Source organism: Calonectris borealis, chromosome 4 (assembly GCF_964195595.1).
Source record: "Calonectris borealis chromosome 4, bCalBor7.hap1.2, whole genome shotgun sequence".
In the NCBI taxonomy this organism is placed as follows: Eukaryota; Metazoa; Chordata; class Aves; order Procellariiformes; family Procellariidae; genus Calonectris; species Calonectris borealis.
Window position 1 is genome coordinate 50,656,732 of NC_134315.1, and position 140,571 is coordinate 50,797,302.

At 49.2% G+C, this 140,571-nt stretch overlaps 7 protein-coding genes and 1 non-coding gene across 10 annotated transcripts; 4 read left to right on the plus strand and 4 right to left on the minus strand.

Moving 5' to 3' along the window:
* The first annotated feature begins 4,449 nt into the window (after positions 1 to 4,449).
* SH3D19 (SH3 domain containing 19) lies at positions 4,450 to 39,818 on the plus strand. The gene is given in 19 exon segments (XM_075149522.1): positions 4,450 to 4,465; positions 5,378 to 5,420; positions 6,660 to 6,813; positions 7,047 to 7,197; positions 7,848 to 8,837; positions 20,053 to 20,166; positions 23,550 to 23,662; positions 25,873 to 25,931; positions 28,285 to 28,549; positions 29,883 to 29,951; positions 30,137 to 30,287; positions 31,186 to 31,236; positions 31,547 to 31,677; positions 34,050 to 34,108; positions 35,833 to 36,020; positions 36,282 to 36,334; positions 36,827 to 37,013; positions 37,925 to 38,022; positions 39,404 to 39,818. Coding segments are annotated over 19 exon segments (3,009 nt in total). The 3' UTR covers positions 39,521 to 39,818.
* RPS3A (ribosomal protein S3A) lies at positions 37,861 to 49,652 on the minus strand. Of its 3 annotated transcripts, none has more exons than XR_012673550.1 (7): positions 49,497 to 49,652; positions 48,580 to 48,683; positions 47,208 to 47,395; positions 46,825 to 47,033; positions 46,136 to 46,245; positions 38,220 to 38,384; positions 37,861 to 37,947 (listed from the first exon to the last, which is right to left on the minus strand). XR_012673550.1 is itself a non-coding variant. In XM_075149521.1 (6 exons), exons 1-6 carry the CDS (start codon positions 49,556 to 49,558, stop codon positions 45,464 to 45,466), a joined length of 795 nt encoding a protein of 264 aa, XP_075005622.1. In that variant the 5' UTR covers positions 49,559 to 49,652; the 3' UTR covers positions 45,423 to 45,463. The 3 variants fall into 3 exon arrangements, 1 of the variants encoding a protein (XP_075005622.1); XR_012673549.1 differs by having other exon boundaries at positions 37,861 to 38,079; XM_075149521.1 differs by lacking the exons at positions 37,861 to 37,947; positions 38,220 to 38,384 and adding an exon at positions 45,423 to 45,585.
* On the minus strand, positions 45,833 to 45,902 carry LOC142082551 (small nucleolar RNA SNORD73). The gene has a single exon (XR_012673736.1). It is a non-coding gene; the product is annotated as a small nucleolar RNA SNORD73 (small nucleolar RNA).
* Positions 49,653 to 54,181: 4,529 nt separating the features above from the next.
* LOC142082470 (ribonuclease CL2-like) lies at positions 54,182 to 55,155 on the plus strand. Its single transcript, XM_075150587.1, has 2 exons — positions 54,182 to 54,220; positions 54,627 to 55,155. The coding sequence occupies exon 2, from the start codon at positions 54,633 to 54,635 to the stop codon at positions 55,062 to 55,064; it is 432 nt and encodes a 143-aa protein (XP_075006688.1). The 5' UTR covers positions 54,182 to 54,220; positions 54,627 to 54,632; the 3' UTR covers positions 55,065 to 55,155.
* A 5,483-nt stretch (positions 55,156 to 60,638) lies between these two features.
* On the plus strand, positions 60,639 to 62,704 carry MBOAT4 (membrane bound ghrelin O-acyltransferase MBOAT4). Its single transcript, XM_075150588.1, has 3 exons — positions 60,639 to 60,757; positions 61,297 to 61,512; positions 61,798 to 62,704. The coding sequence occupies exons 1-3, from the start codon at positions 60,639 to 60,641 to the stop codon at positions 62,702 to 62,704; spliced, it is 1,242 nt and encodes a 413-aa protein (XP_075006689.1).
* Positions 62,705 to 65,575: 2,871 nt separating this feature from the next.
* On the minus strand, positions 65,576 to 87,520 carry PRAG1 (PEAK1 related, kinase-activating pseudokinase 1). The gene is made up of 5 exons (XM_075149511.1): positions 87,164 to 87,520; positions 83,943 to 85,783; positions 74,547 to 74,704; positions 70,417 to 71,156; positions 65,576 to 66,962 (listed from the first exon to the last, which is right to left on the minus strand). The coding sequence occupies exons 1-5, from the start codon at positions 87,518 to 87,520 to the stop codon at positions 65,925 to 65,927; spliced, it is 4,134 nt and encodes a 1,377-aa protein (XP_075005612.1). The 3' UTR covers positions 65,576 to 65,924.
* A 26,930-nt stretch (positions 87,521 to 114,450) lies between these two features.
* Positions 114,451 to 115,152, plus strand: CLDN23 (claudin 23). The gene has a single exon (XM_075150589.1). It carries the CDS (start codon positions 114,451 to 114,453, stop codon positions 115,150 to 115,152), a length of 702 nt encoding a protein of 233 aa, XP_075006690.1.
* Positions 115,153 to 116,275: 1,123 nt separating this feature from the next.
* LOC142082473 (low-density lipoprotein receptor-related protein 6-like) lies at positions 116,276 to 119,808 on the minus strand. The gene is made up of 9 exons (XM_075150590.1): positions 119,596 to 119,808; positions 119,097 to 119,297; positions 118,461 to 119,004; positions 118,186 to 118,314; positions 117,880 to 117,987; positions 117,556 to 117,792; positions 117,002 to 117,425; positions 116,646 to 116,781; positions 116,276 to 116,349 (listed from the first exon to the last, which is right to left on the minus strand). The coding sequence occupies exons 2-9, from the start codon at positions 119,292 to 119,294 to the stop codon at positions 116,293 to 116,295; spliced, it is 1,833 nt and encodes a 610-aa protein (XP_075006691.1). The 5' UTR covers positions 119,295 to 119,297; positions 119,596 to 119,808; the 3' UTR covers positions 116,276 to 116,292.
* Between the last annotated feature and the right edge of the window lie 20,763 nt (positions 119,809 to 140,571).

The following is a 140,571-nucleotide window of genomic DNA, read 5'->3' on the forward strand; positions in this document are numbered from 1 at the left end:
GCTGCAGTAGTGAGACAAAGGGGAACAATGTTTTCACTCGCTTCTCCACTTTTTTAGAATAGGGTGGTCTTAAGGAGCAGGGCTACAGAAACAAGTCTGCTGCCCTAAAATGTTGGAAGAACCTGCAAGCTTGTTCCATTCTCATTCTGTCCTAAGCAAATATGTGGCTGAATGAAGGATGTGTAACAGCTTGTATATACTCTGAGGCTGTGGCTTCCCATTTGGCAGTTTTGCAGCCATTTTTGGCTGTGGGTTTTGTTTGTTTTTCTTTTTTTTTTTTTTTTTGTTTTGCTTGGGGCTTCCTAAGTTCTTTTGGCTCCCACTTTTTCCCAACCAGATCAATTCTGTGACCTCATTCTCTCCCCATCTGCACAAACATTTGGGCTGGCATAATGCAGGGAATGGTGCAGAGGCAGGAACATACAGCCCAAGGAATGGTTTAGGAAGGAGTGAAGTGCTTTCATAAATCATTATTGTCAAATTTGAGTGAAACTACAGGCTTGCTCTAAGGGTGTAGTTATGTAGATTTTATTCAGCAGTAATGCCAGCCTCTATGGTGCCCAGCAGTTTGGTCAGCTGTGAAAAGGGTATTTGACCTCACTGGGGGTGGGAAGAGGAATCCCCGTCATCCCCCTAGGTTATTTTTCATCAGTTCCCTCACTAAAGTTGCACAAAGAAGAACTGGAGCCGGGAAGCAGAGGCAGGAAACAGAGACTGCTGTTGGGGGTGACATGTTCCTTACCCTGTGCTGCTGGTGGTCTGAGCCGAAGGTGAGCAGGTTCAGGGAGATAAAATGGACAAAAGCTGTACAAAAAGTGCTTATTTTTTTATTTAACACTTTGAACTCACTTTCTGTGGAGTCATATGAGTGCTAATGTTCATTCAAGAGGGGACAAAAGTGCATGTTGGGAAGGGGAATTGGGCATCACCATCTATTTTAGCTACATTCAAGCATTAAATCAGCCCAGCTCTAATGTCAGACATTTCCCTGAGGTGCCTGGAAACAGAAACTGGAAGAAAAGGAGCAAGACCTCCCCCTTGTGCCAAGAAATAGTTCAGGATAAAAGCTTCAACTCTCTTACTTCAGAAATGTATGAAAATTTCCAATTAGTTTGAACCTCCACTTGTACAGAAATAGTCTAATCAGTGAAATCAGACTTTTTTTTCTAGTTTTGGCTTGAGGATTATCTGATCCTTTTAGTTTTCCCTGAAGAAGGACCTCCGCAGCCATGTAATACCTTTGGTATTGCAAAGACCACAAGCGTGGCCTCTTGCATGGGACCATTCTGTCAGCTCTTCTGGTGTATTACTTTGTAAGTAAGGGAGGGAGTGTTTGCCCACTCTTGAGGCTCTCCTTGAGATACTATAATGAATAACCTTTATTCCTAGGCAGCAATATAGTGAGAAGAATAACTTCTCAGTCTAATAGTCTACATATTTCATAGGATTGATGGTAGAAATGTCTAGCCCGGTGTTAGAAAACCATTGAAAGAAGCTGTGTTTTTAAATATTAGCACACGTCCTTGTTGTAGAAAGTAATATTATTACTTTAAAACCTATTAATAATAGTTAATATGAATTAACTGAAATAGTTAATCGGCAGGATTGTGTTTACTCACAGCTGCTGGAAGAGACAATAGACAAAAATAATCAGAAAAATTTGGAGCTTGATTTCCCACAAAGCTTGGGCTATTTGAGGCTATGGTTCCAAGCTTTAATGCAAAATGAAACGTGCTTTTAAAACACTCTGCAATGACAAAACTGTTCAGTATTTCATACAGATTTGCTAATGGAGACATACGAATATTATTATGCAATGTCTATATTGTGGAAGTGCTCAGTGTTCCCAGCAGGATGGTATCTCTGAGCAATCCCTGAGTGAACTTCATAGTTGCCTCTATATTGCCTTAAAAGATTGCCTGAAAGACTGTAAATTCTAGCCCAGCTCTCTTCCAGAGACTCAAAAGTGCATGTCAGACTTTTGTTGCCACCAGCTTGTCTATAGCATCGCAATTTATGCATTTGTGGTATAATGGCGGTGGTACTTATACAGGCATCTTGATCTTATCGCTTAAAATGCCCCCTGTGCCATAATCTGTATGTGTTTCAAATACAAATGGCATATCAAATGCACTTGAAAAGTAGGACCCAGAGAAGAAACAGGGGAGGAAAAACATTTGAAACATAAGTATACAGCACAAACTCAGTACCATTTACCACTGCACATTCAAAAATAATTGGATAAAGCCCACTAAGTAGTGCTTGTAAGAAATATGTACAAAAAATGAGTCACTGATCTGTCCTCTGTTTACAGTATTACTGTTAATCTTTTACTTGCTTAAATTCTACTATACTAGGTTAAACACATTTAGATGCCTCATTGACACGAACGGAAATAAATAGTGGCAATGTTATGAGTTGATTTGACATTTTTTTCTTTCCCCTGAGACCAGTAAAGTTATAAGATGAAAAAGTGTGGATTTTATGCACTGAGTTTTTCTGTCCCACCTCATCTTTAACTGCTTTGCTTACCTTTTACTTAAATATCACTAAGCATATGCTTCTGGAAATGTCAACAATTCTCACCCTGAACACTTCTTAGTGGGGAAGTTGAGGAGCCAACTGTCTTCAGTTGTCAGTATGTAAACCAGCACTGAAATATATTTCCATTGACTCCCCTGATGGAAGAAAGGTTTTTTAAATCTTAAAGCTGTAATAATTTGAAATCTGGCATAAAAATTATTGACATGCTTTTTCAAGGCAATCCACAAAGGGAATGAAGAATAGATTTACAGGATCAAAAGACCACAAGGCCAGAAAAATGGCTGCAGGTTTTTTTCTTTTGTTTTTAAATCAGGTGTGTGCTATATTTTAAAAATTCATGTCTTCTCTCATACACTTTTTAATTTAAATTCATTTCTTTGAAATGGTAAAGGAATAAAAGCTGTGCAAGTTGGGGGCAAGGATTATTTAGAAAGTTTTATATTTTCTTTTCCCTAGCATTTGTGGAACTCCAAGGAATATGTGAGAGCAGAAGATGCAGTAGCTTTCACCTCTGTCCTTACTGTGGATTTAAGAGCTTCCAAAACAAAAGATGTTCTAAAAGTGTGGTTGTAACAAAAATGTCACAGCAAAAAGAGGGGAGCGGTTGATGGAAGGAGGGAAGAACTCTGTCAAGGTCCTTAAAAAATAAATATTTATATTAAATGTTTACGTACATGGAAGTAGCTTGATTCCATAAATGCCTGGGTGATTTTTTTTTTCCAAAGAGAATCACAGAATGAGTACATTCTGAAAACATATATGATGGTTTGGATATTAGCCCTTTTGAAGAGACATATTTATATCTACTAGTAAAGCTATTTTTATACAAATATTTAAAGTATGTTGTTTTCAAGTGCGTTTACTTGAAATTTGGAGTTTGATGGATTACATAGATGCATCACTGGAGGTTTTTTGCCTATGTTAAGAAAGGAAAAGGTCTTTCAGACTTTTTTAGGTTTTTCTTATTTGCTTTAATAACTTTAATAAATAGAAGTACATTTAGAGTCTCACAGGAAAGAACAGCATGTAGAATTTATCTAGAAATGATGAAAGAATGAAAGAATTTGACAAGTTTATCAATTAAGTTTTACATCCATCATTAATTAGCTTTTATTTCTAATGCCCTTATCATTGTAATTTGGGTATATATATCCCAAGCAGTTTTATTGAATACATTTACTCTCTTCCATCCTCTTTGCAAAAGTAATCTTGGAATTGGTTGGATCAATGCTGTGTTAAGATCTCTGAAGAAGAAAGTGAAGGTGAGGTGTAGGGGATTTTTATTTACTTATGTTAGCCAAACAATTTTTACAGAACTGATTTAGGAGATGTGCAGTCATGCCCGAAGCTTTGAGGTGTGCCTCTTATTGGGATCAACCTGCCTGCCCATACGTCTTTGGTAGGTGGGAGTATAAATTATGGGATCCCAGCTTCTTTGCATCTGTATCAACTCCTCAGTGTAACCATTATTTTTGGAAAGGAAAAAGCACAGACCCAAATAAACCGTGATTTTAAACTAAATAAAGCATTCAAAGAGATTTGGCTTCCCTCTCCTCATTCCTTGGTGGCTCTCTGTTGAGCCATACAGTGGACATTTCCATATTCAGTTATATTTTTCATGGTTAATTTATTGCAAAGGAAACTTCTAAACAGCCATTGTTAAAATCAGCATGAGACTAGAAATAAAATCTGCTTTTATTTTAGTTTTTTAAGACACTATATTGTGAATAGACATTACAGTTGTCCTCTTGCAACACTGGCACGTGCGCTGTCCTTGCGTGACTAACCCATTTGATCATGGTTTCTGGCACTCTGAAGCCTTGGTTTGTTCTCCTTCACCTCCTCTTCCTCTTCTGTAACCCCTTCTTTTTTTCCTCTAGCACTCATGAATAGTGCACATCAAAAATGCCCTGTGGAAGAGGTATGTCTGACACGTCACTATGCGACTCTTGAATCAAGTATGCTTTGCTGATTTCAGCTAATGATTCTGTGATGGCACAGGAACAGCATAATTGTCAGCTTTTGCACAATAAGACTCTACCACTTCCTAAATTGCACTTGCTATTCAAAAATCTGTTCCTCAGATAATTTCCTTTTCTCTCTAAAGAAATCAAAATGAAAATATAACGTGGCCATTGAAAAAATTATTTGAATATAAATATAGCAAAAATAGAAAAATGAAGAGGTCAGGATTCACTTATGCAACTTAAAACACGTGGTTTGAAAAAAAAAAAAAGAAATGTTGCTGACTTTTAATCCACAAGTGATTAAACTTCAGGAAATTTCTAGCTGGGAACATTTAATTTTTCTTTTTACATAAAGGAGGGTGAAATAGCTTCTTAGATTTTGTGCCTTAGTACATTTCCCTTCTCTAAAACAAACAAAAAGAGACATTAAAAAAAGATTAAAGAACACATCTCAGAAATGAGCCATCAAAAGCAAACCCAGACGTGTTTTATTCATGGATTGTTATAACTAAAGAAAAAGAAGTTTCAACTCTAGGGTCACCACAATGCAGAATGCAGGAACGTGTGGCGAGGAAGAAGAAAGGGGACAGGACCATCTCTCTTGGTGGTAACTTGGATATACAGTGTCTTAAACTGATTATGAAACTGTACCCTAAACCTTTTTAAAATGTCTCTTCATATTTAATACAAATAATTTTTTTTTTTTAAACTTGGCCACCCTTTAAATCTGGAATTCATGATCAGATGCTGTATGTTCTCCATTTCATTGATAGTGGATTGGTAAGGGCTATGCTATTATCCTCATCTTATTGCTGTGACAGTATATTTTAACCTCTTCAAAACTTTTGTTTCTTTTCTTTAAATAGCTTCTCGGACCTCTAGCCATAACGAACAGCAGAGGGATAGAAGGTATGGTGCTGTTATTTGTATTGCAATTAGATGTTACTGTAAAACTTGTTAGATTGTGTCACAGTATTACTTTTTATGGCTTTCTCTAGTTTTTTTTTTTTTCCTTCTCTCTATCCTTAGTGTGTTTAAAAATAAATTAGACTTGGAATAAAATAAAAATACTGTGATTCTTAAGCACAGGGTAGGTTAAGAGTTTGAGGAGTTTTTTCATCAACTTTTGTATGTGTCCTCAAAAAAAGAATGCAACCAACCATCAAATTTCTGCAGAACTGTGTTACTTTCCTGACATCTATTTACAGGATCACTTCACAATGAAAATAAGCACACTGTCAGGCCTCCTTCCAGTTTCTCAGAGGGTATTGAGAAAGGAGGTCACCAACCTGGATAGCTGGTGAACTGAGGCTGCCATTATTTCAGGTGTGAAGGAACTGTAGCCCTCCTTTTAAATTCTTTTTATAATAGTTTTAGAAGTTACGCTTCTGCAGGTTTTTTCTGTCAGCAGACAGAGGCTTCTGTAGCAGATGCTTCACCTACTCACAAAATTCACTCCTGAAAGTGTATTTTGTGCGAGACTCTAGATTGATCAGTGGTACTCTGGGGGGCCGTGGTCTGGGAACGTGGGCCATCACGTGGGCCATGCAGCTCATGCTCTAAACCCGTTGTTACAGTGATAAAACAGGGGTAGTACCTATGGGTCCTTAACTGTCACAGAAGTCCCTATTGTACTAGATGCTGTAAGCAAATAGGCCCTGTCCCAAAGGCCTCGTGCGGCTTGCTCTGCCCCACTTTAGCACAGTGGGAGGTTTCCCTAGAGGTCTGAGGATAGACAAGCTTTCAGGTAGCCAGCCAGAAGCAGTTTTAACTATCCTATTGTTTTCACATTGTAGCAGGCTAAGGGCAAACACACGATTAGTTCTCATTATCCATGAAGACGAAGACTTCTTCCATCTAATTGAGTTACACTTGTGTTTAAGTACTTTAAGCATGTAAACTATTTCACTGAAGCCAATAAACTACTTTTTGGCTTAGGCATTTAATTAGGTACTTTGAACGGAAGCCTAAGTGCTTGTTAGAAAGGTCAGGTAAGTTATTTTGAAATCATGGAAAAACATCTTTGGTTAAATCAAAAAGACCTGAGCTATTTTGATTTCCCATGCCGAGAAAACCTTGGTCTTTTAAGTATAAAAGAATTATTTTTAAATGTTGTAGGTAATTATTGCCCTTTGCCTTCCTTTCCAGGCGTCCTGAAATTACAATAGTTGCTGCTGAACCCCTCCGGCCATCCTCCTGGTTTCCAGGTGCAAGCCCTGTCACTCCTCAGGGATTAGGATTAGGATTCCCTTCTGCTTCATCTCATGCTCAGTGGAGGAGAAATGAGCATATTCCAGCTGAGGTGAGCGTGAATTTACATGAGGTATGTTTGATTTACAAAGGTAAAAAGCACGTTAAGTTAGAGAGGAACAGAGTTTTTGCTTGCTTAGACTTCCATCACGTTGAATAAAAGACTATGACGGTGTTCTTTTCCTCTGCATATGTTAATTTAGTATTTTTAAACTTACATGCTTCTTGGTTTTTTTGAAGGATCACATCTGGACGTACATTAATATTTATCGCTCTGTTTTGTAGCTTCCACCATCATATGAGCAGGTGATAAAAGAAATCAATCAAGTGCAAGTCAATACAACAAATAACAATAATGCTGCTGCTCCTAGACATACCACTACTTCTGCAACACAAACTGACTTTCCGGAGGAACTAATCAGCCATTTGCCAGGAAGTAATGTAAAAACTAGTTTGCCTACACACTGGGAATCTGCAGGCTATCCAGGTGAGGCTGTTTGGGATTTCTTATTGATGAAAACCTTACTCTGTCTCCTGAAGATGTTCTTTATTATTGGTCTGTGCAGCATTTAATATGCATAATAGTTAAATTTCTGTGAATGACTATTGCTGTAAATTTCTGTAAAAATCCTCTCTTCTGAAGAACTACCATTGCATTCACGGTCAGGCTATAATTAAATCTTGAAAGTTTTGCTCAATTCAGCCACAATGGCAGTTGCTTTGGGGCCAGAGGAACTCAGATGTCCAGTCAGAATAGCAGCAGTGTTACACGTTCAGCCTGAAAAGTGTGCAAACCAAGCTGTATTATTCTTTGGTGTAGATGTTGCTTGCATGCCCCTCATGCTGCAAGCTAAAAAGTAGTTTTGATCTCGCAATGTGTAGATACCATGCGTTTCAGCAATCTTCAGCTTCTTCCTACAGTTCATATATTTTTTAATCGATCTTTTTAGAAAGAGAACTGCAGTTTCACAAGCAGCAGTAAGTTCTGAATGAAAACCATGATGTTTACCATCCTGATGGCTGACAAAAAATAACATAAATAAAGTGTTCTGGAATAGATAACTGAAACCTTTTCTTTTCTGTTAGCAGGGCAGAGTCCTCTTAAACCTCCTAGGCCTTCTGCTTCTCTCCTGAATAGGTCTCCTTCAGAAAATGAGAATCCCTTAATAGCCTTTGAAATTTCTGAAGGTCAGAGGTGCCAAGAAAATCCCAATGCTGTGACATGTCCTGTGCCAAAGCCAAGATCAAGAAGCAATCTCAGACCTGTAGTCAAAAATACTGAAAGTAAAATAGACAACGGAGAAGTAGTGAACCCGTGTACCGCAAAAAGGCAGCAACCTCCAATTCAGCAGTCACCTCTCTTAGATGATAGCTTACTAGACAGTCACTTGGCAATGGACAGCATGAGTACAGAAAAGAGCCAAAATAGTATTGTTTCAAGGATCAAAGTCTTTGAATCCCAAGGAACCAATGATACCTCAGGATTATCAAAAAAGCCAGAAATTGCCCCTCGTTCATTCACCCCAAGACCTGTTACTGCAAAGAAACCAGTAGTTGCTCCAAAGCCAGGGGTAAGCAGAATTTCAGGAGACTGGGATGCATGGACAGAAAACAAATCAACGCCTTCCAAGGAATTGCAGCCTCAACCTGAAGTAGTTGGGAGCAGTGTTGTAACCAAACCTGAACTGCCAAAGAAGCCAAAACCTGGCCTTGTTAAAAGTAGTAGTAGTGATTTTCTTGATGCAAGGAGTGGATCAGTTGCAGAAAACAGCGATGGACAGAAGAAATTTCCTGTTCCTGCTCCAAGGCCTCTCGTTCCTAAAAAGTCACATTACGTAGAAAATCCTGCCCTTTCTTTGGCCTCACTAAAACCGATTGCTGCTCCCCCACGGGCTTCCGTATCCGCCCAAGAAAAAGTTCTCAAGTCTCTGGGGGAATTGTCACCTGCAGCCAACTCTTCAGCACCTGCTTTGCAAAATAAACTAGATGTGGAAGGAGATCTGATCAGTTTTGATGATGACATTTTGCCCCTAAGTCCAACTTGTGTAGCTAAAGATAGCATCAGTTCTGAAGCAGCAGGTAAGAAGAAATTTTTTTAAACTGTCACTGGTTACCCTTTGCAGGTGTATGATCCTGTGTGAGTTATGTCTACCTGTCTTGTCTGGGTTTATGTGTGTATATGAAATTCTTGGGTTTCTATTATGTCAAGATCACTATGAAATTACTTGGATTTTGAGACTGGGGAGGTTTCAAGGCTATATAAATCTCAGAACTTGCCTGCTGGATTTATTACGTGATTACTAAAATAATGATAAAAGACTTGATATTATATGCTAGATGTCACCTCCAGAATGTATCACAATTCTTTCTGGGGAACTTGGGACATCTTATCTCTTGCCATCTAATCTGACTAATTTATTTGAGTGCCTGAAGTTCTGTAGTGGAAACCTAGCCATCTAGAGAAGCAGCAATGTTTGTTGCATTTAGGGAAACTTGTGATCAAACATACTGGGATACTCCCTCCATCTCACCAGTGCCTACTTATTTTCTCTTTCCTATCTTTGTGTCTTGTCTTGTCATGCGACTATACGCTTGTTACACAACTTCAATTTTTTCTAATAAGTGAAAATAATTATTTCATATGGACAGATTAATTACTACAACTACATCCCTTTCATAAACCTTGTTTGATTCCATTAAGCACTTGGGGTTGATTTTTTTTTAATGCTGTTTTAGGTAGTTTAAGACACAGGTGGGTATTGGGCTGTCATTAAACTTTATAGCAATAGTTTTTTCCCTCTTAATATTCAAGTATGTCCTGATTTAGCTTAACAGCCCCATTGCAATCCAGGGAAAGTTCTGCTTTAAAATAGATGGTGTATCATACAAAATGCTTGTTTAAGGGACTAACTATGTTTTTTAATCTTTTTTTTTTTTTTAACCTCATTTATCATTAAATATCTCGGCTTTCTGAAAAGAGAAGCATAGATACTGTGTAGTTGTCACAGTAAATCAATATTAACGATTGTTAACAAATGCTATTTCTTCACAGTTTGTGGATTATATCGTTAGATGAAGTTCCGATTTGTTACTGTTTCTTCTCTGTATTGGCATAAAAACCCCAAGGCAGATGTAGAAAGTCCTTTAAAGCCCTAAACTGTTAAGATCAGTATGTACAGACATACAGATCTCAGGGGAGCTTAATGAAAGCAGTGAAATAAGGCAACAGAAGATCCTGCAGGAGAGGTGATTAGCTCAACATGGATACAAGTCCATTTTTTCTTGGACTGACAGATTCCAGGAACACTGCAGAAGCTGTACCAAGCCTGGAAGGAGGTAGGAGTACAGGGTGACTGGAGAGGCGTTTCGTACCTAAGTCAAGGAAGTGTATGACTGACAGTGTCTAGCTGGGAACAGAGTCATGATCATCATGTCTGGAGGCTGGAGTTGTGGAACCACCACTGTGCATGTGATGGTTTTAGAAGAAAGTTAGAAGCACGAGGGATGACTCTTGTTTTCTGTGCATTTAGGGTAAAACTTGTAGTTTCAGTCATTTTATTTTGATTAATAGATGCAACAAACAGAGGGAAAATGTAACTGTTCTGAGCAGTAGGCAAGAAAAGAGAATACTTATATTTTGAAAGTGCATAAAAAGGAAAATGATGTTTTGGCTCTGTACACTAAAACACTGCCTTTCCCCCAACCTGGAAAAATTAAACAACATTAATTCTTCTGTTAAATCAGAGGTTGAGTGATCCCAAGTGAAAATCACCTGAAAAAAACAGCTTTCATGATGAAGTGGTAAGAATGTCAGTCTTCATCTTTCTGGTTGATGTCCTAGGTGTTATTCTTGATTTAATTAAGAAGAAAATACTTTCCATTCTCATGGTTAACATAAGAATTATTCAGATAATAGTTTCCTGACTTCTTGAGTCACCTGTTCATGATTTTATTCATTCAATAAAATGGCATCTTTGCTGCAACCCCTTCTTACCTACTAAAGAGAAAAAGGTCTGTCAGCATTATTGCTTTATTACACTGTAAAATTAGGATTCATTCCAGATTTTTGCAGGCATTTGTGAGCTCAAGATCATATCCTATACTCTTGATTGCTAATGCCGTGCTATGTCTTGACAAAGCATCCACAAGAACAACACTGGCTTTCTGAAAAATGAGGCAATGCGGAGCACTAACACTAGCTATTTCTCATGTTCCCATAGGAACAGCTTAAGATTTGCAAGATGAATCCACAGTAAAATGTTTTGTAAAGGTGGGAAGAGAAGCGCTAATCTTGCTCCCAGTTCCCCAGACCTTTGCATTTCTTACATATTTGTCATTGTCATTACTTAGCAAAATGACAGCCCTCTGCTTGTTGTTATGGCAACCCTACGAAAGGAAGAAGGCTTTTATGCAGTGGTGTTTGAAACTAAGCACCAACAGCTTGTTTGTCAAAGAGCAGTGTTATATCACAGATTACAGCGTTCACAAAACTTAATTTTTTTCTGATAAGCACAAACGCGTCTGGTACTTAGACTAATGTAAATAGAACTGGACAGATCGATCACTGCTGCTACTAACGCCTGATGCAAAAGTAAGAAGGTGAAGTGTTCAGTTGATGATGGGGAGGGCGCAGAAGTTGAAGTGAGCATATGAATGAGAAGGTGAAACAGGCAAAACAAATTCAGAGTCTCTACAGCAATTTAATTGACTGACATAAGACGTCAGCTTCCTCTAACAGAAGGCTACCATCTCCACAGCAGTGAAAGATATTTGAATATTATTTATGTGCTAAGATCAATAGTGTTGGCAACAAACCAGTTTATAGTTTCACCAGTTTAACTGTCAGTTTTAACTGGTAGTTTAACTACCAAAGCTAGCTGGATGATTTTCTTTCAAGTTTACCTCAGGCAACCCCATGGGTTTCATCAGCGTTTGACAGCATCTCCAACAGCACAGCTGTTTGTAGAGTGAACTTGCCCTTATCCAAACATTAATGATTTTATCTTTTATCTCCGTGTTTATATATGGAGAGGGAGAACCGTTCTGTTGCAAATAAAGACTCTGGGTACTGAGATCCCTTTCAAAGCTTTCAGCATCTGCTCTGCCAGTTGAAGTCTGTGGGAGCTTTGGGAGCTCAACAGCTCTGAGATTCGGAGGTGAACTGTGGCAGAACCTTGCATCCAACTCATGTCTCTGATGCTGGCTCAAGGGAAGTGCCAGGAAGGAGAATTCAGGAATGACAAATCTGTAGAACTGCTCCTTTCATCAGCAGCCAAAATTGATGCCAGTTTTAAGTGCCATAATTCTGGACTCAAAGGCTAGAGATAATGTTCAAAGCCATTTGCATCCTAATGAAATTACTCCTGTTCAAGTCAGTCATTTAGAATGTGAAGGCAACTGTTTGGGACTCTAAATCTTGTGGTGCTAATGCTTTGATGACAGTTGTGAAATTTTGGATCATCTGGAGTATTTTTACATTTCTCTTGTAGCTGATAACAGGGATTTGTGCAGTTCCTGAAGGTTAAAAGTTTCAGTAATCTGTCAGGTGGGCTCTCTTCTCACTAATCAGTTTTTACAAAGGCTTGGAAATGAAATCCTAGTGCAAGCTGAACTGAGTGTAAATTCCGTGGCTTCAGAAGATCCATTATTTTACCCATAAGTTGTATTAGTTGCTATATTAAAGCATGTAGTGTGCCTACTTGCTAAATGTTCTGAGAATGTATGTTTTGGACAAAGAAAATAAGGTAACAGTGCATTTAAAGCACACATTTAAATTAAAACCTGGAGGTAATCTAGCTAGAATATTTTCATTCCTTTTTGCATGTGGAGAGTTATTCTTCTCTCTCGTCTTTTCTCTCTCTAAAACAGCATAAATTGTTTTATCTATCTATCTACCTACCTACCTACCTACCTACTTCATCGCAGTATAAAAGTTCATTTCCGCCTGTATGGCGAAAAAAACCCCAACCAAACCAGTGCTGCTATCCATTTATATGTATTGTTCCTTTTTGTGGCATGAATGGTGGAAATTGTGTGACATTGTAGTCAATTCAGAAAAACTGCTGCTTGAGTAACTCCAAATTTGTCTGCTGTGGGGATGTTGCCCAGCTGCTTGTTTTTAATTGCTTCTTCAGGAAGGAAAAGAAAAAAAGAACTGAAATATTTCTAACTGGTGGATTAGTCCAGACATATCTTCAAAATAGTGCAGCTTTTCTTAGGGTTCTGCTGTGCTACTTACGATGATTCTTGTTGTGGTTGTTTTAAAGTTATCTGTTTCCTTTTTCACTTACGGACAAAGTATCATCCCCAGAAAAGAGTGAGCTGTCTCATTCATTTTAATCTGCTATTTGGCTTAAACCCCTGACAAAAACAGATTTACCTGAAGACGTGCTACTGTGGGGTGGAGTAGTAGAGATATGGGTCTTTGCAGTGTCCTGTTGGTTTTGCTCTAAGGTTGGCAATCTCCAGCAGAAGTGGTAACAAGCATCTATTAAGTCCTCAGATACTACAGATGTTTGCATAGTAAACATAAATTGGAGCCCTCAGGGAGCTTGGAAGTGACTTCACTGTTACCACAGGAGAAGGCCTTACATCCAGTTTCAGGAAACAAATAAGGTTTTTAAATCATAGCTACATAATAGGTGAGGAGCCCTTTAGGTTGTCAAATGCAAATGAATTTGCTTTTGAGTTCCATGTCTATAGATGCTGTTAAGTGGTAACACACAAATAATAATGTTCTTAATAATAACTGATGATTAAATCTGTTTATTTTACAATAGCACTTAAAAGGCAGATATCCTTTGATCACAAAGATTGTCAAAGAACAACAAAATGCTTATTTAAAAGAAGTGTTTATAAGTAAAACTGGTTTTTTCCTTTGCTGAAAGCATGTGAGATTCTTGCAAGAGGGTAGATAGGTATTTTAAACAACATTATAAATTCCCTTGTCCTTCACATTTTCATTAAAAAGATTTTGTATGCCCTGCTGCGTTCCATCATCAATCCTCTGCTTTGGAGATTTCCAGCTTGCCTGTTTTGGGGCACTGAAATCTCTTGCTAATGAACAAGCATTCATTCACCTGGCAAGAATGGACAAGGCTGTGTTTCTTAATCTCCAGGGTAATTTGGGGGTTTGCTTTTTTGTCACCCACTGTATGTCCCTCCGGCATCCGATTTTTGAAGTTAGACCAGGTTATGCAACCAATTTCTAGCAACATGACCTCATGGCTGACCTGTTCTGGGCAGGAGGTTGGATTAGAGACCTCCTAAAGGCTCTTGCAATCTGAACTATCCTAGTCTTACTTCAACTAGCAAAATAGTTTAATGGTGTAGGAATAGCCTCCAAACTCTCACATAATAGCTCGTGCTAGTATAAGCAGTCCTTTTGTGCCAAAGGCGGTGTAATTACTATCACCTTTACTCCTATGGACAAGCTAGCAATGAACCAAGTGGTTGTGCTTTTAGATACACACAGATACTAAGCATGGGCATTCCCGCAGTTTGAGAGAGAAGTGCTGAAAGCTCGGAAAAGGTCCATTTGTATCTGTCTCTGTGTACGATGTAGCACTGTAGTTTTCCACCCCATAAATGCTTGTATTGCCATTAAGTGTTACAATAGCCCAACAAATTTTGCTATTCTAGTAGTAGATTTTATTTTATCTGTTCTCCAACTTTCTAACACTGTGGATGAGATATTTCATTGCTCAGTTAAGGACATCTTGCATTTTCAAAAAGTACATTTAGGTTGGATCTTCTGTTGCATTTCTCGGCAATTTTTTTTCCTATACTTTCCAGAGAATATCAAACTCTACATAATTTTTTGACTTTGTGCACTTTGGTGGTACTGATGGCTAGGCTCCTTCTGCAAACTCCACATATATCCTGTAAACATCATTCATTCTTTGGAGTGGACTCATTCCTCAAAAATAGCAGTCACTGGCCTTGAGTTGCCTTGCTTTTTGTGGTGATCCATCAGATGTCAGCAGTGAACAGGGAGCAATGCCTAAAACCTATGCAAGTAGTTCACTACATTTTCTCTGCTCTGAGTAGCAATAAATGTTGCTGGATAAATTCTTCCTGTCCTGAAGTCTTTGCACAACTCTTTTGAAAAAATCTTGTTAATGCGTGAGAAGTTTGAAATTTCTGTTTTGGCATTTGGAGATAATGTTTCTGGGAGGAAAGATATTCCTCAAGATAAAACTTTCTGAAATTACTGTGTGGTTGCTCCAATATTGTGTCCTTTTGATAAAACAGCATAAGCAGGTGCAGAAATAAAACTAATGCTTTGGCAACCACATTGGAAAAGCTACTTATATGTAAAGGTTGTTACATATAAAAGATTTTTACCAGCCCGCTCAAGTACTTGTTTGACTAAATGTGCCATATCAGGCAAAGCAAATCTCCTTGGCCTGATGAACTACAAATCTTCGAATGAAGCGGGACCACACAGTCCGTTCATAGCCTCTACCAAAATAACTGGGCTAGTCATGAAAAACCTCTGTGTGGACTGGGGAGAAAGAACTCCTAGAACGTTATGACAGCAGATTTTCTTGTCTCTGCTCCAATTTTAAGTCTGAAGCCATACTAAGTCTACTGAATACTGTATTCCTTTTATTTGAGTGACCTGGTCTACTCTCCTAGTATTAGGAGAATGCTGAGAAGCCCGAGTTTCACCTGAGCTTACTTTCAGGTTATGCACAGATTACATCCTGAAAGAGCCTGCATCCCATTCCCTCTCTCTTTTTTTTTTCCTTTTTGTTTTTTAATTTCCCAGTCTGTTAAAAGATATGGTCATGGCAATTTTCCATGCAGAGGGAGCTGCAAATTGCATATTTTGAGAAAGGTGGTTTCTCAAAAGGCCAAAAAATGGCCTTGAGAAAGGCCATATTATTCTCTCTGGGTCAGAAATACCATTTCTAAGAACAGTGAACTGTTAATTTCGGTGATGAAAAATACTGGGGAAAACTGAGATTGGGAAAATCACTGATGCTGGAATTTAGGTAGGATACCTGTCTAATATGTCTATTTATAGCTGTAAATAGGTTGAGATTTAGAACGTCTGAGTGAACATCAGACTTTTGGTTGTAGCATTTCACAGTGTTTCTTGAGCATGGGCCCCATTCCTCTTTGGGATGTTATCTGTCAGGTTTCCATTGAATCTCCAGCTATATTACTAGTAGGGGCCTGTTGTTGAAAATCTTCCCCCAGGTATGGGTTAAGTATGCTTCCACAAACACCAGAGTGGTTTCATGGGGCTAGGTTTTTAACAAAACGATTCGTTGATGAGGTTTGGCTCTATTCTCTGTTATCCTGGATAACAATGCTGTTCTGTGTGAAGAGAATGTGTGAGCCTTGCCTTTAACAGCTGATTTAATTTTTTTAATTAAACATTGAACGTAGACACAGTTGCACACTTCTGTAGTGGCAAGTGTTGTAATGTCAGCATCAACACCTTTCGTACTACGTTGTTCTCACGTGTACTGAGAGTATTTCTTGCAGGACTGAGCATCTTCACAGCAGGTAGTACTATTCTGTGCTTTTAGCTTTCCACATCTGGTTTGTTTGGAGATTCCTCTTGTTGCTGCTGAGGTATCTGTTACCCTCTTAACTACCACTTACTTAAAGACTGCCAATAAATATTTCAGAAAGATATCCATCTGTCCTGCTCACATGGGCAAAACCTAGTGTTTGTTCTGTAACCTCCTACTTTTTTATTTTAAACAAGGATGGTAAATGAGATTGGGGGGGAAAAGCTGTCTCTCCCAAACTGGTGAAAAAAAGAGGTGATATACGGTATATTTGAATACACAGCTTTCATTTGTCTTTCCTGCGAACAAGCACAGTAATATATGTTATCACGTAAACCTTTGAAACAGAAGCTGTAGAAAAGTGAGACTAAGGAAGATGCAGGCTTTAAGCATCATTGTAAAAGTTTAATTAAAAAAAAATCAATAGAATCTGTTGATATGTGTTATGAAAAATGCCTCGCAGATTAATTTTCTTGAGCTGAGAAGCTTTAAATGAGTATATTAACAATTCTGTTTTCACACCTCCGTGAATTATGCTCAAATGATGCCCAATTGTTGTTAAACAACATAAAAATTTGATATGTTGTCAGTCCCATTGCACAAAGCAGCACAGTCGTTTACTCAGCCAATTTCTGCTGCAAACCCAACACTGGGGAATGGAATAACACAAACAAGGTAATGAGTTTTAAACTAATTATGAGGTGACAACAGTATAATTGAACATAAGATAATGAGTGGAAAACTAAGGTTCATCGAATGGTTTTCTCAGCCTTAGAAATGACTTTTCTCAGACTTAAAAACTACTTCTCAGATTTACTGATTTAGAGACCTCTGCCAACTGTTGAATGGTTGAGAAAGCCATTTCTACGCATAGCAATGATTAACAGCTGACAAACAGTAATTTTGTACAATTTTAAATCTCCCATAAATTTACAAGAATTCAGATCGGTGATTATTTTGGGTGTTTACAGCATTTCCACTTGTTCTCTCGATTTCTATAGTTTTATAAGATGGAGGCTTTGGAAAATGGTTTCCTCATTGTTCATGCAGAACTTCCTTAACCTCTGCAGAACCTTACCTGGAGAGGTGCTCCGTGTGCCAGTGTGTTCCCTATGGTCCTGCTGTGTCATGGAGACCGTGACTTAGCCCTGCTCACCGCTCCTCTGCTCGCCCTGTGTCTCCAGCTTCCCAAAGGGCTGGTGCAGCTTTGAGGCCCCGCTGCCCTGCTGCCTCACCAGGGTCACTCCTCAAATCTGTCGTAGAGTTGCCAGATAGCTGAAAGAGAGAAGAAAGCCCGCTTTCAGTTTTCTTTTTTCAGCTGCACTAAACTCTGAACACCAGCAGAAGAGTTAAGATTAGACAAATCATCTTTCTTTAATGCAATTCAAATGTTAGCAGTATAGTTAGCAGACATAAGTATAAAGGAATAAAAGAAAATTATAACTGCAGGCTTGCTCCAAGAGTGGGATTTTTGTGTCTTGTAATGACTGTACTGCCAGGATGCTTGCACCCCTCTTGTGGTCTATGTTTTCCAGTCCTCTAGAAAAATCCTTGCTCTGATGCAGCTTTCACTGAAAAGACCTAAACTGACTAGTGCTAACACGTAACTTAAACAAGATGTTAGTTTTACCCTTACCTTCTAAAACATTGTGGGTTGCCTGTGCCTAGTTTCTGGATGCGCCAGTGCCTTTGGGCACAACGTGATGGAGCCATCTTCTGTCTAGATGGTAACAGAGCTTATTTTTAACTATAGCCTGTATACCTTAAGCTGTAGACAAATCGTTGACCTGTCATGATCCTTTCTACCTGAAGCGTACGCTCAAAGCTGTTATACAAGCAGCCTGACAGAAGGAATTGATGTGCTTTGATTCATGATTAAAATGTGACATGAAGGTAGCCAGGCAGATTTCTGGAGAGCCTGTAGGCAGGTAGATGTCTTGTCTTTGAGAGAGACCGTGGCACAAACCCCCGTGGCACACCTCTATGTGACCGATACGCCTACGAAGAGAGCCTTAAACAAGGAGCTAGTGGGAGGTGGACACACGAGCAGGGGTGAGCATGCCCGGGCCCTGCGGCATGTTGTCCCTGCTGTTGCTACAGCTGCGCGCTGGCCGCGGGAGCTGGGGAGAGCTGGGGGCACGGGCGGAGGGGCTGCCGGCTGCAGGCAGAAGCGCCCGGCATGGAGGAGCGGCAGCAGAGGCTGGGGTAGCTGTGACCGCCAAGTCGTGTGCATGCAGGAGGGCAGTCCGTTACCCTGTAGTTCAGCAGCGCAATATTACACGGTGTTTTCTCTCTCTGAAATTACTTTGGGCCTATTTTTGGTTTAAAAAAAAAAAACAACCCACGGAGCTTGATGTACTTGGTCATCTTCCCCTCTCTCTAAAAATGCCAAGGCTTTTTAAATTAAAATGCTAAAAGCTTTTTAATGAGGTTGTTCATAAATAAATACCGTATTTCTGGATTTTCTTAAATCTTACGTATATTCCTAGACACAGATTTCTAGCATCTCGATAAACTGCATTATGTTATACTATCCAAAATTATGTGTAAGAAATCATTACTTCATATTACATAATTTTTTAAATTGTTTTTTATAAGTGTTGAAGGTAAAATTTTATCAAATACAGGGCTTCCAACTTTGTCAGAAAGTGTGGCAGTAGTTTTGAGAAAGGGTATGTTTTTATAAAAAGTTCTGAAGAATTTAAAGAGATGCCCAGCATACTTCCTCTCTGAGGCTCTGACACTCCATAAATAACATCTCATTGAGCTACACATCTAAAAAGGCCACCAGAGGAGATCAAACTCGGTTGTTGGGGCTATGAATATGTGTCATGGAGAATTTATTGTCCGGAGTGCTTCTCCAGTTTCTACTTTACATATTTACGATACCGTTAAGCGTTGCCATTTTACTGCACTTTTTGGTAATGTCAGAGAAAAAGGTAGCAGTTGTTAACAACAGAGAAGACGTATAAATGAAGTATTGCTCTTTGACATGAAGGTGTACTTGAGAAAGAACCCATTGATTTGGATTTTATTTATGTACTAGTATTTTTACAGCTGCCTTCTACATGTGCATATGTTCCTATGCCTATTAATAAGAGACCAGTGCTTAAGTTTATGAAGCATAGAAAACATTGCTCCTGTCTTACCGATGAGTGATACAGGCAGGGGCAGAGCTCAGGCACCACTCCCAGTCCTTGGTCTGAACCAGTCTCCCCCATGACACCAGGTTTATAATCAACAAAATGATGCAGAATCTTCCAGGAAATTAGTTGTTCTACAGCAAAGACATTTTGTAATCAGCAATATTGAAATGATTTGTTTTGTTTTGTTTCTGTAGGCTTTTTATCTGCTGCAGTGCTGACTGTTTAGCTTTGGCAAGATTTTATTGATTAAAACTTTTTAGCGAATGTGTTCACAGCTATGTCTGCATATTAGAGCAACTGCTTTGAAAACATTTCCCTAAAGCCATCCTGATTTCAGGTCCCTATTACCAAGCAATGCAGTTCCTCTTGTTCAGTGGCTTATATAATCCCAGAAGGCATCGGGAGCATGTTCATGTTAAGTCAACTATGAATGCAGATGTACAGAAAAGACACATTATTTACAAAGAGCTGAGTACGCTATTTGCATCAGCCTGATTTATATATTTTTTTAATGACTTCCTTGGGTGTAAAATATAAATGTCCTTAATAATGAAAGCAATACCCAGTGAGATTTGTATTCAACAAATAAATACTAAATATGTTGGGTTTTTTTTTTCCTTTTAGATCCATTTCAGTTGCTTGCCAAAAGTGAACCTGCAAAGGAACAGACAGCTCAACCAGCTTTAGCCCGGAAACCCACTGTGATCCGAATCCCAGCTAAACCCGGGAAACGTAAGTTCTTCTCCCAAATTGAGAAATCTCTGTCAGAAAATCATTTTAACTGGGACTTACTATTTACTAATTGAGTTGCTGTTTACTAGCTATATTAGGTGCCAAAGGAATCCTGTGGTACAGTTTGCTAAGACAGAGGAGCCAACCTAAGGGCTGTGGTGGGAGGGAGAAATACCTGTGAGTCATGTTCCCCTCTCCCTGCCTCCCAGCTACCTTGTCTGGCTCCCTCCCTTGCGCTACGTTTGATGTCCCTCAAACCTTATGGTGCTAATGCATATCAGAGGTGACACGGGGGGGGGGGTGGATCGAAAGGCTGTCAGGGAAGAGTTGGAGGAGACCCTTTCAGCAGAAGTAAGCTTGTTTTGTCAGCTAAACCTTATCACTGAGCTGTACGTTTAGTCAAATTGACTTCTGTTCTGACATCAGCTGAGGCTATTTTAATGCTGATCCTGAGCTTCCTGGGAGTAGGGCCCCCACTTGTCAAAGGAACAACATTAGTGTATTAAACTTTGCTTCAAACACAGTTCAGCTGGGATGTAAGCATAGTTTTCACAGTTTACATCAAAAAGTTCCCTTGACCCCTGTTAGATTTGAAATCTTTGGCCATTTAAGCAAAAGTATTTTGGTAACAGTTGAGGGAATAAAAAAGGCATATGAGAACTTGGATGCAAAAACCTGATGTATTCAATTTTGTGTCAAGGTCTTGACTATAGTTTTCTGACAGTTACCGTACCCCTAATGCCTTCCACCTCTAATCCTTTACAGCTTTACAAATGACACTGACAGTATCTCAGCGTGGAAATTTATCAGAGAGCCACAAGGTCTTTGTGTTGATCTTTGTATGCTAGAGTACATACTTGCTTCTGTTTAGCCTTACGTTTTATCCTCAAAGCTTAGGGAGAAAAGTCACAAGATAGCTCTTAAAACTCATATATCAAAATCACGTTTTACTACACTGAGTAGGTGTGGAGCCAACTTGTAGCAATTAGATGTCCAGGTGGCTTTTCTCTTAAGACTTTCTCTCATCATTTCCCGAGTTCCCTGCTCCCCCCCCCCCCACCCCAGTGCTAAAATACTAGGTTTTCTTTTCCTCTGCATATGCGAGAAATACAGTGGAAATGATTAAAAATGCAGAGAAGACTGAGGATAAAGCTATGAGGAAAAGTCTTTTTGTTAATACCTGATCATAAACAAAAGGTTTTTTCAGTTGGATGAATAAGTTTACAAGCTACTGTAAAGAATCCAAGACATAATTCTTCTTTACAAAGGAAATTGTAATTTCCATTAAAAAAAAAAAAATCACAAAAAAACCTGACCATTTTTTCTCTTTTTCTTTTTTTTTGCCTGAGCTGGATTCTCTTTCGAACTTTTAGATAACTGGTCCCTTGCTGCTCTCTAGTGGTAATTGAACTTTCCACAGGAGACTGTCGGTCATACTCTACTTAGCTACAATTGGGGGGGGGGATGTGTGTGAAGGACTGCTTTATGGGAGGCTGTGGCTGGAAGATTAATGGGATGTGGAGGAACAGAAGCAGGTTCCAAGAAAGCAGAGTAGCCTTTTGTCAGATAGGAGCTGCTGCAGAAATGTAAGCTGTTAAAAGTTAAAAAATGAGAAAAGTACAACTGGGCCAAGGTATAACATGGATATAGTAGGATTTACCTTGTAAGAGGGCCAGGTAATCTCAGTACAAGGGGTCTTTCACCATTGTGGGTATGGAGGGAGATTAATTCTGTCAGGAACCAGCACAAACCAAAAAGAAAAACCCCAGTAAAGCAAAAAAAACCCCACCCAGCACTACCAGCACAGAGCTGGATGCTTAAGAATTTGAACTCCAGTAAAGCACTTATTTAACATTAGCATTTTTGTCGAGATGTGATTAGAAAGGAAGCATTAAACTTCCACTTCAGTTAGAAATCACTGAAAATAACACCTGCTTTCTAGTTCTTGGGGTTTTTTTTTTCCTTCCTTTATTTCCTTTAATTTTTGTCTTATAAAGAGTAAAGGCGAGGAAATTAGGCCATCTGTATATATATCAAGTTTTGAAGTGGTGTAAATAAATAAATTTCTCGTGCTTTTTATGTCTCAATAAGGTATGATAAGAGAAGATTTCGCTTGCAAATACTGTCAGGTATTGTTTTTACTTTTCATCCATCATACTAGCTTAGAAGAGTGATGAACTTCACTAACTTTTTTTCCCTGTGCTTGGTCACTGCCAACACGGTAACTGTGACCTGTCCTAGAGATTTATCCTTGAACTGATCCATTTTTAAACATCACACCAGTGTTCTAGGTCATAGTAATGCAACGGAGTTGTTAAAAACAAAGAACACTTCTCCTTCCTATGTGTTGTTTCTTTGTTGAGAGTACTTTTCATGAAATGAGCAACGGAAAGTTTTCATTTGGATAGAACGTCTCCTCTTTTTCGTCATCAGCCTATAAATGTCCAGGCTGTCTACGCATATTTTTACATAACTCCAAGACTGTCTGGAATTCAGAAGAGCTTAAGTGTCTGAAGTTCTTTGTATTAAATGAATTTTCTTCGTGTACAAATACATTGTAAAATAGGTTCCGATATATAAAAACAAAATGATTCATAAATATGCTGCCAAAACCTGTCCAAGTGCTTCCCAGGTTTCAATGGCAGAGATGTTGAAAGCAAATATAATGTAATTAGCAGGTTTTTGTGTTCTTTCTTGAGACTGAGGACATCATCATTCTTCCCTAGTAAGAGCTGTACTGTTTCCTCTTCCATGTCCTAAATTTGCTTAGCTCCTTAAAGACTACCAGGGAGCTTCTATCTCTGTTTTCTTTCTGTCACCCTGAATTTTGTAGCTGGCAATGGTTTCTTTTCTTGCCTTTACCTTTCTGGAGATTCTTCCATCCAAGTCTCCTGATCTTTCAGGGTTACTTGAAATAACCCTCAGCTGTTTTCCAGCCTGAAGGATATTCCAGGAGCTGACAGCTGAAAAAAGTGAGCCAGTTTAGAAATGTGGCTGAGAGATGGTGATGGTGTTTCAGGGTATCCAGTCTGACATTCCCAGGGGTAGAAACTCTTCTACTCGTCTAATATTGTATCAACAAGCATTGCAGCTGAAACCCTGAAACCTTAGAATAACTTGCTGCTGTCCTGAGTAAAGTGAAGATCCGTTAGGCAGAATGAGAAGTACTCCTGAAGTCAACCTCAGAATTGCAACGTTCCCTTCATGTCCCTTTTCTCTTCACTTTAAGTGGTCCTCCCCATTGGCTGCTCTGGCTTTGAGGAAGGAAGTTGTGTTCACAAAAAAAAATGCCCCAAACCAAGGTGGATTCCCTTACCTATCGTTGATCCATGTAAAGAAGCTATTAATTAGACTTACATTCAGGAACTTTTGGTTTTTTACAGCTTTAAATGAAATCCTGCATAGCCCTCCACCACTTCCTGCTGAAAAGCCTATTGGGAACACCTCCGATGTCACAGTGGGAAAACCCAACAGTGGTGACCTAGTAAAAAAAGTGGTAAGTTAGAACTGTTTTCCTGTATTACAACTTTGTCTGCTTTGGTTAACAGATCTCTTGTGACTCTCAAGCATTTGTAAAGTAAGTTATTTGAAGGACCAAAGGATGAAAAGGACTACTCAAAAATATAAGGCTTTTTTCTTTTAATTGCGTTCTCTAATTTAATTAGGTAATTTAGACTGCTGTCTGTTCTGAAAAGCACTTTGTTGATTTTACTAAACTTTGATCACATCTATCTTCAATTTTCTGTATTTAGCAGCTGGAATCAGGATATCCTACAATTTAGTTTCAAAAGCACTGCAAAGCGGTTCAAAGTCCAATGAGATTTACATAGTGAAATATTGTCAAAGTTCTTTAGAAATGTATTTTTTTACCTTCATACACACAGTACCTCTCAGTGGCTGTGCTAATTTCCAGGCAGAGGAAACTTTTCTGTAGATGAATGAAGCTTCCTTTTTTCAGCTCTTTCCTTCTAGTTGTTTTCTACTGGTCCTGTCAGAGCCTGAGAACCATCTCTTTTGGAAAGTAAGGCTCTGCTCCTCACTCCTGAGCACATAATAACGGTAGACATTGTAGCTGTGTATTCTATATGCCCTTTGATACAGATTTACAAAAGGGAATTAAAATAAACTAGAAAACGATAGTAGAATTTCCAAATATTGAGTGCTTGATGGCAAGAATGGCAGAGAATCTTGTGGAAACCACAGGCAGTAAAAAGATCAAATCAAACAAAATCAAAAGCCCTCACTAGATGGACAGCTACCAACAAATGTCTTTGTGGCTACCTTTGCTAATAGGATAAAGGGGTTTTTAAATGTCATGATTGAAGAGGCTATTCATAGAGGTCCCATCTTTTCTGGATAATGCTGAAAAAATAATTTCCAATACAAGACGTTAAATAACATTTTATGCAATGCAACCCCAAAACTTTTACAATGTCATCCAGGTTATTGTGACAGGCATGTCACAGCTTCCGAGGATTTTTTTTTTTTAAGAAAAAGACTGCATCAAATCCACTGAAACATTTAAATCTTATCTTTGGAAAGATAAGAACTTCTGTGCTTCTAAAACTAGTATTGTTTGTCAGTGTTAGTGATTAACCAGCAACGGTAAAGTTGTTGACCATAAGCAGCAGTTGGCACAGATTTCTTCCTTTCCACACAAAAGAGGAAAATTTTTGGTATGAGGATAACATCCCCATCTGAAAGTGGCAGGTTGTTTTCTTTCTAATCAGGATCATTTAATCAGGAACATTGATTTGGGGACTTAATCAAGGGTCAAAATTTTGTCACAAAATAAATCTAGGTACTTTCTAGGTGGGAAAAATCACACAAATTGTTTACCAGTTTCAAGCACATATATCCCTAATTAAGTAAACAAGACTGTTCAGACCTATTTAAAATTACTGGTTCAAAAAGGATACTTTTGAACCCAGATTCAGCACTCTGATTTACTACACTGTTCCACAAGCAGCTGCGCTTGTTCAGTGGAGCTGGCAGTACTTTCTGGCACTGGGATGAAAATGAACAGCAGGACGCAGAAAGGATGGAAGCTCGTTAATCCATTGCAGTGGTCCAAGCCCTTCTGATATGGCACATGTTCCCCTCTGCCAACTCTGGCAGGGTCAGGATGGGCAGCTGGGAGGAGGGACGCCTTAATCTGCCAAAGCAAGATTCACCAGGGTTTATCTGTTAGATCTCTAGGAAACATACTTAGATGCCTTCTTTAATGAGAGCTAATGTTATTTGCAAGAGACGCTGTCTTGTGCGAGTTGCATCAATATCATGTTTTCTGCTTTAAGCCTGTTCAAATTGTTTCATCTGTCAAAGTTAAATCAAAACTGATAATGTAACTGCAGCAATTGGAATCCTACGGGCAGTGAAATTGTACATTTGTATGAGTCTCCTGAATTTGGCTCTTAAGCCCTGACTCCCATGTAGTAGGAAAAGAGGGCTGGGTCATACCTAACGCACAATTTAAGCTGTGATTCAGGTAGTCAGCCAGGTTATTTACGTTTCCCTCTGTGTCCAACAAGACTTTAAAATGCTAGAACACACCATAATACTTATTACTTTATTCCCAGACCTCCAGAAACTCTTGTTTTTCCTGTCTGTAGGATATAATTTAATATAAGAAATGCGTCATTTAAACAAGAACATTTTTGTTTCTTAGGCTTAAAGAGATGGCTTTTTTCTTTTGAATCTTTGTAGGAGTTGGATCATTCAGAAAAGGGTGGAGCGCCTCAGCTAGAACCTGTACTACCCCCAAGGTAAGTGCAATTATTCAGTGACTCACTTAAAAGAGGTGTTTCTGAGTTAGTTTGCCTAGTTAGTCTCAATGTAGACACTACCAACTCTAGTTCTAACTCAATAGGCTTGAATAGGTAGTATGCTCACTAATAAATAGGCAAGACTAAGTTGCTAGCTGATTAATACTTGTTTGTACATTATCGGTATGAGCAGGGAGATTATAGGAGGACAGCTGTTTGGCTCTTCAGCTAATGTACGGTGGCTGCTGACAGTCATTCCTTTCTGCATCTTTAACCTTTTCACCACAGCTGAACGTAGAACATCCCCTCCTGCATGTTGCTGACCTTTTGATCAACAGCACTTGCACTTGCCACTGGGTTTGAGTGGTGAAGGAATGGAGGTGGCAGATGCTGCCACCCTGAAAAGGGCAGATGCTAGGCCAGCACCTTCCCAGAAGCAGTCTAGTTTATACAGTTCACTTCAGACTTAAAACACCTGTAAAGGTGCAGAATCAATTATAACCTTGGGTTTTTTATTCTTTTGAACCAACAAGAAAGAAGGTCTGCAGAGGCAAAAGTACCTGGACCAGCCTTAAATTCAGGTCCACTAAATGCCATAGACAAACTGGAGGGAGATAAGGCATTGGCTAGCTAGCCCACTGCAGCTATCTCAGCATCTGCACTCGAAATCTCTGGGTTTAAACATAAGAGTTTGCTCTGTTGTGTCAGGACAAGAGAATCTTTCAGTTATTATTGGTAGACTAAGTTTAATAATAAGTACTCATTAACAGGAAAGAATGCGGTTGTCCCCACAAGGAAACTCCTCATTATTGCCCCTTATAGGCTTGTTACTTTCCCCCTTTCTGTTTAGCATAACAGCATTCCTGATTCTCCCAAGGGTCTCTGGAACTGCAGTAAATGTTTTGTCCTTTCACTCTTCTGCTCAAACGGATTTTTAAATTTTTTTTTAAAGTAAGCAGTAATAATTATCTGAATTGCTTGTTAGGGTTTTCTTGTTTAGTTGAGTTGCCTTACAAACGTATGGGTTGGTTTGTTTCCAGGTTTAATGCAGTCTAACTTGGAATTTCCCCTTTTGTCAATATTAAAAATGCTTAGTTTAGGATGAGGCCAAGAAAGGGGAGAGGTGGAAGTTGAACAGAAGTGGGAAATTTTTTTGAAATTTAAAAAATAATCCATACTCAAATAGTAATAGAGAACTCTTATCAGGAACATTAGTAGAGCACTAATATCTTCTCAAGTGGTGGATGACACCAACAAAATATGTCAGAAGGATACTCCAAAGATGAACTAATGCACATTTGTTGTGGTTGATAACTTTTACAGACCCTTGAGGAATTCATGCAAGCAAATAATTATGCTGAATTACACTATATGAAAAAAAGAGAGACAATTGTAGCAGAAACTCACAGTAACTGGCCAAAGATTTCCCAATAACAATCAAACAATATTGTTTTTTTGGAATAGTGGTAGTGTCAGGGTTCTTAATAACAGGAAACCAAATTTTTATCTACATAATGCTTGTTTATAACAGAGGTGATTTTTAATTAGCAAATTATTGATTTGGCCACATTCTTTGATTCTAAAAATCATGGCTCATGAGTACTGTATAGGCAGCTTTTTTTTAATCAAAGCTTAGTAAAGGGTATTTTTTAGATTCTTAAATTTTTTTTTTTAAATTACCACCATCACTTACTAATCTCTGATTTTGGTTTCTACGCTACTGGTACACTAATGAGAGTGTGGTACCTCCAGCATTGCCAGAAAACTCGAGTATTTTCACCGGTGTCTTCTTTTTGCAGTAGACATCTGTTGCATAAAAATGGTAAATTCTGCTATTTGATGCCATTGTGCAAAGTGGTGTCATATGTCATGAGTTTCAGCAGAGGACCAAAAGTCACTTCAGGCAAGTGACATCCCAGGGAATGAGCAAGGCTGATTCCTGAAGACCAGCTAGATCAGCAGAGCTGCTTAGGGCTTTCGCTAAAGCTCTCCACTAGAAGAACTCCATCCTGAGGCAGCTTCAGACAAAGCTCTTTCTAAAGGTGGATTGTTGAAAGAAATCCTGCTTATGTAGTGGGCTCCTGAGAAAGCTGGCAGGCTGTTGATAAGTGAAAGTGGTGAGCAGACTTGGAAATATGTAGTCCAAGGATCTGTCTAAGGACTTGATCACCCAGTTCCAGTATCTGAAGAGTTCATGTATTCCCAGAGAGCTTCAGATACAACACACTCTACAGCCCAGGTCATCATGAGTCACGTTTCCTTATTGCATACTCTATAGCTAGGGCTGTGGTGGAGGATGAGGTGGCAGACTTATTAATATGCATATTTCTCTGATGGTTTGCCCAATTTTTAGGCCTGTGGATGGAAAAATTATACCTGCTCGACCTCCCCCACCTAAAGGTGTTCCTGGAAGGCCACCTCCACCAAAACTCTCTGCAGCCAAGACCTCCTCCCAGAAGGATGCTCTTACGCGATCTACTTCTGACATAGCTCCTGATAAAAAACCCGGCAAGTTCAAATTGGGACCCAAGAGAGCAAAAAGTCAAGTCTTTAAAAATTCAGATCCAACATTACCTCCTAGACCTAAACCAGGTCATCCTCTCTACAATAAGTACATGGTGAGAGTTGAGATATTCTATCCGAGACTGTTGTTTATAAAATAGTGCTGGTTAAAATAGTAGTGAAAAAGGTAGTAAGGTAGGTTACTATGATGTGGCTTTCAAAGTGCATCCATCAGTATAATCTTCCTTAGAAAATACTAACAGATAAATAGTACTAAGTACTATAAGGTAATACTGGAGAAAGCAATATATACATGCAAAGTATAGATATATGTGTGTGTATTTTTGTGTATATATGTAATTTATGTATATATATCTTTAACACATAGCTTTTGGTTTTTGGGGGTTCCTTTTACAGTCACCAGTTCTGAATTCTATTACAGCACGTAAAATGATGCTAAATAATTGTGTTTGTATATTGTTTTTCCCTGTATATGTCAAAATGCTTAAGAAAATTGGGGGAGCATAAGAACTTTAAAAGTAGTTTACCTTGCTTAGTCAAGCCTGCAAAGAGTGAGGAATGTAACATCACTTATCTTACATTTGCATCCTATGGATGCCATCCCTTTTCATTATAAAAATATTTCTTTTTGGTAATGCATGTGTTGTTTATCCATTTATGTTTAATATTCCCTACCATTACAGTTAAAAGGAGAGAGTCTTTCCCCAGATACTTGAAACTGGTCAGTGATCAGAGCTGGTGACTGCTTGAACCAGTGCTGTTGTCAAAAAAAGCACCCACACAACCGGAGCATGAACAACATCAACATTCAGCATGGAATGGAAGCTTTCTGTTGCCTTCCTTTTGATCTTCACTCCTGTGAAGATTTAGACTGTTGGTGGAGCAAAGGAGCAAGAAAGAGAGAGAAAATTTTATCTAAGTTGAGAGTAGGAACAGCTTTGAGATAAGGGAAGCATGTTGCTTCCTTTCTGGTGTAGCCACATCTATTTATATAAGAAATGTGTTTTTGTAGATGAGATTTTTTTTCAGTAGCAGATCACTAGTAATTCCCTGCCCTCAAGTGTTACTGTCAATGACATTTTCTTCTCAGGTTGTTTTTCCAGTGCCCTCCATGACAAATGAATACATTTCTGTGTCAGCGTGTGGCTGAACATCATGCACCATATGGTATGATGCCAGTTAAGTGGCTAAGACACTTTTAAAGCGGATGACAACACCTGGGTTTCTTGAAGTGGGAGTTCATATCACCAGCAGTCTGATGTGAATGCCTTCCAAAGCAGCTTGTCCTCTTCCACTGGACTCCTAAATTAGTTACCTGTAGTAGATGGTTTGAACAGTTCCATCATCTGACCGTTTTCACTTGCAGTGGGAATTTCAGGGGCTTAGAAGTGAAACAAACTTTTCCATTTGCCTCTCTTTCTATTCAAGCTACCTGTGCCTCATGGAGTTGCCAAGGAAGATTGTCTTCCCAGGAACACTGGAGAACTGTCCTGTAAGGTAAAGCATTTTTTTCTGCTGATAAATACTTAATGCGCAAGATTCGTGTTGCGTTAAAGTATCAAGTGCTTTAGGCTTTAAAGGTTACACTGAGAAATGTGATAGTCGTTTATTAAATCCTTGTGTTTCTTCAATAAAAATAAAACAACCACCAAAACAAAACCCAATGGTGATTTGCCTTACAGCACAGGGACATTCTGCTTATGGAGCAGAGCAACAGTAATTACTTGGAGTGCCAGAAGGGAGAGGAAACTGGTCAAGTTCCTCTGTCTCATAGGAAGATAATCACTGAGTATCTGAAAAGTGGGCAAAAGATAAGTAGTTTTATGAAGTGAGGTACATGATATATCAGTGAATTGGCTTTGACATATGGACTTCAAAGTATTTTTCTCTCTCTGCTTCTACAGAACCTAACCTGTTTTTAGGGCATGACTTTATTAATATTAAATAGCTAGTATAAATTATAGCTATGAGCAGCCTTTTTGATTATTATCAGAAACCTACATGGCTGAAATAGATTTCTTTGCAATCTGTTGTTATCTGTGGTAATTCATATTATTCTGGCCTTATCTTTGTCTATGTTGGGTATTTTCTTCGGGTTTTTTTGTACACAGTGAATTCTTTTGAATGTAATTCACACACAGGGATTGTCATCAGTACAGTCTAAAAATTCCTAGTGGGTGGGATAGAGAAGAAGACTCAGCATTTTGAATATAATTTCCCTGGCTTCCTCACCCCTCTAAAATGTTTGGCAGTCGGCAGATGTGATGCCCCTGCTGAGTGTGCCGGGGAGAGTTGGGCTGCGGTGTTCTCTCTGAGCAAGGAAGAGTGACTGGTGGCATGCACTACCACGCAGCAGTGCAAAATTTGGCCACAACCCTTGCAATGAGAGTTGTTATCAATGCTCCAGATTTCTGACCCACAGAGATAGCTGAGGCTTTGTCTATACTGGGAAAAGTTACATGCCTTCCCTTCCTTTTACTGGCTCAAAAGATTTTGGTGAAATGCGTTCTGGTTTACACTGACGAAAGGCATACAGAATTCAGACCCGTAGCTGTGTGACCAATACAAACTGTTGCCTCCAAAGGTGGTTCTCTGATACCAGAACATTGTGTCCAAAGTCAGAAAATTACTTTCGGAGTACGTAACAGAAAATCTCTGTTAGTATCTTCTATGATTTAAAAACTACTTGGATTTATTTGTTGTTGTCAGGATTCAAATCGCCCTCCAAAAGTTTCTGACACAAGTGCACCTCATGCTGTAGTCCTGCACGATTTTCCTGCAGGTAAGTAAATGTGAATATTCTGGAAGCTTGTTTTACTCCAAGACTTTCAAATGGGAATTTTGGGAGGAATTAGAGCTTAAAAATGATGAGGAAGCTCAGCCTCGAAGGTCTGCATGTAGAGATTCAAAACTATGGGTTTAGCTATAGTTGGGCCAGTCTTTTAGTTAAAGCTAACTGGTTTATCAAGTATAATTAAGACTTTTTGAAAACATTCTGGTTTTGTCTGCGGTATTTATATTAAGAAGGTTTTACTTAGAGAAAATCAGTGGGTGTGACAACTACCATTAACTGAAATGATGCTGTCTTACAGAGCATGCTGATGACTTGGACCTTCATTCTGGAGACACCGTTTGTCTTTTGGAGAAAATCGATACCGAGTGGTACAGAGGAAAATGTGGGAATCGCACAGGGATATTTCCTGCCAGCTTTGTTAAAGTAGTTGTATGTAGGCTTTGTATACATTGCTAAATAAGATCATATTGCATTTCTTTTCTGGTTCTATTTTACTATAGCTCCTGTGTGTTTAACTCCATTCTGTATTTAGATAATCTCTTTTTCCTCTGGCAGCAGAGAAGACATATCAGCTTGTAAGTATGGTATGAGAAAGATGCTTGATTTGGCACGACCAACATGTATTATGGGAATTATTTTGCTGTTAATTTGAAGCCAAGTGAGAAAATCATGGCCCTTAGCAGATTCTGTTTGTTAACCTGGGTAGTTTCTCAGGGTCTACAGAGCAGATTATTTTTCACAGCTGCATGTAAGAATCAACACTCAGTAAGATGGTTGCTTTCTGTGCCTTCCCCCAATCCGCCAGCTTCTCTCATTTTCTTGTCCCTTGAACTGTGCTGGAATCACCACTTTTATAGCCATGTAGTGAACTAGGTCAGGGCAGCAGTTGGGCCCAACGAAACATGTTTTTTTTCTTTCTAGAATTTTTTTTTCCAGCTGGATCAATTTGCCTAAGTGGCTTACTAAATGGCTGCACAAATGGTTGTGCTGGCACAGTGCAAGGAGATGATGTTGTTGCAAATGAGCAGCTTAAAGCAATCCTGTTACTGAATGTGACACTTGACAGTAAATGGCAGGCAAGAGACAGGTGCTGTTTTGGAGCCCAATAGCAATTAACTGAGTGCCTCATCTTTAAAAGAGATACAGTATGGTTCACTGCGTCAAAAGCTGGGTCAAATCTATTGCAAGCCTGAGTCTGAGATTGAAGTCAATTTTGTGACAGTAGAAAGGGCCATTGGGCTACCCACACCAGCCTTATGGACATGGAGGAACGCTAAACTGACACCAGGATGCAGTGAAGGTGTATGGCTGGGCATTAAAGACAGTAAGTGTCTCTGCTGGGACAGCTGGCAGAGATGAGCACTGCTGCTACATGGACAATACCAAGTATTTGGTAATCATCAGAGAGTGTAGGGTGTCTGTTTAGTTTGTAATGGTGTTATTGGGGAAAATTTTAAGATTTGAGAAGTGCTGAAGAATAAAATCTAAACTCGGGGTTAGTAATAATGGAACCATGCTCGATTCGCTTTCATGAGAAAGATTTGTGAGCTAAATTGACTAGCTGCTTCTACACAGACCAACAATTTAATTTAAAAGCTCTTGTTACTACTGATGGCTAATAGAGAAAAGATTTTATGTTAAAGCAGTGGAATGAGTCTTTGGGATCAAATTCAGCATTGATGCAGACAGGTACAACTTCATAAAAGCTAGGGAAGATGTGTTTCAAATTTCTATTTTAGTTGTAAAAGGTGGTTACCCTTTGAGTGCAAAAATCTTTTGTTTCAGCAAAATTTAAAAAAAAAAAAAAAAGAAAAAGAATGCAGTACATGAGGCTAATTTACTGAGTGAATTCTCCTATTCATTCGTGTCAGATTTGATCTTTATACAAGATCTCTACACAATACGCTATAGCGTGTTTTACAATATTGAGCTGGGTAGTAGCTTAGGTCTGGACACCTAACAATAACAGGTGGTTATCACTTCCCATAGAACCTTCAGAGCACCACAGATACCAGCTCCTCTAGCAAGAGCACTGCAAAGATTATTTGTCCTAAAAGGCAGCACGATTTCCTCCAGTCCTTCACATAGGCTAATGAAACATTCTTGTTGATTTTTATGGGAACTGGCTCATGCGATAGTGAGCTGTAACCCAAAGCTCCTCGCCAGAGTCTCTAGGCTTGTTGTCTTATACATCTCACAGATCATCCTTCGTGTCACACCAAAAATACAACTGAAGTCCTCTTCTTATAAAGGACTTGAATGCTGTCTGTTTGATATATCTGTGTATTGGTGTTCTAAATTATATTTCTCCAATTCAAGTGAGATTTGTGAGATGTGTTTTTGTTTGGAGGACAGCTGGCTACCAAAGCCCAGAAAGGATAAGTGTAAACAATGATTTTGTCTATTGTGATATATTGTGCTAGTAAATAATAGAGAGCAATTACCAATTGAAAGTTGGGAGCTAAATGCAACAACATGTAGTAGCATCCAGTCCCATATTCTATCAGTCAATCATGCCACAAGTAGAAACAATAAACCTGCTTTGTAACAGAAAACATTAAATAGTGCTCCTTGTTTGCATGAGATTGAAAAATGAGAAATCAGGCATACAAAACTGAAATCTACATTAGTAATGGTCATATATCATAGCATGCCAGCGACTATAGAGCATCCCATGGAGGTCCTAACTGGAGCTGATGCTTAGCTGAAAAACAGATTATTTTAACCAGTTCCAAGTTTATTGTAGTTATCTTGCCATGAGCTTGACATGGAAGATTTTACTTATTTTGTTGTCTTAATAGATTGATGTTCCAGAAGAAGGCAACAGGAAAAAAATACCCTGTTCTTCACGATGTATTAAGTGAGTCAGCTACATCTTTTTTTCTTTCTCATGTTGATTTACTAGGAAGTAAAAAGAAAGAAAGATAACTTTGAAACAGGTGTTATCTGTGCTGAACTGAATATGGTTAACAGTTTCTTCACCAAAATATATTTTAAAAATTAAGCTCTCAAAGCTGAAAGTTTATGATGTTTTAATAAGAGTCATATTCAGGTAAAAAAAGCCTAAAAACTCACTTCATGGCTTCAAAAAATTGGTAGATCACTTTATAATAAATGTTTCTATAGATATAGTCCCCTTCACTCGCTTTCCTTCCTCTTACGAGCTGTATGAGAAGAGCATTTCCCATAATTTTTCATGAAAATCGGTTACAGAAACTGTGAACCAATCTGATTAACTTTAGCAGCATTGCACTTTCCTCTCTTTGCTCCTGGCCTTGTTACTTTCTTCCAGTATCCTCATAAGATGTAACATGGTAGGGCTCCTACTCATTTGAAAGAACAAGATAAAATGGGACAGAATATAGCTGTACTTTAAGTATTAGAGAAATTTATCTAACCTTAAAGCGTATAACTATAGAGGTGAATCTAAAGTTCCCCAGATCAAATTATCAAATGTACTTCAAGCACTTCCTTTTCTGTTTTGCAAACAACTTGTACTAAGATTTGTGGGCAAGTAACAACTTTTCCTGCTGTTTTTACTCAATGATGATTTATTGGATTTCATAATCATTCGTTGCAGCAATTAAAGCAAATTCAGGCAGAGGCAGGAACTAGTATTAATAAGATTGTTCAGTTTGTTCTTCAAGGTCTTTATCTCCAAGATAAAGCTTGGCTTGTCTTAACCGAAACTTTATTTTTAAAAGCTGCTTCTGCAACTAAGAGACAGAAAGTGCTAGCTCTGTCCTGAAGCTTTTGCAAAGATATGAGTTGGGGGACAGGGGTGGGAATCAAACTTCTTACATTAGTTGTATGCTATGATGCTGCAGAAAGAATTAAAGCCTATTATGACTTTTATCCAGCATCGTATTTTTGACAAATCAAAAATCTTCTTAGAGTAATTTCTTAAATTTATTTTAATAGTTTATTAAATTACTAAATCTATTTAAGTGAGGAAAAAAATTAATTTGTTTTTTTTCAGTATTATACCAAATTATGTAAAATTTATCAGATGCATTGATGTTTTTTCTTCCATAGATAATTTATTTCCTCATGCCTGGGATAGATTTTACAAAATAAAGTTTGTCGAAGTAGATAAAAACTAGCTTCCCCCTATGAAACTTCCATGTATTTGGGATTTGGGACAAATACACAACACCCACTCCCCACCCATGTTTGCATCTAAATTGGATGCCAGCTCAAAAAAACATCAAACTCTTAACAAAAGCGTATCAGGACACTTGCTTCCATATGGGCAAAAATATAAAATAAGACAGCCCAGAAACAAAGTGATATTTTTGCTGCTGTTGTTTGGAAGAGAAATAGGGTCTTATGCAAAATCCTGTAACAGCCAGGAATTGGGATGCAGAAGTTGCGTCCAGCTCCTCCAGACTCCATACTCATCCTCCTCAGAAAGCAGAAATGAGAACCAGGGCTAGACCCCAATTTTCCACCTGTTCTATCTTCAGTGCATTCTTTCATCATTTTAATTAAAGATATCAATTCATATTTTGCACAATGCTGCCTTATTATTAAGTGTACAATAATAATAAATAAGCAAATTAAGTTTCTCTTGTGTTTGTGCAGAGGCCCAAGATGTGTAGCACGATTTGAATATATTGGAGATCAGAAAGATGAGCTCAGTTTTTCAGAAGGTGAAACTATTATCCTCAAAGAATATGTAAATGAAGAGTGGGCCAAAGGAGAGCTCAGAGGCACATCTGGAATTTTCCCCTTGAACTTTGTGGAAGTAATTGAAGATCTGCCTGGAACAGGTATGAATATGTTTGCAAAAATCTTCAAAAACATGGTTTTGTACTGCATGCATATAGGTAGCATATAGGTGAAAAGTCCAAAAGGACAATGAATGTGGGAAGGAGGTAGAATGGGAGAAAAGACAGATTAAAAAAAAATCAAAAGGAATAGTGGGACTTCTTAGGAAGTTATTCTTAATAATCACTTTGAATATCTAAAATCTCTTAGAAACGTTTTGAATAGTCATTGCTGCTATTCTAAGTTGTCCTTTACTTATGTAGGTACAGGAGCAGCACTGAAGAACAAGGTGGACGCTTCTTCTTCCTTTCCTCAGGTAATAAAATTTTATAGGTGAGGGACAGAATTTACATAGACTTTCTATTATAACATCAGATTAGCTCCACAACTTTAAACCTGAATGTAACACAACAGCACACAATGCTGCATGGTCACATCTTGAATTCTGACAGTTGGCCTAAGCTGATTGAATTCATAGCTTCTGGCAAATTAACATAAGTATATTTTTATCCTTTGTGCTTAAGCAAATTCTTGTTAGCTCTATTTAAGTATTGCTGCAGTGGTCTAATTTTGAATTTATTAATCCTGTCCCCTGCCACCAATGATAAAAAGGAATGCGTTTGAGCCTAGATGAAATTTTGTGGTAATTGCTGAAATGCCATTCTAGTCTACATCTGCAGTGACACTATTGTATGAGAGAAAGTCACGACACCCGTGTTCCGTACAGCTGCTTTCACCAGTATCCATCAGCTTATGGGCTCCATTAATGCTGCTAAAATTAATGCATTTCTTCTGTTCACTTGAATAGAACAACAGACAATCTGTAGAGTGGTGTGAAGCACTTCATGATTTTACAGCAGAAACCAAAGATGATTTGTCCTTCAAAAAGGGAGACTACATCCAAATACTGGAGCAAGTAGATCCAGAGTGGTATAGAGGAAGACTGAATGAAAAGGAAGGGATTTTCCCAGCAGTTTTTGTTCAGACCTGCTCAGGTACCGTGCTCCTACTAGATGGCAATTCATTATTCCTTGGGTTGTGACAGTCATGACAGAGTTCTGGGAGAACCCAACTATTCCATTGCATTAATAAGCCACACACCACCACAGTCCTTAATATCCTAAAGCTAAACTAAGCATTGCACCACCCTCTGTAATAATGGCAATATAATGCTCCAGTCAGTAAGTAATCTGGGAGGTGATACAGATTCTGGGTCAGTTTAAAGTGTGGTTTGGGTACAGCCAAAACAGGACCATTGAGCTGCCTTTAGTAGGAATTCAGGGGTACAAAAGATGGGGGGGAGCCAGGTTTTCCCTCAGCTAAAGAGGGAACACTGCAGCACAGCCAAAGAGCTGGTAGAGCTGTAAATAACTACAACTGCTGCGTCTTGGCACAGAACTATTGTAATGCCCTTGGTGAAGCAAGAATAAACGCTGCTTGCTCTCTTCAAACTTCTGTTTGGTCCCCAAATGAATGCAGTCAAAACCTTCACAGAGGACACAGAAAATCACTTTTTTTCCCCATAGCCATGAGTGAAAGTTGACACTTTTTTGAAATAAATTCCACCTAACTGGCAAATAGCACATATCGAGTGCCACTTCATCTCCAAGTACAAAGAGGAAAAGACAGCTTTTATTAGATACTGCCATTGGAAAGTTCAAGTAAGTGAACTTTAAATTTAGTCTTAAAAGCAGAACCACGAGAATGTGTTAGTACTGTAAAATGAACTGGTGTCAGTAGCGATTTTTATTCCATTAGGACAGGGAATTTGCTAAGTAGCAGTAGCGTTGCTGGACACCTGTAGCACACTAATAGGGAGAAAACACGAGAATGACAGGAAACTTCTCCAGAAACAGAGATTTATTTTGCTCCAATCCAAATAACTTCTCTTGTCCACATTCTGCAGCCAGGGTAGAGCTGTCACAGTCTCTAGGAGGGAAGAAAGGAAAAGCCAAAGCTCTTTATGATTTTCATGGAGAAAATGAAGATGAGCTTTCCTTCAAAGTAAGTACCTCTCTTCTTAGCCCAATTTTCCAAAAGGTCTTATGCTCCTAAAGAATGCTAAAAAAAAAAATAGGATTTATCCACAGTGAAAATAGGCTTTGAACAGGAAAGAACAAAGCACATACAACCTATTGTTGTATATATAGATACTAACACAATTGATAAATGGCCTCTCTCAAAAAAATTTTTGCCCTTACCACTTCTGTTTCACATTGGCAAAATCTTCACTGAAGACATTGAAAAGAGGTCAGGAATTGCAGAATTCCTCTGGCTTCTCTGATGACAAGACAACATGACAAGACAAACAAACCTCATTTTGCAGTACATTCAGTTCTTGATGGTCAAGTGAGCCTCTTTTTTAACTAGAAAGACAGCAACGAGAAGGAGGATAATAGTAAGAGTGCCAGTGCTACAGCAATGATGCCTCTAAGGGACATCTAGTACAGCAAAATCTAAAAGTTTGGCAGCACAGTACACAGTTGCTATGGGAGCAAGGGGAGAAATGAAATACTTGCTGGATGCCCGGATAATATTAAGAAGCATGAACAAGAAACAGCATGCCCTTGTAGATTCAAAGTCATGATTTAGGCTAACTGTATCCTCAAAAGCAAGTTTCTGAGAAACAGCAGACTTTCACAGCAGGCCCCAAATTGTGTCTATCAGCTGGAACACACTATTTTCTCCTTCTAAAGCTAGCAAAATAATTAGTTTCAGCATTAGCAGCTTTTAATGCGGAAAGGATAGATAATTCTTTAAAGCAGAAAAGAAGAACAGAGGTACTGGAAGAAAGGCCAGGGCCATGCCAGTACTTAGATGAAGTGTGTGGCATGAAAACAGGAACAAGGATCAAATACAGGAGCTGCAGTTTATTTTAAACAGCTGCACTAAGCTACTTAGATGATTGCTTTCCTTTTTGGGAAAGGGAAGTTTCTAAAGGGAAGAGGAAAGTGTTGGGACTAAATTCTAAAAGAAAAAAAAAAGCCAAAAAAAAAGCATGCAGGCTTTGAAGCATTTTAAGAAAAGAAACCATCATAAAAGAGCAGGGAAACGCACACAAATAACAGGTAAGGCAGGGGCCTGTGAGCCAGCTCTCCAATGTACCTACTGACCTAGAGAGCTTAAGCAACGCAAGAAATTATCCAGCAGTGCTATTTTTTCCTTCCAAAAGGTGGTGGTTTTTCAGCATAGACAAGTATTTACCCTAAGAGAAGCTTCAGCTGGTTTTGGCAAACAATCTTGAAGAGCTGTAACCACCAGAAGAGACTGGCCGCATCCCACTCCTCTTCTATTTGATTGATATTAATTGCTTCTGAATAACATCAGCTATGCGTGCATTAACATTGCATGGTAAGCTGTACTCATGTTACTCCTTCTCTTACAGGCAGGTGATACAATAACAGAGCTGGAATCTGTAGACGAGGACTGGATGAGTGGAGAGATACAAGGAAAGTCTGGGATATTTCCCAAGAACTTTGTTCAGGTTTTAAAAACACCATGAAGTGTTCCCTCTCTTTGTACTCCCTGCATGTGGGAGAGAATGTTTTCTATCCTTAAGGCACAGCAAAGACATCAACGTGTTTTGACTATCAATGTTTTGCACTACTTTTTCTAGACAGTCATACTAGTGTCTTGAAGTCAAATAAGAAAATTTTAGTCTTTTGTGACAGTGTAGGTAGTTATGCTTCATGAATGCTCTGAGAGCAAATACAAGCAGGCAGGATTTTTAGCTGTTTCCAACTAGGGAAATACTGTGGTGCAACACCATTTTAACTTAAATAGCATTCTAGTATGTTTACTATCTGGTATTACATTTATCATGCACAGAGTCTGCATAAAGTAAGCTTCTTTGGGCTTCTTCAAAAACTTTTTAAAATCCAATTTTAAAAATTGTTTTTAAGATATAATTACAGCACTCAGTATGTAGATCAAGTTTGATATTCAGGTTTCATTACTGCTTGACTTCCACATTAGTAGTAGAATCCACTTGTTTTATGACTTAGAGGATAAGGAAGATAACAGATATTTCATAGTGGAAAAGTATCAAATCTAATACTGGTAAGAGGGAAAACTCAGAAGCAAATCCTTTTGTAGTATTCTTCTATTTTTAGCCCAAGCTGCTCATACAGGAAGATCGTAAAAGTAAAACTTAAGTATTTTGCCTCTTAACAAATGATGTTCAAATTGGTATGAATCATCTTAGACCTTCCTCCCTTCCCCCAAAATCCTTTCCAGATACAGGTTTAGATTTTTCTACTGTTCTTTGGGCACCGTCACACTCCTCTTTCCCAGCTAAAGTTAGTTGTTTTAGATAGCGTTTACTGAGCTTTCTCAGATCCCCTCCGTGCAGTAGCTGCACTATTCCAACTATTTGCCCCTCCACCCCCTTCATGTAAGTGGAAAGCCAGTCCTCACTCAGTCTCTATTTCATTTCTCACTCAAGCACTGGAACATACTTCAGTAACACTATTCCCATCCTTAACATGAAGGGTATTATACAGTCTTGGTTTTAGCTTTCAGCAGACATGGGATTAGTTTTCAGTTTGTTACCACATACCAACTATACTGAGCATCATTATAAATGGTCGGTCGAGGCCTTAAGGAAAACACGCCTGGCAAGAGGTTACTTCAAGAAGCTCTAACAAAATCATTTAGTAAAAAGCAGCTGTGTGACCTGAACAACAACCTAAGACAGACATGATTGAGGTAGCTTCACATTATAGGAACTTCTGGTAGTAAATTCCTTTTTGCAAGACTTGGCTTCTCATAAAATAGTTAAATGCATCTCGATTAACTGCTAATTTCATCAGACTGGAATAGAAAAACTTACGCTGCACTTGGCTCTTTCATTGCTGACAGTATTCCATCATTTTTGTACTATCTAGCAAAAAGGAACCAGTAAGCTGTTAGCATGAGTCATTACTTCAGAGAGATGCAGGTCAGTAGGTATCAAAATATCCTTACAAGATTTTTCTTTGTGGATCTGGAAGTTCAGGTTGCAAAAGGGCCAACAGTGGAATGGCAGATGGAGACTGGAAACTAGAATCATGATTGACCTTGAGATAGTTTTGACTCAGTCATGTGTCTACTTATAACTTTATCGATACGAGCTCCAAGTATTATGGAACAAATATCTGCTGCTAGAAGAGATCGGGGTGCATCTAAATTGGTGTCTAAGCAAGCTGGTGAGGGTAGCCCTCCCCTCCCCGTGCCCTGCACTTGGGTTACCATCACAGCAGGCAGAAGCAAGCTTACAGCCAAAACTGAGCTGAAGGACTCCCCTGCAGCAGGGAACGGGCATCCAGTCTCGGTAGCAGACGGTAGCTGAAGTGAGCCCAAGAAACATGAAGCACAGACATGTCCTCGACACCATTTTGCTCTGCAGAGTCACTGTTATGCCACAGTACTTGACAGACACAGGCGTTAGCCCTCCATTTTTTTTTTTACTAGAAGCTTCATGAACATGAAGTGGTGTATATTTAAACTGCACCAATACCATTCACACAGCTGGGGGATGAAGACCACACACAGTTTTAATGAGCCAAGAACTGGGTTTCTACTTTCGTTAAGGGGATTAACATTAACAATTATAAATCATGCGCTATTCTAGAGAGGTGGAAACATGACAATTTATACGGCTATTATTCAGTTTTACCATCCCCAACAAGCCTATCTGGAACTCCTGTGGAATCAAACTTTAACGTAAGTCCACCTCCGAAGACAACCCTTCCCACTCTCCAAGCTCTGCTGCCAGGAGAGGCCAAGGGTTTTTGTTGTTTATTCCAATAAAACAGACATCTCCTTCTAAAACAATCCAAGGAAACAAATATAGAGATAGGTAAGATTTCTTGACTCCTGCAAGGCTACTCAGACTTTTCAACCATAAACGTTCAGTGGATCACCCTACTGAAACAGGCTTCTTCCACCATGACCTGTGCCAACACAATTCCTGAACCTCCGGTGCGCACAGCAGGGGCAGAACAGCGGAACCAAGCAAAGCCCACACCAACAAACAGAATACCCAGGTCCTCCAAAGACATATCGCGTCATTGTGGTGGTGGATGAGGCTTAAGTGTGTGATGTTTACTTACTGTTTGTCTGGCAGTTTTCTAAGATTTTGATACAAGTCTCAAAAGTAGAACTGATTTTTTAATATTTTTTTCAATTTCCTCTTCCCCATTTTTATAACTGTGTATTGACCAGTTGCTCTTGTAACTTCCACCGAATGTTTAAAGTCAGTGCCTGTCAGTAGATAAGACCACTCTGCTTTATTTTAAGCATCTCCTCCCTATTACGCAGGGCAGGAAGAGCAGCAAAGCCTTATATTCAGAGCAAGGAGTGCCATCTAAAGGCTGCTTGCATTACTGCAGGCAGCTAAAACCAAGTCTATTTATTAAAACTGAAACAAGTTAGATGCTTGGCTTTTACAGGAAGGGATTTTCTTGACTTGATGCCTAGTATCACCATGAAACTGCATACCGATCATAACATAAAATTCCTAGGGTCTACAGTACGTAATCTGGAAAAAACCTGAGAATGAGGTGGAGCACAAATCCTAACGGCAATATAGTTGCGAATTTCAGCTGTAACCTTGAAATTCAGCTAGATCCCCATACATTAGTGTAATAATAAAAGCCTCATTTATCAAAACATTTTCTGTTTGACCCACCCTCTGGAAATGTCTTCAGGAAAACGTCTTTGTTCTGTGTACAATTAACAGTGTCCTAAATAAATCTTTGTTAAGTCCAGTAACATTGTTATGGTACCTCTGTAAATTAAGAATGTATTTAACCAATAAAATTTTTTATAATTAAGTCATGGCATTTTTATTGTCTTATGCTGTGGAGGGCTGAGCTCTCCACTTGACATGACAGTTTTATGGATCTCATTCTGCTTACATATCTAACCAAACAGCAAAAAAAAAAAAAGCTACCCCCAAACAAATAATACAACATCGCATCCCTTTAGTAGTCCAAACCCCTCAGAGAATCCTGATGGCTTTACCAGCGTTTATTCAAGCCTTCGGACTTGGGTATGTTTCACGCTTCCCACCTGCAGAATCTATGACACTTGCTACCTGCAGCAACTGGCCGTCGTCCCAGGGTGTCGCACAAGATGGTGACGCTCTGCTCTTGCTGTAACGAAGACATGGGCTGAGCCTGAGCTGAAGAGCAATTCCACGTGTACTTTAAGTGTGCTCTGCTGATTGCTGATATTCATACACCACGATTTTTCAGCTGATTTTTTGTACAGAGAATACAGAGGATGCACAAAATTTTCCTTCCTGCTTACTTTTCTCCATCTGAAGTAATTTTATAAAGCGTACATTTACCCAGAGCCCCTATGTGGTAATGCCAGCAGTCTACTGTTCCGAAAAAAATAAAAAAAAACCCCAAACCAGAACAGCATGAAACAGCACAACAATTTTTGAAAAACCGAAAAAAGCAAGTCCTTGTTCTTTCCCAAAATGCTCTTGCACTAGCCTTTTTGCACCATATGCTCCTCAGGCGTACAGCTGAAGGAAAAAGTAACAGGATAAAAGACACGCAAGTTTTCAGAAATGACACCTTAGGGTTTCTAACTCTCCTACTCTACAGAGTACAGGCCAGTTGCAGTCCCTTAGGATTTGTTTGATGGAACTATTGCTAAGCAGAGAAAATACAGCCAACACACGTCCATTGCTAGAAAGCTCTGACAGATCTTACTGTAATGCAGGGCTTGAATACATACATATACAGATGTACACACCTGCATTAGAACTTACTGTAGTAGATTCAAGGATTTTCAACCTCACTACGCTTACCCTAAATCATGGTTTGTTTTTCCAACGCCAGTGAAAAGTTCTTATTTTTATTAGAAAAGCGAAAGGGAATTTGTTGCAATTTATGGCTTCAAAAACATGACTGTCTGGGACTGCTGGGGGAGAATGACACCTGCCTCAACAGTACAGATGAAAAGCAGCAAAGCTGAAGACCAGAAGCAGCACTATTCCTTTCTCCTGTTTCAGCATCATGAGCGCTCACTACCCTTCCACTACACAAACTGGAAAAAGCAGAACATATGTTTACAATCCAACAAAGATGGTTACCTGAATATTAAGTCATGCGCTGTTCTCATTATCATCCCCCGTATTAAAATAGTAACTTGGAATCCCAACATGAAATCACATTAGCTGCAGTCTTCTAAATAATTTGGAAAACATCCTTTCCATTTGGCGTATTATTTGCTCCAAACCAGAATTACCAGCTAGGAAAAGGTGAAAATCCCTGACGTTGAAGAGTACAGCCCCCATGGGTAGCGTCCCTCTACTCTTCCCCTACTATCTCAGTTGCAACAGCAACCTTTCATTGCTTTCCTCCATTTCTTCTCCCAAGCTATTTCACAGCTGACTGCAAGAGCCACCACCGCTGCCTCGGTGACCTCCCCGAACAGGTCAGTACCGTTTTGTTCTCAGGTTCTGAATCACAAACTTACCAGCAACTTAATAGCACAAAGTTTAGGTTTGTTGCCCAATTCTAAAGAAAACATGCTGATAGTGCAAAATACTCCTTGTTTTAGCCAGAAAAACACACTCTTCCTTTTTTAAGCCAGCATAAGCTGAACGACGAGCAAAAATATATCAGATAATAGAAAAAGCACTCTTAAGTGATTTGCTGAGTAATTTTAAGTGCTTTATTTTCAGAACATAGGGCATTGCCCTTCTACAGTAGAATTTTTTCCCCTGAAGTTCCACAGGTTTTTCCAACTGTGATTACAGTTACCCCTCAGTTCTGAGAGAGGTTAAAAAACTACATACGACCTATTCTTGAGCGTATTCTGCATTTCTACACTGCTCAAAACTAACACTGCTTCCATAATAAAAATTACAAGTTAAAGATCTTTTAATACCTTTTGAGTATCAGAGACCAAATCTATCCCACGAGAGGCCATACCACATAAATTGTCACCAAGAAGCTTAAACATACATATATGAATTTCTCAAGTAAGTAGTCTGATAAATCCCTAAAGCTTCCTTATGATAAAAAATCCTGAAACAGGAAGTTTCCCTCTGTGGCACCCTATTTGCACTGTACAACGCTCCTCTTTGAAGCATCTTTCACCAACATAAGAAGCTACAACCTCTGCACACGTTCCATGAGATTTCTTTTGTGAGGACCAAAATTACTGGGAAAAACCAACATACAGAATCCTTGGTATTGTACTTTCCAATAGCACCTTTCAAAAAGGTGCTTCTACCACCTTCTTCCACCCATCTTGCAACACCAATCATGAAAAACAGATCTCCAAAACAAGTATTTTTTTCCTTTTTTTTTAAACAAAGGCAATAGGTTTACTTATTAAAAACCCATTCACATATCCAGTACCAATACTGTCCAGTAGCAACACAGGCAACCAAACATTAGTTCTGTATATTAAAACTTTTATTTTCCACCAATTTTGAGTTTCAGACAGACTCTTGCACAGGTGGCTCATATCCATCAGCTCGCTCTACTTTGGTGCCTGCCTCATCCCCAGAAGGTTTTCCAGCACCACCACCTTCACCATGCAGTTCCATCAGCTTGCCCACTAAAAAGAAGTAGTAGTATAAATAGTGAGAGAGACACCTATTTAAAACAGTTTTAAATTACTGAATTGCTCATCACATACAAATTAAACCACCAGAACATTTAATGTAGGTATGATCAAGTCCGTTCCAGAAAGCTCATGCAAGGAGATGCTGCTGCAATAACTGACAGAGTCACTTAAATGAAATTGCAAATTAAACTTTTCTTAAAAAGAGGTAAGTCAAGAACCTACTACTGCATTACACGGGAATGTCAGAAAATGGGAAAATAGAATCATTCCATGTCATCTGGGACCGAAACATTTTGTCATCATTCATTCCCAAGCCAAAGCCTTTAAACATTCGGCAGCAGTTTCAGGCAAGAATTCAAAAAAGCTCCAGACTGAATGATCACTGCTGTGTCAGACTAGAAGGACAAGCCTTTTAACTACTACAGCTACTTAAGCTTATGATGCTGCTTTAACATCTTTATCCAAAAGCAGACACATTTTAAAGTAATGGCTTCCCACATCATCCTCTAAGAACACTAAATGTTTGCAGTAATCGACTCACGTTCAAACTTGGGCTTCTTCAGCATCTTAACCTTGCGGACATAGACATCGTGAAGAGGGTAAATGGACTGACACGCCTTCTCTATGTCTTTGCCAATGCTGTCTGGGATCCTGAGAAATCAGAGAGCACATCGGTACCAGAATGTTAAAAATTATGCCTGCTTCTTCAGCAGCAACACAGGCTTAAAATAATTCTTAGGAACACACAATATTCTATGGCAGTTTGCATCATCAATACTACCTTCACACTCTGACAATTTTCTTCAAGTATGTTTAGATTCCCTGCAATATTAGAAGGGATATAGTGTAAGTGTGCTCATTTTGAGAGCAAATCTGCAATCAAACACCACACTTTGGAAAACTTCCTTCTGTAAGAAGAACCCAGAACATTCACAGCCCCAACTGATCAGAATTACAATTTTAGTCTGTAGAAACATGAATCAAAAATCCCTGGTGAGCCTGATTTTACATTTATGCAAACATGATGGTTGATGGAAGTCAAACACGATGCAGAGACTAAGCGTATTCGAAGAAAACGGCACATTAGCTTTTCAACACGAGAGGCACCTTGCCTGGTCTCCGCCAAACAGTACATGAAGCACCAGCATTCCCTAAGTACTCAGTAACAACTGACCAACAAACAACTATTTAAACTGTAGGGAAGGAAAAAAAAACACAGCCAAAGCTTACAGCTTATTGACAACTTCTTTCAGGTCATTGGTTTGAACCTCTCGGGTCATGATTTCCATCATCTTCTTGCGAATCTGTCGAACCTGCTGATGCTGGGCATACGAGGTCTTGCGGATTTGGTTACTACGCTTCTTTGTAAAACCCACGCAGAAGAGGCGCAGTAGGTAACCATCAGTGGTTTTGACATCTACATGGGCTTCGATCATTGTCTAAAAAAGAAACGGTCATTTATCATCAACATGACAGACAGGTTTCTCAAAACCATACACCTGACATTCGTTAGTATCTGCTGATGCCACTTCAAACATAGCTTTGCAATGCATCAGTGGTTAACTCCTTTCCTAAAGGCACTAGCCACAACGCAGACCTTGTTCTTTACACACCTGCCATTTTTTGACCATGGAGCACATTTTATCCCGGGTGAGGTCCATTCCATGGAAGTTGGTCAGACAATTTTTGCCCTGAACATCCTCAGTTATCAATTTAAATTTACGGAAGGCAACCTCATCATTCTGCAGATCAGCCAGACTCACTTCAAATACACGACCCTTCAGTCCATCAGAGGCAATTTCTGCATTATGAAACAAAATAAAACACCTTTTGTTAACATCAGAAAAATATTATTCAAATCACAGACTGAACTTCCATCTGATGTTTTCTAATAGTAGGTGATGCCACTAGCTTCACAGCTCTGAAGTTTATATGTATCTTGAACAAGATCAAATCAACTCATAGGACCAAATACTGTATTTTGTTAACTTTGTGTGGAATCTTTTTTAAGAGAATTATATCAGATGCTGAACACAAATACCAGTATACTGCAGATTCCAGCACATGTAATAGTTTTTTTTTAAAGTGGAAGGGGTTACAAAGTATTTGGAAATTATAAACAATAATGAAAAGATAAACATAAAAAGCCACATGTGCTCAGCTGAGATAAAGCAGTAACAAACACCTAAGCACAGTCATTTCACAGCTCTGCCTCTAACAACTAACCATTTTAACACTGGCTAACTCATACTTGGTTTACAGTGACCCTTATTTTACTGGTTTCACATGTATACAGTTCAAAATAATGATCATCTTCATAAGTGCAACCAGAATAGTATAATGCAACTATTTAGCCGTTCTACACAGCTAACCTTCTAAAAATAGTTACCTCTATCCAGATCACCCTGCATTCCTAACAGAAGCTTCTTTTACCTATATATATATTTACCTATATATATATCACATTCAGTGATACATCTACATATGCTCCCATTAAGTTAGCAATTCTAGCTCGCGGAGATCTCTCTTTACCTGAAAGTTTCAAATTTCAGTCCCTCCTAAGGCGATGGTCTTTATGATCCTAATATGACCACAGTCCCCTCATCTTCCTCTCTGATAATCAGAATGACTCCTTAACTCTTACCTTTCCTCAAATTCATGAGGTTACCACAACAGCAGTTCATTAGAAACTTCAGGCATGTCCCTCCGCATCACACCCATGGTTTGGTGCTCTTGTACAAACAAGGACCACACCGCATTAACGTCCCTGCAACTAAGCTCATGGATTTAAACAACTCTGTCAATTTAAGAAAACTCACTCAAATCAAGTAATTAAGTTAGAGGCGCCTTTTTTTTTCCTGATGTCCAGGTTCATAATATCATGAGCAAAAACTATTTGTCAGCAGTTCTTTAACTGAGAATCAATTGGAGCTAGCACATGGAACAAATACATCTCCCTCTAGTGCATAAAACCCCACTACTCACTAGTTCCTTGAGTCCTGGTGACAAGCGTCTTTCCGATGTTTCGGATATTAAACATGGCTGGTGCTTTGACATCATACCAGTCCTTTTTGGAAAAAGGATCAACCCTTAATTTAAAAAAAGCAGAAAAAATTTTTTACTAGTTTTCTCAGATTCAACCAGGCTGAAATATGAGCTTCCTCGCCATATGTTTTGTGAAATGGAAATGCAAACATTAAAATTTTCTTATCAAGCTTAACGTGGACAGGTTGGTAAGTATGTGAATGCAGACAGTTAATATAACCCGTTACAGCGAGGCAGGCATTCATTTCAATTTACTTCAGAAAGATGGAAACCAACTGCAGAAACCTCACACCGCTAAGATGACAAAAAACTATTCAGCGCTACAGTTCCGGCTATGGCTCTGGAGCGACACAAGCAGTGCGCTTTAGCTAACTTTTCCATGAAGACCCCATTTCATTTCTTAACTTCTGTGGCTCAAACGCACCAGCCACAATAAAGCTTGCACCAACACCACCCGAGGACCCCCGCCTCCACGCCAGGCCCACCAGGATGACTAGATGACAGCCAGTGCCGGAGCCGGGCGCGGGGCGCAGGCCTGGCCCTGCCCTCCCACACGCCGCACGGCCGCGGAGCGCTCCCCACACCGAGGCCTTTCCCGGCGCCGGGCGCAGCGGGGCTGCAGGAAGCCCCGCTCGGCCGGGACCCGCGCTCTCACGGCGGCAGGGGCCACCGCCGCCTCCCCCCGCCCCGGGCTCTCCCCGCGGCCCGCCCCGCCCGCCGCCACGCAGCCCGGCCCGCGTCCAGGCGAGGCCCGCGCCCGGCCGCCCCCATCCGCCCCGCATCCACGGCATCCTGCCGCCGCGGCGCCCCGCCCGGCGCCCCGGGGGCCCGTCTCCCCCTCTCCCGGCCGCCCTTACACTTTCTTCTTGGCGCCTTTCTTGCCGCCCTTGGTGAGGCGCTTGTTCTTGCCCACCGCCATGGTCCCGCCCTCCCGACGAAAAGGCCGGAACCGGCCCCTCGCGCGAGATTATACGAGAGTGGGGCTCGCGCGAGAACTGCGGGCGGTGGCAGCGCTCTCGCGAGAAAGGGGCCGCATCTCGCCGGGAGGGGGCGGGCGGCCCCTGGCACGTACCACAGCGGGACGGAACCAACTGCGCCGGGGGAAGGGGGGGGCCGCTCCCGCTCTCGCTGTGCGCCGCCGAGAGGGCTCGGCGCGAGCGTTGCGTCCTAGCGGGCACCGGCAGCGGCAAGGGCGGGATTTAAGGGGGGAGGAAAGAAATGAGAAGACCTCCTAAAAAACTAAAGCGCAGAAAATGAGGGCCTCGTGTTTCCAGTGGGCAGCCCACCCACGACACCAGCCAGCCTGGGCAAGCCGGCCCCCCGCTCCTTGGAAGGGCGGGAAAGCCAGCGAGAGCAGGGTCCGGGGAGCGAGCTTTGTGTGTGGGGAGCGCGATAGCAATGGCAGCGCTTGCCTCGGGGGCCGCCGGGACGGGGCCTGCTCTGACCGGGAGGGTGCCGGGCAGCGGCCACTGCCGGGCCCTTGTTGAGAGAACGAAACCGGGCAGCGGGCAGGTGCTGCCTGCCTGCCGCTCTCCAGGCCGGCACATGACGCAGGGCGCAGCGCCGCGCAGCCCGGCTGGGGCGAGGGTCCGCCACCTCTCTCCGGTGGCCCAGGCGGGACGGCTGGAAAGGCCGAGGCTGCCGGGGAAGAGAGAGGCCAGGCAGAGAGGGAGGGCCAGGGAGAGCCGCGGGCTGAGCATCGCGCTGCTCCCCGCTGAGCTGCAGTCTCTGCACAGACATCTCTTGCCGTCACCCCGAGCCGAGCTCGGCCACCCACAGTCACCCACAGCACCGGCATCTGCACAATGAGAGGGTGGTGGCGTCAGCTGTCACCCACCGTGCTGTCACCAAATGCCCTGTGATGTTACAAGGCCTTTGCCTGGCACCAAGCAGGCAGGGAAGGTCGAGGCGGGAAGGGAGGGTCTGGGCATCTGGCTTTCTAAGCCTGCTGCTCCCACACCTGCCTCCTGCGCTGGGGGTCTGGGCTGCTTCCAGGGGCTGTGCTCCCCAGTGCTCAGCAAGGAGGAGCTGTGTCAGCGCAGGGGCATTGCCTGGGCGCCCGCCCAACCCACGCTCACCCTCAGTGCTGTGTCCAGGGGCAGTGCGGCGGCCGTGGCATTGCCAGCAGCACCGTGGGGCACTCAGGCTTTGCAGGCATAGGTGGGAGCAGAGTTCCGGCCCAGCTGGGGTCTCACAAGCATCCCAGGGTGGTCCTTGCACCTTTCTGGGCACCACAGCGGCCTTCTGGTGCACCCCAGCCACCTCCCTGTGCCTTTCCGTGCTCCCATGTTGGCCCTTCTGTACCTTTCATGGCCCCACAGAGCCCTCCTGTGCCTTTCAGTCCCATCCCTTCCCCAAGGACTTTCTGGTTTTGGACTTCTGGGATCTTTTGGTACACCCTGAGGCCTCTGTGCTCAGGCAGCCTTGGCATGCTTTCCAGCACATCACTTTTGGCCTTTCTGTGCCTTTCGTGGCATCCCAGGCTCCTCCTTGTGTCTTTTGGTGTGACCTCTCGGGGCTTCCCAGTGGCCTCTGTGTGCCTCTCGGTGCACCCGGTGTATTGGGAGCCTTGCGGAAGACACTGTATTTGAGGAGTTAGTGATCTTGAACAGGCCATGCCAGCTTTACTGGGCTCAATCCTTCCGGCTGGAGAAGCCCCTCTGTTCTTAAGGTCATCTGTAACATACAGTGTCTTTGGGAAAGGTAAGCTGCATGTGGATCAAGGGGTGAAACCTGTTGATCCTGACCGTTGAGACTGCTGCACTTTCAGCAAGTAGTGAGCCGCATCACAGTCAACCTAGGTAGGCGCAGGCCTGTGACGTAAGGTTTACTTGCTATCTATGATTTACTGGAGACGTTAAGGTTTACTCGCTATCGCTATTCCTCTTCTTCTTATACCTTATTAAAGCTTTTCTCTTCTTAAGCCATTTGTTGTCAGGCCTTTCTTGCTGAGATCCAGAAAGAGCCCTGCACTGCCTCTCTCTCTCAGCCTCACCCCATCGGCCCACCGCACAACCCTCCGTGGCCCTCAGAGCTCCTTTCTGGGGCACCCCAACCTCTTCCATGTGCCTTACAGTGCACCCCTGGATCCCCAGGGAGCCAGCAAGGGGTGCTGCAGGGTGCTACTCTGCGGCCCCTTGGTTGAACATATAGGTACTCCGTGACAGCACAGCACTGGGGGTGGGAGATGCCAGAGCAGGGCAGCTGTCCTGCAGGCAGCCAGGGATGACATTGGCTATCAAGCTTGTGCAGATGTGGGGCCCCAGCGGGCAGAGCACCCTGGGATGGGGTTTGCTGCTCTGGCTCTGCACAAACAGAAGCAACAGCCCAAAAGGCAGGTCCCACCTCCTGCAGGTTCTGTGCAGCCAGCAGCCCATGGCTCACAGGTTAAATCTGGACAGGGGCTGTTCCTCTGGAGGCCTCAGGTTGAGGATGGTCTGCGTTGCCAGGGCAGAGACCAAGGGATGGTGGTTATTCTCCAAGGGCTGAAGGGCTGAAGTAGAAAGAAGGAGTGTGGAGATCAAACGCCTGGGTCTGCAGAGGCCCAGGCATCCTCTCCAGACAGCGCCAGCCCACCCAGCCCTTCCCACGCTATGAGGAAGCTGGGGCACCAAGGGGTCAAATAGAAGTTGCTGGTCTGGGCTGCCCCAAGTGCCTCGACTGATTCCTCCTCTCCCCTCTGCGCAGGGGTGCAGAGCCCGCCTTGCCTGGGGCAGGGCACGGTGCCCTCACTGGCCCACGCAGACAGTCTGCAGCTTCTCGCTCTGATGCCTCGTGTGCTGCACAGTAAGCCCTAGGCACACGCAGCCCGTCGCCCCTGCAGTCCCCAGCAGCACAGCCCCGCCAGGCCCTGACGGCCTGACCATCCGCCTGCCTCCCTGTGGGCAGGGCCGACCCGGGGCGGCACAGCACAGCAGCCGAGGGGAGTGCATAGGGCAGGAGGAGGCTCCCGTCGGCCCACCTGTGTGGGCAGGGACGGGAGAGGGAGATGTGGTGCCCAGGGCAGCACCGGGCATTCGGGACCCCCCTAGGACAAGAGGGGACTGCAGGTTGTGGTTCACCAATGAACCTCACAGCAACCTGTGAGTGTCCCCCAGGCAGGGTAGGCTCTAGCACAGGTACCTGTACCGTGCCAGCAGAGACAGCACTGGGACGCAGGGCTGATGCAGATCCCTGCCAGGCATCCAGGCTTGTTCCTCCTCCTGGGGACACCATCCCCTTCCCACCCACACCAGGACAGTGGAAGGCAGAGTGTGTCCAGGGGGTGGTGATGAAAGCCCCCATCCTGCTTCCATGCCTGGCAGGAGCAGGGTCTTGTCAGCCTCAGAGAGTCAGCAAGGGGGCTGTGCTGATCTTCCATGTCTGCAAGGTTTTGGCCATGTGCCTGAGCTGAGGTTCCCACTGCAGGGGCTGTGTGACTTTGAGGAGGATTTCTTGAGAGGCCCACAGGCCTCTCCACCTTATTGTGGCCAGTCTTAGACCTTTTCCAGCTCTTTTGGGGAAGGTGGTACCCAGGACCGAGCCTACCCCAGGCTGAAGGACATGGTGGGCAGCTCTGTGCTGTCCTTGGGGACAAGTAGGTCAGCTCTGACGGTGACACACACTCAAAGGGTGCATCTCTCAGCAGCCCATGGCCCTAGTGCTGAAGCCCACTTGTGGAGTGTCAGCATCTGGTGTCGTTGTCCTCCTTGAATCACTGATGGGGTCAAACTTGGTTCCTCATGTGGAAGAACGGCAGCTGAGGGCTTGGGTCCACTTTCTTCCTCATCCTCCGTTTGCCACTTCCCATCACAGTCTCTATCATGTCTTTGATAGAGGATGGAGACGACTTGCACTCGGCGATGACAGCCTCTCCTGGGCACTGCATGCCTCTCCCTCTGGAAGAGACATCATTTTCTTGGGGTTCCATCAGATTCTCCCTGATGGTCGAGGGAAAGGGGTGGGTTTTTGATGGGCTCAGGCTGGCTCCTGGCTCTTTGCATGTCTCTGTCTCAGTGGAGCAGCTGGGAGCATGTGAGGTAACAGCGGGGCAAAGTGCAACCTGGCACTTCCCAGGGGTACAAACTTACCTGCAAGGGGGTACAGGGGGAAGGGACACATAGCTCCTGAAGCAATGCGGGGAAGCCGTGGATGGACCACATCGTCCAAGAGGGGCAGGAGCCTCTGTCAGCTGCCCCAGAGGTGATGCTGACATCCTGCCCCCCCACCAGGGAACTAGGTATCTTGCCCTGCCACCCAAGGGAACCCAGGTGTCCTGACCACCATGGGACATGTGGCCGAGGCCAGAATGCATGGTCCAAGGCAACATGGGCACAGGGCACCCGAGGGTTTGTGCGCAGCCAGTCACGTGGTTTGTTAATGACTACCTAATGACCTTGGGGGGGCCGCGAGGGGGAGTGGGGCCTCCTGGATGCCTGGCTCCTCACACACATCGGCTGGATGGACCTTGCTCTTTGCCCTGCCCCTCCTCCTGGATCCTTGCCCATTGGGCCCAGCTGGGGCCAGTATAAAAGAGGCGCGGAGGAGTGGGAGGGATCCCGGAGACCCCGAGGCCATAAGGGAAACTGAGGCACACACACAGGTGCGGGTGAGGGATGCGTAGGGGACCAGAGTGTCTGCGGGAGGGGACTGTGAGGAACCCAAGCATCCAGTGGGGGAGGGAGGATATGTAGGGGATCCAGGTGTTGGGCCAGGGGGTGGATCTGCAGGGGTCGGGGGGGGTGTTCCATAGGGGACCCAGGTTTCTGGGGAGTGCAGAACTGTAGGGGACCCAGATGTCCATCGGGTGTTCTGTATGGGACTCAGGCATCCAGGCGGGATCCACAGATGGCCCAAGTGTCTGGGGGGGGTGTCCCATGCATTTAGAGGGGGTTTGTAAGGGACCCAGGTGTCTGGGAGGGGGAATTTGTAGAGGAATCGAGCGTCCAGGGTGAGGTTTCCAATCGGGGGCCCAGAAGTCCAGATGGCCCTGACCCCACTTTCCACAGGTGCCCATGGCGGGCTGGGCCCTATGCATGGCCTTGGTGCTGGCAGCACTGGCAGGGGCGGTGGGCGAGAGCCGCTATGAGAAGTTCCTGCGGCAGCATGTGGACCACCCCCGGACATCTGCGCTCGCGGCACACCGTTACTGCGAGACCATGCTGGCGCGCCGGCGGGTGACGGCCCCGGGGCGCCCCTGCAAGCCCTCCAACACCTTTGTGCACGCACCGGCCGAGCAGCTGGTGGCTGCCTGCACCCAGATGCCTGACGCAGCGGGGTTCCACAGCACCCCAACGCCCCTGGGCCTCACAGCCTGCCGAGTGCGGGGGGGGGACACCCGGCCCCCTTGCGCCTATCGGGCCCGGCAGCTCCAGCACCATGTGCGTGTCACCTGCCTTGATGGGCTGCCCGTGCACCTCGCTGGCACCCACGCACCCCCCCAGTGAGGCTTCACATGGGGGGGCTGTAGGTGGGGACATGGATTCTCCCTCACACTGGGGGTTCCATTAGGGCCTGCAATAAAGGAGATGCCACAGGCCTGGGCTCCGGCATCAGCTTCTGGGGGGACCCTGCGATCCTACCCCTCTCTGGGTGCCCCTGAGTCTCCAAGTGACCTGGCCCTCCAAGTGCCTTATAAACCCCTGGGGTTTCCCAACCTCCTAGGGTCCCATAGCCCCCTAGGGTGCCTCTGACCTCTCCTGCGCTCCATAGACTCCCCTTTCCTGGGTGCTCCACAACTCCCCTGGGTGCCCCATAACCCCACCAGGGTCCCCTTGATCTCCTGGATGTGCACCCAACTCTCTCCCCCGGTATCCTGACCCTTTGGGTGTCACATTGCTTTCCTGGATGCCCCATAGCTCCCACAGGGTCTCCCAACCTCCCAGGTGCCTCATAAACCCCTGGGTACCCCCAACTTCCCCCATGCCTGCCCATAAACCCCCATGTGCCCTGCAGTCCCCTCGCCCACATGCCTCTGACCCCATCTGGGGCCTCTCTGGAGCTGAGGCTGCTCTTGGGCCCCCTTGGCACCCCCCCCAGCCCTGAACCACCACCCCACGCACACTGAACACACACGAAACCGCAACACACACACGCACGCAAACACAATACACACAAAATGTGCACTGTGCACACAACCACACACCACACTTGCAACACAAAACATACACACAACACACACCCCCCCGCTCCTACACGAAACACGCATACACAGCACAAACACACTCATACAACACATATACAATACACAAGCACATACACACAACACACACACGCTACACGCACACGCATACACAAATATTTTCTTGGGTTTGGATGGGATTCCAGGTGTCTCAGCTTGTGTTCATCACCTCTTGTCCTGTCACTGGGCACCACTAAGAAGCACGTGGCTCCCTTGTCTTCATTCCTCCCCGGCAGTACTTATCAGTATGCTGATAAGCTCCCCCTGCCTGAGCCTTCTCTTCTCCAGGCTGAACAGTCCCTGCTCTCTCAGCCTTTCCTCTTTTCAGAGGTGCTCCAGTCCCTTCATCATCATCAGCCCTTTGCTGGACTTCCTCCAGTATGTTCATGTCTCTCTTGTACTGGGGAGTCCATCACTAGGTCCAGCATTCCAGGTGTGTCTCAGTAGTGCTGAGCAGAGGAGCAGGATCACCTCCCTCCTCTGGCTGGCAACGCTCTGCCTAATGCAGCCCAGCAGGCTGGGGATCCTCTTTGCTCCAGTCCTATTGCTGAGGGAGCCCTGAAGACTCCAATGGAAGTGCTGACATCCAGGTGCTGTGCTGCTGCAAAAAGGCAGCCCAAATGCACTCAGAAATTGTAGCTGAGGAGGAAAAGAAGCACAGCAAATGGTGTTCCTGATCCTTTTCAATTGCTCCCTGTCCAAGATGTCTCTTCCACATGTGCCTTGAGTAACTCGGGTGCTCCTTTTCTGGAATTCAGCAGAAAGGCACTTGGAGGGCCTTCCATGGACTGGTGAGCTCCAACTCTCAGCCCTGCCCCAGTGAGGAGAGCTCTACTCCCTGTACATTGGAGAGGAATTGGGTTATTTCAAGGGCATTTGGGGCATTCCTGGCCTGGCAACTTCCAGCAGATTCACCTCTCCACCCTGCTCCCTCCGGGCTGTGGGAGGAGCTGGGTGGGCTGACCTTCTCGGGAGGGAATGCCTGGGTTCTCTGCAAGTACAAGGATTTGATCTCTGCTCTGTTTCTTTCTACCTTGGTTCTTCAAGGCTTGGAGGAGGACTCCAGTCTCCCCATCTGTTCTCTGGCAGCTCACATCATCCTGACACTGAGAGGGAAAAATATCACCACTGTGATTTACCCTACGAGCCTCGCACTACAGGCTCTGAAGAGCATGGGAGAGGTGGCACCCATCTTGGGGAGACAGCTCTGAGCAGCAGTCCCAGAGCAGCAATGCCAGTTCTGGGATGCCCTGCATGCTGGGGCTACCTGAGTGTGCTGGAAAGTCTGGGTTGTTCCTTCTATCTCCCCTTTGCCTGTGGGGCAGCTCCGCCCCTCCGGCACACCCCATCCCATTGTGGCACTGTTGGTTCACCCCTCTGCTGTGTTTTCCCCTAAGAAGCAACTCTGCTTCTTCAACATATGTTAGTGTCTGTTCTTTGTGAAGGCTAAAGGGAAAAAAACGCAGCCATGAAGGAATCAGGATCATCCTGAGGGTGTTAGGACATCCACTCTTTCCGGCAGCCAGTGGCAATGCGGATCATACCCAGGTACTTTATCTCTGAGACAAAGCACCAGTTGATCTGCTGGCTTCATAACAAGGATCAGAAAAGCTGTAGCTGCTCCTGCCATCTCCAAAAGGAGATGCCAGGACAAGAACTGGCTCTCTGCAGGGCTTGCATATCATGTGAAAGGGGATGGAAGGGGAACAGCATGCAGCCCTAGACCTTTTTTCCCCATCACTGGCTGCTGTGTGTGGTCCTTGGAGCTGCATACCTCTTGTCTCAGGAGCTCTGTGGTGACGTTGAGGGGAACCAGCACAGGGGATGGTCTCCAGTGTTGTCAGTCCCTGTTCCTAAATGTGCCAAAACCTTAGGAGGTGCAAGAGGGTCTGTCTCCTTCTGGCCTTGGTCTCAACACTGAAAGAGAGAAAGGAGTTCCTAATAGGATTCCGCCTTGAAAATAAATCACCTCTTTTGCCACTGCTGGCACAGGGAAGGGCACAGGGCTGGCCCCTCCCTCGCACTAAGCTCAGCCGATGTGGCTGGGCTCAAGAGTTGCAAGGCCGTATTGCAGGCAAAAAAGTGACTTGCAGAAATTTCACTTAATTTAATTTAATGCCAATTAACATACACTTTTAATGACTAATTTGGGTATTGAGAAGCACAGAAGATATACAAAAAATTACACGAGAACTTACAGAAATGCCTTTCCTCCCCCTTTCCCAGGCATGACTTCAGCCCTGCATGAGTGGGCTGCGGTAAGTGACTTCCGCACTATCCTTAAACTACTGGGACGTGGCCCTTTATCCAGGAAGACAAAAAGGCCTTTGCCACAAGCAGCAGTGGGGCCTTTACAGGCAGCGGTCAGCAAATCTGTAATGGCAACAAGTAGCAAAAAGCCAGCGCGGGACTGGTGCCTGAAAATAAAGGAAGGATTTTTGCATTTTTGTGTTTTAATAAACTGTTGCATTTATTTCTTAATTCCTTTCTCATTTAGGTACTTTCATATCCTGCCTATCACAGCCAAACATCAAGTCCCAAGGTTTGTGGTTGATTCTGCCTTATAACACCGCAGGGAGACAGAAACTATCAATCATCTCTGTTTTGTGGATGGAAGTTAAGCGGCTTTCCTAAGGTCACAGAGAAAGTCTGAGACAGGAGCTCAGTCCAGGCCTCCTGAACGCTGTTTGATGGCCTCCCTTCCCATTTTAGAGAAAAGACAAACTGTGTCAGTCTGACTTTTTCTTTAAAATAACTTTTGTTTTGCTTTCACAGTATGTCTTTCACGGTATGTCTTTCATTTTGCAGTGTGTCCTGCAGCACATCAGTATAGGCTGCATTACAATAGGCAACCAAATCTGTTCCCAAAACAGCACTATATTCCATCAAGAAAGCAACTGTAAACTTTCTGGATACTAGCCCAAAGCTAGTATCTGAGTCATATCTGCTTGAATTTCATGCCCAGAGTTTGCTCTGACAGTGGTCAGCCTGCTCTTCTCACCTGCTGTAGTACCAAACAATTAATTCCTTAGCCAGGAACTGGGCTGTTGCTTGTTTAGTACATGGAAGTGAAGCAAATAAAGCGCTCTCACGCTTCAGGATGGCTTGCATGCTCGCTCTAAGATCACGCTTCCACCGCCCAGCATCTGATAGTGTAAAATGAGAGGCATGAGCAGTGTGTTAACATTTCCAGTGCTACTGTGGAAATTCATTCCATTGCTTCTTGAAAAGCAATGGCATTTTTGCAGAACCATAGCAGGGAATTGCTTTAATAGGCACTGCAAAGGCCTCCAAAAATATTTACTCAGCAAAGTCAATACTGGGCTCCATGGATGTGGCAGAATGAGTCCTGTGAAACCAGGCTGTTGCTGCATGCCATGCCATAATTGACATGGAAACAGCTTCTCTCCAGTGCTATCGCTTGCTCTTAAAATATACCCTGCACAAATACAGCAAAATACAGCAGGTTTCTCTGCAGCATTTGCTCTAATAATTTTTTCCATGGGGTTTTGGTCCCCCACCTTCTTATAACCAAAAAATCCATGCAAACAATGGGGTAAGCTTTCCAACATCATGATAGCTTTAAAAACTCAATGAAGAGTAGAATCATTCATAAAAGTCAGATGATATATTTTTAAAATAAAAATTTCTTTTTTTAATGCGCACAGACCTTTCTGTAACCTTTAGGCATCAATTTTGCTCTTTTTCTTGAAAAACAGACTAATGTAAATATTTTGAAGCATTCATCAAAGGAAGGAGAAAACCTTACTTCTTCTACCCCTCCAATATGTTATTTTTTTTCCTCCAGAAGGCAATTCCATGGTATTCCTCTTTGCACTGTTCATATGCCTAAAATAAAGCAGATATCAACTGAGTTTAAAAAAAAATCCCTGAGCTTTCCATTTGAAGTTGTCTGGTTTTTCTTAGTTGTATCTCACAAAGAAGAGTCAAGTGCTGTAGACTGATTTTCTTGGGGTTTTTTGTCTGTTTAGCATGAAATACTGCTGGTGGCATTAAAGAGCAACAGCAACTAGCTCCACGTCACTCTAGAAATCACTCTTCATATCACCTTTCCAGTCTGGCCCAAAAGAGGACCTTTTGCTTTCTCATATGACACATACTTGAATGAATGCACATGCAATGACTGATTTCTACCATCACAAGTATCTCTGTGAGTCCATATTTTTTTTTCTTTTTCTTTATTGTCTTGAAGAAAAATTGTTGGGAGAGAATAGAGCTATTCCTTTATCTCTGGCAAATGAAAAGGCCCTGTAGCTTAGTTTCAGTGGTGGGGCTGAGGGGCTCACCCTCCCTTGTCACTGAGAAGTGGCAGAACCCATCCTCTTCTTTCTGTCACCAGGGGTTTAAATACTGGGACGTCCCCACCGCTACCCCATAACAAGTGAGGCCAGAAAAGCCACAGCTTTCTGTGAAGGACTGAGCTGAGAGGCAGCAAAGAGAAAGGACCAAGCCTCTGGGAGTATCTGGGGATTTTGCTCTGAGGTACATCCCAGCACGGCACACGTGGCAGCTCAAAGAGGCTCTTATCTCGGCAGCTTGCTCGCTGCCTTCGAAGTATGTGGTAATGGCCCAGGCGTCTGGCAGAGCAAATAACCAACCCCAACTTTTCCCACCCACACACAAACCTTGGGACAGAGGTGCTTTACGGAGCCAGCACTGACGAATGCAAAAAACATGCTCCTCTTCCTGCAGATACCTCTGTTTCCTTGGCTCTGCTCTGTTTTTTTGAGGTCCTGCCATGTATAAAGAGGAGCCAGAGCAGCCCTTGGCTCAGTTCTTTCTCCAGGCATCAGAGGCAGTTGAAGAAGCAAGGTGCTCGATGCGCTGGGCAGACCTGCTTGTCTTTCTCCCTGCAGCCCCATACCGGCTGGTGGCTTTCCCCTTCGCTGCTCTCTTCCACCACCTCCGTGCTTCGGGGCGCCTCTCTCTGACTGCCCGGTACGTGGTCACCACGCCTGCTGCCGCGCTGAGGGCAAGTCATGCCTGTGGGTGCTTTCTGGGGGCTCTACTGGCCAGAGGTGCGGTGGGACGCATGGTAGCAAGTCGGGTAGGGACATTTGTATGGCTTGGATGTGAGCTGTCCCCAGTCCTCTCCCTCTGCAGTGGGGCCAGGTCAAGGTCGTTAAGGACAAAAGAGCCAGGCCGGAGACTCCAGTGTTGTGAGAGGTGGGTTTAGGGGTGTACCAGGATGAGCACATGGGCAAGGGGAGCAGGGCAGGGAATGGGGACTATCTCTGGTGTGATTAGGATGGGGGCCAGGCAGAGCCAGCCGTATCTGCCCCAGTCCCCACCCCATTCCTGCTTGCAGCCACGATGGCCCTGGTGTTCCCTCAGTCCCACAAGAGACAAAGAGGCAGACTGCAGGGGGATTGTGGAGGCTGCAGGACCCAGACTAAGCTCCCCTATCAACACTGTGGCAGGAGTTTCAAGCCCCATTTTCCCCAAAAGGCAGCCAAAGGGCATCTGGTCTCTTCTAGGTACATATTCCTCCTCGCCGGAGGATGTCTCCTTGCTGGCACAGCCATGGGCAGCTATGCCGTGTTGCTCCTCATCCCTGCCGCTGGCTCTGTGCTCGTCCTCCTCTCCGTCAGCCCAACTGGTGCCCACACCTGGGTCTTCGCCCTCCAGATGTCCTGGCAGACACTCTGCCACTTGGGTCTGAGCAGCCAGGAGCTGGACCCACAGGATGCCAGGTAACACCCCAGCTCTGCCTCCTTCTTGCTCCTCCCCTCAGTGGGCTGGGGGCCCTGCCCGTCATTTTGTGAGGGTGGAGGGCCCGGGCCAGACTGGCTCGCTGTTCCACAGCCGTCGATCTCCACTCTGGCTCCAGCCGCATCCCCGTGCGTGGGCGATGCTGCGGGCATGGCAGTGCTCTGGGGACGTGGGATAGCACATCCCCTGTGTGCGGCCTTGCGCCTGTGCCTCTAACGCTCCCTTTGAGGGACTCTCAGCAGCTCTCAGGTGCCCTCTTCTTCCAGGCCAGCCATCGCCCTCTCTGCCATCATGCTGCTCACCCAGAAGGCTACGTCTCTGGCCCTGGACATCCATGAAGGTGTCGTGCCGCTCCAGCTGGGCCAGGGGCTTTTGCAGCGCGCGCTGCCCCTCTGCAGCTACCTGCTCTTTTTCCCAGCCCTCCTCGGAGGTCCCCTGTGCTCCTTCAGCAGGTTTCGGGCCCAGGCCGAGTCCTCGTGGGCTCTCCCCTGCCCGCTGAGGGCTGCCGGCCAGCGGTGCCTCGGTGCGCTGGCCCTGCAGGGGCTGCGCGCGGGGCTGGCGGGAGGGCTGGCCGGCAGGCAGGGCTGCGCCGGCCTGGGCTGCCTGCCCCACGTCTGGGCGCGGGCCCTGCTCCTCAGGCTGGCCTACTATCAGCACTGGGTGCTGGATGAGGCCCTCCTCGAGGTGGCGGGCTTCGGGCCGGAGGCGGGCCAGGGGGACCTTTCCGTCCGCGACCTGTGGACGCTGGAGACCACCCACCGCCTGGCTGTCTTTGCCCGAACCTGGAACAAGAGCACGTCCCGCTGGTTGAGGAGACTTGTCTTCCAGCGCTGCTCGGCCCAGCCACTCCTAGCCACCTTTGCCTTCTCCGCCTGGTGGCACGGCCTCCGGCCTGGGCAGATCTTTGGTTTCCTGTGCTGGGCTGTCATGGTGGAGGCCGACTACCGCATCCATCCCTTCCTCAGTGCCCAGGCCACCTCCCAGGGTGTGAAGCTCCTCTACCGTGGCACAACCTGGGTCTTCACGCAGCTCATCATCGCTTACATCCTGGTGGCTGTGGAGACCGAGAGCTTCTCCATGCTCTGCCTGCTCTGGACTTCCTGCAACAGCATCCTTCCCCTCTCCTACAGCTTTGCGCTGCTGCTGCTTGCCAAGAAGCCAAAGCAGAACTGAGCCGGTCCTGGGCTAACTGGTGCGGCTGGTGGGGCATGTTCCTGCACATGTGAGCGTGCAGGGTGAGAAGTGCTATTGGCCAAGCAATCTGATATAACAGCATCTCCAGAGAACCAGGTTGGCTTTTACTCCTGGGATATCCCCCAGCTTTGAGGGATGTTCTGAAGCAGGGAGGCGAGGTCACCAGACCACTGGGCAAGAGGGCTTCTAGCAGCACTGTCTGCCCAGTGTTTATCTCAGGGCTTTGGGTCTCAGCCTCCTCTCACGTAGGAAGCACACAACCTCCCCACCAAACTACTGGTGCTACAAATGCACCTGTCGGCAACTGTGTCCAGCTCCTGGGAATCTGTCCTCCATGGCGATAGCAGGCAGAGAGCTGCCTTACCACCTTTCTTGTGTGCACGGACCACTGGGAGCCTGGGCACAGGCAAAGGGGCTAGCAGTCTGTCTGGGGGCAGCACAAGACAAGAAACACCCCTTTCCCCACCCAGCAGTACTACCGAGAAGCATGGGTCTGTGGTGTTCCTCCAGCAATTGCTCCTCAGCACTGTCCCTGTGGCATGTGGACCCCAAACTGTGTTCCCAATTAGACATCTCCTGCAATACCCAGGCCCCACCAAGTGGGTGACATGCTTGGCCCCCAGGGTGCAGAGCCAGCTGTGTCCCCTGCCACACAGGGAAGAGGGATGATCCATCCTCTCCACCATTCTTGCAGAGGATCCTAGGCATGGGGGCAAGAATGCCTGCTAGGAAAAGGGGGGCTACGGCCCATGGTGTGCTGAGGACAGCACGGGCAAGGGAGAGTAAGCCAGCAAAGTCCTTGCGCTCAGCTGTGGCATTCAACCGAGGCTTAGCTTTCCCTTTCCCCACAAAGATACACAGCAGAAACCCTAATGCATTTCTCCAGTTCATGTGTTGGCCTAGGACCCAAAAGCCTAGGACTGTTTAGGCTGGAGAAGAAGCATGAGCTACCATAGGGGAACTTATCAGGAAAGCATGGAGCTAAGAGTTAACATTCCATGATCAGGTTAACATTCCACGCCGTGCAGGCCCTGTGCCAATACCTGTATCAGTGTTTGTCACTAAACTGAAACTCAGCATGCAAAACGGATCCAACCTTGTTTTCTGTGGGTTGGTTGGATGTTTGGCTACTTCTTGAGTCTTGCTGAGTACCCAACGCAAGCCTTGCAAGCCACTTGCGCCACATATAATCTCTTCGTTGCCAGCACAGCCTGGATTTGTCATGGCCAGGCCCTGTCTCCTTCACTGCTGTCCTGCAGAGCTGCCTCCAGCTTATTCCCTATATCCATGCTTAGAAACTGAGTCATGTCTTCATCTTATCTCTGAAAAACATGCTGGGCTCCTTCAGGCAGGTTCTCCAGCTGTTTCAGCATTCTGCTGGCCCATGTGAGACCACATGCAGCAAGCCAGGGCCAGACTTTCCAGGGTGATCTGTCCAGGATGGTTCCCAAGCCAGAAGGCTCCTGCCACCTACATTGGAGGGAAGTGGACCCAAGAGTCAGACGCAAGAAAGCCAGTGTATCAAAAAATCCCCGACGGCCACAGTTGGAGCCATCCCACATTCTTTCAGCAGGCAGGGACGTGCATGGCCTCCTCCCTAAGGGGATCAGGGAAAATTCATTGCAAATGGGTGCCCAGCCAAGGAACCATCCCCTCCCATCAGCACAACCATAGCCAAACAGATAAAAAAAAAAAAAAATCCAGGTGAGAAGCCTGGAAAAGATTCACAGAAAGTATATGAAGTGTCAGAAAACCTGGGGAATTAAAATTCCCCCAAGAGAGCAGGCTGGATCTGGAGGTGAATCAAGGCTGGAGGAAAGCGCTCATGAATTTCTCCCCATTTTGAGCTGGGAGGGGGGTAGCTCAGCTAGTGACATCCTGTCTCAGCTAAGCTGATGCTGGGCTCTCTCCATGTGTCCCAAACCTACCCCTTCTCCAAGGGCTGCAGAGCTGGTGCCAGGAGCAGGGCAGCTCATCTCTGCCTCATGTTGGGGTGGAAGAGTAAAAGCAGCCCACAACCTTTTGGAAAATCAGGTTTTCTGAGCAGCAGCAAGGCCTCTCTACCAAGCTGAGTGGCTGCTATATGACTGGATGGAAGGAAAGGGGCTGGAGGAGGCCAGGCCAGCTTCTCCCTCTTTCGTCGTGCTGCTTTTGCACCACATCTGTTGGAGGAGCATGTTCGCAGTGCGCCCAGCCCTGTGCATTTCTAATTCAAACACCAGCAGCAATAAGACCCTCCCAGACCACAGGCCAGTGGCCCTGGCCTTTCACATGCCAGCTCATCTCTCGATAGAGGGGTTAAATAAATGCTAGACACAAGGGACAGGTGAATTACCAGGTGAAGGGAAGGAGCTGGAGGGATAGGGAAAGCAAAGCAACCTGGCCCTGACTTCCCCCCAAGGCCTTTGAGGTGAATTGGGGATTTTCCATTTCATTAACTTTACAAGGGGTAATTCCCAGCATGCAGCATCATCCTCATGAACAGACCCATCCTGGGCTCTCTCTCACCCTTTCATAATGAACAGCCTGCACGGCTGCACTACTAGACGGGAAAGCCATGCTGTATTAGTATCGAACTAAGGTAATAGGCAGCTGATATTGAATTGCCCACAGTGGAAAATACAGCTGATAAACAGAAACAAGCAGTGATTTTTGTTTTTAAAGTGAGAAGAAAAATGGATGCCAAAACCCACAAAAGGCGTGAATTTGAAAGCCCCTCCTGGTTCTCCCTTGGAAAGTAGCATTACGTGAATTGCTCTTGCTCCCCAGGAGAAGCAGCCAACCGTTCATCCCTGCCACCCACTCTGGAGAGCAGTAGTGTTCCCGGGCAAAAAGGCTCTGATGCTTTAGGGAGATGTGGGGATCCAAGGACTGTCCCACAGGCGCAGAAATCAACTCAAGTACGTTGAGTTCATTAGAAACATGCACACACGCAGGCAGGAGTTTATTAGTCCACAGACTTACCATACAAACAAAAAAAAAATCCCCCAAAATAGGGGTAGGTTCCCAGTTTTGCCTGCTCGCAAATTAACAGTGCTGAGGATACTAAACATGTCTTGTGCACTCTGATCGGAGTGTGGGGCAGGAGCTGAACGTGCGTTCGCAGCTGAGATTCAAACCTCTCGCGTATAAAGGGGCTGTGTACCTTTAGCTGCAAGGCAACCGGGAGCCCTCAGCTGCCTCCGAGGCACATCCAAGGTCAGAGCAGCTGCAGCAGTTTTAATGTGTGTGAGAGGGAGGCGGGCTCAGCAGACGCTAAGTACTGGCAGCACAGCCAGTCCTCCAGTTCAATGCTCCGCTCCGTGTCCACAGCCCTCTCTGCGAACTTCATCATGAGCAGGGCACGCTTCATGTCCACCCAGTTCTGAAGCACCCGGCGGAGGGCTTCCTCGTGGCTGAGGGGCTGCTCGGTGAGGTCTTTCCGGGGCCCCCAAAGCAGACACTGCAGCATCCGCTTGGCCTCGGTGATCCGCACACGCTTGATGGGATCTGCTTCCAGCAGCAGGTGAGCCAGCTGCTGGAGCCCCCGGGAGTAGATGGACAGGCTGGGCAGAGCAGGGAGGTCCTCAGGGCTGTACTCCTGCTCCCTGAGGTGCACCTTCTCCTCGAAAGGGTTGGGCTGGTGCAGCAGCTCGTAGATGAGAATACCAGTCTGAAACTCGTCAAACTTCTTGTACTGAGAAGCCGACACAATCTCCGGGGCCAGCCGGGCCTGACTCTTCTTCAGTTTGGAGTCTCCAGTTCCTGGCTTCTGTTTGGCTTTCAAAAAATTGCTGATGATGAGGCGGGGTAAGTGTTTGTCATCTTTGGCTTTCACACAGCTCATGGGGGGCTTGCAGGGGACAAGCAGAAGGTTCTCTAGGCACAGGTCACGATGGATGATGCCGTGCTCTTTGAGATGCTCCAGGCCATTGCAGAGCTGGAGGAGCAAGAAGCAAACGCGACGTTCGTACAGCTCGGGCTTGGCTTGGTGCAACATCACTGAGTCCCTCACGAAGTCGGCAGTGGTCTGGCTCGGCACCTCCCGGGTAATGACCACCACACAGTCGTGCTCGCTGGCAGTGCGGGAAGGATGGAGGCCATCCCCAGGCACGCTTTTCCCCACATCTGAGGCCAGCAGCATGCTGGAGGGGACAGAGGCCACAAAATGCCCACAGTCCTGCTGGATGTTGAAGTGGACTGGCACTGCAGGGCTGCAGTACGAAGCAGCCACCTTGGACTCCTGGCTTTTACAAATCTGTGAGGAGAGACCAAAAGAAAAGTCTCATCAGTCAGTGACAGAGACAGGGCGGAGATGAGAAGTTCAGAGGTGGGTTCCTAAGCTGAGATTTGCAGATCCTAAGGAAGACATCAGTAGAAGCAGAGTGCACATTGGTCCCTCTAGTACTTTGAACTATCTTTAAACTGTCTGGCTTGAGGATCTTTCTTGTCCTCCAACACCTCAATTAGCAACCAGATGTCTGGGTTGCATTTCTGGGCATGCTTCCTTTGCCAGGCAATGCCCAGAAAGGAGGAAGGTAGTCCTCCCATGAGTAACTTCTGGAGATTTTGTTTCACTGCTGACAGAAGCGACGTAGCTTTTATGTCACGAATGTCATCAAGATTCCCCCTGCAACCTAGGAAATATTCTGCAGAGGGAAAAGCAAAGCCTGTGGCAGAAGATGTGCCACCTCCATCTCTAGAGATGGTTAACACTTGTCTGGATGAGGCCCCACGCGATGTGACGTGGCTGTGAGGATGGCCCTGTTTGCAGTGAGGGGTGGGCAGAGACCTCCAGCATTTTCTTCCCACCTAACCGTTCTCTGGTACTAAGCCCTGGAGCCACTTTCACATCCTCCTCAACCACTCTGCTTCCTTGTGTCAGCAACTACTCTCAAATCCATGATCAATGTCTAAGGGAAACCAGCAACAAGCTGTACTCATCAGCACAGGGAAAAAACACCAGAGAGAAAGTGGAAACTAACAACAGGCTTAGAAATAAGTGAGAGTGCAGCAAACTCAAGGGAAAAAAGCATTTTATAATCTGGATTCTCTTAAACCCACATGACTTTTATCTTCATTTTGTTCTGTATTTTAGCTTTATGACTGCATTAAAGACTAAACAAACTGAAACCCAGGTTTATTATAAGAGTATCCATTAGCTTATGGGGCCTTCTGGCGTTTTCATTATACACTTTTTTTTTTTCCTTTTCTTTAGCGATGTATTTATATCTCACCCACAGGAATCAGCAACAGGCTGAAACTCAGCATAAAAGGTTTCAAACCCTGGAGCGTGCCACTGCCAGTCACAGCATGCGTGCAAAATCGGACAAGAAATCAATTTTGCCTCCGAGTTAAAATAAATGCAAGAATAGCAAGGAGCTGGAGAAGTGGGCTGCTTTTGTATTCCTCTAGCAGGGGTTTGAATCTAGGCATTTGCAGGTAATTCACTCAGATGAGACGAAACTGTGGAGACAGGGCATTTCAAATCCCTATTGTCCTCTCTTTTCTAAATAAAAATACCCTGCCATAGCTGCATGCTTATTTTGTGGAAAGAAAAGCTTTGGAGAGCTAGGCAGGCTGCAGATTAACGCAGCAGGACGCAGGAAGATGCTGAAGGTCCCCAAAAGTGGAGGAGGCCTTCCAGCCCTCGGCCGAACAAGCCTGCTTGTTCCTCCCCACATAGGGAAGATGTGTAAGGCTTAGGAAAAGGGGAGGAACTCCTGCAAGAGAGGAGTCTCTGGAAGAATAATTGCAACCAAACGAAGACAGGGAGATCTTCCCTGGCCAGCCATTCTTCGTGACTTTGGCTGCACCAGAGACATCCTCCATGCAGCAAGCTCCAAGTAGGAGCCTGGGGCTGGCTTAGTCACGCATCTTTAAGCGGAGAAAGAAGCCAAGGCGTGGAGCATATCTTGGCTTAATTCCTCTAAAGCCATTTCATGTAACCCTGGCTCCTTCTAAGTGTTTTATACGTAGTCGTGTCTGCCTGTGCACACAGCCCAAACTCTGGCTCCTGCTCCTCAGCAGGCTCCTTGGCTCAAGTCAGATCCTCTGCCCATTTTGAGGGTCTAATTTTAACTACAGGTCTGTGATCTCTTTCATGTCAGAAAATCTATACCAGAAGCCAGGAGGGGCAGCTAGGAATCAGCCAATTGTAAAGTTTCACAATTATTCTCTGCTTCGGCTACCAAAAGGAAGGTGGCACACAGGAACATTGCAGAAGGTGTACGCATGCACATGTCTAAACACATACACAACTTCACGCTGGTGCAGAGTACGGCCCTGTTGGAGTGGTTTTGGCTTTGTTAAGGCACTCTGCAGCGTACCATGGGCACAGAGTAAGCTCACATCGCACGCAGGGACACAAGTGCCGTCCCGTTAAGAGATTGAAATGTGCTGTTTCTGCCTTGGCAAGAATTCATGCACTCCAGCCATAGAGCTGAGCTTCTGAACCCCACCTAACATGGCAGGTAAGAGCAAAGGTTGTGTGCGTGCCACAGGGAACCGCAGATTGAAAAGCAGCGCAAGAGTTCACCACGCAGTTCTCAGGTTTCACGAGGAAAGTTGCAATGGATTTAGGTATAACACACAAGAGAAGCTGCAGCTCTGAGTGCTGGACTAGGGGTATTGGTGCAAGACCTCATCTAACTCCATTCTGGTTATTTACAACCCCCCTGTTGGGTTGACTGTACTTCCTTTAGAATATGAACTGGCTTTAAAGCTATCACTTAACTAAAACATCCCCTTGGGATTCATAACAGTGGAAACGATTCAGCAGAGATTTTTTTTTTCCCCTTGCTTAATGCATCTTTGACAGTGGTTTTTTGGGAATTTCTTTAGGTTTTGAAAACAACCTGAAGAGTAAGCAGCAATGAGGTCCCCCTAGGGTTAAGTCAGAATAGAAATTAAAGGCTCTGTATTCAAGTAGTAACATGGGTCAAGAATCCAAAATCCATGGGATGTCCATGGAACGGGTTGGACAAGCTTACTTAGCCAGGTTTCAAAGAGCTGAACTATTGCACCTCAAGTTTCCATTTCAAACATGGATTCGGTAGAGTTACAGGAAAATATTTCAGACCTGACCTTACACAGCATGGCTAGGTCAGCCTCACATTGTTTAATTGAGATCTGCAATATCTTAACAGCGCCTGCAGTTTCAAGATCATATAAGCACTCACATGGTTTCTGGGTCAGACCTTCCACTTAAAAGGCAGACAGAGGCAAAAATGCTGTTTTTTGAAGAGCCTTTCATCAGCTTGTGTCATCAGAGGCGAATACCTCTGAGTTTACAACATAGTATTTGCACAAAGACTTTTTAGAGAGAAACTGGTTGGGTTGCAGACCCTACTGGTCTGCAGCAATAAGCATCTGACTGGCATTTATTACAACGAAAACTACTTCAAATTAATCTTTGCAAGGGGTAGAGGAAAAGCGGCAATTTTGGAAGGGGTTTTGCTTGCCAAATTTAACCTGTGAGAAAGACAAGCAGAGAAAACAGGCCATTGGTTCTTCTCAAAGGCGTACCACCAAGTCTGCTTCCCACTCTTTCATTCAAATCCATACACCAGAAAGGGGGAAAAAGAAGCTCTAAGGTTCAGTTCCAGCTCTGCTACGGACCCCCAGGCAGCCTTGGACCCTGCAGCTCTTTGCCTCATCCTCCCAACTGGAAGAGGGAGATAAGCCTGGATACCTCCTGGGTGCGGGCTTACCTTCACAGCATAGGTGGTAGAAGGGTCCTTGGAGCAGGTGGCACAGTAATATATCGCATCCCCCGAATCGCAGCAGGGCTTGTTGCACGCCAGCTTGAAGAGCGACCAGTTGTTCTCGCTGAAGTGCAGCTCGTTCTTCTGCTCCCGCATGAAGCAGTCCTCACACTTGGCAACCAGGCGGCGCAAGGACTCGGCGTAGAGGGCCCCCAGCTTGGCGTACACCCCCTCCTTGCTGTCGATGTTGCTCAGGAGGTTGTGGAGCTGGAGGCTGGAGCCCGATGACACCTGGCTGGACACACTGAGCTGCGAGGAGGAAAGGGACTGGAGGTTTCTGCTGGGGACGCAAGCCCCTGTGCTCTTACTAGTGGCTGAGCCCCAGTAGCTGTTTCCTTTGGAGCCTTTCTCCAGGGACTCGGAGGAGGAGAAGGCGCTGGGGCGGCCCCCCAGGCTGGCCGGGTGGACAAAGGGAGGCTCCTCTCGGAGGCAGACATTGCTCTCGGAGTGGCTGACGTTCAGCCTGGGGCTGGCAGCATCGGCTGCTCTGCCTGAAGACGCCTGTCCCCCAAAGAAGCCGTCTGGGGAGGACACCGTTCTGCTCACTGTCTTCTTCTGCGGCAGAGGGGGCGGGCAGCTGGGGGCAGAGGAGGGACCATCCTCACTGGAGGTGGGAAGGAAAGGGACAGGGGGAAACACTTGGCTCTCCGCTGGAGGGGGCGAGTGGTTCGGCTCAGACGAGTGCCCTAGGAGACAGCAACACACAAGAAGATGCAATGAGTGGCCTTTGTGGGTTGGGAGCACAAGTCCCTCTCCATGTCCCTGCCACCCTCACAGGCTACCTCTTCCAGGGCCCTGGCTGGGAACAAAGCAGCAAGCCAGGTTACATCGGAACGCAGCGCACAATCCTCATCTATTCACGACAGCAAAGCTTCACTGAAGGGGTTAGGTATTTAATCCAGTTTAATACAGCAAGTTTGCAAAGCAGACCGCAACCAGCCATCTAGAGAAATGCCCCCCCCCCGAAACCGCTCCCCTATGAACTGCATTCACAGTAGTAAAAAGCTAGTAGAGGGTAAATATTTAAGCTGTGATGTCATCCACAAGGAGGTAAGAACTAAGCACTCAGGGATGTGAGGACAATCTCTTAAACAAAGCCTGTTTCACCTGGGAGCTGCCACCCAGTGCTTCAGTGGCATGGCGAGAGAGTGACTCACGCTACACAGCTCCGGCCCTCCGGCTTAAGCATGACCAGAGCAGCCCAAGAAGTATATTAAACCTGTCTCTCTGCCTCACATCGAGTAAGGGTCACTGGGTAAGGCTGGGGATTTTGGCAATTTCCATCCTTTTGAAAAAATCTGGCCCCCCCTGCCGCTGCCTGTCCCCCAGCTTATTGCCAGACCTCTTTGCTCAGAGGGCAGCCTGGCCCCACTACGTACCGCGAAACCCCAAGCAGCTCCACATGCCATCCACACACGGATTGGGATGGCTGGCTCATTTCAGGCAGCTGTAGCAGCTGTTTTCCTGCCCTGGCCAGACTAGAGACAGGTAATACACTTGCGTGTTATGGAAAAAGGGGAAGGAAAGAAGAAAGGAGAAAAAAAAAAAAAAAAGATTTGACATTGAAATAAAGAGCAATAATTTCAGGTCATGGAGACAGAACAAATGTGGAATGGAGGGGTCTGCAGGGGAAATTAAAAGCAGAGACATAATTATTTCAGAGAATTTTCTATGCCACTTGAATGACATGTGGGACCCTTGATAAACTTGAGCTCTGCTAACACCTTGCACGCAAGTGTAGACCTTGAAAGGTGCATGGTGGGGTTCTGCTCCAAGCAAGCTCAGCAGATTGCGGGATCTATTGCTTTCTTTGAACCCAGCTTCCAAAGCTGCAGACTGGTAGCAAGCCATCCTTCCTCCTCACAGGGCTGCCGGTGAGGGTTCAGCTGCCCGCAGGCACTTCTTCACCGTGGCTTTCTGCTTGCCCCACAGGAACGCCCTGGGGCAGCTTCGTGTCGGCCCGCAGCAGACTCACAACCCTAGTGGCTCACCAGCTCTCACGCACAGCCTCCAAGCGCAGGGGCTCGGATCCCCGAGCTCCCAGCCTGTCCTGGTGTGCCAGAAGCAGGCTCAGAGCTGTGCCAGCTGTGCCAGAACAGCAATCTCTGTTAGCTGCTCGCCACCTGAGACCGCACCAGGTGAGGGCAGGTCCCCTAGTTCACAGCTACCAGAGTGAATGTCGGCACGATCTGTCCCTGACCCTCCCCACCAGACTTTGGTAGCATGACATCAATTTTCGTTTGTCCCCTCCACTGCCAAGGCTGCCTGTATGCTCCTGCTGCAATACACCCCATCCCAAGCAACAGCATTGAGAAACACCCCAGGAATGAGCAGCATTGATTTCAGCTTCTGCAGAAAATGAGCTTCCCATGCAAGGCAGTTTCGGCACCCCATTTCTGACAACGTGCCCAGAAACAGCTCTGTAGGAAATGTTGTGAATTAGCACACGTCTCCTGGGTGCCGAGCTATCTGACTCCTGTTGGGCCCTCGCCCCAGGTGTCTGCCTGCATTGTACACCCAGTCACTGAGCACTTGACTGCTCTCCAGTTCCAGCTGCTCTCCAGCTGCAGTTAACTGTGGAGCCCATGGCTCAACAGAGAAGCATGCCCCAAGCTTTAACAGAAACCCAGACATCTGCATCATAACCTGCCTGGTCCATGGGAAAGATCCCCTCCATTAAAACACTGTCAAAAGCCACAGGCAGGGATTGTTCAGCATGGCATTTCTTGCCACTTCCAGTCCAAGGGGCTTTGACAGAGGATACAGCCCAGAGAAATTCTTTGGCATGCAGCCCAAGAGCAACTCAGAGGCACCTCTGCCAGGACACGCAGCTGAATCCCTGTTTCGAGAGGCAAGATTTACTTGACAGAGTCTTATGGAACAAACGTCAGCGCTGGAAACTTTGGCAACCGGTCCACACGCCTAGCCCACAAATGCCAAACTCCTCTTACCTTTTTTTTTTACGTGCTGCTGGGCTCTGCCCCAAGCACAGGGTAACAAATGAAACCCTTTCACAACTTTCCTAAAAGTGCTTTGCACCTTCAGCGTAGAGTCCTTCTGCATGTCAAGGGCATAAAAGCTTTCCCCCCCTCATATTTTAACATCTGACAGCATAGCCAATTAATTTGAGCTCACCTCACTCAGTGACTGACTGCATAGCTTCTTGCTTGCATCAGCAAGAAAAATTGCATTCGGGTTATTCATTTAAAAACTCAACTTTCCCGAGACGAGTTGAAACAGTTGCTTCTGTTAGTGGAGGCAGAGAAATCCTCGTCCCATATAATTTTTGACAGCAAATTGCTTCTGTGCCCAGCAAATAAAGATCCAACATCTGTGAGTTTTTCTTCCCCCTGTACAATTTCCTGGCATGGTCTTACTCTCAGACTCCAAGTTAGCGGTGGAAAAATGGAGTTTCCAGAGCTCTGGCTCTTAATTTTATTGCTGCACATTGTTGCTCTTGGAAAGACAGAACTTCCACTACACGAAGGTTGCTTTTGCAAAGGAAATACTTTCTGAGCTGCTGAACACGTTAGTGCATGTCTAAGTTACGCACTGATGAAGAAAGTGACTTCATAGTAAGTATTTTTTAATTTCAGTTAAACGAGTTTAGGCAGATTTTTACCCCTTCAAGAAATAACTGGGAACACAATGAGAGGGAGAGATCACCTCTAGCACAAGACTCCTCCTGATACTCCTCAAATCTATGGAGGCCTTTCTATGGCGGGGCTACTTGTGACCTCAAGCAACGTATGAAGCACAAGCAGGATAAGGACAATTGCTTTCAGATGGAGGTTTTAACTAGAAAAGAGGAGAGCGACAGGATGAATGATTTTGGCACTTGCCAAATGAAAGAGGAAAAAGCCCATGATGTTGGCCTGACTGCCACATTCATCTTAAGTGCATTAAGAGGCAGAAGAGTAGGAGAAGTGGAAAGATGAAGGGTTGCTGGGGGAACTAGGTGTTGGGACCCTCATGATCCCTGCTCTGAAGATGCTGCCCCAGCAGTGGGACTCAGGATGGAGGTACCTCCTTTCTCAGATCTGATGCTACCTCTCCCACACCCAGTGGTCACTTACTGCCATCACTGCCTGTCTGTGTGTCCGAGTCGAGGCTGTCGGTGGAGCCAGCCGTGAAGCTGACGTGCACGCTCCTGAAGGGTGGGCTGAGGCTCTCGGCAGAGCTGTTGCTGACCCTCTCCAACTCAGCGTTATTCGAGTTCATTTTCAGAGTGTGCCTAGAGAGAGTGAAAGAGAAGAGTCAGGAGACAAATGGCAAAAGATACCCTGCGTGCACTTGTGCATGGAGACTCAACCCGAGAGCAGCCCTAGCTTGGTCCCTGCACATCCATACAGACTCTGTGCAGCCTTTTACCGTGCCATAGTACCTCATTCCTCTGCACTTTTTTTCTTTTCTCCGGCACCTGGGGATCATGTCCCACTGACACTGAGCAGGTTATAGACCTGCAGCCCCCATGCCAGTTCCCCAAGACAAACCAGCTGTGCTTGTGCAGAGAGAGAACTACTGAGCCAACAGCATCCAGCCCCAGTCTGTGCCTCCTTTGCCTAGCACACGTGGGGTCCTGGACCACATCCCATCTTGGCCACCGTCACTGGGAAGCAGGGACCCACCAGTGTTTGCCTTCAGTAAAGTTCTCAAGGGAAGGGAGTGGCCTCACTCCTCCCATTTTACAGACGGGCAGGTTGAGGCTGGGTGTCAGAACCCAATTCCTTCACGGTGGAGGCGTAAGTGGAAGAAGAGTCCATCCCTAGCAGCTGTTATCTCCTCAGTGCATCACAGTAACAACTGACACCTTCTGAAAGAAGAAGCGCCTCTGCAGAAAACAAGTGTCTGCCAAACTCAGGACCTACCATGCAGCTTTTAATGTAAGACCTACAGTTTTCCGTGCAGCTTCCATCTAAAAAAATAAATATATAAACCATAAACTGAGCTTATAACCTGCCAGGTCACAGTTTAAGTGATCAGTTGTAGGCAAGCAGGGCTTTTTGCTAAGATAAAGAATTTTCCCTGCATTTTCTTAATTTTTTCCTCTTTGGAAAACAACAGAAAACTGTTGAAATCAGGCAGCACATCAGAGCGCAAACACTCCTAGCTTTGGTACAGTTCAGACTCTATCGGCCAGCCAACAAAGGTTATCGGTCCACATTTTTTAAGTAAAACTGCCAATCTGCTGATAAAATTCAACACATTGTTGATTAAGAATGTAAAAAGGTTAGTGGCAGACTTGTAAAAAAGAAAAAGGACTTCCACCAGCTATCTTGCTGGAAGGTATCCGGCGTTTCCTAATCAGACGGCTGAATGGCTGCTGAGAAAGACAAACAAAAGACGTGCAGGATGATTTTCTTGTGGCACCCCATTCACGCGCACAGGATCCCCCCTCTTCCAAAACCCCCAAGTCAGCAGATGCCACAAGTATTTTATTTGAAGATTGAGAAATGTTTTGTTCCCCATCCAGACAAAGCACTTACTCTCGTGTCCACACCACCACATGGAGAGCAGAGTGTATGAGAAGCCCGGAAGAAACTTCTGCCAGACTTCCTCATTTGCCTGAGCAGCCTCGGTCTAAAAATACTCAGGGGCTGATGAAAATAAGGCTCTAAAAACCACCTCAGTATAACTCAGCAGAGACACTGGTCTTGCACCAGTGATGAATTCACCACCGCAAGCCTCTTGGGGATGATTTACAAAACTTCGCAATGCACCACACAAGTCACAGTTAAAGAATAAAGAGAGAGAGAGTGAGAGAGACGCATTGAGGCTTTTAGCTCTGTAACGGTTAATGCTGTTGAAAGCAACCAACTGGACTTAAATCCTTTTTTTTAAAATTATTATAAAGATATATCTTTATCCTATAACTTTCTCAGATGTTTAACTTTTAGTAATTCAAGGGAAAAAAACACATGGATGCACACCCATGCGGGTGCACTGTCTGGTAAGAGTCAAGGAAGCGTTTGCATCTATAAGGAAAGAAGAAGATTTTGCAAGAGAGCCGGTCTCAATTTGCACAGATGAGAGGTTTTCTAACGTATTCCTCCCCTCCTCTCCCCCCAACAGAAGTTGGTGCATTTCTGTTTCCTTCCCATCACTTAAACACAAATCCGCATAGCTGCCTTACCATTCCCGCACCCAGAGAGAGATGGGACTTTGCTCGGCGGGGTCCAAGGTCCACCGCGCGCAGCCACACCTATTCCTCCAAGCAACCTGGGCGCAACGCGGCGTCTGCCAGAACCGTGCTGGCTGCTGCGTCTGCTGAGCTCAACGTTGCGGTGAAGTCAGATGTACAGAGAGCCCCGTTTCCTCTCTGTACCGCCGCGACTTATGTAAAATGCAGTTCCTGAATAGGCACACCGAAATAGAAATTGTTTGCCGCTTAAACGACATCCTGCTCTTGTTTCAGATGTTACAGCCGGGCCAGCTAATACTGCCTGGAAATATCTCCGCTTTACATCTCCCTCTTTTCCTACGAGCTGCTTGAAGCCCAGGCTGCAGCCTGCACAGATTTAAATACCGCCCACTATACCAAAGCATTACTGAAAACACTTGCTCGGGTCAAGCTCTCCCACTTCTGTAAAATTCCACCCCAAGAGGAGGTGAACAACCCATTGCTGCGACAACCTGTGGGATCTTGATTTACAGCTAAGCTGCATATCCCCTGCTCTGTGTTCCTTTCTACGACGCGTGACTGCAAAGGACACAGGTGGCTATTCTCCATCTCGCCCTTTTTACCAAAGGATATTGAAAATAAAGAACATCAACCTATCTTAAACCCGAAGAAATCATTGTGATTGCCCCCCCACCGGCTTGCTAACATCTGTGGGCTCCACTCCCTTTCAGAAAGAGGTAGCAGTGGTTAATTTACCTCCATTTCAAAAATCCGTGCCCAGCACCTCAAGTGTAACCAGCAACTCTTAAGAGCAGCACCAGAGCCTCCTTCATGTGCCAGTGCATAAAGAACAGGTCACAAGAGTCAGCTCTCCCAATCTAACCTAAAAAGACAGGATTTCCAGCTCTCCAAATTATTCTGGCAGCTTTAAATACACTTCAATTACTCAACATCCTCCATGAAACATGCTGCCATATTCAGGCAACCCTTCCCGTTCACTATTCTCCAGTTTTCACATCCTAAACAATTTAATCCAGCTGGCTTTCCACACCATTCCCACGGTCCTGCCTAAAACAAGTCAAGGTTGAAAACAGTGGTCTTGTGAAAAAAAAAAAAAAACAAAACAAAAAAACAAAACACAGTTTGAATTCTATAACATTGCAAAGGGACCTGGATCATTTGCCATGCCCCACATTGCAACTCCCGCCAGGGTGTGCATTGTCTTTCCTGTGATTCATATGTGAGCAGTGGCCATGTGTTTAATTTCACATTTCTTAACAGACTGGGGTCCCACCTGACACTGCTGCGGGACTCCAGCATTGCCGGCTGCGCGCCTGGCACTTCTCGGAGAGAGAGTGGAAACAGGCACCAAAGCATGGCTCCTCTAACCGCAGCAGACATGCGTGCCTTGGGATATCACCCCAGGGATCCCTCGGACTCTGGGCATGCCTTCGGCTTGAATTTCCTGCCCGAGATTTGACACGCGGATCTGGTTGCCTTCCAAAAGTGCAAGGGGCAGGGAGGTTTTGAGAGCGGGAGAAGGCCACTCAGACGCAAGAGCTGCAAGGCTCCCACTTGCTCCTTTCCAGCAGCCATCACACGTGCAGCCTGTTGGCAGCGGTGGAGGATGTTGGAAGGCATCTCTCCCCTGCACAGAGACCCGATCCCAAGGAGCGCTCGCTCTGTAGCCCTGTCACGGGGGTTTCCCAGCCTTGCTGTGCCAGCAGGAGGGGTTTGCTCCTTGTCATCACAGATGACAGGACTTGAACAGGTAACAGAGATGCTGAGCTTTACAAATCACGCAACAGGGGAAGGAAGCAGAGGAGACAGAGAACACATACAAACCACCACAAACAAAACCATGCTCCAGGAGAAGTCTGGTGATAATGTCAACAGGACACCCCCTCCCAAAATAAAATACTGGATGTAATACATGGCAGAGAGAAAAGCCATTACAGCATCAAATGCAACACATGGCTGGGCATAATTATTACATGAGAGGAACCACCGTTGTACCATATGCTTGTCTATCATGAAACATGAATAATTTTATCCTCCTCCTCCTCCCTCCACTGCTGTTTCTTCCAGCATCTTCCCCTGGATGCACAAGGCAGTTAAAAACCAGCTTACAGGAGCTTACAACATTTGAGGCTTGGATTTGTACTTATCCTTCTACTACCAGCTGGCAAATGTGGAGAAACCAAAATCGAGGTGAGGGGGAGGATTTTGAAACACTCCCTCCTCTGTTCAGAAGACTACATCTCTCCTCCCTGTACCAAAAGGTTTTATGTAGTGCAGGTTAAGTTGAAACAAGAGTTTGGAGTCTGGAGATGCAAGGGGAAATTCGGATGGGGTGCAGATGTGGTGAAGAGGACATACTCCAATGTGGTGAAGAGGACAACAAATCTCATTTCAATTTCCAACTCTGTGCTTTTTTAAGTGGCAAGGTAGAAAAACTACAGAAAAGCGAATTACTTTCATTTTAACAGAAACAATCTCTCATAAAAGATCGGCTGATAAATCACAACCTTTTAAAAATGACCCTCTGGCAGAAGCAGCATGAGAAATTCCTGATTAGTTTCAGACAAAAAACACAGGGGGAATCCAAAAGGTGGATGCTCCCTGTCCTGGAGTGTGATTCTCTCTCCTGCTTGAGCCATACTCTCCCTTCTTTGCTTTATTTGCTTATTTAATTATTAAATATGTATTTAAATAGACTCCATCCAGAGTTGCTTGGTTTTGGTTTGTTGTTTTGTTGTTTTGCGTTTTTTTTTTGGGGGGGGGGGGGGTGTTGTTTTTTTGGTTTTGGTTTGGGTTTTTTTGTTTTTTAATAATAATAAATCTGGCTTGTCCTAGACCAAACACAGCAAGTCCCTGCTATCATCCATTGTCATGGAGAAGAGGGTCAAAATCTGGGACCTCCGTGACATCCAATGCATTTGTAATTGCCACAGCAGCTCCATGTAGCCAGTCTGCTTTTGCCACCAGGGGTGCACCCTGACACTGAGCTCCAAAGAGAAATGGGTGCCTCAGGAATGGTGCAGCGCTGCTCCGTCACAGACCGATTCCTGGCAAGAAACACACAGCACAGTCCCACCAGCCAGCACCACCTCCCCAGCGAGGAACAAACCTGGTTCTTTTCCTGGTGATCCAATTCCCAGCATCGTCATTTTTTGTAACTCTTTTGTTTTCTGTTCCCTCTGGCAACAAGCGGCAGCAGCAGCACTGTAACATGCAATCTTGGCACACCTCAAGCTCATTTGTCCTGGCGGTTTTCAGCGATGGTGGTTTTCAGCGATGGATGTGCCATGCTATGCACCTTTGTTACCCCAAGTGAGTACATTCAGCAAATTTCGGAAGCTATCTATGGCGCTGCCTTTTGAAGGTGGCATTAATTATGATGAAAACAGCTCAAGAGCCAACAGCTCGAGATGCAAAACAGCATCACTGTTTCGTTTCTTTAAGAAGCACATGAAACAAATTAACTGTCAAGGTTTTGCAGGCTAGAAGGAATCGTTATGATCTTTTAGCCTGACCCCCTGCATAAGAGAGACACACATTCCAGCAAAGATTCATCCCTCGTGCCAAGAAACTGAAGGCCACAGCATTTCACATCGAAGAACCTTTAGGTCATCATTGCACATACAAGTCCAGGGGATCCTGGTTCCCCTGGTGAGCCGTTTCTGTAGCCAGCTACCTTCTCGACTTTTGGAAGAAGACCAGCCACCATCTTCCCTTTCCAATCTCTTTCTTCTTGTAATTCAACTCATTTTCCATTCCAAGCATACCTTAAATATCTATAATCTTTCAAACAAGCAGGAAAAAAGAAGAAGAAACAGTCACAAGAGGTCCAGAGTAGCTTTATATAGGATGAAACAGGCACAAATTAATTATTTTCCTTTTTTGCGCCAACTTTTAAAACTGCCTAAAATCACTCCTTCCGCCATCCTAAGAGACAGCTTACTGCAAAACCAGAGTTTCCTCAGTGCCTGGCAGGAATTTACCCTGTAAAAACCTTTTTCCCTTTTAATTGTTAGAGCCAAGATGAACAAAACAAAATCTATAGACTCACTTTTTTCTTTCTCTGCTTTGAAACTAGTTTGAACACACATGCAAGTTTTCTTTAAAATAAGCAATTAAGTTTAATTAGGAAAGTCAAACAGGCAAGCTTCATTTTCCAGCATGAAATCAAGTATCTTGCTACAGCTTGAGATCTAGAAGGAAAAAGGATGGTTACACACCTTTCCTGCAGCTGAAATGAACCCTGACTTGCTAAGCCCCAACCCCCAAGACTGTGCCACAACCAGGTCTACGCTGGCTTCATCTACATCCATCCATCAAAGGAGCCTTTGCAGCTGTGCCACCAGAGAACGTCTTGGGCTGATGAGCTCTGTCTCTGCGAGGGACTACATAAGCGTAACAGAAGTATCGGTGGTGGTCCTTCCGTTATGGACAAACACATGCCCACAGATGGCCCAGGCCTAGGAGAGTATGGATGTGTCTCAGAGTCATCTTTGAGTGCAAGACCTCCTCCCTTCTTCAGGCGTTTGGCTGCAGCCCAGGAAGACCAGAGGAGATGTTCCTCCAGCACCACGTAAGAGTCATGTCATGACCCGAAGCTACAAGCAATGACTGCCCAGGGTAACAGAATCCCGCTATGGTGATTTTAACCAGTTGTGCCTGTAGCCATCCCTCCCACCGCCACGTGCAGGTAACAACACCCTGGTTCCTGCATCGACATGCTCAGAGAAGCCACACTTGAGACAAAAACGAGAGCACCCTCAAAGCAAACAAACAAAGCAACCGGCTGGGTTTGCACGGCTTGCGAAACCTGCCATCTGATCAAATCGTTCCTCAGGCCGGCTGCGCAGGGGTTTGGTAGCTGGAGGGAGGGCTATGCTCTTTGAGTAAGGCACCCAAAGGCTCAGCTGCAGGCATCAAGGCATTTAGGAGACAAATACTTGTAGAACAACACATTGCCTACAGCCACAGGGGGTAAAAGCAATGCCAGCACCTACCTCAACCACCTGGCAGGGTTTATGGCTCTGCCAGAGAATCCTGGTCACGGATGCCACGTGTTCCCTGACCTCAGTTTCCTTGCCCTCTTTCACACATGCTTTCTAGCACACAGATGCTTTCAGGAAGACTCAGAGAAGCAAGTGTTACAGTTGGCACAGCATGATCACACCAGGAGCATGAAACAGCCCCTCCAAGGAGCCGAAAATGCTCCACACCCCTCAGGATGGATCGTAACTCCACACGGAGGGCAACAGCGGGGCATGCTTCTGGCTTGGAGCACAGCTGGTCCAAGTCACCCAGCGAAGGAGACGCCCTGACACATCAAGGAGCCCCCTGCCTCCACTCCCAGCCCTCATGAAGACAGAAAGGAGACTCGGAGCATGGCCAGGGAAGCATCCTTGCCCCCAGACAAAGGGCTCTGCATGGCTGCTCCTCCATGAGCAGAAGGAGGTCCTAGCACTGCAAGTGGAAGATGCTGCTGGGATATATATTGCTAAGTTTGAGTGCCATCACCCTTCTGAACTGCCCAGTGACCTCTGCTCTGCAGAGGAAGGAATTGAGTCCTAGAGGACTTTCACAGGCAACTTGGCGTTTCCTATATGATCACTGCTCGACAGCATCCAGCTCTAATGGGCCTCAACAACCCAACACCTCACATGGCAAATACAACCCCAAGCCACGGGCTGATAGAAGACACCAAGTGGCAGCAGCTGTCAAAGAAAGTTCACAGGGTAAAAGCTAAAGCACATCTTAGAGTCCTCTTTGATTTTAAAGGCAATAAAGCTCATCTGTGTGCTCACTTGCTTGTGGACCTTTTCTTTCCTCTGACTCCAGCAGGCATGCAGCATCACAGCAGGAAGCCCAGCATTAAGGAGAACTAAAGCCTCTTGTTCATCTCTTCCCTTTCCTTGAGAAATCTAATTCGTTCACCACTTGGTCAATTTAAAACAATAGTTCCCTGGGCTAGCCAACCCTAAAAACATTGAAAATTCAGTGTGAGAACAAAACAAATGGGCCAACTCAACCACAGTCTCAACCTGGAGGTCACTGATGCCTATGCATAAGCTTGACCACGGACACCAAGAGCAAGTTCTCCTCCGAACGCCCATCCCTCTTCTCTCAACTTTTAAATCAAGAAGCTGGAGTCAAATCTGTTGTGCAATGCACAGTTCCAGGTAACTGACGCACGCAATAAAGCAAATAGAATCATAGAATCATAGAATCATTAAGGTTGGAAAAGACCTCTAAGATCATCAAGTCCAACCGTCAACCCAACACACCATGCCCCCTACACCATGTCCCTAAGCACCTCATCTACACGTCTTTTAAATACCTCCAGGGATGGTGACTCAACCACTTCCCTGGGCAGCCTGGTCCAAGGCCTGACCACTCTTTCAGTAAAGAAATTTCTCCTAATGTCCAAATGCAGGACACCTGCAGAATGTGAAAGTATCCCTCCCCACTATGATCAGACAACTTAGTTGCATTGAAAGGAAATAAATTCTTCCTCCTTCATTTTCTCTTTTTTTTTTCCTTTTTCTTTTTTTTTCTTTTTTTTTTTCGGTGATACACACAGCTGCAGATACTGAATGCACACAAAGTGTTGGAAGTCTGTTTTTTTAATTGCTTAGCAGAGCTACTTCCTTCCCAGATGGACAGCTCTCTCTCATTCACATGTTTTGTAGGGCCTGCTGTCACCCTGCCTGCAAACCTGACTTCCAGGAGAGCGGCGAGGGGAAGGCTGCCTGAAGCCAGGTGCCTCCCGCACATCATGAGCACACGTTAGGCAAGCTCCAATCACCTGCTTGCAGGCAAGGAGTCCTCCCTGGGAAATTGCAGTTTCAAGAGTTAACCTCAAAAGCTAAAAGACATTAGAGCCAAACTGCAAATGAGGATTTCAGAGGCCCTTGCTATTAAGACCAAGAGAAGTTGCCCAGTTCCACCTGCAAGAGGAGCTCGCAACCCCCGATTTTCTATCCTATTCAGCATGAAGGAACTGTGCCGAGACAGAACGAAGCTGACCTGGAAAACACCAGCCATCCCGGGCATGGACCTTGTTCTCACTTGAATATTGGGACCCAAGGCTGTACTTTGCAGCCCCAAAGGGCTTTTGCAAGTATGCACAGCATTTGAACCGGGACTTGCAAAGATCTGACAGCTTTTCAGAGTAAAAAAGGAAGTAGTTTTTCACCCGTGCTCCTCAAAGCCCACCTTTGAACAGAAAAGGAAGGAAAAAAGCACGGAAGCACCTCCTAGTCAATCAATCCCTGCAGCAAACATCCCGATTGCAAATGGTTAACAAACCGCCACGCACACACTCACAGGGCTGTACCTGGACTGCTTTTTCGGCGGTGGTGGCGGTGGTGCAAACTCCACGCCATTGCTCTTGTCTTTAGGGAAATCAAAGGAGAAAGACAATGATTTGCTGATCCCAGTCTGGCTCTCCAGCATCGGGCCTTCATCCACAAGGTCGGCACCAGCTTTTCCATTCTCAGCTCCCACCGCCCATGGGTGGGTTAAGAGCTCCTGCTCCTCCTCCTGCTCCTGCTCCTCCTCCTCCTCTATCCGGCACTGCTTGGTCCACGTCGGGGTGTAGTATTTCTGCCTCCTGTCATAGGACGAGCCTGCCAGGCCTCTGCTGGGCTCCTCCACAGAGACCCCATTGACATGAGTGCACGGAGAAGGGGATGCCCCGAAGGCGCCTGTATCGGTATAGCTCCTCGGCAGCAGCTGAACACCAGCTCCGTCGCGGCTGTTGTCATCACCAAACCTTGCCACGTGGGAGCTTACCGGGGGCACACGGTTCCCCTCGCTGCCCAGCTGGCTGTTTTTAGACATCTTTGGGGGAATGGCTGGGCTCTCAGTAACTGAGGTCTTGCCAGGAGCTGCCAGATGAAATCTTGGGCTGTTTTCACTTCCAGCTGCTTGAAAAATCTCTCCAGGCTCAATGGCAGGTGATGAAGTCCCAAAATCGGGGTGGGAAGTGGGGCTGATGCACGGCCACTGAACTCCCACCGCCGAGTCAGGGCTGCTGAGGAATATTGTCTTGTGATCATCCTCCGTGTGTGCGGTCATGATAGTTATCTTTGCCGCCACCTGGCCAGTGGAGTCCTGGTATTCCTTCTCACCACCCAAAGCCCAGCCACCATCCCTCCACGCCCCATCAGCTTGCTCCTTGCCAGTGCCGCGGGCCAGCTTCTCCGCTTTTGCCTGTCCGCCAACAGCCTTCAGCTGCGCCTTCTTCCTCTTGGTGCTCTCAGCGTAGATGGGATCACCGCGGGCTGGCTCGGTGAGGCGAGGGCGCTGCGGCTCCACCAGAGCCTGCTGAGGAGTGCTTGAACCCTCAGGCCGGGGGCCTCCGGTGACAGAGGGTTCTCCAGGGAGAGGCGAGTCCCCGTCCTCCCGGGACAAAGCAAAGGCAGCTGCCTTGCTGCTCCCCGCGCTCTCGGGGAGGGCGGCAGGCTCGGCGTGGAGAGCCAGCTTTTTCCTCTCTGAACACAGGGCATAGGGGAGAGGATCACCCTGGTCTTTCGTGATGCAGAAGGCCACGTTCACAGCTCTGCGCTCCTCTTCGCCGAATTTGACCGCCCTGCCACTTGGCCTGGAAATCTCGGGAGCATCCCGCTGCCTCCATCCGCAGGGAGCGGGGCTCTCCTTCTCACACCGGGCACCCTTCCCCTCCACGCAACGTGGCTCCCGCGAGACTGGGCGCTCTCTGTGGCAGTCTGTGATTGAACAGTACTCGCCCCCTTCGCTTTCGAAGCTGGAGGAGAAGCGTCCGCAGTCACCCTCCGAGGGGAGCGCTGCTCCTTCTCTGCCTTGGGAAGAAGGGTTTCTGCTGGAGTTCGCGGTGCTTCTATCCCCCAAGGTGGACGGATTAGGGCAGGGGGCCCGATGCGGCAGGGCAAACTTGTCTTTGGCTCTGTCCTCCTGCTTGCCCACCTCACCCACAAGCACCAGGCTGTGGATGGAGACATTTCTCTCCACTCGACTCTCCAGGCTGCGCAGGCCCACCATGGAGTAGCTAGAAGGACAGCAAGACAAGCAGTCACTCGTCGGGTTGTGAAGGAAGGGCTTTCTCACACCACCGTTGCCAAAATTGTCGAGGCAGATCCGCTGCGCATCTCCTGATTTCAGAAGGAGGTGTTTGCCAGAAACCATGCCCCAGCTGACCTGCACGGGCCAAAGAGACAAGTCTGCTGTCAGGATGTGCATATGCAAAATGAAAGAGAAATATTAAAAAAAAAAAAGAAAAGGAAAAAACCCAGCTCCACAGAAAAGTCCTCTGGCGTTCGCAGTCTGTTTTGCTCTGTGCTCACCCCACCAATAACTACCGCAAACCTTTTCTACTTAAATTACACTTGTCCTATTTCCTGGACCATTTGCAATCCTTGCATTACCAACAATGGCAATGCACTGAAATAAGGCATTCTCCTTTCTCTTTCTGTGGATTCACTGCCAGAAATGTGTCCAAACTGTCATCCTGTCTGCAAATCACCGTGCAATTAAAGATTCGGAGAGGGAAAGAATATTTGCACCTCCCTCTGCTTATTTTCATTTCATTTCACACTGCTGCTCCAGAGTCGCACACTCCGGAGCACAGATATGGACTATCACAGGTTATCCTGGGATAGCAGCTTGGCTACGCTAAGCAGTAGGGACAGGGGAGCAAGCAGGGAAATGTATCTGAAATCTCTTCACCTGAGGGAGATCTATCCTGCTTGCCAAGGGAGAGGAGGAGTGGGAGAGGCAGAGGGTAACACGTGCCTGCGAAGCGACCCCCAGCCCCAGGGTGGCAGAACCCGCTCCCACAGTGTAGAACCCAGCCTCGGGCCAAACCTGCGTGCACAGATCAAACCCCACCGATGACGCAGCCTGTGCTCGTGTGCCCTTTATCCCTAGAGGAGAAGCAAGGGAAAGCAACGGGAGGCTAAGAACAGAGCCGGCGAGCCCTGGCTCTCCTCTGGGGCAAGGGTGGGAGATACGAGCACACCTACGCCACGGGCAGGGTGACAGCAACCCAGGCTTCACCCCGTATCGCTGGGGCAGTGCTGATATCAACTTGTCAGGGAGAGGAGTGAACCACCCATCTCGATAGCAACTCGCACCACCGGGGCTTGCCAGTTTGCGGGCAGGCAGCAGTGCTACACCCAGAGGGCACTACTGCTCTGGCAAAGGTTGGGAGCCCAAGGAGCTGGGCTCCTTTCTTCCTCACCCATGAAGTCCATGGATCCAGTTAGCACTGACTGCAACCAGATAGGACTTCTTTCCAGTGTATCTTCCCAGGAAAATAACTTTAACCCGCATCCTCATTTAAATCCGGAAGTTCCTAAACAAACAACATACTTTTAAGCTCCTTTGCACATGCCTTGTGAGCAACATCTCATTCAGCTTCAGCCAAAGATACTTTGAGAAGCCAATACAAGGCTTAAAAACCTGAGTCAAGACCAGAAGGAAAAACAAAGGGAAGGAAACTGCTTTAACAGATATTCCTAGCACTCCCAAGGAGAGGTAAGTAACGGGAAGCCATGCTTTGACTGGATTAATCATTACCTGCGACAGATCTGCATTCATATTCACATCCGCCCACGTGTCAGAAACATCTGAGTTTATCATAGTTGGCTTCACAGCAATTGTTGGCTTTGAGAAGGGGGAGGTATTTACACCTTCGTCTTCCAATGCGGGGCTCTCAGGCTTGGTCCTAACTCCATTCGGGAGCACGCCACAAGCTCCCACGTCTGAGGGTGTTTGCAGCCGATGGGAACTCTTTGGGTTGAAGCAGTTTTTGCAGGAGCCGGGCTTCCAAACGTGTTCCACAAAGTCACTGCACGCAGACATCTTCAAATCCTCGTGGCTCAGACCGAGAGCCCTCTGCGTCTTCTGCACTGTCCACCGCTGCTCATTTTGCATTTGCTTCCCAGAGCCGCTCTTAAAGATCACCTAGTTATCTGGAAAAGCACAACACTCTCTGATTAGTTTGGTTATGCCCAAAAATGGGAAGATTTTTAATAGGACAGGTGATAATTACACTTACTCTGCCTTCATCACAAAGGCTTATTGTTTACAGGCTTTTTTCACAGCTTAGCTAAAGCCCACACAATCACTTAAAAAGCCTCAACTTCTAAGCATAGCTCTGTAATAGAGAAGACATCAAGCAAGCAGCATTCCTATGTGATTTAATTCCCTGTTTAACGAGCATGTATAACCAGCCTTTTGCAAGGTTTAGATCAAGGGTAAAGGAAAGAGGTCTTGGAAATAGCTGTTCGTAGCCCCACAAGCAGAGCCAGGCAGGAGAAATTCCTTCTCCAAAGTGGCATCCTCTCTCTGGAAAATAAAAAGGCCTGGAGATACAAGGACCGGAATCAGCGACTGTGTAACCAAGGGGACCGGCAACAACCCTCCTTCACCCAGAAGCACCACTGCGATTACTGCTGTGGTACACAAAGGCTTCTCTCCCACCCAGTGCAACAGAGAAAGGCAATCAGCAAGGCTGGGGCTGGCACTGATTTGAGCAAGTGCCTGGCAAAAAGCTCTTATCTGGTTTGCCAGGAGCCACAAATAACAGTGTCAGCTCGCTGAAACGATTCATTGTCTACAAGGGGAGAAACGTTTTGCTCTTGGAATACTTACAGACAAGGATCCCTTCCCGTCTTCCTTCCCCAGGAGGAAATGCCCCAGGAACAAGACATTCCTGCATTCCTGTGCTGTCCCTCCCCGCACAGCCAGGTCTGATTGCACTCAGCCAGTAGCTACCTGGAGCTAACAACTTTGGAGATACTTCAGAGGAGGACTCCCACAAAGCTCAGTGGATTAGGGAAGAGAAGATCAGAAAACGCAACTAGATCAGGAAAATTGCAGCCGGCTGCTACGGGTGTCAGAGCACACGAGTCCCCCACATCGCTCCACAGAGTCCTTCCCCACCTAACCAACTTTAGGTCATCATCTCCCGGCCAGCTGACCCCAATGCAAAGGCAAAGCAAACTGAGGCTCCTTTCCTAAGGGTCTCTGAGTGAACAGGCACGTTTACACCCCAATCCTGACAGCACAAGAACACAATTTACCAGCCTGATCCTTCAGAGCTTCCTCCACACAGGCATACTGCAACAGCACCATAGCTATGGACACCTTTGCACCTGCACGCGCCTCTAAACCAGCCTGCACTTCAGTAAAGCCTCTTGCTTCTGGGCTCAGAGATGCCCTGGCCACCCTCTCCAACAGCCACCCTATTGCACAGTGAAAAGAAAGAATACTATTAACAGCTTGGGTAGGACAAAGTGAAGTGGGAGAAGAGCCACTGACCCACAAGCGTCAGCTGAATTCAATGCCACCTTTGGGAAGGGAGGCTTTGATCAGCTAAAGCATTAGTACCTGCCGACTCCTTCTGTCTGGCAAGCTGATAAATTAGGATCTGTTTCATGAAAGAGCAGAAAAAGGGGGAATATCAATGGGATTCACAAATCAGATCAGTGCATGTCTCTCTCTTTTTAGGGAAGAGACTGTTTTAGACAGGTTTTTCCACAGACTTCACAGAGTCCAAATTAACCGAAGGACAGCAAATCACTCTTGGATGTACCCCAAGACCTTTAACACGATTAACATTATTTGCAGGGAAAACATCTTTAAAAAATACTCTAGCACTGCTGCTTTGCTTCCTTTCAGATCTAGCAAGCAGTGTCCGGCATCACCCAAAGTTGAACAAGTGTCCTGATGAGAGCCAGCAAAGAAAAAAGAAAAATCAAAGGGAGGAAAGCAGGGACTGGAGCCAGAAAAAACTCTTCACTTCTGCTTTAATAATCGGCGCTGCCAACTGTCTTTTAAAGATCGGGATTTCCCCTTCTGCAGCTAAACCGGCCGCTGTTTCTTGCTGCCCAGACCTCGGGGCAGGCGGCCCCGTGTCCACACGCCGGCGGGGCAGCCGGCGCCCAGCCCGCACCAACCCACGCGGTGCCGCGCGGGGAAACCGGCCGGGCTTGGCTCCCTCCCCCCCCGGGCAAGCCGAAAGCCAGGAGCTGGGTCTGAGGCAGCCCCCGGAGCCCCCGCGCCTCCCGGGGCACCGGCAAGGACCCGATACAAAGGTTACCTGTTATCTGGGATAGAGATGCTAGGATGCAGCACCAGGGTGCCGCCCCAAACCCCCACCCAGGCAGCTCCGGCTGCCGGACGGCCCCTCCGGGGCGCCGGCCGTCCACCGAGACCGGGAAAAGTTTACCACCCAGGGCCCGCCGGGGCTCCCGGGGCGGGCGGCGGTGTCAGTGAGGGCCGGTGCGCGCCCCGGCCCAGCCTCACCCCCCCACCCCCCGCCCGCGTGCTCGGTGGGCACCGGCACGGCCCCGCCACCCCAGACCCCCGGCAGCCCCGCCCCGGCCCCGAGCGGCGGCAGGGTCCCTCCCAGCCCGGCTTTGTCCCGGGAGGCGGAGGCGCGGCGCCCGCCCCCGGCGCTGTCCCCCGGCCCCGCTCCCTGCTCACCAGCCTCCCGCGGCGGCGGCGGCGGGGCTCCGCTCCGCTCCGCGCTGCGCCCGGCCACGGCCGCCGCCGCCACCGGGCGAGTGGCAAGCGGGGCCCCGCGTGGGCCGGGGGGCAGCGGCCGCCCCGCCCCGCCCCGCCTCCCGGCCCGCCCCCTCGGGGCACGGCGTGGGCAGCAGCCCGGGCGGGGGCAGGGCGCACCCCTCCGCTCCCCCCGCACACGCGTGCCTCCCCCTTGCACAAAGCACACCCGCTGCAGGGGCACACGCACCCCGCAGCGACACCCCCCCCAGCAGCGCTCACGCAGACATGCACCGTCTCGGGCACATCCCCCGTGGGTACAAAACACCTCGGGGGGATGCAGGCACCCACATACCCCAGCAGCCCCGCACAGACCCTAAAGGGTCCTACACACACCCCCACACCCCTTGCAGGGACACAGCCAGCGCACGCACGCCCCACACCCCTGCACCCCGACACCAGGCTTGAGGACGGTCCTGGACCCAGCTGGAAGACACTGGGAGCCAGAGTTCATTCATCCTCGCCGAGGCTGCCAGACAAGGACATGGTGAAGTTCAGCTCCAGGGGATGCTGTGGAAGGAGGAGAAGTTTACAGCGACTGAAAGCAGGATTTGACCCCACCGTGCAAAAAATGCAGACAGCATCTCAGGAAAATCCCAAACTTCTGTTGGCCTGGGAGACTGGGGGTCACGAAAAGGGAGCGGGATGAGGTTTTGCTCCCTGTAGTGTCTGAACTGCGCTTTAGGACAGGCTGGAAAAGGAGTGGTCTTCCCTCACCCTAGCGCTTGCTCTGTGATGTCTAGTTTCGAGCATCTAAATTCTCTGAAACTAGGAGAAAAAAACCCCAGGTCTCCCCCTGCCCGGGTCAGGGCCTGAGCTCAGTTCCTTGCTTAAGCCACCTCTCCTTTTGTGCAAGAAAGCATTCCTAGCCTCATACATTTCAGGAGAAAATAGTGGATTAAAAAGGCAAATAGGCTTGCATAATGGGAAATCCAAGCCCTGAATATAAAAACAGAAGCTGGAGATATGCACAGCACTCATCACAGCAAGAATTTCCCTCTCGGGAACCAATCATCCTGGTAAATTCTTCTCCTTCAGGGAATTTGGGCAGTACCGCAGCTGCAAACCTTTTTGCTTGCAAACATCCCTGCTGGCTGGTCTTCTGCAGCTATAGCTATCTGCTCACGCTCTCACTTCTTTTTTGATCCGTTATTAAAATAGTCCAGAGAGCTCACAGTAAGCAGAAACACAGGAAAATATGGGAACTCCTCCACTTAATTTGCCATATTGCCATGAAGACATCTGCTTAACAAACCTCCCGCTGCTTCTTTCAAGCAAACCACTCGCTATCAATTTGCTGCATCTTTTTGCATGCAGGATTCCAGTGCCACCGCACCTAGTTGGACCAGTAAATTAGAAATGCCTTCATCATGGCAGAAGCCTCTCCTCTAGCACAGAGCCACATCTCATCTATGAGAAGGGAAAATGAGCTGGGAAAATGAGTGGCACAAATTTCCAACATTTTCCCTATTTTAAAAGGTTTGGGTGGAAGAACCTGGCTCTAACCAACCCAGCTGAGCTTGTAGCTGAGGTCTGTATGGCTGGCTAATTTCAGAGGATGGTAAACTTCCCCAAATTGAAGCACCTGAATTTCATACCTGGAAGTTTAAAAAGAGCCTCCACTCTTTTCAATAAGAGCTCTATAATTTTTTCATAGCTGAGGTGCTATAATTTTGTCAGCATGCCTTCTTAGTGAAGAGTCAGGGACACCTTAGGGAAGGAAAACCAGATTCAAAATTCACCCTAGTTTCACACTGGGACAGCACTGGACCTGCTGAGCAAACTGTCCTGAAATGTTCATCCCAGGTAGAAAAACCTTTCCCATGCCAGAGGCCTTGGGATTATGGGATAACGAAAATTCATTTTTTTCTAGCAAAGTCATCCTCTTTATGTCCAAAGATTTCAGTGGAAAATTGAACAACCTCAAATTTTCTTAGAACAATTATTCTGTAAGGTCTGGGACCAAGAATGACAGATTTTTGCATGGCTGTAAACTCCCGTGGCTTCTCCAGTACAGTTATTCAGTGTTGTTCATTTTAGGTGTTTTCTCAATGGCCAAGAAAACTTGCACTAAAGAAGGCCTCTCAAGTGGGAAACAGTACACAAAGCCCGCTAAGACATGATCACATGTCCTGGCCAGACATATATCTTCCAACGTATTGTTTTCCAGAGCGCTGACTCAGCAACAAGGCACATGGCTTGGAGCAATCTTGACGGCACAAAGGGAAACTTCAGGCTGACCGGAGCTTCAAGCACCGTCCCTCACTGGCAGAAGTGAGACCATCACCGAGTCTTGTTTTCAAGCTGTAAGGAAGACAAACAGGCATAAACCAACAGGGAGTTTCTCTGTGGGCAGACAAAAAAGAAAACCCTCCTGAGATGGGTTCAACATTGCTCTCGGCCAGCAAAGCTGCCCAGTTCCAGTGCCAACAGTGCCTTTTACTCCAGGGGACTTAAAAAAAACCCAGCAAAAGCACCACCTTTTATCAGTTATGCTCCACACTCTGTGACTGAGCAAATCTTAGTTTCCACCTGTGGTGCACAGATCTCCTCCTGGCCATGGTCCCCGATGTGCTGGGGCATCTTCCCGTCCCTGCCAGGACTCCAGCTTTGCCCATGGTGTCACAGCTGGCAGATCTTTTGACTGGAAGTGGGGTGGCATCATCTGTGCTGCAACCAGTTTGCCTGCTCATATGCAGTAAGAATAAATGCACCTGTGATGGAGCCAGGGGCAATCAGTGCCAGCACCTACTGCCTGCCTGGTGAAAGAGCAAAGGGCCGTCCTTCAGCAGGCTCTCAGGATATTAATACTTGCTGCCACTCAATGAGCTGCAATGCGACGTCCCTGGAAACTGCCTCTCCATGCACTGCAGACCCTTTTCCTACTCCAGAGGTTGGTGGCTTTGTTTGCCGTGCCCCTTTTCTCCCCCAGCCCTCCCTTTCCTGCCGGAGCAGATGTGCAGCCCCGCCCCTGGGACTTCTCCTTGCTCTTGGGGAGATTGTCGCCACCCTGACACCCCATCTTGCTGTAGGAAGAGAACATACCTGGGCCCATGAGTGCCCCTTTTGTTCAAAACAACACTGTGAGACCCAACTCCAAAAAAACCTCAGAATCCAGCCCCTCTTTCCTGGGAAGAGCAGATTAAAAGCATCAGCCATAAAAAATGATACCCTAATGTGGTCTCTTAACCACCCTCCATGGGAGATACCCCCCCCCGCTAACATCTGGAGGCCCAAAGTATGATCTCTGTAGGACCCGTCTGCCTTGTAGGACTGGAATGAAGCCCTAAATTGCTAACGCAACCCCGTGTGCAGGCAGCAGCCCCCCGTCCTATCCTGGCTGCCGCGATGGGCTGCAAATCAGTATGCCAACTAGCGACAGGCACTGCTATTCCTTTGCTCAGGGGACTGTGTCAAAGGGGGAGGTCGGTTCTCCATACCCAAGAGCAACAGTGGCTGTTAAGAAATCGTGGGATAATAGCCCTTTTGATGGATGCTCAGCTTGTGCTTTCGGGATGTAGCGGTTGTGGTGGGGCTGGGAAGGGGGAGGGGGCAGAGAGGCATATGACAGTGCCGATAACAAGTGGGCTTTGTACGCCGTGGCCAGGGGCTCCCACAGCTGCTCCAGTGCCCTTTCCTGCCTGAGGTAGTTTGGGTGGGAGAAGAGGCTACAAAAGCTCAAGCAAACGAGCATGACACAGATAAGATTTTAATGATTCAGTCCCTGCCTCTCTTTAAAAGCAAAACTGTGGCAGAGCATCTCCTCCTGCATTCAGGCAGGGGCTCTAGAGAGGAGAGGCGGCTCTGGGCTGGTGGTCTGGCTGCTGCGGTGCCTCCTGGACAGGGAATGCCCTCGAGCGTGTCCGTCCAGTTTTTTTCCTTTCCCCGTGTAGCTGGTGAATACTTGCAGCCCATGCTGGCCAAGGCCCTCACCTGCTTCTTGCCATCACTCCAGGGGCCTGGATGGTGCTGACGTGAAGCCCGGTGGCAACCTGGAGCATCCCCCTGGGAGAGGGCAGGGCAGGCCATCGGCTCCAAAGCAGCCTGTCCCAGTGGGCGGTGCGAGAAAGGGAACAAGCCTGGGGGTGGGCACCATGGCAGAGGGAGGACCACTGGAGCACACACTATCTAACCGATGTTAACTCCATGTATCCCTGGCTTTACTTCACCTGTCATCACTTGATGACAGTGCTTTTTTCTTATGACGCATATTCTCTGTGGATGGGGAGATAGTGATGATGGCAGCTGGCTACAGATTGCCAAAAAAAATACTACCCCTCCCCCCCCCCCCAAGCAGAAAAACCCCACCCCAGAACCCACACACACTTTGTTTCTGTAATCCCTGTCCCAACAGGACACGGGCACAGCCTCCCAGCCGGCATGTGTGGTTGCTCTTACTAAGCTTTGAACAGCTGGGGGATTTGGAGATGGGATTAGCTAATACAATCCAGGCTCAATTAGCAAAGGAAGCATGAAGATTCCGGCTCCCATCGGGACAGACGTGGGCAGGACCCCTCCAGAGGGTTAATCACAGGGCAACTTGCGTTTCATCCACAAATAACCAAGCTGCCTGTGTCCCCCCATCCCACCCACGGCTGCCATTGCAGTGGGAATGCTTGCCATTGCCAAACACTGCCTTACCCCCTGGACCCGGCTAAAACCCGCTTTCCTGCCCATGGGCTGGGAGAGGGAAGGACTAACCGCAGCGGGGAGGGAGAGCAGGCGTGCACGCAGGTGCAGAAAGCTGGCAGCCAAACAAAGGGAGATCGCAGGAGCAGATACGGGCGCATGCAGGCTACAGTGCTTGTCAGCACGGCTTTCTATGAGCAAGACCAAAGGCAAGGGGAGGGGGGATGAAGGAGACAGTTTCTCGTTGATGGGAAGATGCTAAGATGCACCAGCAACAGGACACCAGTGCTTTGTTTAAAACTGGGACCCCTGGGCAGGGCTTTTGTTATCACGAATGCTCTTTCCTTAGCCAGCTGGGAAAAGCAGCGGGCTCACTAGGCTGCTGGGGCATCCTTCAGGACAGACTTCCAAGCGCTCCTGGCCACCTCGGGATAAAGCAGGGCCCATGTCTCTAAACAGCTCAATGGGCACCGGCTTCCAAACTTCCCCCCACACCAGCCTCCTTGAATAGCTGAACCAAACCTGCATGGATGAGCATCCCCAGCCTCAGTTGGTTCCTCATTTCCAAAAGCTGCCCTCAAAACTCTCATCTGCCTTTTCCAGGTGTTTTAAAGACACATAGCCCCTCATGTGCTGAGACACAGAGACTCCCTCGCCAGAGACAGGTCTCTGCTTGCAGAGCTGGTGAACCGGTTCCCGGGGTGCGAGTTGCATGGGCAAGCTCTCCCACGCACAGATGGGTTTTGCATAGCCCTGTCGGAGACTGACTGCTAAACACCAGCTCTCTGTGGAAAGCAGATGGACTTGGAAAGGTTGAGGGGTGGCCCAAGGCACTTGGTGCTTTGGAAAAGGTTGCTCCTGAAGCCAGGGCTGAGGACTGCCAAAAGGCAAGATGTTCCTTGATTTTTCAGTTCTCTGAGGACAGGAGTCAGGAATCAGACCAGGGAAGGGTGGTGAGGGATGGGGTTTGGGCCAGTCAAAGTGACAGGCATGGGAGATGCAGTGAACCAGACTTGCTTTCCCAGCCTTCCTCGGATGGGGAACAAAAAGTCTTGCAGAGGGAGCTAATGGTCCTTGACCAGAGCCAGGGGAATGTAAATAAATGTCAAGCACCTACCAAGGTGCCAGCTTGGGAAATAAACCCACCAGCGTCTTCCCAGTTGAGTTGCTGGGACTCTCACGGAAGAAGCAGAAGCCTCCAGCGCTGTGGAGCTGCTTTGCAGAGGGCAGCAAACATCACCTGGTCTCATGTCAGAGTACCCCAGGGTCTGACACTCCCGCCGCACCCGTAAAACATAGCTAGGTCTGGAAAAGCCATTGCCACGGAAGAAGCAGACACACAGACATGAGGCACCGCGGGAGAGCACACCGCTGATCTCCGCCTCTCTCCAATGACTGGCTTTTTTCCTTGCTCCTCAGCAGTGTTTGGTGTTTACAGGCACTGGGAAACATTTGCTCCTTGCACTCCTTCCAATGGAGCGTGGGAAAAGCTCTCACCCGAAGCAAAAAAACAAGGGAATTTGCTTTCAAGTCTATTCTTCTCACTCTCTTTCTCTCCAAGTGAAAAGCCCTGAGCTGGCTTTTTTTTCTTTGCAAGGCAAGTTTTCTGGCCAAGGCAAACTGGCGTTTGTCTCTCATGCTGTCAGCAGAGTGACAGGCATCAGTACAAGCTGAGGGGCAGTGGCAAATCAACCAGGACAGAGGGAGTGGTAGCAGGGCAGACAGGGCCTTGGGTAAGGGAAACAGCACATTTCAGCTTCAGTAGAAAGAAACAAGGGCTTGATTTGGGGGGCATTTTACTCCCAGAGGATATATAGAGCCCTTGGTTTGGTGCTTGGCTTGCTGATGCAGGCAAAGAAGAAAGGAAAATTAGCATGAAAAAAAAAATGGAGGTGTCCCCCCCCCCGCTTACTGGCTGTGGAGCAAATAGGCAGCAAGCAGAAACACAAAAGCATCCTCCCCTGTCAGGAGCAACACCAGGATTTCTCCCATCCCTCATCCGGCTGCCGTGTGTTGGACCTGTCTGGCGAAGGCAGCCCCTGCGCCAGCACATGCAGGTGTCGAGTGCCGTCAGCCCTATGTGCCGAAAGCTCCCGAGGGCTGGGACGGGAATGTGTGCCAGCCCAGCTGCTCGGTCCCTGCCGGCACCTCAGCCTCCAGAGAGCTGGCAGGAGGACGCTTCCCACCCTGCCAGCCAGTGTCTGCCTCCTCTCCCGGCCTCTCCATCTGGTCCAGGAGGCCTCGCTAAGTGAACCTGCAGGAGAGCAAGTGGCTTCGAGTGGCCTATTTCCAACAAGGCTGGGGTGATGCAGGGAGGCAGGGAACTTTCAAGCAAAAGAAGGAGGCAAAGTAAATCATGCACTTCCTTGCCTGGGGGACCAGAAATCACTCCTTCTCCAGAAAACAAGGCTGAGGGACCCAACAGGAGTCTGCAGAACTCACAAGACAGTGACAAATCTGGAGAAAACGGAGCCCTCAGGGAGCTGGCCTCTCCCCCGGTGCAGGCAGGCACCGCAGGAAAGGTACTCCCCATGCCCAAGGATGCTGCTAGGAGGGGAACAAAGGCACCCCTGCCCCCTTGTCTCCCCTCATAGCCCTCTCTCCAGTATTACAGGGCAACCCTGGAGACCAGCAAAAGGACCACTGTAACCCCTGGTATGACCCAAGAGACCCACTCTATGCCCCGACAAAAGAGGGAGGAATACTCTTTATACCCAGAGGCCGAAGGCAGATCTCATGTGCGCTTCCAAACTCCATCCTGCAAGTAACCTGATGCTCCCAGCACAATTTTTCCTGTGTGAAACTCCCTGCGCAAGAGGTGCCTTAGGTGAGCAGCTGCAGAGGCAGCCAGATCCCAGAGGAGGTGTTTGCTTTCTCCATCTTCCCCCCCCCACACACCCTCTTTTTAATTGTTTGCGCATCAAGAAACGACTTGCCGTATTGCAACCTCCCAAAGGGAGGCAGGCATTGAACTTGTAACCTGAAACTGCCTCTCAGGGAGACAACCGGCACCCACCTCCCTCTGTTCCCACGTCCTCTCCCCAGGGAGACAGCCAGCACCCACCTCCCTCTGTTCCCACGTCCTCTCCCCGGGCTCATCCCCGCCTGAGCAGCAGCCATGTCCTCCCCTCGCTCTTCAGCAGCTACACCCTTCACTGTTAATGAGCACAGAGAAAAAAAGCACAGAGCTGCCATTCAGGGCCTCTCTCAGACACCAAAACATCTCTGTGCATTAATAATCCCTTTCAAAAGCCCCTTCCTTGCATCCCCCCCCCAGCCCCTGATGCTTTTCAGGAGCGCCTGTGATTCATCTGAGGTGCAAAGCAGCACGGTAAAATTTTAATACAGCCTGAACATGATATGAGAGCACTCAACTGTCTTTCAAGCAGCCTGCCTGTCTCCAGCAACTGCTTTGAAGGCAAGATCGCTTCAGTGCTGCGTGAAGAGCTTCAAAGAGAATATTTGGGACTGATTTTGAGATGACTCAGAGAAGGCAGGAAGCCTCCAAACACAGTTCCTTCAAAGGATGAGTGCCAGCAGAGGAACGTGCTGGCTCTCACCATACCTCCCTGCTCGGGGTTGGTCCAGCTGGGCCATATGGGAGGGCCTGGGATGACCAGAGCTGCATGTACCTATAGGATACCTACTGAGTGCTGTGACCTGGTCCCCATCTCCACAGACTCCTGTGAGGAAGAGATTTCCCCAACCACCAGTGGTTATATTGCATGCTAAAAGCCCTGGGACCAATGGTCTGCGCCCCGCTGTGATTTCAAGGGCTGGAAAACAGGGGAGAGTTCTCCATGCCCCAGGGTACATGTGTTGATAGGAAAAGTATAAAAATAAGGCAAAACACTTGGGTTAGCCCAAACAGAAAGAGATGCTGATAGCACCCAAGGACTCCTCTACAGCCAGTAAACAAATGGAAGCAAAACCAGTGTCCCAGAAAATGGGGCTAGGAAGTGAGTGGACAGGAAGAAACGGCACAGGCAGAGGAGTGTGCTTCCCAAGAGAGGCTTTGGAAGCCTCCACGAGCTCATCCGAAAAATATCCCTCAACTTTGCTGCTTTTCAGTGTCACACACTGTTCCTTGGCTCCCTGGGCCTCTCCAGACCTGTGAACAGCACAGCACAGCACTACCCTCACACAGGGAAATGCTCTGGCCCTGGAGACCTTCGAACTCAGCTTGGGAATGTCAAAGGCCAAAGCAAAAAGCTGAGCTCCGCATCGCCAGGCGTCCTGCCTCGGGGCAGCTGGCAGCTCCTGGTGATCTTGTATTGTCTCTGCTCCCACACCATGGGCAGAACATCAACCAAAAGCACCTTGTCCCGAGTAGCAGGGATCTTCATTGGTACTGAGCAGCTCTCACAGCTCGTTCCCATTTATCTGCCAAACTGGCCCCAGTAGTACATGGTAGCCCAGGGCTCCTGGAAGTATGTTGGGAAGGTGCAGGCTGCAACCCTGCATATCCTGTGCCATCAAGAAAGGGAGGGAGGTGAAGCTGCTGGAAAGAAGGTAGAGTAGGTTTGAGTTGGTAAAATCCCCTGGGGTACTGCAGCATTTGGCTTTTCTCTGCAAATTATGCAATGTGCCACATTTTGCCTCCCGGGCCACCGCAAAGAGGACTTGGAGAGGCGGGAATGCCTTTCTTGAAAATTTAAAAGTAAATCGCAACAACACCCCCTCTCCTCAGGATGGAGATCGTCAGCCCCCTCCATGGGCAGTGCCAGCACACAGGGCTGGCAGGGAACAAGGTCCAAGACCTGGTTCCCAAAACAGGGTGGCCTGACTCAAGCAAGGGGGAGAAAAGGGAGAGAACCAAACCCAAGGTCTGGGCAGCACAGCTATAGGCACAGAGGCTTACACAGGCTGGGAAGTGGACAGACAGGGAGGCTGTGGAAGACAGGGACAGCAGCCCTCGTGCTTTGGAAAAAAGGACTCTTTCGACATCAAGGCAAGGCAGCCCCAATGACTGCAGAGGGGATGTCTGGGGGAGTTCAGGGCAGCTGACCTCTACTGCCCTGCAGAGACAAGCCTGAGAAGATCCCAAAGTGCACAGACCTGCAGAGGTCTGAAGTGAAGACAACCACCTGAGCCCTAGGTTTACATGAAGGTGGTGCAATTTTTGAAGGTCGTTTGGAGCCTGGAGCTACCTATGGAGAGGGATCAAGCTGGTATCAACCTCAGGGTCACTTCTCACTCCAGAAGAGACTGTTCCCCTTCCCAGGGCTACATTCACGACCAGATTTCCCTGCAGAAACATCTTCACTTGGCAGAACTAGCATCTGTGCTGACACATCCTGAGCATCTGCACTTACTCAGAGAAGATCAGCCGAAGCACTTGGCCTGGCGGTCAGGGAGCAACAAGTACAGAGAACACCCCACACTAGGCTGCGCCTAGCCTAAGAAATCTCAAAGAGGAGCTTATTTTGGGGAAAATCAGTGGATTTCAGAGCTGAGTTGTATTTGCAAGAGATTCAGTAGACTTGCTTCCTAAGACATTTTCAAAATGAGAACTCTCCAAGTCAACTGGGAAGTGAAAAAGCCACATGTATCAACCTTTCACCAGAGTTAGCCCTGAGAGGGAATAGAGGCACCATCTCACCTGCAGCAGGGCTGTTAAAATGCGGTCATCAGCCACTCAGCCTCCAGCAGGACTGTGCCACCCTTAGAAACATATCAGCAAGGTGCCTAGGCTGCGGAGGAAGCTTCTTATGTCCAGTTTGTGCTCTCAGTTGCAGGAAGATAGTGACCTATCTGGTTGCTGGAGGTCTGTTGCTCCTAAAAGGTTGCAGTCAGCACTACTACACAGGAGAATGGAGACAGCTGAATGCAAATTACGTCTACACAATTTAAGAAAACAGCAAAACTCAATTAGCTAACGGGCACACTTAGTGTCGGCTGACACACCCATGAGCATAGGCATGTCTGCAAGGAAACGTCAGAGTTTCTGTGTGCTCACACCCCTTACATTTCAAAGCCACCTTCTGAACTAGGAATGACAGGGGAGAGAGAAAGTAGCCAGCAGTCCTATCAGGGAGCGACAGACAGGATGGCTGAACAAAGGGTGGTGAGACAGGAAGGGATCACAAAATCAACAAAATAGTACTTAAGCAGGGTCACCGTCAGCACTTGCATGTAAGCAAGGAATTGCCTACAAGGCACCATTGTGGAGAAATCCCCAAACCCTCTCCAGGAACTCAATATGCTGGGGAGCCTCTCTAACGTGTCTGTACACTAATGCATGCAGTATGGGGAATAAACATGAGGAACTAGAGATCTGTGTGCAGTTGCAGTTGTGATCTTGTGGTGGGATGGCTCCCATGACTGGAGTGTTGGAACAGAGGGATACAGGCTCTTTAGGAAGGACAGGATGGGAAGATGAGGAGGCAGAGTTGCTCTTCATGTGAGTGAGCAGCTGGAGTGCATGGAGCTCTGCCTGGGGGTGGATAAGGAACCAGCTGAGACCTTATGGGCTAAGATTAAAGGGACAACAGGAAAAGGTGATGTTATTATAGTGGGTGTCCACTATAGGCTACCTGACCAGGAAGAAAAGTGGATGAGGCCCTCTACAGAAAGGAGCAGCCTCATGTTCACAGGCTCTGGTGTCCTCATGGGGGACTTCAGCCACCCTGATATATGCTGGAGGGACAACACAGCAGGACATAAGCTAATCCAGGAGGTTCCTGGAGTGCACTGATCATAAATTCCTCCTCCAAGTGACAGAGGAACCAACAAGCAGAGGTACTCTGCTGGACCTCATACTCATCAACGAGGAAGGGCTCATTGTGGATGTGAAGATCAAAGGCAGCCTCCGCTTCAGGGACCATGAGATAGTGGAGTTCAGGATCCCGAGGGGAGGAAGGAGGGTGAGAAGCAAGCTCACAAGCCTGGACTTCGGGAGGGCAGACTTTGGCCTCTTCCAAGATCTGCTTGCAAGCGTCCCATGGGATAAGGCCCTGGAGGGAAGGCAGAGGGGCGGCGGGGGGAAGAGGGCAGGCAAAAAAGCTCGTTAATATTCAAGGTTCACCTCCTCCAAGCTCAAGAGAGCTCCATCCCAACAAATACAAAGCCAGGCAAAAATGCCAGGAGGTTTGCGTGGATGAACAAGGAGCTCCTGGCCAGGAGCTCTCAGACACAGAAAGGAAGCATACAGAGGGTGGAAGCAAGGATGGGTAACCTGGGAGGAACAGAGAAACGTTGTCTGAGTGCTGCCAGCAGGTGGAGGGAGGTGATCCTTCCCTCTGCTCAGCACTGGTGAGGCCACACCTGGAGTGCTGTGTCCAGTTCTGGGCTCCCCAGTACAAGAGAGACATGGACATACTGGAGAAAGTCCCACAAAGGGCCATGAAAATGATGAAGGAACTGGAACATCTCTCCTATGAGGAAAGGTTGCGAGAGCTGGGATAGTTCAGCCTGGAGAAGGGAAGACTCAGGGGGGATCTTATTGATGTATACAACTACCTGAAGGGAGGGTGTAAAGAGGACAGAGCCAGGCTCCTTTCAGTGTCAGGACTGGAGGCAATGGGCACAAACTGAAACACAGGAGATTCCGCCTGAACATCAGGAAGCACTGCACAGGTTGCCCAGAGAAGTTGCGCAGTCTCCATCCTTGGAGGTATTCAAAAGCTGACTGGACATGGCCCTGGGCAGCCTGCTGTATGTGGCCCGTGCTTGACCAGGGGGATTGGACCAGATGAACTCCAGAGGTCCCTTCCAACCTCAACCATTTTGCGATTCTATGAAGCTCTAACCCCTCACAGGAGGGCACGCTTATGCCATGGGACCAGTTGTGCCGAGCCAGTCGATGCTGCTGGACAGCCCCCAAGTTGGGGGACAGTACCCCAACTGGGGTGACAGAGCCTACCAGTTGAATGTTGTAGCCCAGGCTGGCTGGAAGATGCACCTCCAAAAAACCACTTGAGACCTGAGGTCTGTAACACTTTACAGGCTTTCCAGCACAGAGAGTGTGATGGATAAGGATACAGTCCAAAAAGACATACAGGTACAAGAAGGTACAGCCATGCTTGAAACCCACACAGGACTCCTAAGGATTTATGCCACAAATCCAAGATGACCAAATCTTCCTATTCCTTGGAGCGCAACCACTTGATAATACTGTTGTGCCTCTTCCAGGGCCCAAAATAACTTTCCTACCTGGAACACCCAAGGTCCACAAAGGCCATAATCATGTCTCCAGCAGTGGCCAAAAAGCACAGGCACCTGGAGGTCTCCTGGTCTTCAGCAAACTTGCAGGGCTTCTTGGGCCAAAGTTGGTGTCTTTGGATTTAGCATTCCCAGACTCTTCCATGAATAACTCCAGTTTCTCCTGGAGCCCCTAGAAATTGTAGGAGCCCCTCTGCAAATCCTGCAGCAAGTAATTCTGCCGCTCTGCACTGGGCTGGGGGAAGAACTGTCTCTTACTGCTTATTTTGAACCTGTCACTTGCTAGCTTTATGCAACACCTTCTAGATCCTAGTTCTTGTGTTGGAAACGCAGTGCACACTCATGCCTTCTTCAGCATACATTGATTTATCAACCTTTCTCATTCTGTCCCTCAGTCATCTCCTCTTTCTTCCTCCCAGGCACTGCACCAGGCTGTTGGTGCTCCCCTGGGGAGCGTATTCACAGCCTAAACAAAGTAGCAGCTGACAACAAACAGCATGCAGGGATGAGACAAGGCACTGCACGTCAGAATAACGCTGATGAGAAGACTGGTTTACAAGCAGAGCGCAATACCGTCTGTCCCAGGGTAGGTATCACCTATGGAGAAGGCTCATGCAGAGCATGGTGAGAGTCCCACCGGCACCAAAACAGGGCAGGAACACCCGTCTGATCACTGCCAGGAATGCTGAAATGCCAAGGTACTGTGCCAGGCTGTAATGTGAAAGAGGCACAGCACCTTGGCGCCGGTACCAACTGGCTCTTGGAGCAGTGCAGAAAAAAAAGAAAACACGGAAGGGTGGGAAGATAGCACAGAAACATACTGTGTATCCTCTTTCCCAGGGGCTGTTTTTGCTAAGATAAGATTTGACCTCTCAAGAGCAGCATCAGACAAACCCAGACCCCTTGGTATTTTATCACTGAGCAATGATTTCTGGAGCAGTCTAGGAGCAACTCCAGCCAAGGTAGAAAAAAAAGCAGGATCAGAACTGGATCCTGTTTGGCTTTGCAGCTGTAGCGACATCAAGTTGAACATCCCTCTGAAAGGTCAGCCCTGCAAAGACGAGCCTGCTGGCACGTTATTGGGCTGGAGGCACCAGTCAGCGAGTGAAATTCTCTGTCTGGCATTATGCCAGACAAACTCAGAACCGAAAGGGAACCTCTGCCATAAAAAAACCCACCTTCTCTAAAAGCAAGCATGAGGGATGGGTACCGGTCTCTTCCTGAATGGAAGGGAAAGCCTTGGTCCCTATGGGAGGTTTACAGCTGCTGACCTTGTCTTCTAGCTATGTGGGCCTATGTCCCTCATTGAGACGGGCCAAAGTGCAAGAGGGAGCGGCTGCATGTATTGTGGGTAGCAAATTTTCAGAGCAGCTGAGAGCTGGAATTTGTGCTGTGAGTAAGATGAGCTCCTACAGAATGAGTTAGCAGATGTTTTAGGTGATTCATTGTCTTCTGATAACTGCCCAGCTCCTGAAGCATCACTGGCATGCAAAAACAAGGTAGGTCTGGGTGAATCAGAGAGCCGAGGGAAGAGTATCAGTGGTAGTTAGCAAAGACATGCCCAAGTTTATTCAGGGACCAAGCTGTAAATTGCCACTGTTTTCCAAGGCATGCAGAGAACTTCCTGGAAAAAATGGGTCATCTTTGTTGCCAGATTTGGGGTGTGCCTTGGGAGCAAGCCCCTTGCTCCATCCTCCAAAAGACAGGCGCTAGCGTGAAAGGCTAGAAGAGCCAGGCTGAGCCCTCTGTATGTGATGCCTTCTGCCCACCCTCCAAAAACCACCCTCATGTCCAGTGAGTCCTCTGTGCCAGGCAGCGAGAGATAAGGTCTCACTGGTGCTGCCTGGGTGATCCTGGGTGTCTCCAAAAGATGGGAGCACCTTTTCTTCCATCTCCTGCTGGCCTCTAGGACACGTCTCCAGATTCTTTGGCTTTGGTTTCTCCACCAGGCACCTAAGCTACAATAATTTCTTTGCCTCTACAACTGGCAAGAGTATTTGACAACTTGAGTACCCACAGGTTACTTTGGAGAGGCCAGATGAATGGCAAAGTCTGGAGGATGAAGGAGGGAGCAAGGAACTCTGCGCCATCTCATACCTACATCACCACTAGCTTCTCACTTTAAATCAGAGGTCAGGCATTTGTCACAGAAGGAAAAGGAGCAGAAAACACAGAGGACGTTGCAATGCAGCTCAGTGGCCTTGCATATGTCCCAGGGCAAACTTTGTAATTATACCTTATCCTAATTACTGCTGTAGCAGCAAAGACAGCAAAACAACGGAACAGGCACCAGCACCTAGGGCACCCAGGCAAAGGATGAAGCGTTCCCAGCCCTAGCTATTAAATCCCAAATTCTGGTGCTCAGGAAGCTCAGCAACAAGCTTGCAAGTTCAGACATTTCAGTAAGGCTATTTCAAATGCAGTGGCAGGCCTGGGGGAGGAATGCAAGGTCAGCTCTTCTGCATGCGCTCTGTTTCCATTGTACATATGAGTAATATGGGGCCACTTCGCAGGGCACTAACACCTGGCCAAAGAAAAAGAAAGGACTGCTGTGTCCAAGTGCAATGCAGGTATGCTCCTGATGCAGGGGAATAACCCAGCTTTGATATGTATTGAATATTTTCTTCTGCAGACCTGTGGCAGCATTGTCTGGAAGAGCCCTCCACAGTCTCTGGTCCAATCTCGCTCTTGGAGCAAGACTATCGCCAACACTGATGCAGGCCAGACAGCTTTATCTAACCAAATCAGAAACTCCCAAGGGTGGCAAGCCACCACCACTCTAAGGACCTGTCCCAGAGCTGCCTCTCCTCTTGGGGAAAACTTTTTTCCTGATGTCCAGGCTGAAACCCCAGTGCTGCAGGGGCAATTCCTTGCAAGCGGCTTCTTATAAAAGGGAGGGGAGAGGAAAAGAGAAGAGCAGAGGACAGATCTGAGAATTAGCAAAGCTCAAATGTTTTCAGGTGGCCTTAGACTGAATTGGCTAGCTCTGTGCTCAGTGTTTGCCTTGCCAATGATTACTTGCCAGTGAGAAGATAGATTATATGCTGAAAAGCTAGTGACGGACGTGAGAAGCAGCTGTAGGAGAGTGAAGAGGAAGGACCAAGGGGGGGTGAGACCGTGACTGTCATTCATTTGAGGAAAGCGAATGGAAGAAACTGATGATTTTGCTGCTTTTCTTGCATTTAGCTTTCACATAAAAGTTGAATCTAGATGTGAATAAGTCACTGAAGGGATCAATTACCTCCACAAACCACCAAGACAAGAAGATAACTAGCTGAGACTTTGCAGTGTCTCTCTCAGGCACCTACAGCCAAACCCTTGCCCCGGCATTTAGCCATGATGATGAACAGAAAAGGGGCCGGGAAATGGGCCAGGATTGCGAAAGAAGAGGTTCACGAACTTTCAGCTAGGTGAACTGTGTATGAGCTACAGCAACACTCATTATCAGAGGAGGAGCCGTCTCCAGTTCCCAAGCCAGGCTCTCCAAGAACTGCTGGAGGGCTGGAGCGGAACCAAGGAAATGGCAAAGAATGAGCATGGCATCCTGTTTAAAAGGCTTGAAGTCAAGTTATAGATCCATAATTCAGTGCCTGGAAAATTGACCTGCACAAAGTATTAATTCAGGGGCACCAAGGGGCTAACATGGGGGCCGAGAAGCAGACAACTGGGATTTCTTAAGAACTATTTTATACCAAACCATTTTAATTTCCTCTCTCAAATATTTGGCAGATAAAGGGGAAGCAGCAGATGTGATAATTTTGACCTACATAGAGGACTTTGTGTTCTCCCATTCAGACTTCTTGTCAGAAAGGGAAATACCATCTAGATGAAAGATGGATGTAAAACTGGTGCAAAAATAGCACCTTGATCTTCTGACAAGAGCTATTGGTGGCTTATGGTCAGACTAGAAGGACATATACAGAAAAGAACAGCAGGAAAATGGTCCTGGCTTTGGTATTATTCAATGCTTCCATACTGTGGACTAGAAGCCACGCTACGCTGCCTTAGAAACATTGCAGATAATGTTAAAGAAAACGAGACCAGAGGAATGCCAGAAAGTAGATTCATCAGATGACCTTAAAGACCTGGCAAAGACAGGATTTGACATCAGATGAAATTCAATCAAGTCAGGTGTGAAATGCTTTGAAATCAGATCAATCCAACCCAAGGAAAGAATGGGATGTGGGATGAAACAGGCCACAAACTAGGCAGGGAAGCATACTGGAAGCAAGCCTTCCTCTGGTGGTGGAGAGGAGGACACGTCACACGCTTTAAGGATGTTTGCAACTCTATTCCCATCACTGAATAAGTATCAGGGACCAAATAGGTGCCACAGAGGGATTCATACCCAGGGGATGGAGATGTTCACCCTAGCTTTACCCTGCCCATGATTGCTTTGTCTACCTGCTCTCTCCTTCCTGCCCAAGTGGCTGGCAGAGGCAAGGGTGATGGGGACAGGCAGCTAGCCAGGGCCAGCTGCTCTCATTACAGCTTAGCCTTAATGAAACTCCACCAGGCTGGGAATAGCGTTGGGTACCAAGTTTCCATGTGGCTCACAGCTTATGCCTGCTTTGAAAGGGAGCTGGTTCCTGAAGAATGCTGTGGCCAGTGAGTGGCACCCTGCCCTGGACACCCCCAGAGAAGGGCAGCCCAGCAGCCAGCTGCAAACACCTGGCCACCACAGCCAGATCAGTAAGAAAGTCCCACGTGAGTGGGGCACAGGCCAACACCACCAGTAGAAACATTTCCTATCTTTCAGGGCAAGAACGGTCAGGCCACCCCATCCTGGAGGCAAGACCACCATCCTGCAGCCCTCCATACTTTCTCAGGTGCCCCAAATCCTATCCACCCATATGACAGCTTCCCACTGTCGCCAGTATTAAGCCCCCCAATCTCTGAGTGAGGGTATGCAGTACATCCCAGCACCAAGCGGCAGGCAGTCCTGTACCTCATGTGAGCAGCAAGTCCTGCTAGGCACTTCATACAGGCTGTGGCACACTGGGCATCCTTCTGGGAGTCAAGCAGTCTCTCTGAGCTTTGAAGCAGCCTGGCATTTTAGGAAAAGAGAGGAATTCTGTGACATTTCACAAAGAACTTTCTCACCCTGATGATTTAGCAGTAGCCTTTGAAATACAGCAGCAAAAAGTCCTCCAGATAGGGCTACCAGTGATGCTGTTTACCCAGTGAATTTTTATTCTGAGAGAATAGGAACCGTGGTGAACTGTGATATTCCCCCGCACGCACTCTCCCCTCCAGCCCATAGGTCAGTGGCTTTTCAGCCAAACATGTGTGTTTGAACGTTCAAATGACAGGTCCAGGCAGCACACACCGCTTTGGGGTTGCAGGGGTTGCCTGTTGTCCTCCCCAAGGGGACACAAGGCTAGAAAGAAGCAGATGCTGCCAGAACTGCGGGGCACAGGTCTAGAGGGGTAGGGTTTTACCTTGGTATAAACGGGAAGTACCCAAGACTAACCGTCTTCTGCTTGTACCTGTGCTTCACATTCTCTGTAGCTGGTGATTTCACTGGCCTTTCCATGCCAAAATCGATTAGTTTTGTCTCCACTGATGTACTGACTCCCTCGAAAGTATGCGTTGATGGTATCAGGCACATTGAAGGCGGGCTGTTCTGCGCGGATCTGACACCTTGCCAAAAAGAAAAGTATTTTCCTTTCATTTGCAAGATTTCTCCGAATAACCTGGAAGAGCCCTGTGCTTTCCTCCTAAGGGGGCAGGAGCCTCCTGTGCAGCAAAACTGGACAGTCTGTTCACCAGCAAGTAACACAGGAGCGAGACGCAACTATCCTTCCATCCAAAATGTCCACGTACTTTGCAAATACAGTGTGGGAATTTCCTATCGTCAGGACGGAGGTCTCATCCTGTCCAATATCAGAATAAAATTCCCATAAACTAGAAGTCCCGCTGTTTATCAGTCACCAGAACAGGCATGGGACACAGCTATCTCCCACCCAGGGCTTTCTCAAGAGGAAAGATTTAAGCAGGTCTTTTCTCCTGCAGCCGTGGCCATATGTCCAGTGGTTTGACCCACAGAGCTGACCGAACTGCTAGAAAATACATAAAGGCACAGTCATAAGCCATCTGCGCTTTTGTTTCAGGCCTTTCGGCCCAACGAGAGATCAAAGGACGTGCAGATGAGTCACGTTAACAGTAACTAGATGAACCCCATCATGAAGCACTGCTTTCGCCGTGCCAGTTGCAACGTGCTCTGCACCCATGGGCATTGGCATTGCCCTTTAGCTCCCAAAGTCTGTGGCACAGGAACTGGACAAACATGCAATATCCACAGCCAGACAGAGCTTTAACTGCTCTCTTCTCCCTGTCTGAAAAGGGCTGCACCTCCAAAACCCAGTGCAAGAGCTTCATGTGATCACTCTCAACCATTTCAGGATTGAGTGAGACAAAAATAGCTGCAAAAATGCTTTTTATATAATTCTCTGAACTGAAAGCAAAGACTCAGAAGTGGCACTGGGCAATCTGGCAAGTCCAAGTGCAGCAGTTTGGAATTGAGGGAGTTTAACGGATGAGTGAATACCTGGGGGGCATCTAATAAGGCTTTCAACAACTCATTCGCAGGATCTAGTCTGAATAGTGTTCAGAGTCACAGCTGGGCTGCAGAAACAGAGCAGGAACAACCTCAGCGCTCACTGATGGATTTACTGCTCCCTGCAGGCGTTACAGAATGCTGCCCCCAAATTGCACGGGTGTACACAGCTCCCTCACACTGAGTTTTGAGCAGGGGGAACAGCCAAGACTCCTATGGGCCACAGGCCTGAGTATGATAAGCCACTGCTGCGTCACAGCCCCGGAGTGGGACCTGCCAGCACAGGGCTTGCAAGCCCTTGCACACCCAACACATCCCCTGGTCTCCAATAACCCCTCTAAAATGCATCCTTGGGGCTGCCGTCACCACCAAGGCCAGTCTGGAGGCTGGCGGGTCAATGGGCAAATAGAAGGCTAATAAATCTGCTTACAGAAGTCACGCCCTGAAGGCTGGTGGGCTAGGGCATGAGGCTGCATGCTGGGTGGCGACCACTGCTGCCCGCTCTCTGGGGAGGACACACGGGCGTCTGTTCCACGTTCAGATAGCAAGGAGGACTGCAGACCCCGTCTTGCCCGGGGGCTTGTCCTTGGCCTGCCGGTGGGCACAAAGGCAGTAGTGTGTGTGCCGGGGAGGAAGCCAGGAGCTGGTCTGAGAGAAGCCCATTGCAACTGCAGCTGTTTGCACAATGCAGAGCGCGTCCCCGCTGCACTCACACGCTGCCTGGCTATGGCCTGAAAGCAAGGAGGCATCGGTGGGAAACCCTCATTTTGCACTCCTAGAAACTCCCCCGCTCCAAATTCTAGAATAAAAAGCAGCAAAATGGAACTGTCAGAACCAAGTCCTTCAACCTGGACACCTACCTAATGAGGCTTTCTTGTAGGATGAAGACTGAGGAGAGGCTTAGACAACCAGGTCTAATACCAAAGAGGCAAACACAGGTGGCTAGTGGACCTGTCCAGGGGGCTAGTCCAGAGGAAATTGCAACCCCCCAAGTGCCCCCAGGTGCCGTTCCCAGCCAGTCCCCATCTCCTACAGCAGGCAGGACACAGGGGGCTGCCAGGCTCTGCAAAGTGAATTCTCCTAAAGTGAGAGAGAAGGCAAAGGATACACAGCTAGGGTCAAGCGTTGTGCCTGCTGGGCACCTGCCAGACGTACGGCAGCCCAGGGAGGCACAGCCCATGTGCTGCCATTTGCCATGTCCGCAGACCTGACTGCCACACGGCTTGGTGTCCAGCATGGGCTGAGGCCACTTTGAACCCGAGAAGTGGTCGGGTACAAGATAACTTGCATGACATGGAGGCAGTGTGGTGGTATGGGGGGAATCTTGCCGTATGTGATGCAGGCAAAGCCCCAGGGTGAATGGGATGTAAACAGGAATTACCAGCTGCAGGCTCCTGCTAAACAGCCCTGGCCCCGGCTCTTCCCCACACAGCAAACAGGATGCTGAGAGGTCCTGCTGCTGCTGAGGACAAGCAGCAGCAAGGGGAAGGGGGTCAGAGTAACCCCCTTGCAAATACATGCCCCCCTCCCCGGTCTCAGTGTCATGAGCTCAGCAGACATCGTAGGGGCAGAGCTACCTTCATGCAGGGAAGCTCTTCTCCTCTCCAGAGCCACTTTTTGAAAGCTCAGCTGGACCCGGGAGTCTGGATCAGACTAAGGATCACAGAGGAAGCTTTGGAGACTGTTGTGTGCATGCATTCCCCAGCTGTGGCTATTTCTGGCATCAGGCAAGGCCCAGCTCTTACACCAAACTCTGCTCAGTTGCTGTGATAATGGTGTAACCCAAAAGCCACTAGTTCTGTCCACACTGATCCTACACTGAGCCACTGTCACCTAAGAGACACTAGTACTTGTCCAGTCTGGGGTCTTGTCACCACCGGTAGCTGGAAGCAGACACCTAGGGAGGCAGGGAACAGGCTGAACACAGCAATATTGTCCTGAATGCATTCCCAGCCTTCAACGATGCAGGGTATCTGAGGCTGGAAGCAGCAACCCGACGCTCAATAGCCCAGTATAGATTTTTTTTTTTTTTTTTTTTTTGGAATCAATCTCAAGCTGTGACCATCCTGCCCTGGATCTTTTCCAGTTCCAGTTAGCTCTAGGCCTTCTGCTGCTCCTCCAGTTTACAAAGGGGGTTTAAAAAATAATAATAATAAAATGCAAGCCAACTCAACCAGGCCTGGATAAAGTTTCCATCATATTCTTAAAGACATGACTTTGCCAAGGTAGGAAAAACTAAGTCACAGCCTTGGAGAAGTAGGAAACACCAAGTAAGGTGGCTCTCCCCACCCAGCAGCTAGGGAAATGGGGGAAGGAAGGCAGTTTCAGCCAGACCATTTTATCTCTGAGACCAGATGGCTTTAAATGCTTCCCCAGAGCTTAGAAAGGGCCATGCTCTGCTTTGAATTGCTTTTCATACCACCTCATTAGAAAGTAAAAGGGAAGAAATGAACAATCTATAACTTTGTGGCATCGGGAAACAGCTCTGTAAATCCCGTTTCCTTCCCCAAGCTTACTCAGCGCAGGTCATCCAGCATCAGGGCCACATCACCTAATCTGCTTATCGCTGCCCCTCAATCAGAAGCCTGGGCACCAGCACAAAGGGCAGATGCATCCCCCTGGGCATTATTAATAAAATGGAAAGGCCCACGTTGTTAAACTTGACCCTGGTGCTTAATTGCGATGCTCCCAGCACCCAGCTTCTACTTGCTGCAGGTCCAAGCAGTAGCCACTTCCCAAACGCAAGCCTGTGGGAGGGAAGGCAAGAGGGGCAGAGCATTGCTGTGGGAGCAGACGAGAGGAGAAAGAAGGTGCTGCAGGGACAGGCACTGCAAAGCCCAGGGTGGGGGTACCTGTGGCACCCCTTGCATTCTGAGCAGCAGGCCTCTAGGTTTCTTGGACTGTCTGGGAAAAATGTGGGCAAATACGGCAAGATGCAGAATTTCTCCCTCTCCAGCAGGGCTGGTGCACGCCCCACCTGCACATCTGGGATGGGGAGCAAAGCCCTCGCCAGCCACTCAGGGCTCAGGGCTTGCTCCCACCTGCTCACAGCTACAGCTCGGCCTCGCTGGTCCGTGGGTGACCTCTGCTTTACCTGCCAGCATTGCCACCAAGCTGTGCTTTGACACCTTAGTAAAAACCTCCTGAGCTCGGGAGGAGCCAAATGACACTGACAGGCCCTCATCCATGGCACCCACCGCACCGTGCCACCCAGCTCGCTACCAGCCCTTTCCCTCTGCCTCCCTCTCCCCCAGGAGGACCACGTCTTGTCACAGCCTACCTCCACCTCATGTCCAAATGGCAAGGAAAATACAGCCTCCTGCGAGACTCAGGACTAGAGGATTTCAGGCTCTTTCAGCCCTGCAGTGTCAGGGGTGGGGGTCCCATGGTCCCTCAGGGAACACGTCAGGCAGGCAGCGTTTGGTGTGTTGGTTGGACCCACAGCATCCAGGGCAGTAATGGGTGGCTTGGCACGGGCTTGATGGCTGGAGTGGAGTAAAAGTTAAAGTTAATGGGACAGAAAGAGAAACAGCAACCCCTAGCTTAGTTTCTCAGCTGAGGAGTGCCAAATTTTAGCAAACTACTAGCTGCGTACGACAAGCCAGGTGTTCCCGGTCTGGAGCTACGCACAGCTGGCTGTCAGCATTGCTGCCCTGCAGACGTGGCTGGGGACATGAGCCTCTTGCTGATCCAGCCCACCCCTGCCTTTCAGCTGGGCTGAGGTCCAGAGATCAACAGCTCCACAATCCATCTCCGAAATGAGCTGGCACCCACAGAGCAGAAGGGCTTCGAGGGCACTCAGGGAATAGCTGTAGGATGGAGGAGTGGGGAAGGGAGCCGGGGAGCAGCTGGTCCAGCACAGACCCACCCAGCCCTCCAGGTGGCCAAGGCCACAAAACCAGCAGTGCAAAGACGCTGTGGGGCACACATGCAGCCAGCCCTCCAGATCAGCTGGGGTTGCTCATCCCAAATTAATCCACAGAAGATGCTGCCCTCTTTTGGGCTCAGCGTGACTGGCAGAAATTCAGGGAAATTTGGAGAGGTCCAAGACCACTGCTTTTTGGGGCTTAAAACCCCACATAGGGGCTCTCAAATATGGTGACTTCCCATACCTGTCTCAGTGGACATCCCAGGGACTTTTCCCGCTGAGAGCCAGGCTGCTGCGCCTGCGGGTGGCCTCTGAGTGCAGCCTGGGAAGGGAGGAGCAGGGCCAAGCTCAGGAGCGGTCCCTGAAGGACAAGGAGATGCTTGCTGGGATAAAGAGCAAGAAGATGAAGGCCAGGGGCTGGGAAGGTCTCCCGGGCCTGCGGAGGACCATGGGGTCCTTACCAACTGTGAGAGCTGCTACCATTTCATCTTAATTAAAGATTTTCATAAATTAATTCCGATTATAGTAAAATAAGTTCACAGTCAATTTAAGTGAGCCATAACAGGGTCCTGTGCTTCCCCAGCAGGGAGGACCAGGGACCGAGCGCTGCCAGACGTCCCAGTGCCATCTGCAGCCCGGGGACGGCTGACTGCCCCCGGCGTCCCAGCCCCGCTACCCGCAAGGGGAGAGCGGAGGCCAGAGCTTCGGCGGCTGCCGCAGGCTCCCGCGCCCCTGGAAGGTGCTGCCGCTGCAGCACTCGGGGCTGGGTGCCGGCCAGCCCTGCCTGTGCCGGGCTCCTCCCTGCCTGCACTTCCTCCTGCCGCTGGCACCTCCCCACAGCACTGGGCACAGCCAGGACGGTGGTGGCAGAAGCCGGCTCCGCGGGCTGCCCAGCGTACGGGGGGCCCTGGGACTATTGCCCCACCGCGGGATAGCCCTGACTGCACCCAGCAGCCCCGGGGCACCAGTGCCACCTCTTCTGCCCAGGTGCGGGCAGCAGCAACTGGAGCCCCCACGGACCTCTCTGCCTCTGGCAAGCAGGAGCACACTGGAGCCTGTTTCACCCACCTCCACAGCATGCGGACACCGACAGCGATGATCGTGGGGCTGGTGCTGTGCCCCTGCGGGCTCCTGCTGACGTTCACGGGCACGCTGGCACCCAACTGGAGGCAGGTGAGCCTCGTACCCGACCAGCCCATTGACCTCATCCTGGAGCAGGGCATCTGGGACATGTGCAGAGAGCTGCAGAGCAGCCATGACCGCCTCTGTGGGCAGGCTGATGAGCTGGGCTACTTCGAGCAGGTGCCCGTGCGGGTGGCCCGAGGGCTGATGCCCGCCTCGCTGGTGCTTACCCTCCTGGGCTTGGTGGTGGCTGCCCTGGGGGTTCGCTGCTGGCAGAAGGAGCCACGGCACCTGCTGGCTGGTGTGGCAGGGCTTGTGCTGCTTCCCTCAGGGCTGCTGAGCCTTGTGCCTGCCTCCTGGTACACCCATGAGCTGTGGGCACTGCCTGCACCGGCTGGCAGCACGCTGGTTGTAGGCTACAGCTTGGTGCTGAGCTACTTGGGAAGCTGTCTGGAGATTTTGGGGGGGCTGGCCCTCACCCTCAGCTTCCACCACTGCTGCAAGGAGCGCAGGGCCCCCAAACTGCCCCCCAGCCCTGTGCTGGAGGCTGGGCCATGCTCCATCACTGGGGCTTACCGCAATCCCTGGGACGTGCTGGAGGACGAGCGAGACGGACGACACGGGAGGAGCACCCTGCCTTGTGACTCCGACTTGTAGCCCCAGCACAAGGACAGCAGTGGGCACCGGCCAGCTCGCCTGCCTGGCACCGAGAGCAGCGCTGGCTCCTGCCCCTCTAAGCCATATCCTTCTCTTGGGGCACCTCAGAGCAGGCTGGAAACAAGACCAGCTGGTCTTGCAACCTCCTCAAAAGCCTGCTGTGCTCCAGGTCCCACAACTGTGCCAAAGCTGTGCTGGGTTGAGGACCAGCCCTGGCTCCAGTCCCCCCATGCAGCTTTTAGCTCATCCTTCTGCACCGTGCAGCAGCTTGGGCAAAGGCAGCTCCGGTGTTCCCATGTGAGCAAGGCACAGGTTAGTGCGGTGGAGCCTTCAGTGCTGGGAATAGGGGAGGGGAGCACCTCCCGCACGTCTCTGCTCAACTCAGGGCTGTGCAAACAGCAAAATAAATGAAGAGGAACGGGTCTGTGCTATGGGATGGTTATGGGCTTTCTGCCAGGCAGGCTGGGCTGAGAGCCAGTGGGCATGGCTAACCCAGCTCCCCCATGCTTTCCCTGAAGCAGGGAGGAAAGGTCTGTAAAAGAGAACAGGTAGCTTTTATAGCACCTTTCTCAAGGACTTTTCCCCCATGGTCAAAATCAGCTCTGGAAGAGGTTTCTCCTTTGAGGACAGCCGCTTCAGGGGAAAAAAGAGAGATCATGGGGGAAAAAAGTAGCGTATATTTTCCCTTTCATCATTAGCTTGGTGCGAGGCAGTAAAACTGGTCTCACTGGTTTGTAAGGGACACTCGGGCAGTCAGAACTGCGCTATAAATTCCTGCTCGGCACCCTGCATAACAGGGCAAGAGCTGGACAGCTTCCTTGTGGAGCTGTTCAGCCAGATTTCTACCCCAGGCGAGCCCAAAGCACCCTGGTTAGCAAGCTAAGCCTTGCTGCAGAGCGACAGTGGATCGAGGTGCCCTAAGTGGGGTTAAGGGACGGTACAGGATGCACCCTGCTGCGGGGGATCAGATTCAGGTGGCTCAGAGAGTGTGCTGGGGTGGAGACTTCCTGAAAAACCTCCCAAAGCTTTTTGCTCTGGACTAGGGCAAAAAGCTTAGAAATCTGCGAAGAGCAAATCAACCTCCCCTCCCCAGCCCACACACAAACCACAATGGCACCAGAGATGCTGCACAACGTTCCTTTATGAAAATACAGTGTCGGGGTGAGATGGTCCCTTCCTCAGCGGGGCTGGCAGCTCCTGCAGAGGTCAGAGAGGTGCATCAGGGATGAGTCTGAGCCAGCCTCCCTGGGCCCACCCCACACCGTGGCCCAGGGGCTCCAGCCACAGGCGGAGCGGGACAGCCCTTGTACCAGCCAGACTCCAGGCACCCCCAGGTCTTGCCCCTCTCCCCCAGCAGGAAGGCAGAGCTTGCCTCAAGAGTGGGCACCATGCCAGCACTGGGCCTGGGGAGGGATCTGCATACCAGGAGGGGCTCGGGGCACCCCAGGGTGGCAGGGGGGTCCCTACTAGGGCCTGCTCCAGATGCTGCTCACCTCTTTCCCATCGTAAGCTTCATTCACAAAGGTATCACTCTTGGGGGGAAGCTCTTCCTCCTCCTCATCCTCTTCCTCAGGGTCACTTTCACGGTGATACAAGGTCAGCACCCGGGTGGAGGCAGTGCTTGAGGTCCTGGGGAGGAAAAAAGTACACTGAGGATGGCATGGCCATCTCCTAGAGATGGGGCAGATCCCAAGGTCCTGCCACAACCCCCAGTAACAGCCTGCCGGGGTGATCGGAGCTTTACATATAGCCCAGGAAAGCCCCAGGACACCATGCTGTCCCTGGGCAGGGAGACCCTGTCCCTCTCCATCCCCAGTTGTACCCAGCCCAGCCCAGCCCCAGAGCTCACCTCCTCCGCCTGTCCCGCCTCCGCATGTAGGCCAGGGCCCCCACCGCAGCGGCAGCAAGCAGCAGGAGCACGGCCACCCCCAGGGCGATAGGTCCTGCAACGGGCTGCACCTCTGCCTCCTCACAGTAGTTACCACGATAGCCCAGGGCACAGTGGCACGTCACTCGCCCAGCCTCGATGGCGCAGTCCCCACGCAGGTTACACGTCTCACTGCTGCATGGCAGAGCCCCCAGCACCTCCTCCGTGCTGGGGGGTACCAGGAAGGGCTCTCCATGCTCCCGGGGGCCAGGGGCTGCGGGAAGGCTGGGGCCAGGCTGCCAAGGCTTGGGTGCAGCTGTGGGTAAGGCTGGTTTCTGTTCTTCCACATGGGACATTCCTGATGGTGCCACTGCGGGGACCTGTGTCCCCACCTCCACGGAGGGGCCTGGAGGGATGGGCATAGATCAGCAGACAGCCAGGTGAGACCCCCCTCTTCCCAAACTGGGAGAGACTGGGCAGGCCCCCCTGTGCCCAGCCAGGACCCCTGCATGCCCCTGCTGCGGGCAGGCACTCACAGTTAGACTCATCAGAGCCGTCAGCGCAGTCAGGGTGCCCATCGCAGACCTGCTCTCCAGAGATGCAGCTCTGGAGGTCAGGGCAGGCCTGGAGCGGGGCTGGGCAGGGCAGTGCCAGCGTGCATGCCACCCCACGCACCAGGTGGTAGCCGGGGGAGCAGCGGCACAGCCGCCCTGCAGGGTTGGGCAGGCAGAGCTGGGCACAGCCCCCATTGCTCTTCGCACAGCCATTGGTGCCTGCCAAAACAGCACAGGTTAGCATGGCCACCACGGGGCACGGCTTAGTCCCCCAGATGCCCCGGGCTGGGGCAGCCCCAGACCCACCTTCCTGTGAGAACTGGCTGTAAATCCTCATGGCTACCAACTCCTCCTCCATCAGGAACCACCAGCTCTCGGCTCGCTCCAGCCGGCTGTGCCAGATCTTGCTGGAGCCTGAAGACACACGGGGTCAGCACTGCTCCACCTCCTCCCACAAGGAATGGGAGGTGGGGTGCCCGGGATGGGAGGTGGGGTCCCCCACCCTGCCCTTCACGCCGGGGAGGAGCAGCCTGCACCCCACAGGGACTGGCAGGGACCCCTGGGTCCTGGTGCAGTAGGAGGAGCTGGACAAAGCACAGCAAACGGGCTCACCGTTGGTTGAGGTTGTGCTCCAGAGCAGAAAGCCTTCTCCGATGGCAAAGAGCGAGAGGCCGTGCAACCCTTCCCGCACCACTCGGAAGTGGGATCCGTCCAGCTCGACGCTGCTGATGGTGCCCCTCTCTGCAGGGCACAGAGACAGGGACATCAGATGCGGGGGCACAGAGGGCTCCGGGCTGCCCCTCAGGGCCATGCCGGGCTGTGCCCTGCGGACTGAGTGCCTGCACCACCGCTACGCCCAGCAGTGCCCCGGCTCAGCCCACACTCACCGCGGTCTGCCCAGTACAGCCGGGTGCCAGCACTCCCGAAGGCGAGGCCAGTGGGAGCCCGGGCTCTCCTCCAGACCGCTCTGCGGCCAGTGCCGTCCATAGCCATGCACTCCACTGCGGCCCTGGGCCCGCGGCTGCCGGCCGCCGTGACAAAGCACATGGTGGAGGCGCGGGGGCACAGTGCCAGCCAGGCAGCGCCCTGCAGCCCCTCGCTGAGCAGCACCACGGCCCACCGCCCCCCGGGAGCTGCCACGCGGATGCTGGGCGGCTGCCCCCCGATCCAGTACAGGTTCCCACTCAGCCAGTCCAGGGCCAGGGATGTCACCGTGCCCTCCACAGCCACTGCCTGCTTCCAGGACAGCCGGCCCCTGTCCTTCAGGCGCAGCAGCCCAATGGAGTCACCCCCCACCTCTGCAAAGTACAGGCTCTTGTCTTTCACGGCGTAGTCAATGGCTGTCAGACGGCCCACCTTGGCCAAGGGCAGGGCCCGGTGCGGGGGAAGGCCTTGGGATCCAGCCGTTTTGGGCAGGTCCTTCAGGTAGACCTGGAGGAAGGAGGCAGCACTAGGACGGGGACCCTGCTCCCCTGACAGCGGCGAGGACAGCAGCCCCCAGGGCTGGCTCCGGAGGATGGTACCTGCGCTACGGCTGCCGGTGACACCAGGAGGGTAAAGGCCGAATCACGGAGGGGCAGGCAGGTGGTCTCATCAGCGGCCAGCGTCAGCCCGGCGGGGCACCGGCACTGCCCAGTGTGCCTGGCGCTCAGCAGGCACAGGTGGGAGCACCCACGCGCCACGCACGGGTTAGGGGCCTCGGGGCGCAGGGCTGGGTGCATCACCTGTGGGAAGGGCAGGCTCAGGCTCACGGCCCCGCCCGCGCCCAGCAACGGAGCTGAGCACGACCGACACCACGTCACGCTCCGAGGCCCGGTCAGGGCCCATCTGGGGGCAGGATGGTGAGGCAGAGATGCTCCAAGAGGACCAGAGACCCTCAACCACAGGGACTGCTGCCCAAGGACCACCGGGATGGGGATACAGCTCCCAGTGGCTCTGCACTCAGAAGACGGCAGGGCCATGCAGGGCGGGAGCCCCAGCAGAGCTGGCGCAGCAGGGTTCGGGGCTCCCCCAGGTAGGTACCTGGAGGCCGTGGGGCTGCCCGTGTCGCTTGAGCAGCACGGTCCTGTTCTTGCCGCTGGCCTTGTCCACCTGCTGCACGGACCATGCCTTCCTCTCCGACCAGTAGAGCTGCCCCTCGCACACAGCCGCTGCGAAGGGGCTCTGGACCCAGCCCAGCTGCAAGACCTGGCAGAGGGGCCGTGAGTGCCCACCCTGGCTCCCGTCACGGCCCCGTCACCAGAGCCTCACACATACCTTCACACTGGTGCCATCCAGACGTGCAGAACCGACGCTGCCCAGCTTCTCATCCAGCCAGAAGATCCTCCAGGTGGGGAGGTCGAGGGCCAGTGCTGTAGGCCAGCCCAGCCCCTGGGCCAGCAGCACGTGCCGCCGACTCCCGTCCATGGTGGCCTCCATCAGCCGTGGGTGGCTCCCCACCTCTGACCAGTACAGCAGCCTGGTGGGAAGAGAGGTGCTGGCCCACGGACCTGCCACAGCATTATCCCAGTACCAGGGCAGCCCAGAGGAGCAGCGCGGAGCTTCCCATCCCATCAGGGATGCAGAGAGCTCCACCCAGGGCAGGGGCACGTGCCTGGGCTCCTTGTTCCCCAGTCGCACAGCCCCGACAGCACCCAGGTGAGGCCATCCCAACTCTTCCCCAGCCTGTCGCCTGCCTCCGTGGAGGAAAATGGGGCAGAGCAAGGATGGCATGGAGGTCCCCAGGTCCTCTTGTCCCAGCCTTACCCTGCCAGAGGCTGGAGCACCAGGGAGTGGGGCCGGTCCAGGTCTCCATCCATCACCACAGTGTACTCTGGTATCCCTCGCCAGGCAGCCCCCAGGCGAGTGGCCAGCACCTGCCCTGCTGCCCCATCTGTCCAGTACAGGTTCCTTCCGAGCCAGTCCACTGCTATACAGTCCGATCTCACACCTGCAACGCGGCCAAGAGTCAGCACCCATGGGGTGACAGCTGCATGGCCCTCTAGCACAATGCTCCCAGCCCAGGTCCCCTCCATCCCAGGAGTTCCGGCTCCTCCCAGCCCTGCTCCTACCAGCACCTCTCTTCACAAGGTGAGACAGCCTGGCACCCCACTGCAACCTGGAGATTGCACAGCCACGGAGAGGCCAGCCCTGCTAACCCCACGCTGCCTCAGCCCACCTTTCACCAGTGTGCCTTTCTTGCCCAAGTCAAAGTCCTGCCAGCGGATGCTCTCTGTGGCTAGGTCCATCCAGAAGACTTTCCTCTCCACCAGGTCATAGTCGAGTGAGAAGACAACGCGATCCTTGTCAGTGACCAGCAGCACCTCCTCGCACCCACTCCGCAGGCCGTAGGTAAACAGCTCTGACTGCACAGCCACCAGCAACATGGGCTCTGGTCCTGGGGCAACACAGAGCCGCCCAGACCCTGCTCAGCACCGGTGGCCCCACGGCCCCAGCACATGCAGGCAGGGAACATGGCACTCGCAGGCATTGGAGCCTGCTGGGACTCAGCCCTACTGCACAGCATGTTCCCCAGCTACTGCAGATGGATTTTCTGACCGGCCATGGGCTGGCAAGTAGCAGCTCACAGTTGAGTGGGGCCCGGGAGGCCACGTGGCAGAGGGGACAGGGCCATTCACGGGACTACAAGGCTCCCCGTGGCAGCAGGCACAGGGGGACAGGTACCCACTGGCTCCTGGTGTACCCAAGAGTGCCAGGGATGCTCAGCACTGCTTGGCTGTCCCAGGGCTTACCAGTGAGTTTGCAGACACGGCCATCCGGCTCCAGCAGGTAGCCAGGGAGACAGCCACAGGTGTAGGACCCTGGGGCATTGAGGCATGTCTGGCTGCAGGCTCCCTCGCCCTGCTCTGTGCACTCATCTATGTCTGTGCAGGACAGACCGTCCGCAGCCAGCCGATAGCCCAGGTCACACCAGCACCGCTGTGGGGAAAGGGGCCGTCACGGTCCCCCCTTGGGGACACATGAGGCTCCCTCCTGCAGCTGGACCAGGGCAGCATGGCAGGGTAAGCCCCTGGACCAGGGCTGCTGGCACTCACAGGGCCCTGGGGTGAGGGGTAGCAGAGATGAGCGCAGGACCGCTGGCAGGGCACAGAGCAGTTCCTCCCTTCGTCCGAGCCATCTGTGCAGTCCTGCCGGCCGTCACACACCAGGGATGCATTCAGGCAGGCCCCCAGCCCACACTGGTACTCATGACTCTGGCAGGGAGCAGGCTGGCCTGCAGGGACACACGGGGAAGGCTGCCCTGAGCCTCGTCCACCAGCTCCTTTTGCTCAGCTGGGGCAGATTCAGCTGCTCCCACAGGGTGCCCAGGGCTCGCTGCAGCCACATCCAGAGCTGTGCCTGTAGCCTGGCTTCAGGCTATCCTAATCCCAAGGCCACCAGCCCTACAGGGACAACAGCTACCCAGGGCTTGGAGCCACCACAGATGCTGGGAAGAGGCAACTAGCACACAGGGCCTTTTGCCTCGGCACAGACACATCCCCACCTCCCTCTGTGCTGGGCACCTACCAACCACCCTGGGTGAGACCCAGAGGGGATAAAAGCAGGGTGTTGCTCACAGCCAGCCTCGTCGCTGCCGTCTGTGCAGTCACTCTCTCCGTCGCAGCGCCAGACATCAGGGATGCATTTGTGGCCATGGGAGCAGCCCCACTGCCGGTCCCCACACAGCCCTTCCTCCCAGGGACAGCCCTGCAAGAGCAGAGGGTGAACAGGGCCACCAGCCCTCCCGGGAGCGAGCTGTCCACCCACCACCCCACCCACCTGCTCGTCTGTGCCGTCCCCGCAGTCGGCAGCACCGTCGCAGCGCCAGGCCTCCGGCACACACTCCCCGCTGCGAGCACACGCCACCTCGCCCCTGCGGCAGAGCAGCGGCCGGGGCACGGTGCAGCCCTCCTCATCCGAGCCATCCCGGCAGTCGCGGTCGCCGTCACAGCGCAGGGCCAGGGCCACGCACTGCCCGCTCCGGCAGGGGAACTCGGCCGGGCCACACTCCTTCAGCGCTGCAGGCAGGGCCACGGCTGAGCGGGGCCATTGTCCCCATCCCCATCCCACCAGCGCAGGCATGGCACTGAGCAGGGTACGCTCGGCAGATTGCCCCGGGGCAGTGCCTGCTCCCGGGCCCGCAGGAAGCCTGGTGCACCCACCTGTGGGGCAAGCAACCCCCAGAAGCTGCTGTCCCACCCAGCCCCAGGGTCTCACCACAGCCCTGCTCATCAGCGTGGTCCAGGCAGTCAGCATGGCCGTCACACAGCCAGCTCTTGGGGACGCAGCGGGTGGCAGCGTCACAGCGCAGGGCGCACTCCTGTGTGGGGCTCCAGCAGCCTGTCTCATCCGAGGCGTCGGGGCACTGCGGCACCCCATCGCAGCGCTCCCCAGCCCCGACGCACGTGGTTCCGCTTGTGCAGTGGAAGGCCCCTGGGGAGACAAGGGGCCTTGCTAAGCCTGCAGTAGGCAGCCAGGGTGCCCAGACCCTCTGCTAGCAACCTAGAATGGCCCCACACTACAGCAACAGGGCTTGGTCCCTCCTAGTCAGTGCATCCTAGGGCACCTAGGTCCTGAGCAAGGCGACTGAGACAGTCTAGCTCAGCCACATCTAGGTCACCGTGAGCAGGGGGACCAGCCCTGTTGTCCCCTTCTGACTCGCAGCACCTCCAGCCCAGTGCCAAGCTCAGAAGAAACCAGCATGCCACATCACAAGTATCAGAGCCCAGGACACACTCAGACCTTCCCAAGGCCCCAAGCCACCAACCCCACCAGGAAGCAGCCAGAAGCCCTGGCACAGGGAGACCCAGCTGCGCAGGGGACTGAAGAACGGCTCCTACCTGGGGTGTCGCAGAGCTGGGCACACCCGTCCTCATCAGAGCCATCCGCACAGTCCTTCTCCCCATCACACATGTACTCCTGGGCCACGCACTCAGTGCCATCACGGCAGGGCACATGTGTGCGAGGACAGGACAGATGGGGCACTGGAGTCAGGGGGTGTGCAGGGCTGGACAGGAGGGGTGGGGTAGGCGGCACTACCCATGCAGGGCTAGTTAGGCGCTGCGTGATAGTAGTTGGCCATGGGGCAGTGGTCTTCACTGGCAGGGACCGAGTGGTGGTGGTCGTGCTGGTGGTCGCTGGCTGCACAGTGGTTGTCTTGGTTGGTGTGGTCTGGGCAGTGGTTGGCGCAGGGGTGGTCTTGGTTGATGTGGACTGGCTGGTGGTGGTTGATGTTGTGGTAGCCTTGCTGGTTGGTGCAGGAGTAGTGGTGAGTGCAGCGGTGGTCTTGCTTGGTGTAGATCTCGTGGTGGAGGTGGTGGGCCGAGCAGCAGTGGTGCTTGTGGTTGTCCTTGTAGTGGTGGTCACAGGTGGAGGGAGAGGCAGGGCAGACCCCTTGCTTGGTTGCACTGGCAGAGGTACAGACACTGGAACTCGAGCCTAGATTTGGGGCTGTGCCCTCTCCATATTCCAGGCACCGCCAAGAGCACCCCACAAGGCCAACAGCAGCCAGGCACCCTGCCTCAGCTCGGAGCAGCACGGGCCACCCAGCCCCATCAGGTACAGCACCAGCGCCAGGCAGAGCCACGGCCACTCTTACCAGCCTGTGGCTCCGAGCCCACGAAGGCCACCACTCCCTGCACGCCTGCTGCTGGCATGGACAGCACAAGGGCCAGCGTCCTCCGGTCCCACAGCAGCAGAGCCGTCCCATTTGCTGACAGCAGGTATGGCTCGAAGGCGGCCACAAGGCCGTGGGACCAGCCGGGTGCCAGGGTGACTGCTTGCCGCTTGGTCAGACTCAGTGCCTGCAGGCCTGCGAGGCAGAGGGATGGTAGTGCCCTGGGGCCCGTAGGCACCCCTCGTGGCCCACCCCGTGCCCCCAGAACCCACAGCTATGGCAGGGACCTCATGGCTGAGGCCAGGGGCCCAGCCATGGGACAGAGTCTGCCCCATGAGCACCCCACTGCCTGGGTGGGGACCTGCTGCATGTAGGGCATGGCTGGTCACTCCTGCCTACAGCGACCACCTCCGCTCCCTGCTCCAGGCACCACCAGGGCTCACCCAGGGCTGAGCTCCAGAGCACGCTGAAGGCTCTGCTATCCATGACCGCAGGCAGGTCTCCAGGCCACGTCTCGTTCCAGGCATCCCACGGGGCACCCCCGGCCAGGCTCAGCTGCTGCAGGGGCTGCCCGCGGGCCAGCCAGTACAGAGCACCCCGCTGCCAGTCCAAGAAGAGGTGCTGGATGCTGCTGCGAGCACGGTGCAGGATGCGCAGGGACATGTCAGACGCCTGGATCACACCGATGTCCCTCCGGTTACATGCAAGCCAGTACAGGTCCCCGGAGCGGATGTCCACACGGGCAGAGCAGACTTGGCAAGAGCAGGCAGGCAAGCAGTTACAGGTCTGTCCCACGACCCTGCTCCTCTGCCTGGGTCCCCCCTGCCCCTAAAACCAGGGCACAGCTGTGCCGTGCCTCGGCACAGCCCCAGTGCGGGCACCATGGGCCTGCTGTGCTCTGTACCCAGGAGATCCTCAGGCCTCAGGGAGCACCAGGAAGGGGAGCATGCCCTCCATCACCCCATAGGGTCTCACCTGGCAGCCTAGTTGCAATGGCCTCTCTCCTGCCAGGGTGCCCCGTGACACGCAGCAGCATCCCACGGTCATCCGTCCCGTAGAGCACCGACCTCTGCCAGTCCACATCTTGCAGGTGGAGGGGTTCCTGCCACTCCTGCAGCCGTTTGCTGTGCGCTCCAGGGCCCACCTGCACCAGGGAGATGGCCTTCCCCGATGCGTACACGATGGACAGCTCTGCGGGGTACAAGGGCAGCGTGTGAGCGCGGCCCTGGGGGCAATGGATGGGGTCACCAGCATGAACCAAGGCAGAAACATAACAGCACTGTGTGTGCTGGGAATCTCATCCCACCAAAGCCACAGCCCCTTACAGCCCCCCTCTGATGCCCACAAGGATGCATCCTGCCCTGGACAGCCAAGCCCCCCTTGCAGACCCTGCTCACCTGCACACTTCCCCGAGGGCAGGAGGAAGAGGCCCTCTGGACACGCACACTTGTAGCCCCGAGGGTGCACAGGGGACAGGAGGCAAATGTGACTGCACAGGCCCGGAGCACACGCAGCAGTGTCCCCTGGAAGCAAGAGGACATTAAGAGCTCAGGCAGCCATGACCCCCCATGTGTCTCCCAATCCCCAAAAACCACAGGCTGTCCTGGGGCTGGATAAGGGCCGGCTACCCCAGGCAGGGTAGCAGTGTCACATGAGGTAGGAGGGCTCAGCTCTACCAGAAGCCACGGGACTCAGCAGCTTTCCTACGGGTTCATACATCCCCTCTGTCACAACCCCACACCGTAGGAGCAGGAGAGCCATCGGGCAGACGCGGTGAGCTCCAGGACCCAGCGCAGCCTCCCTTAGCACCCAAGGAAGCGGTGGGGGTGCTGCCAGCCCTGCACTGGTGCGGGCAGGGTACTCACGGGGAGGCTGCTGCAGCGCGTGCAGCACAGTGAAAGCCGAGACAGGGGCGCGGAGCAACACTGCGTGCTCCTGGGGAGAGGCTCGGGTGGCCGACACCAGCTCTGTGCCATCGGTCCAGAAGAACCGGCTCTCGAACACAGCCAGGCCCAGTGGCTCCGTGTGGCTCCGCAGGACAGTGGAAAAGGAGTGGCGCCCGCTGCCATCGACCCGCAGCGTCTCGATGGACTGGGGCAAGGCAAGGCACGGTGACCATGTGGCACCCCACACCCCGGCACTGTCCCACAGCCACGGGGCTTACAGTGGTGCCTTCCCCCTCCCAGCCCAGGGACGTGTGCCAGACCTGGGCACCGCTCCCTGCTCCCTCCCATGCCTTGGCCATAGCCCAAGGGGAACCAGGGCCACCCTCCCCACTCCCACCCCATCACCTCCCAGCACCTGGGGGGGGGCAGAGCCCCGCTGCCCCACATCCCTACCTCCTTGTACTCGCTGATCCAGTACAGCCTGCCAGCCACATGGTCCAGGCTCAGCCCCACAGGCTCCTCCATGGACACCACTGTGAGCTCCCGCCGGTTTGAGCCATCCATGCCAGCTGCAGCAATGACTGTCCGGCCCCTCTGCCCACGGTTGACCCAGTACAGGGACCTGGGGGCAGGCACTAAGCACCCACTTCACGGCATAACACCAGTGCTGCCACAGTCCCACAGCAGGCATGACACGGTCAGCATCAGCATCGCTCACCCAGGAGCCCGGGGCCGATCCTGGCTCACTCCCTCCTCACCTTGCAGCCGGGTGCACTGTCAGCTGCTCCGGTGCCACGTCCTTCCCCAGCACTGTCACATAGCCCCGGCCATCGCCCAGCCCCGCGCAGATGGCTGCAGGGTTGCTGCTGGCCCAGTACAGCTGCCCTGTGAACCAGTCCACGGAGATGCTGTTCACCTCCCCAGCATCTGCAGAGACAGAGTGGTTTAAGGCACACCACCCCTGCTCCAGGCCGGGAGGCAAAACCCAGGCTGCCCTTTGCTCTACAGAAAGGGCAGGGCTGGGGTGGCAGGCCAGCTCTCAGCACCCATCTCAGCCCCACTGTGGCACCCAGCACCCTTGCTCCCCCCCACCTGCATAGAGGGGCTGCGTGCCCTTCCCCGGGAGGCGAGCGCAGAGTTCGCCATCCTCTGTCAGCCAGTAGTAGGTTTCTCGGAGCAGGTCATACACGAGGGCTCGGGGTTCGGTCTCGGTGGAGAGCAGGGGCCGGTAGGCTTGGGTTCGCACATCCAGAAGGGCCAGGTCCTGCCCCACAGCCACCAGGATCTGCGTTGCGTTGTCTGCCACGGTGAGGGGGATGTCACACGGTGAGTGGGGATGTGGCTAGCTAGGGGCACTGCCCAGTCCCTCAGTCAACCCGGGCTCCCCGGCTCACTCTACCTGCCACTTCGCAGGTGGTGCCGTGCCACAGAGTGTAGCCCTGGAGGCAGGCGCAGCTGAAAGCGCCTGGGGTGTTGCTGCACAGCTGGCTGCAGGGGCTGTACTCCAGAGAGCACTCATCCACATCTGCAAGGACAGGCACAACCAGTAGCCCACCGCGTGGCTGGCTAGCCGTCCCCATACAGCACTGCCACTGTTCCCCAGAGACCACGGGCAGCCTCCCTAGGTAACAGGACCTGAGCCCCAGCCCCAAAACGCACCAGCTGCCGCTGGGACATGACCTCGACACAGCCTTTGCGGCGCCAGGCATGACACGCAGGCAGGAGCAGGGCTGAGGCAGGCATTCCCACATGAGCGCTGGCTCCGGGGAGACCCCGCTCTTGGCAGCCGAGGCCGCACATGCCCAAAGCGCGCGCACCCTGACCTTTCCTTACCAGCACAGCTCTGCCCGTCCGCCTGCAGCACCCAGCCGGCCCCACAGGAGCACTGCACTCCCCAGTGCGTGTCAGTGCACGTCTCCGCACAGCCCCCATTGCGTACAAAGCAGCTCCGACCTGTGGGGACACAACGGAGGGGTGACATGATGCAGGACAGCTCTGCGGCCCCCCCTGGCCCCAGCCACACGGGCAGTGGCCAGCAGCTGCACGCAACTCACCGCACGTGCTGGGCTCGTCGGTGCCGTCCAGGCAGTCGTCCTCATCATTGCACATCAGGGACTCCAGGATACACTTCCCCTCGTCGCACCGCACCATGCCAGGCGGGCAGGGGGCTATGGCACACACAGCTCATGTCAGGAGGGCAGACTGATACCAGGTGGGCACAGGGGAAGCCATGGCTCCCAGACTCATGGGGAGGCCCCGCAAAGCATCAACAGGTTCCTGGGATGCTTGCCGCCATCCCAAGGGAAGCTGCGGCCCAGGAAGGCAAAGTACCCCCCCACCTCACACATGGCCTGGACAGGTCTCACCCCACTGAGGAGCATCCAGCGTGCTCGCTTACCGCAGACATCTTCATCTGAGGAATCACCACAGTCATCAATCCCATTGCACTTCCACTCGGCCATGATGCACACCCTGTTCCTGCACTGCCACTGCCCAGGCAGACAGGGCTGCTGGGGACACCCCTCCTCATCCCAGCCGTCCTCGCAGTCCTGGTGCCGATCGCACAGCTCCCAGTGCGGGATGCAGTGGTGGGTGCCGGGACACTGCACCTTCTTTGCCCCGCACACTGAGGGAATAGAGCAGCACTCGCACCCTGCCCTGTGCCCTCAGCCCCCCCACTCGGCCCCCCCAGCAGAGACTACGTACCACAGTCCTGCTCATCAGAGCCATCCAGGCAGTCAGCAGCACCGTCGCAACGCCAGCTGCTAGAAACACACCGGCCATCGTCACACTGCCAAACATGGGGGTCCCCACCACAGGCAACATCTGCAGGGACAGCACACGGTCACTGGGACTTACTGCTCCAGCACAACCACAAAGGTCGCCTCTGTCCTGGCATGGAGCAGGTGCTGGCAATGCCAAGGGCCTGACCCACAGCAGCCCCCAACAGGGCTCTCTGGCAGGTGAGGGGCTGCCTCGCTCAGCCTGGGATCCAGGATATGCTGCCGTGCCACAGACATCCCCCAGGAGCTCCGGGGCACACACATCCCTGCACAGGCCCCACACAGGAGCCACTGGCAGAGCCAGCAAGGAGTGAGGTGCCTCTGGCCTGCCCTGCCCCACCACCCCCCAGAGCACCAGGGCTCCTCAATGCCCGCGCAGCGCAGCCCCCCAGGCCACCCCAAGACAGAGGATGGGTGCCAGCTTCCCCCGCTCACCACACTGCTCATCCGTCCCGTCAGGACACTGCTGCTCGCCATCGCAGAGCCAGGGCACGGGGATGCAGCCGGCACCGCAGGCGGCCTGGCGCGAGGCTGCACATGTGGGGCTGGCGGGCGCTGCGGGAGGGAGGGAGCCCGGGCCCTGGTCAGCCCGGGCAGCCGCGCCGAGCACCCGCCGGCACACACGCCATGCAGCTCCCCGCTTGGGGGTCCCAGCGCAGCCCCGCAGAGGGGGGCACCGGCCCCAGCCAGGAGCACCCCAGGACCTCCTGCGGGGCTGGAGGGAGAGCTGCAGCCTCTCGTTCCCCCCCAGGGAAGGCAGGGACCCCCCACCCCCCCTAGGTAGCGGGACAGGGCTCCTCAGGGACCCCCCATGCTGTCAGGGTGGGAAGGATGCCACAGGGGGCAGGGACTCCCACATCACCGGGGGGTGGGGAGAACAGGAACACCCTAGGTGGCAGGGACCCCCCCATAGCCATCGCGTGTCTACGTAGTCTACCCCAGCAAGCAGCCCCTGAGGCGGCGGGCGCCCACCGCAGCCCCTCGGGATGGGGCAGGGACCCCCCCCCCCGCCCGGCCCGGCCCGGCCCGCCCCCTCGGCCCCGGCTCACGGGCGCGGCGGGTCCCGGCGCCGGCGGCGATCCCGGCCGGCAGCAGCAGCGGCGGCGGCAGGAGGATGCTGAGGAGGGCGAGGAGCAGGCGGAGCGGCGGCGGGGGGCGGCCCATGGCGGTGGCGGGGAGGGGCGGCTCCGGGGGGCCCGGCCAGCGGAGGGGAGCGCGATGCCGCCGCCGTCGTCGCCGCCTTTATGCCCGGGCGCGGGCAGCCATTGGGCACCGCGGGCACCGCCCGCCGCCGGCGGAGACCCCGGCCCGCCCCGCCGCCGCGGGGGCTGCGCCGGGCTGCCCCGGGGAACCCTCTGCCAGGGCCCGGGGGGCGCCGGCCTCGGGCGGGGCAGCTGCAGTCGCAGGCCGGGCGCGCTCGGGGCCCGCCGCCCCCCAAGAGCCGAGGGGCGCGAAGGGTCCGCGGGCCCCCGCTCGCTGCCCCGTCTTGTCCCGCTGCGCGGGGCCGCCTTATCGGCCGGGGGTTGTTGTGAGAGCCGGCCGTGTGAACCGGGCCCCGCAGCACCTGCGCCGGGCGTGGGAAGGCAGCGGCAGCCTTGAACGCGGGGCCACCCTGCGAAAACACGGGCCCTGGGGCTGCGCGCAGCCGCCCGCCCGGCCGCCGCCGGTCCTCGACCTTGAGGGCTTCGAAGAAGCGGCTGGAGCACAACAAGAAGAGCAAAAGCAGCTGCTGAGGGAGGAAAACAGCCCAGCAAGAGGATAAGGCACCTGCCGCCGCCTGGGAAAGGAGCCCCCTCCCACCAGGCAAAGCGGAGGGGCATCGCCCAAGCCGAGGAGGTGGCCCCGTGTGCTGCCCCTCCACGGCTTCTGGCTTGCCACTCGGCTGCGTGTGGTGGCATGAATGTCTATCCTCCCCCAAGACCAGCCCGCGCTTCAAGCACATCCATTGCCCATGGATGCTGTGCGTTTGTCCTCTCTAGCCTCCCCATGAAGCCCCCCCCGCACGTGAGCTGAATCCCGGCAGTTCCCGCTGTGGGTGCACACTCACTGGCACCACTGTCTGTCTATGAGATGTTCAGCACGTACAAGGGGCGTTTGCTCAGGAAGGGAAAGCTCTGGGATGATCTGCATGGAGGAGACTGGGTACCACCCATGGGGCCGGCACAGGAAGGACTCTGGCACAGCCCAGTCAGTTGGGAGCTCAGGGCAGAGGCACCATCAGGTAGATGGAAAGGCCAGGGTGTTGCACAGCTCTGGGTCAGGTGGCCCAGAACACTGGCACAAGGGAGATATCCCAGGCCCATGATATGCCCAGAGAGATCATTTGTCCCAGAATGGGGTGCCCATGAGCACTAGGTACCCCCCTGCGCCAACAGCATCACAGCACACCCCTAATACACGCCCCTGCCAGTGCTGCAGCCCAGGGGACAGATTCTCCCAGCTGTCCTCTCTCTCTGGGGCAGCATCCCAGCAGCCCCGGGCAATTGGTTTCCCCAGGCACTCCCCCGGGAGCAGGAGTGTGCAGGTCCCAGGGATGATGAGCATCCCTGGGGTAGGGGTATGAGGCAAGGGGGGTCCTAGTGGTCAAGGGAGGGAGTGGAAAGGACAGATGGACGCACAACAGAGCAGTATCCAGGCACCTCCAGGCCATGCAGAAAGCCCTCATCACCCGAAGCAGTAACTCCTCCCAGCAGCTGGCTGGGAAGGGCAGGCGGCCGCAGAGGGACTGCGGAAAATGGTCCAGAAGTTAGTGGAAAATCCTCGGTGCACCTGAGCATTAGCTTGGGGAGCTGGGGCAGCAGTGATGGAGAGGACACCTGGTGTGACCAGCCTCTTCAAATGCAGGAGATTTTTTTAAAAGCATGATTTTAAGTCGAAGTATTTTAAATATATGTGTATAGATAGAAGAACATACAGGTATATGTATGCACAGACAGTGGCCCACCACACAATTATATTCAGATGCACATATGGTGGCTTTTGCTCTATGAGGTACTGGGGTTTTTTGCCTCAACCTCTGGAGAGATTTGTTGGATATTTTCAGTTTTTTCCTTACAATTCCATCAGTTAGGAAATCTCCTTTTCTCACTGACATTTAGATTCTCCCTTTTCTGCCTCCAAAAGCTAACGGGAGCTTGAAGATAGCAGAAGGCTCCCACCTAAATGATGAAAGGGAGCAAATCTGCACTCACTTGAACAGCAGCATGCAAAATGCTATACAAAAGTCCAGCACCATGTCCCAATAAGTACAAAATAACATTTTCACCTTTAACTATTCTTAGTACAGCAAACAATTTTTTTCCAATATCCAAAGGCAGTTTCACATTAAATAGTGTGATCGATTTTATGTTGTTCATATATAATTACATGTATCCTTTCTGCTATATGATTGATCAGATTCTCTTCTCATTATTGGTGAAAGAAGTTTTAAATTATTCCCGTTCCTTTCCAGTAACTTTTAAGCACTCTTCTCCTAAAGATGAGGGATATCATGCTTGTAAAAAAAAAAAAAAAAAAAAAGAAAAAAGTGGGACACCCTACCTCACATCAGTTATTAAGCTACTGCAACCTTGTTCCCATAAAGAAAGTACAGTTCTACTTGACTGTGCTGTGTGTCCATGCTCAAAATTAAACTGCCTGCAATCTGTTGTCTAAAATTTATTCCAGCAGAAAAACTGGATTTCATGAAACACTCATTTCTTCCTAGGAAAACAGCTTATTCAAAGCTTAAGTTAGTAAAAATAAAATTTCAGAGCATTCCAAACTATTTTAATAAAGGTATTTTTTATTTCAGTTTCAAAAACTGAAGCTTTTTCCAGATAACAAAAATCCCTTTTTCAAACAAACAGGCTGAATACTTTGTGCCCTACTCCTACTTTAGGGTCTGGCCCACAGCAACCCGAAGCATCGGCCACGCAACTGCTCCCGTGAGACTTGCAGAGTGATGCCCGAGTGCTGGAAGACTCCCTGACATGCCAGGTAATCCCTTTAACTCTGGCTGGGACAGCCTTGCAAAGCGGGTGACAGATGCTCTGCCAGAGGGATAGGAAATGACTGGAGACATTGTCCTTCATTTGTCATTTTTCTACCTTACTCTCTTAGCAGCATTGTCTTTCTTTTGCTTAAACATCCCTCCAACCTATATCCTTGTGGCCAGCACACGTGCCCAGCACCAGCCCCAAAGCAAGCAGCAGCGGCAGCATCTGCCTTGGTGGGTATTTTAATGAGCAATGAAGTGGTCTCACAAGTTGTACCTCCAGCCTCCAAGACCCTCAGCATAGGCAGGAGGAGCACCAACACCGAGGCTGTGAGCAAATCCTCCCACCTCCCAAAGGCCAAACAGCCTTGGAAAAAGAAGTTTACAAACCTAAGGCTGGGGAGAACTAGGAAATATTAGCACCTGCTGTGATGCAGCCTGGCAAGAAACTTAAAGTAACAGCATCCTTTACCATAGTATTCTTTCCATTAATTAAAAGGGTTAATTTTGAAAGCAATGACATTCAGGCCATCTGGAGGACTAATTTTATGAATGCGCTAAGGAAACAATTTCTTGCTCTCAGCAGTAACAACAAGAGCTACACTGCTCTCATCACCCTAGAAGTGGTTGGAAGCTTGATGTGTTTGCCCTCATGCCATTTGTTTCAGAACAGAACAGGAGAGGAGGATCTTTTTAGGAAGCAAGTGAATTATCAGGATAAGGAAATAGAGCTGGTTTTGACTGGTTTCTGGAAAATAAACCCAGAAGGTACTGTTTAGTGCCCAAAAGGGTCTAATAAGTAAGTTTGCTTATTTTCAAAAAACTCTAGTCTTGCGATTGCATCTCCCCCACATCCTTGTCGTCTTGCTCTTCCCCAGCCCGGTGAGAGTTATCTGTGAGAACTGGGGAAGATGGAGAAGGAAATCAGGACCTCCACTTACAGATGCCACAGCCCCCTCACCATCAGGGGTGGGCTTCACCCGTCAGGATCTGCCTGGGATGCCTCTCCACGCCGCCACTGGGGAGCAGCAGAAGGCTGCGGGAAGGCTCTGCCAGTTATCCGTGAGACCTGGGGAGAACGGGGAAGGAAATCAGGACCTCCACTTGCAGATGCCATAGCCCACGCCCAGCCTTACAGCACCCCTGTCGCACATCCCACCTTCCAGCCTCACAGGCTGCCACCACACCCTGCTAAAAGCTTCCCTGCACCCTCGCTGAGGAGGTGGGACAAGACGATACAGACTCTGCTAGGAGGCCAAGCCTGGGTTTAGCCCAGGACAGGATGATGGGGGGAAGTCTCCTAGCCCTGGTAGCTCTGACCTGGCTCTGATTCTTCCACCCTGGGAGCAGGAAGGAAAATCAGCATCAGCTCCCACCAACAGGGCAGAAGCATCTCCCCAGGGTCGCAGGTCTCTCTGGGGGATAGCTGTGCTAGCAGGACATTAGGGGCCTCCCACTTGGTGACACACACGCTCATGTGTGTGCATATATACATACACATATATAGACAGAAGCATATATAGATTCACACACACCTATATGGATGCTGAAGGATTGTTTTCAGTCCTTTGATACCCTGCTCCACTGAGATGACTCCTGCCAGACAGGTCCATGAGGTCAGTTTATCCTGGACACGATATTTAAAACAACGTGAAGTGCTGCTGTCCCCTGCCTTGCTGCAGGCTATGGCCAAGAGCGTGGGAAGATGGGCAACCCACCCATGAGCAGTTGAGTGTCCCTTGCACAGAGGGATGAGATTGCCTGCAAAGATGAAGCAACACCGTGGCTGGATAAGGGGCAGTGTTCACTGCTGCTTATAACAACTGCAGATTTAATTCATCATTATGGATGTCTTGTCAGCTCTCATGGGCAGTGGCTGACCCTTTACTGTCTCCTCTGGCCTCATCTCTGTGCCCCACCATGCTTTCTGGCACAGTGCCTTCACTCTTCACAGCAGCCACATTATCACACACGCTTCTTGCTCACCCCTCCAGCCAGTCCTGCTTTCAGCCAAGCTGCCACCTCACACCAACATGTTTCTACCTTTCATGACCAGGACCTGGCAGGTCCAGTTGGGACCAGGAAACTTGGAGGCTCCTTACCCCAGAATAACCAGCTGGCCACACCTTGCTCTTCCCCAAACAGAAGTAAAACCCTTTGCCAAAAAAAAAGAGGTCTTCCTTTCTATTCTGTTTTTCCATCCTCTACTTAATAGCTCCAAGTTCCTCCTTGCCCATACCCCGTCTCTGGTTCTGCATTCAACACATAGAGTGAACACTCCTGGCAAAGACGTATTCTCACTGTGTCTCTTGGCTGAGCTCATTACCTAACAGAGTAAAAACCCAAATAATGAGAAAAGGTCTTCCAGAAGCAACGAACCCAACATTGCTCCAGCATCACAGATAACTGTTAGCATCACATCACTGTTTTTAGCTGCTTAATAAGGCATACCAAGAAAAATAATTGTCTTTATCGTCTCTTCTCTAGATGCACGTAACTTCACAAGAAAACATGATTCATCATTGCTTGGAAAGTTAGCCTGGCTTTAACATGCCCCCAGAACCGTTCCTCCCCACCTGGCTTTGACCAGATTTCTTTTTTTAGACAGGAATTTGGCTTTCTGATTTCCAACTGTCTGCAGATTTTTCCTCCTTCTCTATGTACTGAAGGCTGCATCTGCACTTGGCCACTGCTGCTAGGCTCAGCCAGAGCAGGGACCAGCTCATACACATCTCATGGCTTCTCATCCAACGTGCCCATGCGCATTCCCTCCATGAACATCATGGTGCAGGTTGGGATCTGGGTACACTCAGTCCTGACTGCCAGAAGCACGGTTGGTGTCCTAGACCAGGATGTCCTCTTTGACTCATGATATTGCCCTGGAGTCACTGATGCCTGCTCTCAGTGTTTGCTCTAAAACCTCACCTCCTTTGATTGCTCCAGACCTGGGGCGACAGTGCAGCCCACTGCGATGTGAAGCACACAGTGAAGACACTCATGCAGGAAGCAGCAGCAAACCTCATCCTCTGCCAGCATTTCCAGGGTCACTTTTTTAATGACTCCAAGCAGTACTGAGAGCTGCAGACAGACAAAGAAGGCTATAAAACAGGCCAATCTGCCCTCCTCTCAGGCTATCATAGCAGATCTCACTTATTGCCAGTGAGCAATAAAGCATTATAACCCTGGGACAGCCTGTGCTCCACACATCACCTCCCTTTCTTGTTCCCCAAGGAGCTTTCAACAAAATTAAGGGGAAAAAAAGCCACAAAGAAAAAGAAATGATGCTTAAGGAGGAGGGAGAGAACTGGGAAAACATGCAGTTCTCCCTGAAACCTCACCCAGGTTCCAGTGATCAGCATTTCTTGAGCCAGACAAGGTGTCTCCATCTAATAGCCCTTGATGGCTTTTTCTTCAAGGTATCCCTTTTTGAACCCTTGCAAACCTCAATATCCCACAGCAGGGACTTCCTCCTCTCAGCTCTGCATTGTGGGAAGAAACCAGCTCCGCTTGCTTCCTTGTAACAGGACGCCCAAGAGCTTCACCTGGTGAAAGACAGTTCCTCCTTGCCCACTCACAGCTGTACCTCATCTGTCCTCTCAAGGCTGAGGACCCTACCCTGTTCCTGGTGTAGAAACCATCCCAGACCTTTAAAAATCCTTGATGCTCTCCTCTGGCACTGGGGAGACCATAGTTGTGCAGAGCATCTGAGACATGGGCACACCCTGGCTACAGATACACTGCTGCAAGCAGCATTTCCATTTTGTTCCTTTCCTAGCCATTCCTAAGGTCTGTCTCAGACATGGTAGGGGTTAATCCATTCCTTGGCATCCCGACAGCTGCAGCTAGCAGCCAGGTGCCTGTGAAACAGGGCATCCCGGCTGCTGGAACAGACCTGCACAGCTTCCTCTTGATGGTCTGCCCTGCTGGGACGTGCTGTGGCCAACCCTCACTCTTCAGCCAGCAGAGGGGCTTTTCACCTTGCACCATGGGCTTGGGTTTGAGCACAAACCCAGTGCAAATCCCAGAAGTAGGATTTCATGTGCAGGAGTACTCCTTGTATCTCTGCTTCTGCCATGCAGTGAGTTGCCACCAAGTTACCTCAACCTGGCACGCACAGAGAGAGATGACAAGACCAGGTGAGCGCTGACCCTGAAAAGTTCTCCCATTGCCTTCCAGGATGCTGCTCTTCAGCATCAGCTCTTGCAGTCTGGCATCACCATGCAGCCCCTGCTGCCAAAGTCAATCACCAGCAGCTGTTCCTCTTACCTAGCAGATACCAGGAAGGTGGGCAGTTGGAGCAAGAAGGGCGTCAGCCCAGGCAACTACAACTATTTGCTATTGTAGGGCCCATGTTTGCGATGGGCTTTGGTATGTGCTGTATTTAGTCTTTCCTGTTGAGTGTCTGTTTGCCTTGTGTCTGGAATGAGCGGAGAAATCCCAATGCTCAAGCAAAAGGGAAGAACACTCCAGGAAGATTCGATGGGAGCAAGAGATGTAGGCAGGGTTGGTATTCCTCCCTGGAATAACATTGCCTACATCCTACTGATTGCAAAAGTCTCATGCAGGATGAGCATTTTGGCTTTATTTCATGATTCACGGCAGCTTTGCTCTCTGCCAGATCAAACTGCACCACACACTGTTTTACACTGTTTTACACTGACTGGGCTTTTAGCCCCATGCCACACACAGCCCCATGCTGTTGCCGTACTGTCCAAAAGCAGGCACCCGGGGAGCTGGGGCTGTGTCCAGAGCATCTTGCTTAATCCCATGAATACCAGTCCCCACAAAAATAGAAACAATCGCCTTCCCACAGAGGAGCTTGCTGTATCAAGTTTCTAGTGCTCACAGCAACCAAGATAAATTAGTATTATCTTTGTGGCTGGTAGATTAAAGGGTTTCTTTCCTGTAATGTTAAATAAATGGGGGGGGGGGGGATTGTGTTTTGGGGAGGCAGGGGGTTTGGAATATCTTCTTACCTTTATGACATATTGCGCCCACTTAATTTTTTGCATTGATGACATGGAAAGTGTGCCTGAAGCCAAAAATGGAATGTGTTTGCCATACATGGCAAATGTGTTGGCAGAGAGAGGCTGGTTCAGCTAATCTAGCAGCCCGCATTATTTAAAACAATCCTAAACCTCCAGCGAGCCCTGCAGTTAGCACATCATCTCTGGGGCTCGGCATCTGGGACAACGCTGCCTTGGCAAACTCACTGGGATGAGACTGGGAAACAAGTGGAGGAGAGAGCCCTGTAGCCATGGCTCTGACACTGCCCCAATTTTCATATAAGAAGTATTCAAATGGGCTTGCCAAGACTGCTTTGGAGGCTAGTCTCCCATCTCAGGGCAGGGTTTTCATTCCCAAGATGTAGTCTTTCTTTCATTTTACTGCCAGAATTTTAATCAACTTCAAATGAATAAATGCAAAAGATTTGCCTACACGCTCACTACTGCTCACTGTAACTTCATCTTGTCTCAGGTGGCTGTTGGTAAGACGCCCCACCAGCTCTCCCTGGAAAACCTGAGGGAAGATTTTTAAATCTCCTGTAATTTGGCCTGTCTGTTCAAGCGGGATGCCCAGAAGCTACTGAGGTCCTGATTTTTAAGGTGTGCAAGGCCTTTCTCAGAGACTGGCAGTCTTCCCAGGAGGTGCCCAAATGCATGGGGAAGTGCTGACGTCCACCCTCCGAGCACAGCCGCCGCTCGGGAAGCGGGCAGTCTCTGCATTTTCCCTTCAGAGCAATGTGGGAGTGTCAGGACCAAGCATTTTGTTGTCCCTTGGAGGGACTGTGCCACTAAGTCCTGGGACATAAAGCGCTGCACTCATTTTCGTCTTTTAGGGTAGCACCCTCTTTCATTCCTCCCAGCTCACTCTGGTTTAACCCCTTTTCCTACAAGCAGGGGTTGTTTGATACTGCCCATTCAGTCTGTGGGTCCCTTTCTCAAAACCTTTTAAACCCACAGGTCACAGCAAGCCATAGGTCAACATTGGACCCAAGCATAAAGGTCTCCAATACATCCCGGTTCCAGGAAAATCAAGCCCACTAAGAGGCAGGAGACCTCCTGGTAGGACCTCCCTTCATCCCTGGAGTGCCATCAGCCAAAGACATGGAGCAACAAGGCAATGTGAGCGGCTGGCTCTGCTCTCCACGAGACCACTTGCTTTTCTCCTGCCTTGAGCACCCTCGGGATCCGCTTTTGCCACCGCAAAGGAAGAGGAACGCTGGGCTTGTGACCTTCAGCACACCCCTTTCCTGCAGTGAGTGGATGCTGCTAATCCCTTTGGAAAGCCTGGGGCTGGCTGTAGCAGCATGTCTGCTGCAAACTAGAGCTCTGGGCAGCCACAGATTGCAGCATCTAGCACAAATGCATGACCTGGCTACTTTTTTCTGGGAAACAAAGACATGTGAACCTTGGGACATGACTATTGGGCTCTTGCTTCCTATGAGTAGAGCTGCGCTGATCCAGCCAACCATGTTCCCCATGGCCTTGTGGCTTTTTGGGAAGTACCAAGGGGCAGATGACACTGACATGAGCAGACAGCACTGGCTGAGCTGGCTGGGAGGGAGATGGGGAGGGTGCATGGGATGCTGTCATGCAGGAGATGCTGGGTGTGATTGGCATTGCATCCCACATGGTTGGGGGGAGAAGCTGTCCTGAGCAGGCTGTGTGGTGTTGAGATACCAGGTAAAGACAGGGCAGACCAAAATCTTCAGCATGTGTGAGCCGTCCACATATCTAATATATGCCAGGATGCAGATTGTCTTATTCATGAAGAAAACATACATATTTAACCTAGCATCCACCATCACAGCCCCCATCTCCAATTAAGGCTGTCCCAGGCCCTTTGGGGAGATGATAAAGGCTATAGGAGATGAAAGGTAACAGGGACAAGCTCAAGGGCTGTGAAACTTCCCCCCCCCCCCCTCAGCCTCACACGCATATAACCTGCCAGGCTGTTTGTTTTTTTGGAGATAACCCTGGGGTTACTCGCTCAGGAGCGCAGTCTGTCTGAGCCTGCCACCGCCTCCCAGCCTCGGTGAGAGCCCCAAGCCAGGCAGCCTCCAGGGCAGAGCGCAGCACAGCACGAGGACCAGAGGGCATGGTAAATAACTGTGGCTTATTTAAACAGCCCCAGCCTGGCAGCAAAAGGTAAAACAGCGAGAGCGAGACTTTGGCAGCTTTTGGCCTTGCAGGACTACCATGAAACCAGCTGCCAGATGTTTCCTCAAGCGCCCTGCCTACCTCCGGAGGAAGGGGCGAAGTAAGATGCTCAGTCTCAGTGCAGACACCCTGGGGTTTAGCCCCTCCGGGCTGGTGTTACGTAGTCACTGCTGAGCCATGCCAGCCTGGCAGGGCACAAGCGCTTTGTCCCGAGGGTACCTGAGAGGCGATCGAGCACCTGCCAAGGCCTGGCCGCGTCCCAGCAGGATGCCAGGGAAAGGCTTCTTCAAGAGGGGAGTCTGCCCCCCTACCCACCTGGGAGGGACACAGGAGCCTGGCAGCTCCTCTCTCCAGCTGCAGCTCAAGCCCTGGCAGGGGGCTGTGTTGACTTTGCGCTCCAGGGCTGCGCAGGCACGTGTACAGAGCTCACCACTCTGCACAGCAGCTCTTCTCAGACTAAATCTGGGGCTTCAGCCCTGAAGCTGGCAGCGCTCACAGCACGCCGCCTCCACGTGATCGGCGGCCGGCACAGACCCCACAGCTGCCCTCCTGCTCCCCATGCAACGAGGGCAGGGGATGCTCCAAGCCAGGCAGG

Bases quoted from the DNA above. Each gene is read 5' to 3' on its own strand.
- RPS3A (XM_075149521.1), bottom strand. From the start codon at position 49,558: ATGGCGGTGGGCAAGAACAAGCGCCTCACCAAGGGCGGCAAGAAAGGC. The intron at 47,396-48,579 runs GTGAGTAGTGGG...TTCATAATGCAG, and splicing joins CACCAGGACTCAAGGAACTA to AAATTGCCTCTGATGGACTG. The intron at 47,034-47,207 runs GTGTGTAAAGAA...TTTCTTTTTTAG, and splicing joins CCATGGTCAAAAAATGGCAG to ACAATGATCGAAGCCCATGT.
- LOC142082470 (XM_075150587.1), top strand. From the start codon at position 54,633: ATGGCGGGCTGGGCCCTATGCATGGCCTTGGTGCTGGCAGCACTGGCA.
- MBOAT4 (XM_075150588.1), top strand. From the start codon at position 60,639: ATGCGCTGGGCAGACCTGCTTGTCTTTCTCCCTGCAGCCCCATACCGG. The intron at 60,758-61,296 runs GTACGTGGTCAC...GGTCTCTTCTAG, and splicing joins CGCCTCTCTCTGACTGCCCG to GTACATATTCCTCCTCGCCG. The intron at 61,513-61,797 runs GTAACACCCCAG...CTCTTCTTCCAG, and splicing joins CTGGACCCACAGGATGCCAG to GCCAGCCATCGCCCTCTCTG.
- PRAG1 (XM_075149511.1), bottom strand. From the start codon at position 87,520: ATGCAAAATGAGCAGCGGTGGACAGTGCAGAAGACGCAGAGGGCTCTC. The intron at 85,784-87,163 runs GTAATGATTAAT...TGGCCCGTGCAG, and splicing joins TGAATGCAGATCTGTCGCAG to GTCAGCTGGGGCATGGTTTC. The intron at 71,157-74,546 runs GTAAGTGACCAC...GCTGTCTCCTAG, and splicing joins ACAGACAGGCAGTGATGGCA to GGCACTCGTCTGAGCCGAAC.
- CLDN23 (XM_075150589.1), top strand. From the start codon at position 114,451: ATGCGGACACCGACAGCGATGATCGTGGGGCTGGTGCTGTGCCCCTGC.
- LOC142082473 (XM_075150590.1), bottom strand. From the start codon at position 119,294: ATGCACCCAGCCCTGCGCCCCGAGGCCCCTAACCCGTGCGTGGCGCGT. The intron at 117,426-117,555 runs GTGAGTGCCTGC...CCATCCCTCCAG, and splicing joins CGGCTCTGATGAGTCTAACT to GCCCCTCCGTGGAGGTGGGG. The intron at 116,782-117,001 runs GTGAGCTCTGGG...TTTCCTCCCCAG, and splicing joins AGGCGGGACAGGCGGAGGAG to GACCTCAAGCACTGCCTCCA.